The sequence below is a fragment of the Urocitellus parryii genome, chromosome 6 (genome assembly GCF_045843805.1).
Source record: "Urocitellus parryii isolate mUroPar1 chromosome 6, mUroPar1.hap1, whole genome shotgun sequence".
NCBI classification, from domain to species: domain Eukaryota; kingdom Metazoa; phylum Chordata; class Mammalia; order Rodentia; family Sciuridae; genus Urocitellus; species Urocitellus parryii.
Window position 1 is genome coordinate 17,434,278 of NC_135536.1, and position 144,179 is coordinate 17,578,456.

Consider the following 144,179-nt stretch of genomic DNA (forward strand, 5'->3'; position numbering starts at 1 on the left):
GGCAGAAAATTTAAAAGCTTCTTCACAGTAAAGAAAAAAACAAGATCACAAAGAGAGAGCCTACTGAATGGGAGAAGATATTTGCTAGCTACTCCTCCAACAAGGGGTTAATATTCAGAGTATATAAAGAACTCAAAAACCTTAACATCTTGATGGGTGCACACCTGTAATCTCAGAGGCTCTGGAGGCTAAGGCAGGAGGATCACAAGTTCAAAGCCAGCATCAGCAAAAGCAAGGTGTTAAGGAACTCAGTGAGACCCTGTCTCTAAATAAAATACAATATAGGGCTGGGGATGTGGCTCAGTGGTTGAGTGCCCCCTGAGTTCAATTTCCAGTAACCCCATATATATATATAATAAATGCTGGTAACAAATGTGAAGAGAGAAAGGAAAACTTATGCACTATTGGTAGGATTGCAGTTTAGTGCAACCACTATGAAAGCAGTATGGAGTTCCTCAATGTAGACATGGAAACATTTTGTGCTTAGCCTTTTTCCTCCTTGGTCTTTATCCAAAAGAACTGAAATCAGACTACTACAGCAATACCTGCATTGAAATGTAAATGCCAACACAATAGTCAAGTTATGGAACCACCCTAAGTGTCCATCAACAGATGAATGAATAAAGGAAATATATACTCAATGGAGTTTCACTCAGTCATAAAGAAGAATGAAATTATGTCATTTGTTGGCAAATGGACGGAACTGGAGAATAACAGGCTAAGTGAAATAAGCCAGTGTCAGACAGTCAAAGGTGGAATGTTTCTACTCGTATGCAGAAGCTGGAAAGAAATAAGAAATAATAAAAAAAGCCCTCATGAAAATAGAAGGAAGAACTGTAAAGAAGAGGAAGAGGATTGTGGTGAAGGGAGATGGGGTAGAAAGGGAATGAAATGGAGCCAATTATGTTATATACATGTATTTATTTGTAGCAATGAATCCCACTATTGTGCGTTATTTTAATGCATTAATAAATTTTTAAAAATCATGAATAAAGATGTTTTAATTAGGCTCCTTTGTTGCAAGCAACAACCCAACTCTCACAGGCACAAAATGGTTTATTAAGAGATTATGGGAGTTTAGGGAAAACAGATCTGAGTATGGAAGGTATCCTGTGACTCTCCCAAACATAAAGAAGTCGGAGTCAGGAAACAGAGCAACATCTTGTAGCTGAAACCACCGAGCCTGGGACCAAAGCCATTTGGACCTTTGCCTGCCTTGTATTTTGCCTGCCATCAGAATCTCCAGATTCAAATGCTGCAGAGTGGCCTGCTTGGCTATGGTTAGGTCACATTCCCACTCCTTACCTATACCTCTCAGCTTTTTAGGCTGGAATTGTCTCCCTCTTATGGCTACATATAATGGATAAGAGAGGATTCCTCTGTAGAATTCAGGGTAGGCCAATGAAGATTACGTGGTCAAACAAACAAAGCAATAATTATCCACTACATATTTAAACTAAATAAGGCTATTTAGTATCTTTCCCTAATTGAGTTTCCAATTTTCTTATCAACAAGAGAATCTAAAAAAAATAGAGAAAATAATAGCAGCCTTGGGAACTGAAGCTATATACCCAGCACTGAGATGTCATCCTTAATATTGGAAGTTATTTTTCATGAGAGTGCTTCTGTGTAATTGCCATATTCATCGCCTTCAGTAACTTAACCCTTTCTTAATTTCCCTCCTGAAAGCTCTGGGAATTGGGAGGTTGAAACCGGATTCATTTATGGCACGTCTTATCCCAATTTGTGGTCCCTGCCCTTTTTGATACAACTGTATTATCACTATTACCCAGATTGGGGGAAGAGAGGTGTCTGTAGCTTAGAATGCATGGATGTATATTGAGAGGTCAGAAAAATCCTTGTACCTTATCATGATTTTTGAAGAATGTCTGTCTGCATTTTTCTACAGAAAATATTCACAGTTCCAACAATGTATTTTCTCAAGGGATCTAATCAAACAAGCAGGGTATAGTAACACAAATAAAATCAGGTACATTAAATGCATTTGCTAATTTCAAATAATTTGTTAGTTGCAGAATCAAGACATCTTAGTACCAATGTAGCTCAAGAAATCATTTGAGTTTTGTGCCACTATACATATAGTTTTAAAGAAGCCTTATCCTTCTACGAAATAGGCTTTTTATTCTGAGGATTCCACAGTGTCCTTGTGAGTTTGACCTCACTCCCCATGTTCTGGTGATCCTGGCAGAGAACTAACTGGAAGCACAGATTACTGGGACCAACCCTACCTATACCTATTAAGTCCAGTCTTAAAAACTGAGAATTGAACTGTGTGTATGTATATATATCATTGGTATTATATATATATATATATATTCTTTCCAAGACTTCTTGGTAATATATATATATATATATATATATATATATATATATATATTCTTTCCAAGACTTCTTGGTAATATATATATATATATATATATATATATATATATATATATATATAATGGAGAACAGAGGATTTTGCTCTAGAAATCAGGGTAGGGAAATGGATATTTCCTGTCCTTCCCTAAAAAAATTTCTCCACTACCTATTTAGGCTAAATAAGGTCTTTTCACTTATGTCTGGAGAAAGACATAAGTGACTAGTAAAATAGTTTGTCCGAAGATGTATGTGTATATATATATATATGTGTGTATTTTATATATATATATATAAAATACCAAGAAGTCTTGGAAAGAATATATATATATATATATATATATATATATATATATATATATATATATCCATGTGTGGATTTTCATGAGACTTGGACAAGGTTTTTTTTTTCATTACTTGTTTATTGGGTTGTCTATTATTTGAATAGCCAGAGGGAGTCTTACTTGCATTCTAGATAGAGGGAATCTAATATATGTCATAAAAGAAGATTTCTTGAAGTGTATTAAGGATACATATGTTTTATCTTTTGAAAAAAGATGCCTTAGTTGGAAAGGTCTTCTCTAACAAAGTACAATAGACTGAATTGCATATAAGCAACAGAACTGAATTTCTCAATAGTTTAGAGTCTGAAAAGTCATAAGACCAAGTCATTAACAGTCTGGTGTTTGGTGAGGGCCGACTTTGTCACGAAGGGCCATCTTCTTGCTGTTAACTTGCACAGCAGAGGGACTCAGGAGCTCTCTGGGAACCAATACCACTTATGAGTTCTCTGCCCTCATGACCTACTCACCTCCCAGAGCTCCCATCTCCTAACACCATCATTTTGGGGGTCAGGATTTGAGGAATGAAATTGGAGGGAGACAAATATTCAGTCTACAGCATTACTCCTAACTTCAATAAGATTTCTTATAAAACTGAAACAGAGGCAAGGAATCATAGTAGAACAATACTTATCAGAAAATGCCAACCTAGACAGTGAAGATTGAGAGGACAGGAAGTGAGAAAGAAAAGCTATCGAGCTATACAAAGGGATGGAGTCTCAGGCAAGCTACCAAAGGACATGGCAAATCATCAAGAGGTGTGCCTCCTGAGAGATGGAGCTTCTCCAAGCCTATTGCATGAAGAGGCCATGCATAGTCCAGGGCAGAGAGGAGAAAAGAGAGGATTCATCTTATGTCCTGCTTCCCAGAGGTCAACTTTTGCCTCGTGAGGAAGTAATACTCCACATTGCCACCTGGCCTCCTCAGCCGCTGCTCTCACAGTACCAGACCCAAGCTCTGTGATGTAGTTTTCTAGATCTAGAATTGATGGGAAAGGACTAACTACATCCATGGTGTTGAACTTTAAGATCTGAAATTCTATACTTGCATACACTGATGGCAAAACACTTTAGAACTGGGGATTTATTCCCCTCCAAAATCAAGTTCCCAGGATGAATTTGGAAGCAGTAGCCACCCCAATTTCTTCAGGGTAAGATATTTGTCTTTGACCTCGAAATATCTGTTGGTTGATTATTAATGGGACTTCTTCCACATCCTCAATATGTTCATAGTAAGGCAGAAATATCACACTAAAACATTTAGCATAATTGTCAGTTGTCAAAAGGATGAATTCATATTTTTTTTTCTCTATGGAAAGAAATCATTTAATAGGATACACGGTTCATCAGAATTTTCTGCCATAGCTAATTTGTTGGAATTGCTACACTACAACCATGCATTCTTGGGTAGATTTTGATGTGTGAGCAGACAACTCAAGACTCCCAGTAACCTGGTATATTGCCTCCATACTGAAGGGAATTGTGGGTATGAGATGGCTGATCTATACAAAGGCAATTGTTCTTACCCTTGGGTATTATTACATACATATTTCCTGAGAAAAGAAAACCAGAAAAATAACGTATCATAAGGTCGTCTATTTTAAATTACCCATCTTCCTTCTCCTGGAGGGAGGAGTTGAGGGTGGAACATAGATCCAAAGGAGTGTCGTTTTTCAGCAGAGTCTCTAACACTGACTCTGAGGCCTATGAGTTGAGGCAGTGTGCTCAGCCTGCGGAACTGTGATATTTTGATTGTAACTTTCCCATTGCAAGCCTTTTCTTTAGGACATGTTTCTCTTTTAATTGGGCTTTGTCTTTTGCTATATACCTGCCAGGTCTCAAATGTTGTCTCATTATTCTTGGACACTGATTAAATGGTAACCGATTCATCATTATTTTAGAGGCAATTTAAAATCTTACAAGTTGGAGAAAAGGTGCTATCTATGATAGGAGGGTGTGAATCTCCCTCAGAGAGGTGATGGGATGCTGTGGCAAAGGGCCACAGTGGGACTTCCTGGTGTGGAATTAGAACTCAGAGAAATTCCAATTCATTCATCCATTGAACAAATTGGGTTGCTACTATGTCTTAGGCACTCTTGTGAGTACTGGGATGTAAAAGGAAAAAAAATGTCAGCCCTCATCTATCTTCCATTTTAATGAAGAAGTTAACAATAAATGAGATAAATTATATATATATATATATATATATATATATATATATATATATATATCATATCATAGTTAATTATTAAGGAGAAAATTAAAAAGTGAAGGGCTAGGAAGGTTGAAATTATAGTGTACCCCAGGGAATTCTCACAGAGAAGGTATCTGGGCAGGAGCAATTGCATATGTTGTGTTAATAAAGTTGACATAATAATTTTGCAAATTGTATAACAGCATATCTCTTTGGGAACTCTTTCTGAGGTCTCTGCTGGTGTTTGAAGGGCTTGTGAAAGTGGGGACACTGAAGCTTTCTTTGCTTCTTGGTGAATACATGCTTAAATCGGACACTCATTACCTGAATGACTTTAGCCAAGTAACTCCAACTCTCTAAGACGTTTTCCAACTGTGAAATGGAGATAATAAAGTATGACTCAATTCTATGGGAGTGTTTTAGTCAGCTTTTTCTCTGCTATAACTAAAGGACCTAACCAACACAATTGTAGAGGAGAATGTGTTTATTTGAGGGCTCACGGTTTTAGAGGTGTTAGTTTATAGAAGACAGGCTCCATTTCTTTTTTTTTTTTTTTATCTTCAGTATCCATTTTTTAATTTTCGGCAGACACAACATCTTTGTTGGTATGTGGTGCTGAGGATCGAACCTGGGCCACACGCTTGACAGGCGAGCGCGCTACCGCTTGAGCCACATCCCCAGCCCTAGGCTCCATTTCTTACGGCTTGAGATGAGGCTGAACATCATGGCGGAGTATGTGGCAGAGGGAAGCGGCTCACATCATGTTGATCAAGAAGTAGAAAAATTGAGACTCCCCTTGCCCGATAAAAATGAATACCCAAAGCCACTCCCCAATTCCCACCTCCTCCAGCCACACCCCACCACTCCAGTTACCACTCTGTTAATCCCTATCAGGGAATTAATTCATTGACTGTGTTAAGACTCTTACAACTCAATCATTTCTCCTCTGAAGCTTCTTACATTGTCTCATATGTGAGCTTTTGGGGACACCTCATATCCAAACCATAATAGGGACTCAGACAACATGATGCACACATACACATACACACCAAAAAAAAAAAAACACAACTTTTTATCACTATATTAAATACATAATAAATACTAAATTTTTAACATCTTAAACATATTTTTATATGTTCTATTGGTTTGCCAGTTTGTTTATTTGTCTGCCTGTATATTAATTTAATTATCAAAGCTGTTTGTGGAATCACCATCATATATAAAATCAAAATGTTAGATATTGTGTATTTACTTTTTATTTATTTAAATGTCAAATATAATATCATTTATCATCATGATTTTTAAGGCAAAATGCCAGTTAAAACAAAATACTGTGTGTTAGACGAGTTCTTTATTGTGCTCAAGTCTGAGGAGGAGGAAAACACGACACACATTTAACATATACCCTTCATAGATACTTCACATGTATGTATGTATTTTAACTCACCTCTATGAACATATGAAGTAAATATTAAATTTATATTTTAGATGGAGACAAAGTTAATTAAGATTAAGCAAATTGCCCAGTCACTTTGTTCACAGGAATAGAACTGGGAATCAGTCACAGATATGTGTACTTAAAAGTTGATACTGTTTCTATGAAGTCTTAAGCGAATACAGATCTGCAGAAAATGAATTATTCATAAAGTGAAGGTAGCATTCTTATCACTCAGTCTTGACCTTAAGGAAATTAATTACCAAAACAAGGCATGATATTTACATATTTGTACCTGTCCTATTAAGAACTCAGAAGCAGAGGAAATTGGCAAAGATAAGAGCAGAATTTGATTTTCAGCCTGAATTACTGTCAGTAAGTTTAATAAGTGCAAATAGGCTAAGAGGATTTGCTGAAGAACACTTAGAAAAGAAAACTGTGTAACACCACCTAGGGCTCTTTACAAAATCACTCTTCTCCCAGGAGTCTGCACTTGAATTGGCTCTTCCAAGGGCTGGTGCCTGGGAACATGAAGAGAGAATCCTGCCCACAGGTTAGGCATGCCCCTTGCAAAAAAAGCCTGTCCCTCGTCCAGTCTAGTTCTCCTGATTCCCACTGTGGACCCATCTGTCCTCTCCTGTCTAATGCCAGTCTTGTCCTGTGAGAGCCGCAGTAGCTGGCAATGACCTTGTCCCTGATCTTATTAATGTGGCAATTAGGCTTGATGTGGAGGCTTGCTCTTCAGAAGCTGAGCTAGAGAATACAAGAACAAAATAAGCATTTTTGATAGGGACACTTTGACCCCACATTTGCTGGGCAAAGTTTAACAGCTTATTTTGCTTGTATTGGGACTGAAGAGGAGGGATATTGTCTGATGTTTTTAGGGGTGATGTCTGGGAATTGCTGATGATAAATAACAGACAGATGTGAATGGTGGGAACAGGAGGCTAAGGGGATAATTCTATGAATTGGGGCTATTGTGCTGCGCCACATGCTTTCTTTTCTTTCTTTTAATTTTTTTTAGGGGTACTGGGGATTGAACTCGGGACACTCAACCACTTAGCCATACCCCCAGCCCTATTGTCTATTTTATTTAGAGACAGGGTCTCACTGAGTTGCTTAGTGCTTCGCTTTTGCTGAGGCTGGCTTTGAACTCTCCATCCTCCTGCCTCATCCTCCTGAGTCTCTGGGATTATAGGAGTGCTCCACAGTGCCCCGCCAATGTTTTCTTTTATAAAGAAATTTTTCTTTTATAAAAGGAATTTTATAAAGCAATTTAAAAAGCCCTGCATGACATGAGTCAATAAGATATGCTATGGTCCTCATCAAAGGACATGTTGTCTGCAGAGAAATGCAAGCCCTCAAGACTCCTCTCTGCTGATAAGAAGAACACAAGTTAATCTAAAGTGGGGACTTATGTGACTTTATACAGACCAGATTCCAGGACTCATGGAAATAAAATAACTAAAAGCAAATCCCCTCTAACCATAAAATGTGTAGAAACACATTCCAATTAGAACCAATTAGCGCAGGCCAAAGTGGCCCAGAGTTGCCATGGATTTTTAGCAAAACATATCATAATAAAATCTTCCCTCAAGTCTGATGCAATCCTGCTATCAGTCAAAAGTTGAGAAGTGGACCTGGGTGGGACTTTCTGGAAGCTTTCCTGAGACCCCCAATAAAAAAGGACAAAATGAGCATTGTGCTCCCCCCCCCTCCTCTCTGGAGAACCCACTCTCCATGAGAATGTTCCCCTGTTGCTTTTCTTTATCCTTCTAATAAACTCATTCCTACTACTCTGAGACCCACACCCAACCCACTTAGAGTTATCACACAGTCCAAAGGGTTAATTCACCAAGTAGGTTATAGCTATCGTGATCTAATCATTTCACCTCTGAACATTCTTGCTTTGTTTCACCCAAGAGCTTTTGGGAGACACCATATATCCAAACCATAAAAATCATGATAAAATGTGTGAGGCTTTTTAACCCAACACTCATCATAATTTCATAACTTGATTTTATTAATTCCTATCTCTCAAATCCTCAAACCTAACCAGGACCCTGATATAAATGAATTAAAACAAAATCAACAGAGAGAGAAATAATTATTTGAAAGACCATGAACTCTGCATATAAATGTCCACGGACTTTGCCAAATGGAAGAGATCATTCATAAAGACCTGCTTTTTAAAAAAGAGGAAAATTAGAATTATCACATATGCTGCCATCAAAAAATGAAAAATGGTTAAAAGAAGGAGAACGAAGAAAATTTTAAAAGCTAAACTAGCTACAGAATTTGAAAAACAGACTTGCATGTATCGAGATCATTATTTTTTATTATCATATTAAAACAAAATATTATGTTAATAGCAATCATTCTGAGACATTAGAAAGAACTGTGACTACAGGTTCAGGTATTTGGAGATGAGAAATGTTGGTACTGCATTTTTAAAACATTCTCATTGTCGGAGACCAGCTCCAACAGGGGGTCTCAGGAGACGAACGGATGGTGAGGAGTCGGCGAAAGAAGGGGTGGAGAAACAACACAGACACCAAAGTGAAGGTGTTGATCCCTATCTTTACTTGTGAAGTTGATCATATATACTTTTCATTTTGGCAGGCTTACAGTACTTTGTGGTTACAAAACAGTAATCATTATTCAAAGAAACAAAATATTACGTAGTTACAATTAGAATAGAAGAATGTATCTTGGCTTATGCATAAGCAAGCATTTGTACTTTCAGTTCGCGTTTTGTTTTGAGCTGTTTCTGCTTAGTTAACTTTTAATAATAGTTACAAATGTCCCAAACTATTGGCCTATACCTTGACTATTGTTTCTTGACTTACTGACTGGAACCAGTGCCATGGTTACGGCAAGTGGTTGACTTGTTATTACTTTTAATCAAACAAAAGTAAGAGCACAAACCATTGTGCACAGGAACAAGAACAAGTTGCCCAGTACTAAGTACTAATCTATCTTCTTAACATTAATTTTTCTTCTCTAGATTTTAATTTAATTTCTCAAAAACTTCCTTGACAGGAATACAGGGAGTTTTTCATTAGACATTAACAATTTACACTCCACAGCTGAATCATTGCATTTAGAGCAAACAGATCTATGCTTTAGAAGTAGTTGCATTAATTGGGAAAGTCATGATTTTTCCTTCATACTTAATGGTCATATGAGAAATCACAACTATACTTATTAAAGGAATACAAAAACAAATCAGCCCATTCCCAGAAACATACTGCGCTCCTCCAGAGGATGGACGCCTTGCGCCATCCACCTCAGTAGGGCCTTGCCATTGCCTGAGTCAGGGGAGGGGCGCAGCACTCATAAAAACTAGGAACTACCACTGCTTCTTCAGCCAGGAGATTCTAGGCACCTGAATAATCCACTCTGTTCCCCCGCCCAGCACCGGTAATGACCATGAACAATGGAGTTAGAGTGATGTAGGCATAAATGCCAGAAGCTGTGGAATATTGCACAAGGTTAGACAAGGTTATTATTGTTGATGTTATATTTACCAGTGACTTATGCATTTATATAAGTAGAAAATTCTCATTTATTAAGGTGGAGGCTAGAAGAACTTAGCAAACAGAATTGTCCTATTAAAAAAAGAGGGAAAATCATATATACTTTGATTTTACCAACTATACGATGGGGACAAAAATGCCCTTACAACAGTAATGTTGTAATAATTTAAAGATATTATTTAACATATAGCAAAGATGTGGTCTATTAACTTTTTTTATTCTCATTCCTCTAGTTTCCTGACTGCTGGAATTATTTAGTCTTAATTCTGACTCTTGGGTGTATCAATGCAAATGCCCTGGATCTTTCAGTCCTGTGATTATACCTGGACACACACAATGCCCTGGCATTGCCATGATTATGCCAGAGTAGAGGTTTTCTTTATTATTTTATTTTATTTTTAATGATTATTAGATTTTTGGTCCTTCTCATGTTTTCATCTCACTACCTGTGCTGTCTATAGCTGTCAGCTAATAACTCTTAGATTCCACTCGTTTGTCCTGATGGGTTTTCTGGGTTAATGGCAAGCTTACAATATTGATGGCGGATACACAAATATTTGCTTCAACAAAAAGCAGGACTGCCATCTGATACATAATGAGAAACTGACCTGGCTGTAGATTGTAGTGGTTGAGAGGTTGGGACACTGGCCAGTTAACCGAAATTTAATTCAGAAAATGATCAACTTACGAAGTGACCAATTAACAAAATTAGAGATGTTCTCTAATGTATAATTTCATTGCAATTTTGCTGTTGCCAAGACATTTTTCAGACCAATATTGTTGACTTTTACAATGCCCTTCGTTTTATTTGGCAACGGATGGCTATCTTTTAAGAGCTGTGCATCTCTCACAGATTTACTCTGCCTGAGCCTTGCATCTGCACTAAGTCTAAATCTATAATTCCTTTGTTTGAGAATCTTTTTTTTTTTTGGTAAATTGATCATACATTGATATTTGCTGAATTGTTTTCACTGAATTATGTTTTGATGAAAAGATGAAGATTTCAAGATTTTGAGTTTGATAATGACTTCTGGGTTCTCTGGCTTCATTACTTGCTGGCTGGATAGCCATGGCAAAAGAACCTTTCTGATCCTTAATCTCCACATGCACAAAATAGAAGTCACTAGAATATCATTATGTAGGGTCGTGAGGATCAATATACTATACTGTACAGGGTGAAATATGCAGTAAAGGCTCAGAACTCTGCTGTATTACTCATGTGCAAATATCAGATTGCCATGATCTGCTCTTTGTTTCTATTATTGGGAACAGAGATGAGCAGAAGTTTAGACTCCTGTTTTTCATGCACCTATTGTGTGCAAAACACTGTTAGGGGTTATAAGTTGGTCATCTCAGTTCTTACATGAACACTTAACAAGATGCACCAACAAAAGTGAGAACATTCAGTCTGAGAAACCTACAAAAAATTTTTAAGCTTTCACAGATAATTTGTGGAGTAGAGATTCAAACCATATTTGTCTAATTCCACAACTCCATTAATACCTCATATTCAGCTGTGAAGCAGCTTTAATTTATGTTTTTGCTCAATAAACCTATCCCTTCTCACTTAATAATTATCTTTGAGTATTTAAAAACTCTGATTCCCATTCAATAGCATCAAGTTTTTTTTTTTTAAATTAGAGTTTAACAAATAATGTAAACATTTAATACCCTCTCTTCTTTCTCACATTTAAAGTTTTTTTTTATTAAAAGATAATCGTTTAGGGTCAACCTATGTTTGGAAAAAATAGCTTCAGGTTTTTTGAAAGGAAGGTTGGATGTGTGGGCTATGGAAAACATCCTGTAGTAAAGACAACCAGAAAAATGAGAATGATCATAATGGTCTTATCATTTTTTATTTGTAGGTATAGCTGTTGACAACTGGCAATTCATGAGGTCCTTTCACATACATTTATCTAATTTAACCCTTTGAGAATGGAAGAGGACAAATCATTAATCTCATTTTCAGATGAGAAAATTACATTTTAGAGAGGTTAAATGATTTAACCCACTTCACATATTTAGAAACTAGTAGAGATGAGAAATGAGCTTAGGTCCTCCCACAACAATTTTTTTTTTTAATGCTAGGGAAGCCCATGATGAAGTGTTATGGAAGATAGCTACAGTAGCTTGGATGCATAGAGGTGTCCCAGTATCAATTCTCCCCATTTCTCTTAGAGAAAGACTCTCTATGGCTAAGACACATGATCCTACATGATTGTTATAGTTCCAGCCTTGCCTCAGCTGTTATCAATGACCTTCTGAGAGTCCTCTTTTTGAAATAGCCAATGCCCATTCCTGGTCCCTTTTCTTCCTGTTTCCTTCCATCCTTCTACAGGAGTGTGATGACTGCGGCTCCATCTCCGGAGCATGCCCTTGAGTCCATGCATCAGGAAGGGCAGAGGAAAGAACTGAAAGATGGAAGGTTCCATAAACTGGAGATGTTCCATATCAAGCCAGAACACCCTTCCTGGACTCCTCTCTCAGAGAGAAGTTAACTTTTATTGTAATCGATAGGTTGAGTTTCTTCTGCCTCCAAACCCAATCCGGGTAAGCCAGCATCTGTTACAAGTTTTATTCCTGAGGTGACACACAATATAGAGAAGCTGGCCAAATGGAGTAAAACCCAGAAGCCTGAGAGCTACTGAAAATTGTGCCTGAGTGAAAGAGCCGTGATTCAGTGACAGGTGAACTGAGCAAATTTCCCATGTAGAGGAACCCTCATAAAGACTCACCTGTACTAACCACAGGGGGGTCTTCCTCCTCAGGGTGTTTTGGCACTATTCTTGTTGGAAAGACAGCTTTATGGAAAGCTGGATTTGAGGAAAGATTATGTTAGCTGTTAATTAGTTTCTATTTTCTTCTTCCCTTGAGTTGTTTATCTTACTTAACAAGCAACTTCTCATCAGGAGCCCATGATCTGCAGGCACCTCATGAGGGCCACTCTTAGCTTACGCTGCATGAACCCTCCAAAGCATTTTTTTGAACTCGGCAGACATGGAATACATCTTCTTTCTCAGGAAACATCATCTGTCACCTCTTTGTACCAGTCACATAGACACGGGAAATGTATTTTTTTCTTACATTTCATAGTGTCCGAAGCTGTATCGAGTACAGTCACTTATTCTGCATCTTTAATATTAATCTTTAATTTTTGTTCTTATAAACTTTTCTATTTTAGAAATTTTACATCTATAAAAACATTGTGAAAAGAGTTCCCCTATTATTCAAATTCCTCTTACTATCAAATTCAGTTTCCCCTATTGTTATCATCTTTAATAAAAATAGTTCCTATGTCATAATTAATATTATCTAAAATGTGTATTTTATTCGTTTTCTCTAGTTTTTGCTATGCCTTTTTTTTCTGTTCTAGAATCCAAACCCAGGTTCCATATTGTATTTAGTCATATGTCTCTTTAGGTTCTTCTTGAGTGACCGTTGCTCAGACTTTTCCTTGTCCCCAGTTTCTAAGGGCTTGAAAGTTTTGAAAGGTACTGGCCGAGCATTCTCTAGAATGTTCCTTCACTGGTATCTGATGTTTTCCTCATGATCACACTGGTGTGGTGGGTTTGGGCAGGAAGACCATAATGGGTAAAGTCCATTCTCATCACATCATATCAAGGGAACGCAGTGTCCGTAAAGTTTATCACTGGTGATGCCACCGTGATCATCTGGCTTAGGTCACCTTTTCCAGGCTTCTCCACCATGAATTACACCTGATAGAATCTTAACACTTAGGAACCTTGTTTCAGCAAAGACACAGACACAAGCAATATTAAACTTTTTTTTTTTTCCATTTACCAATTTATGAAAACACACATAATGTTTAAATATATTACCTTATGTAACTTAATAAGTAAAGAGGACTTGATTTTATATTTAGTGGTTGATATTTTTTAACACTTTAGCTTTGTAAATTAATCAGAGGTCTGTAAAAACCAAGATTTTAGACAAATGTAGTAAACAGAACTAGCCATCTCTTTCTTGTTGAAGAAAAATCCTTCTACAGGATACCATGATGGTCCCATTGATATACTTAATAACTCGTCTTTAAAAAGCCATGGGCTGCATTTTTGTATTGTATCAACATATGTCCTAACTGTTCTTGGTCTTACTGGGGTGCCTCCTTCCTCTAACAATTTCTCTTCCTTGGGGGCGAACAACTTCAAACCTTGAGTCAACCATTTTCCCCAGTTTGCCTGAGAAAGTTCTAGGAACAGGCAACTGTTCCTTCCATGTAGAGGAACCCTCATAAAGACTCACCCGTACCAACCACAGGGGGGTCTTCCTCCTCAGGGTGTTTTGGCACTATTCTTGTTGGAAAGACAGCTTCATGGAAAGCTGGATATGAGGAAAGATTATGTTAGCTGTTAATTAGTTTCTATTTTCTTCTTCCCTTGAGTTGTTTATCTTACTTAACAAGCAACTTCTCATCAGGAGCCCATGATCTGCAGGCACCTCATGAGGGCCACTCTTAGCTTAAGCTGCATGAACCTTGAAATAAAAACAAAATAAATCAAAACAAGAACACATTGTTTTTTGAAATGGTCACCCATCTCTCGCCTTCTTCAGGGGTGAGCAATTTCACTTACCTCCAAGCTTTAGACGTTCCCCATACAGGCCACCAATTGCCAGAGTCTGGCTGGGCACAAAATCACGAGCCACCACACACCTTGTAGATTCAAACAGCAACTCTTTATTCTCGAACTACACAAATGTTCTGGGCAAAATCCACACTTCCACTGGGCTCTGCATTCCAAAATCTCTCTCAATCCCAGGAGAACTCAAGGGGAACTCAAGGAGCGGGTGCCTGGAGGCAGCAGGATACGCCCTATTCCCAGCAGGATACACCTTAAACCTGGAACCGCCCTAAACCCAAGGAGTGCCCTAAACCCTGATCTGCCCTAAACCTGGATCTGCCCTGGTCCTTGAGCAAGGTCACCTTACATGCAATGTCACTGCAAATGACCTGGGTCATGCCATGCGTCATTCCTACTTGGCAATGGCTCTCAGAAAAGTTATTTAGTCGTTATTTTTTCTAATGACTGATTTTTTACCCTAACTTCTGAAATAAACTAGGTGCTTCTATGTAACCCTATGCAATATGAAAAAGACAAAAATAGTTGAGGCATGGAGGTGGAATGGGAAAATGAAGATAGATAGGGTGAAAGAGAAACAAAGGCAAAGTAAATCCACAGAGAAATGTCCCAGAGAAGGCTGCACCATCACCAGAGGAGGTAAATTGAAAATCTGGCTCTGGGCTTCTGGGGGGTGGGGAGTGGGGGGCAAAGCATAGAAAGGAAAATAAGTTATGTTAGAATGTTTGTCTAAAAATTTCTCCTTTTGGTCTCAGAATGATTGTGTGATATGGTGGCCAACATTTTCATACATTCTTGTCTATCTATTCACATACCTTTTCATTTACCATCTATCCATCATCTTCTATCTCTTTAAGGTCTGTCTAGCAATGTAGCCTTTATAATCCTTTCCTGTAACTTACAGACATCATAAATAAGCAGAGTTTTCGGCACCATATTCAATATCCTCTATTGAGTCTATTCACATAGCTCTGTAAATCTGGTTGGACCAAAGTTACAATTTATGAATTTGAACTAGGCAGACATGAAATACATCTTCTTTCTCAGGAAACATTATCTGTCACCTCCTTGAATCAGTCACATAGACACATAGGAAATGTATTTTTTATAGTAATGCACAGACAATTTATGTTTCAGACAGTTCACATCAATTTCATTTCTGATTAGTGAGCTTTGATAATAATTGGGTCTACAGAGATTTAGGCTATGTTTTGTAGCAAAAACAAACAAACAAACAAACAAAAACAAAACTGAAATGAGGGTGTGTCTGTACTGTTATGATATATTCTCAAAATAAAGGCAGGGGTTATACCATCTTATGAAAAACAGAGACAAGATCTAGAACACATGACCAAGGGGGATATTTTGATGGAGAGGCAAACTCAGAAAGATGCATTGGGATCCAATGTTTCAAGGTCAAGAGGCAAGAACTAAAGAAGAAAAAAGCCTTTATCTCTAAAAATTGGGGGGGAGGCTGTTATATCAGACCAGATCAACAGGTTTTATGCTGATAATTATTTCAGCAGTGGATGTCTTAGCCAGAGAAGTTGTATGCTCTCATTTTAATTTGACTTCTCATGGTAGTATGACCTCAGGGCCCAATCCTTAAATCGTTCTGGGTCTAAAGAAATACCATTTATTTTTCATCATTCTCTTTGCTTATCTAGAGTGGCTAGTCCATAATGAGTACTCAATAAATTTGTGTTTTCAACAGTTAACATATTTAATTCTATTACAAGTACACAAACTGATGTTGACAATATCAGTGAATGAAAGAATTTAGGCTTCGACACTTCTCAGCTCTATGATATTCAGCCAAGTATGAAAATAATATCTGAACATCTATTTGTGGAGAAGGTTATATAAGATGAGACATACAAAGGCTTCTGGTACCTCATTTAATGTATAATAAAGCATATGTGTGGACAAGGGCAAACCTGCCAGCTCATAGCCTAAGCTCTTGTAGTTGAGCTATCTCTTCATTTCTAAGATTTAATAAATTTTTACCACATGTCAATCTTTTAACAATATCTTTTGCAAGGAGTGAGAAATGGAAATTGTAAGAAGCAGGCTAATTTCAGAAATATTAAAGCATGGTGGTGGGATGGAGAAAAAACCATGCTGCTTAGACACAAGCAAGTCTGACACTTTTATTTATGAATTACTAAGTTGACAATTTAAGACTCATATGGGTTTAAATGTACAAAGCAATTTTCTCAGGGACAAGTTACCCTTGAACAAACAGACCTTGAAGTTTCAGCTTTAAGATGTGAAAAATTTAATCTCTACTCTCCAGAGAAGTAGCAGTACCCTTAAGACCTTGCCTGGTAATCAGCCCAGCCCTGGTTACAGTATCAGGCACAAGAGGCACAGATGCAAGAGCTCCTGAAGCTTGCTGAAAGAATTGCTCCCAAGGGCATACATGCACAATGTAGTCTATTTGTGCTAAATGTATGCAAAAGCTGGAGTCAAATATGCAGTTTGCTTAATGATGGAATAAAGACCACTTAAATTAATGGATATTTGAAACCTATCCTTCCAGTACAATTATTGAAGCAAGAGATAATTATTCCCATTACTTTGTTCCCCGCCTCTCAATAGGCTACTCCTTTGACTCCTGAATGCAACTATCTGCTTTGTTCCTAGTGAACTTAATTCATCAGGTGGGTCTGTTTCAAAGCTCTTAGTGCCTCACATATAACACTTCAATTAAATCGAGAAGAGTAATTACTTAAAGTGACAAACAGAAGAATGCTAATTAACTAAAAAGTTCATTTCAGGGCACTTAAACTAGAGTAGTGCAAAGTAAAGAGGTCATGATTTAATGTATTTGCTTGACTTGCTTTTGTAAAACACAGTTCTTCATTATAATAATGCCAAAAGAGCAAAAGGGTGTTGCATTAACAAAGAATTAATGACTCTTCGTTACTGAAGAGATTGAATTTCTGTGTTTTTATTCACAAAGAATATGAGATTCATGATGAAGAATAAACTTAATGATCTCAGATTTTACTCGTTATAAATATTCCAAGTGTATATTAATATTTCCAATGGCCAGGCTAACAAATCAAGCCTAACATGTTAAAACAATTCTCTGAATCCTGATTGAATAAAAATCAGCTTAAAATATGTGTGTGTGTGTGTACATACACCTGCATACATATACACATACATATGTAATTTTTATAATGATTATACAGTGGGTATAATATATACCTATTCTAAATAACATGCCAGCCAGTTAAAAATCTTTCATATTTGTTTTTTGTAAGAGAACATTTGAACTCATCAAATGATATAAATAATGACAGAAACACCCATAAACTGAAATGCAGTTGATGTCAGAAGTTAGTCAAAAGAAACCTAGTCTTACTACTTTTCTAATATTTTAAAATTATAACATATGTTTAACTTTTAATATAACACAACATTTTGACAAATCATTTGTAAGTGTAAACATCAAGATGCTTAGCATAGAAAAACAGAAACCAGAAGGTGAATCAGCTAGCGGTAGGCCAATTTAGCTTAATGACATAATTTGATATTTATTTTCCCATTGTAATAAAAAAATGTTACAGGGAAATTAAACAGTTTGCTTTTGGTAAGCTGATGAATCTAGCAAGAAATCAAGAAGGGAATTTTTAAAATCTATTTAAACAAATGAAAATGAAAACACAAGATACTAAACCCTATGGAACTCAGGAAAGGTTGTACAAGGAAGAAGTTTACAGCAATGAATGTCCACGTTGCAACTGTAGAAACACCAAATATCAGTTAAACAACATAGCTACTCAGGGAACTAGAAAAACCAGAAAAAACTAAGCCTCACGTCCAAAATTAATAGAAGGAAAGAAATAATAAAGATCAGAAGAAGCAAAAACATCAGAGCAGAAATCAATGAAATGGAGACTGAAAAAAAAATACACAAGACTAATAAAACAAACACCGGGTTCTTTGAAAAGATAAATGAAATGGACAAATGCTCAGCTGGACAACTAATAAAGAAGAGGGAAGACGCAAATAAATAACATCTCACATGCAAAATGAAACATTAAAACCAATACCACAGAAACACAAAAGATCATGAGATTATGATGCACCACTAAGTGCCAACAAATTTGATAATCTAGAAGAAAAGAACAAATCCTTACACCTTAAGAAGACTGAATAATGAATAGAAAGAAAATCTGAACAGTAATGAGATTGAATCAGTAAATAAAAGACTCCCGTCAAAGAAAAACCCAGGACCAGACAGCTTCACTGATGAATTATACAAAACATTTAAAAAAATAATCCTGAATTCCTAAAGTTATTCCTGCATCCCTCCACCCCCTACCCCCCCCCAAAAAAAAAACACACATACACACACAAGAGGAAGTAATTAGAACACATTCTAAGAGGCCAGAATTTCCCTGATCTCAAAACAAGATAAGGGGAAACATACACGTGCAGGCACCCACCCACCCACCTCCCCTCACACAAGAAACTATAAGCCAATATCCTTGATGAACATAGATGCAAAAATTCTCAATATAATACAGGAAAACCAAATCCAAGAACACATTTAAAAAGATTATTCACCATGATCAAATGGGATTCATCACAGGGATGCAAGGATGGTTGAACATAATCAAATCAATCAATGTGATGCACTATATGATCAGAATGTCAGAATGAAGGGTAAAAATACAATATGGTCATCTCAATAGAAGCAAAGAAAAAAAGGCATTCAATAAAATTCAGCATCCCTTCATGGTAAAAATAATTAAATTAGGCATAAAAAGAACATACCACCTAATTAAGATCATTCATAATAAGCCAACAGTCAACATTATATTAAATGTGGGAAAGTTAAAATCTTTCTAAAAACTACAGCAAGATAAGGATACTGGCTTTCAGCACTATTTTATTTTTAACAAGGTTCTGGATGTCCTAGCCCAAAAAAATTAAACAAGAGAAAAAAATACAGGGAACCCAAACTGGAAAAGAAAATCAAATTGTCACTGTTTATACATGACACTATCTTACATATATAAAATATTAAAAGTTTCACCAAAAACCTATTAGAATAAGTAAATTCACCATTTGCAGAATACAAAATCAACATACAAAAATCAGTCACATTTCTACCAACAATTTCACATTGGGTCTGTAGTAAAGGAAATAAAATAAGTATGTTGAAGAGAGATCTCCACTTTGATATTCATTATAGTACTATTTCTAATATATTAAAAATGGGACCAATCTAAGTGTCCATCAGCTAATGAATGGATAAAAAAAATAAGATAAGCAATGCTTGTATAAATATATCAAAACAGATTGTACTGTCATGTATAAATAAACGGGCAATAAAAATTAAAAATTAAAAAAAGAAAACGTGTACCTATACATAATGGAAAACTATTCAGCCATATAAGATGGAAAAATACTGTCATTTGGGACAACACGAATGTAACCGGAGGTCATTATTTTAAGTGAAATAAGTCAGGCACAGAAAGGTAAGTGCCAAATAATTTCACTCCCATGTGTAATATAAAAAAGTAAGTTTTAATTGAGGGTAGAATACCTATCAGCAGAGTTTGGGGACTGTTATGGGAAGAAAGGGGAAAGGTTAATCAATTGATACTAAAATTCAGTTAGATAGGAACAAGAAGCTCTGGGATACTATTGCACAGTAGGGTGACTTAGATATTGCACATATCAAAAAGCTAGAAGAAAAAAAATTTGAAGGTTCTCACTACAAAGAAACGATAAATGTGTGAGGAGGTAAATATGTTTAACCTGACTTAAACACTGTGCATGTCTGCATGGGTTGGACAGCAACAGTACCTACAAAAAAGTACAGCTTTTAGGTTTTTGTGTATCAGTTAAAAATACATAAAAAGTAATTCTGGTGTGGGGGTGCACACCTATAATCCAAGCTACCTGTAAATCTGAGGCAAGAGGATCACAAATTCAAGGCCATTCTAAGCAAATTAGCAAGAATCTGTTTCAAAATAAAGTAAAACACAAAGAGCTGGCTATGTAGCTCAGCAGCAGAACCCCTGCTTGCTATGTGCAAGCTCTGAATTCAGTCTCCCATAGCACAAAATAAGTAAATTAAATAATACAATTTAAAAAATTAAAATAGATAAGTAATATTGTTTTAAAAATGTGCATGCATGTATATACATACATAAACCTAAGGCTCTTCTTAACTTTTCACCTTTCTCTAGCTACCATATAACCTACTCCTCTCCCTTGATCAAATGTCTGAGCCATCGGGGTTTCCATTAATCACGTGACAATAACTTGCAACACTGCAATCAGGATCATAGCTGAAAATGAGAGAGTGTAAGTGATAGTATCCATGGTCATAGTTCCAATCACCAATTAATGGTCCGCTTAAAGTAGCTAATGTAGCTTAATGCCACACAAAGTCTACTAGAGAAATTCCAAATGATAAATCCAATGGACAATTTTTAGATCTGGACTTATATGGCTTCTCTGTGAATTTTGACCCTGTTTATTGTTCCATATATCTTGAATTTCTCTCTCCCCCTTGGTTTTCCTAGTGATATCCTCTTCTGATTCATTTATCTCTTACCATTTCTTTCTGACTTCCTTATTCTGAGGGTCTTCATACACCTGACCTAAATAGAATAAATTGAATAATCAAGTTTTATTTTGGGGTCTCTTTTCTCCAGACCCTACTTTACAACTGTGATTGATCTTCTTCTTTCCTTTAATTTAAAAATTATTTGTATTTTGACAAAAAATCTGTACTTCTATGCCAAGAATCTTCATACATCCAGAATTTTACCTCTCACGTGTATTTTCTCCGTAGCTGTTTAACAATCTCTAAGCAAAGCACAAACTCTCCTCCTTTTTCTAAAACCTTCTCATAAGAAATTATTTTCTAAAAACGTAAGAAATTATGGCCCAACCTGGGTATCTGGCCTATTTCTTCTCCTTTAACAAAGGTAGATCATCTTTTTCCAATGATGAGTGACAAAAAAAGTAATATTTCTAATTACTTTCCATTTTATAGAGAAACATAAAAGAATTCTCAGCAAAAATTTGCCACTGCCAGGTCCAGAGTCAGTTGGTAGCATCCCAGTGGGCTAAGTAACTCAGTGGGCCTAACAAATAATCCTTTGTGATGCCTACAGCTCTTTTATGTTGCCCAGAGTGAAGAAGGAATCAGAGGTGAAGGCTTGCTAATCAAACAGTATAAAAAGAATTCCTGACCCAATGATTCTGAAGGGAAAAAATAATTACCAGTCAAATTTTATAGTTGTAGAATTTTTAAGCTCTCTGTCAAATGTCTAAAACGGACCATTCAGATCTGAGTTAAGATGGGTATATTATGGTTGATTCTCCAGAAGCCCAAAGCTGCTTACACAGTCAGTTAAGAAGCACACATTAGTCTGTCCCAGGGAGTATGTAAAAATCTGAGACTTCTTGCTGGAAATGAAGTAAGTGAGAAAGATTTAAAACACACTTTTGTACAAAGAGAGACAGGCATGTCAACCAGTCATGGCTCCCAGTATTCTGGGATCATACAGTACACAAGTGTGTTGGAAATCAGATCATGTGTTAGCCAGAAAAGAGTTAGTGGAGAGGAACCAGCCATCATCCATTCAGGGTTTTCCTTCAAATTGACAGTTTCTTATCACAAGAAGTGCTCTGCCTTTAAATCATTGAGTAGCTGAGCAAAAATCAAGCCAAAACACAATGTATGTGTAAATACTAAAATCACTCTCTTGTACTTTGACCCCACTCCTCAAAACCAACAGAGGTAGATTTAACTTAGTGCTTTCCACCTCAGTCCCATGAAAATTAACTTCTTCTTTGCTATCCACCAGCTGCCCACGCTGGAAAGCTAGGTTTCAGACTACACATCCTTTCCCCCTCATCCTGCCATGCGGAGGAGTCTAACTTCTAAATCACTCTTCGGTTCACGCTATTTTTTTCATCCTCATCATCTCAGCCATGGTCCTCATCAGAGCTCTCTAATCAACTGTCTTCTTTCAGATCCACCCTTCTCATCAGCCCTTTAAGAATCACTGAAAAAAATGATTCACATGTTATTACAGAGTTTTCACTTCATTGACTTTAATGCTGAAAAGCCAAACAAATTAAACAGGCAGGTAAAACACGAGGCTGGACAACCTCAAGCTTTCCTTAAAGATCCTCCATTCCAATCTACACTGTATCAAGCACAAGGAAAAAGCCACTGCAGTGTATGGTGTGGTCATGGTTCCCTACTGGGCCAAATGTCAGGAAGTATAGCCATAGCTGTCTCCTCTTCTCTTTGGTTTCTTATGCCTATTCATAAATGTAATGGCCTGAGATTAGATTTTAATACCACCATCATCATCACCTCATAGAAACAAGAGTCCTTTCTTAATATGTAGGAGGCAATGGTCTATGCACATCTATCCAAAATGGAAGGTTCTAAAGGAGCTATGTTCTGTAAGAACTTGAGTCACTCTGATCCCTGACGGCTAATAATAACAATGTTTTCTTTATGATGATTCAGAAGGCATCACAGAACCTCGCATTTTTAATAGCACCTCCCTGTTCTTAGACTATATCCATAATGCATTCCACCTACAGGAGAGTGGGAGGCTTTGAAGTGCTTATTACATAACTGAAGGGATTATTCAAGTTTTTTGTTGTTAAGTGGATTATTTTTAAAACTCAGGTGAAATCCTTTTAAATCCCTTAATATCTAATTTTTCTTTGAATATCTACGTATTACATTACACAATAACTCTCATGCAGCTTAAAACATATCTACGATTCTATAATTTCTTAATAAGCATCGGTATTGGATCTTTGGGGTGATTATTTGTTATTGATCTCCAAATATATGTGTGATAAGAGTACATGCTTTGAAGCATGTAATTCTGCAGAACAATTGCTGTTGCAACAGATGCTATTTGTTTTTGTCAAGAAAAACCACAGCAAACACACATGAACACATAGAGATATATATTGTTTGTATATGTATCTACATATATATCTATATATTCATCTTTCCTCTGGGAGAAATTTTGTATGTTTCAGGAATATACATTCATTTGCTCTGGAATGGAACAAATCTGTTAGCTAGCATCTTCTGAGAGAAAATCATTCAGCCTGACTGCATTCTCTGCTTTTTCTAGAAAGACCATTTCTATGAATTTCAGATGAGCTAGTTGATGACAAGGTAGGTTTTATGTCTGTAATTTATTTTAAACACTTTAGTGTGGAAATTATGATAAAACCATATGTACTAGTTTCATTCTATACCCTAGGGCCAGTCCCTTGTCCTTATTAAGCATTCACATCCCACCCCAGGTCCTGCTGTTAACCAGAATGACCATGCTCAGAAGCAGCTTCCTTAAAGGAACTATTTGAAATTCCTTTACCTGAGATTCTCCCAAGAAAATTTTATAATCATACAATGAATGCTGAAAAGGTGCGACATAACTGAAATTCATGGTATTCAAAACATGTGAATTAGTATAATTATCTTAGAGAAGCCCCCCTGCTTCTAAGTGGAGAGGATTTGTAATTCACCAGACTCTTGATCTTGTCTGTGTTCCTGGGCACTTTCCCCTGACTTTGACTCCTGAATTTTTTTTTTTTTTTTTTGTACCAGGGATGCTTAAACATTGAGCCACATCCCCAGTCCCTATTTATTTATTTAGAGATAGGGGTCTTGCTAAGTAGCTTAGGCTGGCTTTGAATTTACAATCCTCCTGCCTCAGCCTCCTGAGCTGTGGGGATTACTGGCATGCCCCACCATGCCCAGCTTGACACCTGGATGATTGTGTGTGCTGCCACAGTCACAAAGGGGTCTGAGATGCCAGACTCTCAGAAAGGTTTGGATTAATCCTGTGGTTGAATCAGTTGGATTTTTCTTGAAAATATTTGGGGATCGACAAAGACAACAGAGATATTCAATTTCACTGAACTAAAGCCTGAGGTTGTCTTTCAATAAAAGCTTGGTAACAGTTCTTGTGGAAGAGTAGCTAACACTGAGCTAGGTACTAGTGGCCAAGATCCATGAAACATAACCTATCGATGGGCAAGATCAAGGGCTCATGCAGGTTCACAATAACTTCTATTCAGTGTCAGTTATATGACACTCTTTCAATAGCATTTTCTGCCCAATTAGGTATTTATTAAATACTTGATGAAACTTATTGAATAATAGCTCAAGATAAATTAAAATCAACCATATACAAACATACACAAAGACTCAGTAATTGAAATAGTATGGTTTTAGTTCATTTTTGATTCATAAAATATCAGAGGCATTTTCTCTGTCCTTTTGGTACAACCAGGTGGAAATAAAACATTGGTGGACATGTGTAAAGCTGCCCTTCAGAAAAAAGTTTTGTGATATGGTAAAGGGGAAAAAAATTGAATTTGGGTTTTGACTCATGACACCCAAATTCCTTTTTGTTTTCCTTTAGATTTTTATTAGTGTATTTAATTATACAGAATAGTGAGTTTCAATTTGTCATATTTGTGTATACATAATACATTTGGTCAAGTTGTATCTCTGAAAAAGTGGGTGACAATGAGAATGTCATTAAGAGGTGCTTGCTTCTAATATACTCCTTTGTAAATGAAAGCGTCCATTGATTGAGTAGTCCATTCACGTATTAATTTATTTCATCATTAATTCAACAAATAATAATAATTTTAAACACTATGGGGGCTGGAGATGTGGCTCAAGCGGTAGCGTGCTCGCCTGGCATGCGTGCAGCCCTTGTTCGATCCTCAGCACCACATACAAACATAGATGTTGTGTCCGCCGAATACTAAAAAATAAATATTAAAAAAATTCTCTCTCTCTCTCTCTCTCTCTCTCTCTATATATATATATATATATATATATATATATATATATAGACACTATGCACCCAGAATTGTTTTAAACACTCCGTACTCCTTAACATATTTAATCAGTAAAACAACATTGAAAAGTCAATACATTTATTTTTTCCACATAACAGATGAAGACGCTGAAATACCAAGATAGTACATGGACTTCTCCAGGTCCTATACATACTAACCCAAGCCAGTCTTGACAAGCACACCTCCTATGTTTTCCTTGGCAAATAATGGTAGGGGTTAAAAAAGTTCAAAATACCTAAGGGTATTTAACAACTTGAACCTCCCTAGCATGTCCTAATGAAAACAAGTTGTTATAAGTTGAGTTTTTTTTTTTCTTCCAAAATTCCTAGGTAGAAGTCTTAACAATGAGTGTATTTAGAGACAGGAACTTTGAAGAGCTGAAAAAGTTAAAATGGATTTGTTAAGATGGGCCCTAATCCAATATGACTATTATCCTTATAAGAAGAGGAAATTAGGTCACAGAAATGTAGAAAAGGAAGATATGAGAACGTGAAGGAGGAAAGCAACCATTTACAGCAAAGGAGGGTGAGCCATGGAAGAAACCAATTTTGAGGACACCTTGAACTTGAAATTCTAGTTTTCAGAATTATGGGAAAATACATTTCTGTTGTTTAAACCACCCAGTCTGTGACTTTGTGAGGGCTAATATATAAGTTGTAGACCAACTTTTGATATATGTATGTCATATATTAATTCAAAACTTATTAACACAAGCAAAAAATGACTCATATGATCTGTTCTTTTGGCTCAATGACATCTAAGGCTGTTCTGTTTCATGCTCTAATTATTAATTTGAAGGAAGCCTTTCATAATAGCAAATGTCAAGACTGCAGTGGAAGGATTCTGCCATGTATACAGCATAGAATTCAATTTATGGCTGGACCCCAGATGTCTAGGGATTTAACCCAATGTTCCATCTCTAAGTATATATGCTGTTCTGGATTATATCTGTATTATCAAGAGTGGGGAACATTCCTGAATAATTTTAAGCAATCCAACTATCTCAAATTCACCTTACTCCAACAATGAGACATGATTTCTAACATTCATAATGTTAGCAGATTATTATTTTTAATAATTAAAAAGCCATAGGTTGATATCCATTATAACAGTTAGCAAAGTATCAGCTGATATTGACAGATGTGAATAGGAGGAATGGTTGTAGCTGCCAAAAGGAATGTGCCCTGTAAGAAAGCTGACTGACTTATACACTGTATATTCAGGATGAGTTTGCTGGCAATTTCTCAAGTGTACCTTCTTAAGTAGTCCAAGGGTGTCAGTTTAACCTAAATCACATACATATGCACTGTCCAAGGCACAGACTAAAGTGGTCTTTGTATGTGTATGTGTGTGAATGCACACCTGTGATGCTGAGTATCAAACCCAGGGCTGTGCACATGCCAAGTACATGCTCTACCACTGAGCCACCTTCCCAGCGCTGAAGTGTTCTTTATCATTAGTTAAATTTAATTTCGAACTGATACATAAAAACATTAAATTTGCACCTATTAACAAGGTGGCTTGTGATGGTTTGATACAAGCATACATTGTGTAATGTTTAAATCAGGTTAAACATATCTATCTCTTCTAGATGTTATCATTTCTTTATGATTAAACCATTCAAAACCCTTTCCTCTAGCTTTCTGAAGTATATTGGCAGAATCGTTACCTATAGTTCCTCTAGTGTTCACTCGCACATTATCACTTCTTGCTCCTATCTAACTGTAACATAGCACACATTTACCAATCCCTTCCTCTTCCACTTTTTCTGATAACCATTGCTCTACTTTCTACTTCCATGTGATCAAGCTTTTTATATTTCATGTACAAGTGAGATTATGTGGTATTTGTCTTTCTGTGCTTGATTTATTGCACTTAAAATAATGATTTCTGAGTCTATACATGTTATTGCAAATGACAAGATCCAAACCCTTTAATGATGAAATTTCATTCCATTGTTGTGCATATGTGCCACATATTTTTATCAGTTCATCAGCTGATGGACACTTTGGTTGTTTCCATATCTTGGTTATTGTAAATAGTGCTGTGATTTAGCACTGGGAGTAGCATTGTCTTTTCCACAAACTGATTAATTTCCTTTGGATAAATACAAAGAAATGGAACTGCTGAATAATATGGTAGTTAATTTTTTTATTTTATTTTTTGAGGAACCTGGAAAAATGTTTTCCACAATGGAAATGGCTGTAGATTCCCACCAACAGAGTGAAAGCGCTATTGCACAGGGCCCACCCTTGCCAACGATCCATGAGAAAATAAACACAAAGTAGAACAGTTTTATTTTGACTTGTGGTATCGGAAGTATCAGTCTGTGGTTGGATGGTTCAATTGCTATGGGCTTGTGGTGAGGCAGAATGTTATTGCAGAAGAGGGTATCAGAGAAAAAGGAAACAGAAAGCAAGAGAGAAAGGAGCAGGGAAAAGATATAGTCTCCAAGGCAATGTCCTCAAAGACCCTCTCCTTTCAAAGAGGTCCCACCTCCCACAGTTTCCACTACCTTTCAATTGTCCATTCAGGTGTGAATTCATTAATGGTCTAATGTACTAATGAGGTTAGAACCTTCATGATGTAATCATTTTCCCCAAGTTCCACCTCTGAACACCACTTCAGTGAGGATCAAGTCTTCAACACATGGGACTTTGGAGAACATTCCAGATCCAAATACATTTTGCACGAAGAGGGTACAAACTTTGAAGTCTACGATTCTACAGACCAATTAAGGTGAGACAGTTGTCATTGGTAGATGTTATTTGTTTCTATAAAGAAAAAAACACACTGTATACATATCAAATGAACACATATTGCTTATTTTTTTTAAAACAGGTTACTTGATTTTTTGCTACTGAGTTTTGGTAGTTTTTATATGTTGTAGATATTTACCCTTTGTCAGATACATAGTTTGCAGATATTTTCTTCCATTCTATGGGTTGTTTCTTTACTTTGTGAATCATTTCCCTTTCTGTACAAAAGTTTTTAGGTTTAGTCTAATACCATTTGTTTATTTTTGCTTTTGTTTCCTGTTCTTTTGTAGTTTTGTTCAAAAAAATCCTTGATCATTCCAAGCCTTAAATTTTTTTCTATTTTCTTCTAGAAGTTTAAGACCTTACATTTGATTCTTTAATTCATTTAGAGTTGATATGTATTAAAAGGTAAGAGATAGGTATCCATGAACATGGGGTATCTTTCCATCATCTTGAGCATTCTTGAATTTCATTCATCAATGTTTTATATTTTTAATTGCAAATTATATGATAATCTCAATAGGTGCCGAAAAGACATTTGATAAAATTCAGTATCCCTCCTTAATAAAAAAAAACTCTGAACAAATTAGATATAGAAGGAGCATACCTCAATACGATGAGGCATATGTAATAAGTCAACAGCTAACATTATACTGAACAAATGCCATACCATAAGAGTGTGTCAATTACAGTGACCTCCTGATAAACGGGCTAGTTTGGCTCTGTCCTCTGTCTCATGTGCTCACTTTACTTGTCCTTTATTGCATGATGATAAAGCATGAAGGCCTCCGCCTTTTGCTGACAACATGCTCTGGGGCTTTCTAGCCTACAGAACAATGAAGTAAATAAACTTCTGCTCTTTATAAATTACTGAGTCTGTAGTATTCTGTAATAGCAACAGAAAATGGACTAAGACATCTATTTACCCTTTGTGCCATCCCTCTTTGAACCAGTGGTATTGCCAAAAAGTTAAATGAAATCTTTTGTTTTGTGACTTTCACTGGAAAGCAGTCTTGGGAATAACAAATTAAAATTCAACCACTGTGATGGAGATTCATTGCTCACTGGAGAAACGGAGGATGGAATAGCTAAAACCACTTGAGGGTGATTAGTGGGCAGGTGAGAGAAGCAATCTGAGCTTCAAGCAGCTCAGAGCTGCAAATGTCTGAGCAGCCATCATGAGCAGTCTGGAGAAGTAGCTGAGAACCTTCCTAGTGTTGTTTGATGTCCTGTGATTGGTTTCTGATACTTAAGTGTATCGTTTATTCTGGGTTGATAAAACTTTCATGTTGTGTCTTTTTGCAATTCTAAGCATTTGGATTTGGCAATGGGAAATCTTCAGAAGTGTTTTAGGAAACGGATGGTATGATCAGAATTGCTCCAGGGTGAATACTAAAAGGGCTTGGAGTTGTTAGAAGACTGGAGAGAGAATCTAGGAGGGAGCAATACAATTATCAATACACAGGATGATGAAGTCTAATGTTAAAAGTGACTCTCTGCTCAAAGAGATTTACCATCAATAGTGATTTTATTTCTTAATAAAATATCAGTACCTTTATCAATGACAACTTTATTCAATAAGTATATAGCACATTATCCTTTCCGAAGTGTGTTCTATGTTGTTCTGGTTGATTCTTATTAATCCTTGTGGTAAGTGATAGAACAGAAATTATTATACCCATTGAATTCAAGGGATGAGTCTGAATCACACAGTCAGCCTATTGAACATAAGTATCCTGGAACTTTTGATGGTGACACATCTTTAAAATTGAACATCTTTTGAACAAAGTGTCTGCACTCTTCCACATCCTACATGCTTTAAAAAATGCTAACTTCTCACACTCTGTCTCCAAATTCTCAAAAGACATGTCTCAGTAAGTCTTTGGCAATTCTAGTTTCTAGTTCTGGTAGTAAAATTTCAGAGATATAAAGATGCATTCAAAAGGCCATGAACTAGACATCCAGGCAAGATTGGATTTTACGTCGCAGTTTGAATTTGTTCCTATTGTAGTGCGGTAAGCCCATAAGTGAAACCTCTGCTTCATTGTCCTTTTGGTCCAATGAACAGTGTTTTCGAGATCCCAGCTTGAATCAGTGTTTAAGAACTCCCATTACGCATTAATTCAGAAACAGTACAAATCTGCAAAGGGAAAATAACATTGCCCTGGATAGTTTTGTCTGTGAGCAAAAATCATAGCAGTGTGAAACGAGGATGGAGATGGAATGGCAAACACTCGTTCAGAATCCTAATCATCTTCCCTAAAAACATCAGCTTAAACACATTTGGACAAGTGAAATGTTTCTCTGTTTTTTCTTCCTTAAGGAAGTTCATTTCTTGATGCTAGTTATCATATGGCAACATGCTGAATTGTGATGCTGCTCACTCAGCCAATTGTTGGTGAGTCTGATGATGCACCTGTTAGTCAAGAAATCCCTGGGATACAAAACTGTTCAACAAAGTAGACATCCTCAGACAGACGAGGGCCCTTCAGAACATTCCTGCTGAATTATGCAAGATTTTCTGGCTTATGGTCATTAAAAGTGGTGATAAAGCAGCTGTCGCTGACTAGAATGTTGTCAAATATCAATGCAAAGAATAGGGATGATTACCCGGATGTCATTCATCCAATTACTGTGAGCTTTGTGTTAGTATTTCTTTTATAAATCCTTCTTTTGATAAGATTATAATTTGCTTGACTGTTTGCTCCAGGCATCACCTTCATGCTAAAGGTCTAATGTGAGATAAATGTGCAATGTGTCTACATGCTCTGGTTTTTTCATGGAGTTTTGGAAGGAAAGATTCAAAGAAATGCTGAAATCATGGAGTTGCTTTTTCAATTAAAAAATGGAATCAAGTTGCTTCTTTTCAACAAATCTGTTCCATTTCTATTTAGTCGACTTGCCAGCCTGAACTAGTTGGAGCTGGTTTTCCCAGGGCAAGAAGAAAATGAAAAAAAAAAAAAAAAAGGATATTGATAGGCAAGAATGCACGTATTTTCTATTTCACCAATGGCAGCAGCAGCAGCCTGGGATTTCAAAGATTATTTGTGTTTGGCTGATTTGTGAGTTGGGAGAAGGAAACTGTGAGTGCATAGGGAGTCACTTGCCTGGCTGTCAGACATGCCTGGCACTGTGGGGACACATTGGGGACACGGTTAGGTGCTCAGTAAATAACAACCTAGGGTGATGATGATGGAGCAAATATTTGAACAACTCTGAGGTGAGAACCACACACAGAGGTAAATGTTTATTGATATATATATAAAAGAAGGAAGAAATCAAATCCAAGGAACATATTTTGACACTGCAAAATGCTGAGTGGGGAACTAAAGGCTGAACACTGTCTCCTTACCAAGTAGTCATGCTGTTCCTCATGAATAGATGCCAAGTAAAAGTTTTGATTCATTTTATTTTATTTTATTTATTTTTTAAACTGGAGTTTTTGCTTGTACCTTTTATTAAAGACATTAATGGAATACAATCTATCATAAGATAATGAAAAAAAAAATCCTTACTAAGAAATTTCACTACAGGTAGTTCCAAAGGACAAAGAATAATCTTTCCTTTACCTGTTAGAAAATCATAAAGAGTTTTCCATTGTATTATCATGGCCTTTGAAAGATAAGTTTTATCAAGTAATTAGTTGGGAACATTTTTTATTTCCTAAGACATAGAACCTAAGAGACATCTTAAAAGAAAATTTTGCTTGAAAATTCATAGCATTTAAAGAGAGGAAATTGCCTGCAGTTTTGGGATAATGATTTAGTGCCACTTTTCAGTAAGAGCACCTTGTTTCTCAGAAGGCCCAGTTAGAGGATGGTGGGTAGAGGGAGACGTGAAAAACACCTACTCATTTCTAGCAGCACATTTAATAGGCTTTAGATATTTTTTCCCCTGGATGGTAAATCAAGTCTTATCACACTGTGCCTCCGCTTTGTTGAGTATTCTATCTTGCATATGTGGGTGACTGATGTGATGAGGAGAGTAGGAAAGGAAACAGGAATTTCCCAGAGGACAGCAGTGTGTGCACACAGAGGCAGGACCCTGCCCCAGGGCATCATGGAAAACACTGGAAGGGAGGGAAGTACTGGGAAGGAAAGGTTGGGTGAGTCAGTTGAAGGACTCTGTCTGGTGGCCACTGGAAATTCAGTGCCACAGTCTCTTTTCTCCCACTTAAGAACACAAACAGTCGGGAAACAAAACTTTATTGCAAACATATGGCAAGCTTGTTTAGTGGTAAAACCTGATCTAATTGAGGTTTAGTCTCTTTGGATTTCTTAATAGATTCTACCTCATGTGAGTTTTCATGTATAAATGTTAATGTGTTTGATTTCTAGGGGCTATTCCAGTCTTTAGCGTGGGGCATTATTGAATATATGCAGTATATGTACCTGATTACATTTCTAAGATGTGACCAACTTAGAATTACTAATTATATCCTAATGCCAAGAGTTTCAGTTAAGGAATGTGAACACCAAATCATCAATACCTTAACTAGACCGGCAGAGTCACCTAAACAACTTGCTTAAATCAAACAACTCTGAAATTGTGGTCCTAAAGTTTGAATTCAATGCTTTCTAATCTTAAAGTGACTACTTCCTGTCTTCAAAGATTAATATAGTAGCAGAAGTGAAAGAAGTCAGCAAATCTATCATTACATATTTAGTATTTGCTAGGAAATATTATAATCACCATCACTCACATCCTTTCACATACACTTCAAAAAAATTTCTTTTTAGTTGTAGATGGATTCAATGACTTTATTTTATTTATTTATTTTTATGTGGTGCTGAGGATTGAACCCAGTGCCTCACATGGTAAGTATTCACTCTACCACTGAGCCACAATCCCAGCCCACCTTTCACATAGTTTTAAGGTACTTTTTTAATATTAATTTTACTGATGAGTAAAAGTCTGGGGGAATTATACAGCTCATGCAATGCCAGTTTGTTAATGGCAGGGTTAGAATTATGAGACAAGGTAGTTTTGCTAAAATTTCAGAGATATGAAGATGTATTCAAAAGGCCATGAACTAGACATCCAAGCAAGATGGTATTTCATATCACGGTTTGAATTTGATCCTATTGCACCTGTGGTAAGCCCGTAAGTGAATCATTTATTATGGCTTAGATATGTGTGAGACAAGGCAGGAATTTTCAGAGGTGAAATAATTGGGTGACAAAAGCCTTAACTGAATCAGTGGATTAATCCACTGGTAGGAATGAACTGGGTGGTAACTATAAGCAGGTAGGGTGTGGCTGGAGGACCTGGTTTACTGGGCAGCACCTTCAGAGTTTATATTTTGTCCTTGGTGAGTGGATCTGTCTCTGCTTCCTCTTGCCATGTCTTGAGCTGCTTTCCTCTGCCCCACTCTTCCACTATGGTGTTCCACCTCACCTGGGGTCCACATCTGTGGAGTCGGCCATCTGTGGACTAAGACCTCTGAAACCCTGGGCCAAAATAAACTTTTTCTCCTCTCCTTTGCTCTTGTCAGATCTTTTTGTCACAGAGACACAAAACGGACTAAACCACCCTTCCTGCCTGTGGTCACAACCAGTATGCAGTACTCTTAAGAATAGGTGTAGGACATGGAGTGTAAAATAAGAAAATATAAAAATTTCTTAAAAATACAAAAATGATGAGACAGAGAATAAAACATAAGACGCCAACAGGATGAGAAGTGAAAAGAAATTCTTATTTTAAATACCAGGTTGGTGAGATCTCAACAGAATCCCTAAAAAAGGAAAGGCTTAGTGACTAAAGCCCAGAAAGCTGTCTGGATTATACCCATACAACTTTGAAAAGCTTGAAGTTATCTGTTTTGCATAATTGGTTTATACTTTATCATGGGCATGAATTAGTTATTTCCATTTATTTCCTTTCCAAAACCTTATATTAAAAGTTTCAACGAAATATTATTCTGAAAGAACTTTGATAAAGCATAAACGCACTATGTAGATAGAAATAACTGAACTAAGGTATTCATGGGAATGCCTGTCTTACCCTGGATTTTCCAGAGAGCAGTGTCTGAGGCACTGTGATGTGCTACTGCTCAACTAGGGAGCGCATCTCCTGAGAGGAGGGAGTGGGCGACCTAGGGAGGGAGAAGGGGAGGAAGAGGAACTGGAGGATGTGGATGATTGCTGAATATTGAGTTCTGTCCTCAGTGCAATGAGTGGTGTAGACAAAGAAGCATCCTGTTTCCTTTTCCCCCTGGTCACATTTCACCCCACTGGGCATGCATCAGGTTCCCAGCACGAGATGGTACAGGGCTTTCATCATGAGATGGAACAGGACTTGGAAGGGTCTTGCCTTTGAAGTCCACACCAAGAGGGGTGCTGGTGTGTTTATAACTGTGCAGTCTGAGTACAAGGTGAGGTGGGGCAGGTTGCATCTACCAACAGTTGGTTGCCGACAACATAGATCAGGGAGCTTAGCAGGAACCACAGACAGGAAGAGGGACAGGATCTGAAGTTGTTAGTGACATACAGTGCAAAGTATTACCTGTGCATTAGAAGAGATGCTTTCTAGACTATGACCCACAGAACTGCAGTGCAAAATGTTAGACTGTGGGACGGTAGAAGTGAGTAGGTGCACTGGTCAGGGTTCTCTAGAGGAACAGAACCAACAGCATAGCTAGATAAAGAGGCAAATGATAAATAGGTGGATGATTGACAGACGAAAGATTTCTTAGGGGAATTGGCTCATATTGTTATGGAGGCTCAGAAGTCCCATGATATGTTCTCTGCAAGCTGGAAACCCAAGGATGCCAGTAAAGTGGATCAGTCCCAAATCCTCAGAACCAGGGAAGGTGATAGTTAACTCTCAGTATGAGGTCAAAGGCCTGAGAGTTTAGGGGCTGCTCTCCAAGACCCAGAGACCAAAGCCCAGAGAGCCTGGAAGTCTTATGTCTAAAGAAGTGTCTCCATCTCCAGGAAAAAGAGCAAATCCACCTATTCCTCTGCCTTTTCTTCTCTCCAGGCCTCACATGATTGGATGGTGTCTGTGCACATGGGTGGCAGGCAGATTTTTACCACTCAGTCCACAGACTCACCTGCCAGTCTTCTCTAGAAACACCCACAGAGACACACACCAGCAAAAATGCCTTCCTAGCTCTCCAGATGCCCCTTAATCCAGGCAAGCAGACACTTGGTCATCACAGGAGGGATTTTGAGTCAGTATGATCATTATCTTCCTCTTTCAAATAATGAGCAGCTTCTTCTATACAACTTTTAACTTTAGGTAAAATTACCCTTTCTCCTGAAGTAACATGAGCCAGTAAAGCTTTATTTTATAAATTCAATACATAAATATTTCAGAAATGGATTCTCATTAGATCATCTATTTTGCTTGCTTCCTATCCCCTTGTTTTCTTAAAATTTGTTGATTTCTTTAACATTTATGTAGTGATTGAAATAAAGGAAGAATAAAATGTATTACGAAAAAAAAATGAAAACCATGAGTAGTACTAATTGGTACCTTTGTGTTTTAGCACTCTGATATACCAAATGCCATCTTCTAATAGGGTTTATTTATTTCCCCTGGAATTTAATTTCTTTTATGAAAATTTGGCTATTTGTCACCCCACAAAGGGTATTAGAATTGAAGAATGAGGGTCATTTGTATGCCTGAAAATAAATCTTTAAAACATGCTTTTTCTTTTTCTTTTTTTTAAGTCCTTAGTAGAAATCAAGAAATATGATGAGCCCTAGGGTGTCACTTAAAACCTTTACCAGGCTGGAAAGTCTTCGTCGATTCACTTTGCTTGGCTTCCCCCTGTAGTCCTAGTAAACAGAGCCTGTTCATTTGGGTTGAATGGACAGAAGCTCATACAGGCAACTGGGTCATGTTTACAAAAGCCCAGATGAGATGCTTGCCTCTGGGAAGAGTCTATTAAGTTTAATGTGGTATGAGTGATAAGACCAGTAGCTGTACTGTGACCTCACAGATGTCCACACTGTGTGCTGTGAATTGTACCAGAAGAGTCCCAGCTGCCTGCTTTCTTCCCAACATCAGACTGTGATGCACAGGGAAGTGAACTAGGTGCAGGGTCTGGGCTAGGGATGACTCTGTCACATGGTGGTTAACAGCCTAGACCTTGATGTCAGGGGGTTATGGGTTTGAATTCCAGTTACCCTATGGGACAGCTCTTCACTTTGGGAAGGTGACTTAATCCCCAGCAACTTGCTATTTCCATCCTCTAACTGCCTTGAGCTGCAGAGAAGAGGACTAGGATAAGAGGTTTAAAAGTCCTCACAGCCTTCTTTCTACAAGTGGTTGTTAGTATAAAGTTATCAGGTTTGTTATCTAGTGTGTGAATTAGTTATCTAATTCACCTAGATACTCGGAAGGCAAACCCCTGAGCTCATGACTTGAGCCATTTTCAAGATTTGGATCCAATTCCCTTCTTACAAACAGTAAACACAGAGATAAACACCATCACTGCAAAATAGGTAATGATCAGTTTCACAACCTTGAAAAATGCTTTTTAATTTTGCCAGTTCCCACTTGAACTGAGACCAGGTTTACAGATGAATGAGCAAGTTCAACAATTCATTTGTTGAGACAGTAGAAGTGGCCACGACTGGAGCCCAGCTTCTGCTCTCTTGAAATCCATTCTAAGGGGAATTGCAGAGTCCAAGACATGCAGTCAAAAAACCTGAAGGCCCTGCAAGTCACCCTTTTTCCCCCCACCTGCTAGTAATCTTTTTCTTCTTCCTCAAGGGATTTCTGAGTTTACTCTGGAATAAGATTTATACAATAAAATCTAGTTCCCATTCCCAAACAATTTTCCCTCTTCCTCACCCGCTTCAGGTAGATCCCTAGAACCCCTCAATGGGTTCCTATTGCACTTAGGATAAAATTTGAGCTTCTTTACATGGATTCCAAGGCTGTCCATAATCAAATTCCATCCACTTTTTTTTTTTGGGGGGGGGGTACCAGTGATTGAATGAACCTAGGGATTCATCCTTTAAATTGATACATTGTATTTAGAGACAAGGTCTCCCCAAGTTGCTTAGGGCCTTATTAAGTTTCTGAGGCTGGCTTTGAACTCATGATCCTCCTGCCTCAGCCTCCAGAGCTGCTGTGATTACCAGCATGGGCCACCACTCCCTACACATTTCCCCCTACTTCTTCAACTTCTGATTCACAGCAGAAGGCCTGATCCCTGGGAGATGTTCAGTGGATTCCTGGCATGTGATGAATGTTCTTCCTCTGGCTATTTCTCCCTGTCTGTGTTTTGCAGTCTTGTCAGAATCTTTGCTCACGCTTAGCTCTCCCAGCACAAGCTGTGAGCTCTGCCTCTCCTTCTGGCTGCTTGGCGCTTGCCCTTAGCTTCCCATACCCCTCTGCACTCAGTTTAGACATTATTTCAAGGAAATATTCTCTGATTCCTGGTCTAAGTTAGGTTCCTTTTCCATAAATTATTCATTGAACTCCTCTCCACCTCCTCCATCCTTTTCTTTGCTAGTCATTGGTTTATTATCAGACTCTGGGCCAGGCAGCAATATCTGTGCACATATATGTGCTAATCATGTCTTTTCATTTGATGTTTTGTGACTCCTTGATATTTGGAGGGGTGGGGTCCCCTCTCAGGGTTAGCTGACTCCTAGAAAAAGTAAACTACAGAGGGTTCCAAACTTATGATGCTTTGACTTACTAACTTTCAACTCTATAGTGATGCAGAAGTGCTTAGCATGCACCAGGCACGATACTTCCAGCTTTGCATTTTGATCTTTTGCAGGGCTAGTGATACGTGGCAGCTTTGTCTTGGTGCTGGGAAGCGCAGGTGGCATCACAGAGAGCCCAGGCTCTCACTGGATGGAGGATAAACAACACCCGCTCATGCTCTCTGGTGTAGTCTCAGCTGTGATGGCGAGTTTAGGTGTATTCCAGGCATTGTTGACTTAGGATATTCTCCGTTCAGTTCACTGTGGGGTAACTGAGATGTGGCCTCACAGGAATCACAGTTGAGCATCTTTCACATCCAAACTTGGGCACTTCTCATATGCAAATCGACCAATCCAGACCACGCCCCCAACCACCTCCTCTGTGGGACTCTCACACTCAGGCCCACTCACTAGCACCCAGAACCCGCTGTCAGACAACCAGAACTGCCCCAGAGCCTGCTGAACTCACCCAACCCTGCCCATTCTAACCCAGCCTGCTCTGCCTGGGCCTGGCTTGCTCTTGCCTCAGAAGATACCCTAAAGGCTCCAGCTCACTTTTCCCCAGCTCCCTCCCCATCTTGAGTTCTTCCTTGTATGACCCTGGGGTGTGGAGTGCCTTCTCTTATGGTCTTTTCACTAGCAATCATCTTCTAATCTGTTGGTCTTTCTCTGCCTAAATGCTAATAAAATTGATATAAAATAATAGAGGAATAAACTTCTTTTATTCACATTGAATTTTTAACCCCATTTTGCTCCTTGAAATTGTATTAAGGATTCTATTTTTATATCTATCTATCTATCTATCTATCTATCTATCTATCTATCTATCTATCTATCTATCCATCATCTACAGTGAATGAAATGTGAATAATTTGGTACCAGTTTAGGAATATACTGAATAATTATTGTATTCTGCTTCCCACACTTTTATTTCTATTATGTACTAAGGGACAATGCATAAGGTATCTTGTTTAACTATAAAGTTTTCAAATTTTCTTCTAAATTATATACTTGCAGCACTGTATTTTACTTGTAGCAAAATTACCCTGTTCCCTAGTTAAAAACTTATCTTCTTTACTTCTTAGTTTGATTGCTTTTGAGAGCTTCATCCTTTGACAAAACATTTGGTCGAGAATAAAATGCATTTCATGCCAACATGTCTTTGTAAATACTGTTCATTATGATTAAACCTAAATATAGTTAAATAGAACGTCAACTGCCGTGTGATCTGACATAGTCGTGGGTGATTTACTTGTAAACTTATTCTAGGAGATGAAAGAGGCAGGGACAGTCTATTTTGGACGTTCGGGTTGGCACTGCTCACGTCTCCTCTGGTCACACCTGCCATATGTTGGCTTCTCTTTTCTCCAACTGTTTTCCTTGGTGAGTGACTTTGAGGCAGGGGACGTTGCTTCCCATTTCTGGATCTGAGAAGTGCTTGCATTTGCATAGCAAGTGCTTTGCTTCTTCCTGAAGTATCTTGACGCTGCATTTTGGACTTGGCATCTTTTCTCGCAGTAGTTGAAACATTCATCATCCCAGCCCTTCCTCCAAGTTTCAGAAAGCAGGTCTTTGGTCTTCCAAATCTCTCTATTATTGAGATTTCCAGTTGCTGAGAAAGGTAGGCAAGGGTGGACAGGGGGATCTGGGGTGTTTTGGAAAGCACAATGAAACTCTGAAGACAGGTTGTAGGCAAAATGCAAGTCTGCAGCATGGACCCAGCAAAACCAAGTCTGTGTATCGGGCTCTGCCCAGAATGGGTCAGTGCTGGGTGACACAGATAGACCTAAAGACAGGGAGGGATACTGGGGCTCTTTTTTTTTTTTTTTCTCTGCTCATTTTTCTCACCCAAACCTTATCAAAGATCTAAATTTTCCTCAAAGCTAAAGATTAACACTTTAGTTACAGACAAAAATACAGCTTTCTGGGTTTCTCAAAACAATTCTCCTTAATCCTTTCCATGCTCAATATAACTCTCATTTTCCCATCCTCCTTCCTTTTCTTTGGATAATTTCTGCTCGATACTTGTAAGTATAAGGCAATTCCTTTGAAGTTTTAGCAATAATAAGTAATTAGATGAAAGCTTTGGAGATAGGAGCAATAAAAGAGACAAGTCATGATGTTCATTTATAATATTGAAATTATGACTAAGACTAATATGATCAAGAGCTACGGAACCAATTGGGATGTTTTGAGTCTTATCACCAAAGGGGTCTGCTAAAGGGCTTGTGTACCTAATGTGGCCCCTGCTTGGGGCTTAGAACAGTGCCTCTAGGGAAAATATGTCCATCAGTTTAAATAACTATATATAACAACATGAGGAGGGATTAATTAATTTTAAATTCAATAAAATGTCTGTGGGAGTCAAGGTAGGCATGACATATCACAGCTTCCAGTTTGTCATCTGAAATACGAGCAGGAAAACCAGGCAAGGAAAGAAGTCCAAATTGGAACAGAGGTGACTGAAGACATTGAATACCCAGAGACTCTGCCACTTAACTGCAAAAAAGTGACTCCAGTCTCAGTCATGGGCCAGTGGCTACCTATTTAGGATCTTTGTCTCTTACTGAGTTTTTGTTGTTGTTGCTGATAGTGGAGGAAATGGAGGAGGAATTAAATCTACAAGTTCAAATGCAATTTCTTATTCCAGAAACTTGAAAGCAACCAACTATAAAAGATAAATGGTTAAGAATTAACCCTACACTCAAGACAGGGTTGCTACTCTGGATCCTTCTACTTCCAAACTTCCTTCATTAGAACTTTTTTTTCTGTGTATTATTCATTTATTTTTTAAAATTAATTTTTATATATGACAGTGGAATGCATTACAATTCTTGTTACACATATAGAGCACCATTTTTCATATCTCTGGTTGTATATAAAGTATATTCACACCAATTTGTGTCTTCATTCATGTACTTTGGATAATAATGTCCATCACATTCCACCATCATTGATAACCCCATGGCCCCTCCCTTTCCTTCATACCCCTCTGCCCTATCTAGAGTTCATCTATTCCTCCCATGCTCCCCACGCCCACCTCCCACTATGAAGCAGCTTCCTCATATTAGAGAAAACATTTGGCTTTTGTTTTTTTGTGATTGGCTAACTTCACTTAGCATTATCTTCTCTAACTCCATCCATTTACCTGCTAATGCCATTTTTACTCTTTTATTGCTGAGTAATATTCCATTGTGTAGATATGCCACTTTTTTTTATCCATTCATCTACTGAAGGGCATCGAGGTTGGTTCCACAGTTTAGCTATTGTGAATTGTGCTGCTATAAACATTGATGTAGCTGTGTCCCTGTAGTATACTGTTTTTAAGTCCTTTAAATATAGACCCAGGAGAGGGATAGGTGGGTCAAATGATGATTCCATTCCCAATTTTCCAAGAAATCTCCATACTGCTTTCCACATTGGCTGCACCAATTTGCAGTCCCACTAGCAGTGTATGAGTGTACCTTTTCCCCCACATCCTTGCCAACACTTATTGTTGTTTGTATGCCTAATAGCTGCCACCTGACTGGAGATGAAATCTTAGAGAAGTTTTGATTTGCATTTCTCTAATTGCTAGTGATGATGAGCAGTTTTAGAGCTTTTTTACCCGTGAAATCCACACCTTCTGGACTTTACCGCCTGCTAATACACTTTTAAGTCTTTGAAGAGATAGTGAGCCTGGATAAACAAATACATCTTCCAGACTCTCTTAACATAGGTTTTGCCATGTGACTAAGTCCTGGTCAATGATATTTAAACAGAAGCCTCTTTGTCCTTCTTGGAAGTTCACAAAACCAGAGAAGAGTATCCTTTTGTACCCTCTACCTTCTTTTTTTATTGTGTCTAGAATGAAATTTAATGGCTGTAGTCTCTACAGCCATTATGGACTCTGAGGTAATTTGGATAATAGAAAACATGTTCAGAAACAGAAAGTTCTTAGAAGTCTAGACCCTTGAGGTACTATGTGGAGTCACCAAAATAGTTTTGTTCTGCTGTTGTCATAATGTTCTGCCTTAAGAGAATAAAAAACTTTATCTATTTAAAACACTCTAATAAAGTCTCCATTACTGGCAGCTCAAAATGATATCTAATTAATGTAAGTCTCAGTTGCTAAATTCTTTTTTGTTGCAGACTAATATTAAGTATTCAATAAATTTAGTTACTATTAAACTTTTTATAGGGATGAAACTTTCAGTGTAAGATTACCTGGTGAACCGTGAGTATATTCACAATGGTTTTATTGAATTGGATAGGGCCCAGCATCTCTTAAAGCCCTTCCCTCTAGTGAGGCCTATACTTAAAAACTCTGGTATGTGGAGACATTTGCCATTCCTTCCTGAATCTGGATTTTCTTTCTGGGTGACCGAGAGGCCCTGATGTTTTCAAACTTCATTCACACACCTTGCTTTAATGATGTTTAATATTTTAATTGCATTGATAATGTTAAAGGTAAAAATACTTAATTATTTCCAAGACTAAAAATGACAAGTGATTAACATTGCTGTTCTCAAAAGCATAGTCTTTGGATTCAGGGGGGTATAGGTTTGATTCTGAGTTTTTTATTCACTAGCTGCAAGAGAATTATCCCAAATATCAGTTTTTTAATCTATAAAGTGTAAATAATAGTAGCTAAATCTGGAGGGTTTTTATGAAGTTCAATTTAGTAGTGCACAGAGAACCCCTACTGTGTGCTTGACATATCACAAATGCTCAGTGATTCAGGACTTGAATCTGAAGAACCAGTAATAATGCCAATAAGAAGAATATAAATAATCACTTCATGGAGACCAATAATCTATTGATCCAGTTGAGATCATCCAGAATTAATACAATTATACAAAAATATTAATAGATGAGGCAAAAAACGAACGTGGATATTTTCAGACAGGTGAGAGAACTGGAAGTTCAGTGTTCAAGTTAGTATTTAAAAAACATAAGCATTTTTTTTTAATTTTGTTTTCCTCACATAGACCTTTTTAGATTGATTGATTATTAAGGTTTAGGGAGAAATGATTTTGAAGAACTTTTAAAGGGGCAGTAAATAGAAAGATCAATAGGCCAAGAGAGATAGGGGACAACCCAAATGTAGTTGAAATGACAGGAACCTAAATTATTGAGGATAAAAAAATAGGGCTTGTTTGACTTATTGAAATTGAGTTGATCTGGAAGAAGGGGCTTAGCTATAGCATCAAAACCCCAGGGCCCAGAGCAAAATGCTCGATTATGTCCAAAAGGAGAAATAAATCAAGTGTGTATAGGATTGGTTTATGATGGCTTTCAAGTCAAATAGTCAGCAAATGAAGGTAGAGGAAGGTCTGTCTCCAACTCTAAATGACTGAAAGAGACACCTTTTCATAGGAAAATTGTAAATGCCATATCCAAAGGGAAACTTTCAGATGCTCAGGCCTCTGCCTCGAGCAGAATCCATGGTGAGTTCTGGTTTCTGACGCCACAGGCTGCCAGGCCGGCCTCACAGGGAAGGAGCCAGAGATGCCTGGAAAAAAGAATCCCTGCTGGAACTCCTGGAATGAGGGACCGGAGAGTCTTAGAGGGAGACTGGCTTGGGTTCAAGTGGTTCCAGCTCATCCCATGCCACAAAAATTGCACCAAAAATACTACTAAACATCCTGGCAGAGTTTGAAGAACGAGGAGATGCTAAATGGAAACGATGACAAAGGGAATCTTTGTGGTCATGGATTAATCTGCCTCTTCTTGTTTCTGTAAAGGAGCAGGCTGCTCTCCACTGACAGGCAAATGTAACAAGAATGAACAATGGAGAGAAGCAAGGAGAGGGTGAAATTGGCAGCGTGGATTTTTTTTTTCTCTGACTTTTTGACAATGCTATTTCAAACTCTTCATTGTGGAAGACTTTGACTTTCACAGCAGTCGGGAGGATAATGAGTCTTCAAACACCCAGATCCTGGCAACGAATCCGCTCACAGGTTGCCCTTCTTGGTGTTTCTGTTGGTTGGACATCTTTTTGGGGTCATCTGAGTTAAAACCTCCCAAAGATGCACGAGTCAATCCTGCCCTTGCTTAGCTTTTGTTCTAGTAAGGAAAGTGCATTCAAAATATATTTTTAAATCAAAGAAGCGAGATGTGTCAGCAATCTGGACTGAGTCTTGTGAGAAAGTTGGAATGGGAAGAGTAAATCCAACTAATGGGAGAAGCTCCAGGAAGACAGGAGGATTGGGAGTCCACCAGGTGGAGAAGAGGGTGAGGTACAAGTGAGCTCCTGAACACAGCCCAGGGAAATGAAGAACACAGGGAGAAACGGAGGCGAGTGCTCCTTAGGGCTGGAGTATAAAGAATGGTGGGGTCCTGGGGAAGGCCAAGGAGAAGCACAGGAGTCTGTCCATTGCAGAAGGCTTCAACCTGACGATGCAGTTGGCTTCTCATGAATGTCAGGAGCTATGGATGAAAATATTAGAAAGGAGGATAAAGACCATACCATGTGATTCTCTTTTTTTATATCAAAATTTCTGACCTTTGACCCAGGGAGTAGTCAGCCATTGAAGGTCTTCAAGAACAGAGCATGGTGATGTTTGCTTTTCAGATGGATCACTCTGGCCCACATTGAACAGAGTAGACTGGTGAGAGGTAAAGTAGAAAAAGGAATACTAATTAGAGGAGATTTTTAAAAATTCATGTGAAATATAATTTGATTAGGTCTAAATAATTAACATATGGTAGAGATTTCTAAAATATAAGTAATGCATACAAATCTTCTTCCTGTGTACTGTTTACTATTCAAAATGTACATTAATTTTAAATAATTCACATTATTTTGACCTATGCCTATAAAATATTCCATCAGCCTCGACAGCTCCCGGATGTCTTATTCCCTCAGCCTTCCTTCTGAAAAATTCTGTAATGAGACTTAAAGTTGAAACTCAATAAATTTTAAGATTATGGCTTCTTTGCATTATATTAAATTTATTTGTATTAGAGACATTTTTGGAAAGACTGTGACTTATAGTGACTCAGTTTAAATTTGTTATATTAACTATATTTCCATTCTGTGACTCCCCTTTGCATATTTGTAATTCAAACCATTATCTGGTGTGACAGAATTTGCAATATAATTCACTATTCAAAATTTAAAAATTCCACTTTCTTTTGTTTTTTTAATTGAGAATATTTCAGATGCTGTCAGAAATGAACAAGGCTGTTTGGTATAACAGTTGAACCCAACTGTATTTAGATTTTTAAATTGTTAAGTTGATTTCTGTTTCTACAAATTCTGACATTTGGAATCACATACAGAAAAAAAGAAAGTGTTCATAATTTGAGTTTTGTCCTTCAGATAATTACTTCACTCTTTCATATTGCTTTTTGGACAAAATATAACTTTCCTGAAATACCATCATATTTTAGCATTACCTAGCCATGCTCTATAGTTTATGATCTTGGCATTTGAGGTTTGTGTGGACTCATTCCAGGAGTAACTTCCTGCTTGTCTCAAAACTGCATAGTGACATGGCACCATGCCTGTCAATCTCCAAAACGTAGGCAACAATGTTACTTGTTAAGGAAAAAATAATATCCCTCTGTGTGTCTGTCATTGTGAGTTTTTGGAGAATCACTTATAATTGATATTAAGCCAGGAAAAAAAGGTTTCTGAAATAGTCTATTGATCTACTTTGAGTAAAGATGTCTAAAAATATGACAGAAACTTTGTCACCAGCACTAATGTTCATAGTTGAAACCATGGAGGTTTTTTAAACAGTCTAAGCAGCTGAAGGGCTTTTCTCAAGGTATTTCCAATAAATTATGGAATTATGACTTAAAAAAATAAAGAACTTATGGTTTAAAAGTTGCTGCATTTTAACTCTGTGAATATTGTTTATTTCTTATAGGAACACCTCAAGTCTCCCAAAGGATGATAAGTATTTTTCTCATTGTAAACATCCAAGTCATGGATAACAGATACTATCAAAGGAATTATAAAAAAGAAATGAATACACATTTACTCTATTTACAAGCCCAGAAACCATTGTTTCAACATTTTTCTCAGCTAGAACATATATTGAAACATAAATTCCTAAATTAAAATATTCCTAAATTTTCCTAATTCTGAACCTAATTCATGAATTTTGTGAGTTCCAAAATATTTCTGACATCTCCCATTGCTTTCCACCGCCACCTCCCTACCATCATTCTTTGTGCTCATTCCTAAATTATCTTTATGAATAAAATATATAAAAAGATAAGCAAGCCTGCAGATGCTGAGCCCCTGCCGAGGTCCCCCAGGGTCAGGACTGTGAAGAGGGAGAATACGAGTCTCATGATGAATAACTTGCTACTGATGATAGTTGTAACACCAGAATCACCTGAGCAGTGAGTGAAACCTTTAATCTAACTACTGTGTTTTACAATGATGAAGAGGATGGGAATTACATACACCATGGAAGTGGGGTGGGGGAACAATCATGAAGCAGAAGTCATGAATCCATCTTTATTTAGTGACACCAGAACTCAAAACTTTTACAGGATAGAAAGTGAGCTCCTAGCAGGGAGGAAGAGCAGGAAGAAAAGATTAACATTAAACAGAGACATGAGATGGGAGGGAAAGGGAGAGAAAAGGGAAATTGCATGGAAATGAAGGGAGACCCTCATTGCTATACAAAATTACATATAAGAGGTTGTGAGGGGAATGGGAAAATAAACAAGGAGAGAAATGAATTACAGTAGATGGGGTAGAGAGAGAAGATGGGAGGGGAGGGGAGGGGGGATAGTAGGGGATAGGAAAAGTAGCAGAATACAACAGTTACTAATAGGGCATTATGTAAAATTGTGGATGTGTAACCGACGTGATTCTGCAATCTGCATTTGGGGTAAAATTGGGAGTTCATAACCCACTTCAATCTAATGTATGAAATATGATATGTCATGAGCTTTGTAATGTTGTGAACAACCAATAAAAAAATAATAAAAAAAAAGAAAGTGAGCTCCTAGTTTTAGCATTTCCAGCACCACCTCTTCTCATAGCCACATGAGAGTTCATTTGATTAAGACTTGTGTTTAAATTCACCAATCATTTCAACTCCTGTAAAAATCCATGAATAGGTGTGAGACCCACATGGTAAAATCAACAGAAAGGAAGCCAAAATTCCAGTTTCATGAGAATGAGAATTTCCTGCATGCATAGAAGAGCTGTATTCTGAAAAGAATCCCATGAGAACGTTCTGGGTAAAATCATGTCCCGTGAAATAATCAGCAGTGGTGAAAATTCCTTCAAGACAGTTTTGCAGAGTTATCTCAATGGACAAAGCTGTTGTAGTTGCCAAATTAGAAGCGAAGTATTAATGAGGAACTGCATGTATATACTGTAAAAATTCCCATTTTACCATTAATAAGTTAGGGAAATCTGATTCGAGAGTGTTCAACAAAAGGCCAATTAAGAAGGATTTCATATGTTACAGGAAATAGAATCTTAATGCCTCTTAATTTGTTCCACCAAATAAATGCCAAAATAAAAGTTCCAGGGCAATACGGATTATGTAGACCCCAAGAGCGAAAGGAATCATTGCAATGAGTCTGGGTTTTGGAATGGTGCTTCCTGGCAGGTCATTTGGCATGCCAAATGGAAGCTTGATGACCCACAGGAGCAGTGGTGGCCCAGCCTCATTTTCAGTGAATCAGGGAAATTAACTCTCTGGCTTAAACATCGGGAATTAGTCATTTGCCTGGGACATTTCTCTGTCTTATGGAACGACAGCTCAGGAACAACTGTGACCCAACAGGAATGGGGAGGAACAATCTTGCTCTGGTCAAATGAGTTAAGGAACGAATCCGACTCCTCCTGGTTTTGTATCAATTAGAGAGACACCCTCACCACTGCCAGTTCTTTATTTTTATTTTCTTATCCATCCCTTCTTTGGATAAAAAATATTCAAAACCTTGAATGTGATGATTGACATAATCATAATAATTATCTAACTCTCTCTTTTCTTTCTGTTCTCTCTCTCTCTCTCTCTCTCTCTCTCTCTCTCTCTCTCTCTCCTATGGGTTCTGTTTCTCTGAGACAAGATTGACAGCAGTGTGTTTAAGGTGGTGGTGGGCATCACAGGGATGAATGTTATGGCCTGAGGTTTTGTTCTTGTCTCCATGGGTCTGGGCACAGCAGCTGAGATGGCAGTGATCATCATGACCACACGGAAACAGAGGTTTGCAGGTGATTTTCTGGGCCCAACAAACAAGGACTGCTTCAGCAGATGGAGGGTGGGATGCCTTTCCTACCAGGCACCCTGAGATGATCCCGACAGGCTTGCTTTCCACAGTTCAGTTGGCCACAGTGGCCGTGGGGGTGTCTTTCCCCAGAACAGTATGGGGATCATATGTTATGGGTGCAAGGATTTCTGAGCAAGGAAGGATGGCGTCAAGTTGAGAGTGGCGAGGGTGAGATAGCATGGACTTCTTTCCTCCTAGATTCTGATTCATAGTTTTTTTTTAGGACATGGAACAATAACTTCAGGATAAGGTTAAAAAGAACCTGAACTCCTTGACAGACATTGGAACAAATTTAAAATCGTGGAGTTTGCGTGAACCATGGACATCATCTTCCTAAGGACAATTTCCCTTGTGATTTTGTAATTTTGAGACAGGAGGCCACCCAGCAACCTCAGCCTGAGCGCTGCTAAATGAGAGTGGTGTGCTGTGCTTCATGCTGTAGAATTTCTTCTGTAATCATTCACTGGCTGACTCGCCAAGCATCTGTCAAGCATGGACATATCTCAAGGGTGGAGAAGACACGAGCACATAATAAAATAGTTCTTATTCTTATGGAGCTCGTCACCATCTAAAAATATGGCATTTATACAAACACATAAATCACAGTAGAATGATTCAAATCAAAGCTTCAAGTGCCCCAATTCTTATTCGGTGGCAAACATATTAAACAGTAGAATATCTAACAGCAGTTTGAAATAAGACAGATCTGACTTCCTAGTTGTTACCCTAGTTCCTAGTGTCTTCCCCACTCTAAATTGGAAAAATGGGCACTATCATAATCTCTACCTTGGCAGGGTAAGAGTTAACCAGAGCCATGCTGGCAAAACACTTGTAAAGTATCTGAAACATAATGGATGCTTCATCAATAAAAACTGTTAAGAACTCGTGAACAAATTATAATATTCAAGTTTCATTGGAAGAAAAGAAATTAGCAATTACCAGAAACTTACTACATTCCAGGCATTGTGTGCAAAGTGTTTTTACATAATTCAATAAAAACAGAGGCGCAATTTATGCTACCTCTAAAAGAATTTAGAAACAATCAGACTTTTTTTTTTCTTCTAGACTGAGAAGGGAGAACAATGCATTTGGCTTCCTGAGACATTTTAATGAAGATATTATAGATATTGAAGGTTTTGTTATTTCACCTACCACAATTGTATCATTCAAAATCAACTATGATGCTCACGAATCCACTTTTCCAGCAATGATTTCCTACATATCAGTATAACAACCAACAATCATCTGTCCCTGGGCTGGGATGAAGCATTACAAGTTAGCTTTCCCAGAAACAGGATTGCTTCGCCTTAACCATCTGCCTCTCCAGGTAGTGCTCAATGCCAGAATCTCACAATTTCATGTATTCACTGTAAGAAAAATTTGGAGCTATGGAACTGGCTGGTACTAACGGGGCTAAACAATTCCAAACCACACTCTCCACATTAGAGAAACCATCTGCTTGTTAATTTAAATTCCCAGCCAGAGACCCTACTCCTTACCTAATAAATATTAATTAGAGCCTGCTGGATTCAAAGCAAAAATCATCTTCACGTTTGCATTTTGGTTATTTGATTCATTGCCTAAAGAAAGTCCCCTGATTCTGTGCATTATTATATCACTCATAACTCTACATTGATTCATGTAATCATCTTATTATTCAAATATCTATAGAATAAATAATACTGATCACTTGTGTATCCAAAGCAGTTTTGTGTGAGGCTGAAATATGGAGACCTTCCTTAGAATAGCACTTACACGTGACATAAACAGCAAGAAAACTTCTGATGCTCATTTCCATGTATAATGAGATTCTGTTCTTCAAAAAGAGAAGCAAAAAAGATTAAATAGCTCAGACAAAATTAGAGCTCTGAAATCCCTTTGAGTCTACCTTTTCTTCAGTTCAGGAGCTATATTAATACCTGTTTAATAGTGAGCAAATGATTCCAAAGACTACAAAAAATAGTTCAACTTCTCGTCCATTTGATCATTTGGCAAATTATTACTGAGTACTTTCTGCAAAAGACACGAGATATTCAACAACGAATAAAGGAAATGCCATCCCACCACTCTCAGAGTTATAAACCTAGAAGGACAGGCAGAAAATAAATGAAAAGTTGAGAAAATTGTCATGTGCCACATAATGACATTTTGGCCAATGACAGACTGCAATGTGACTGTGCCCCCATAGGATGCATGGAGCTGTACCATTCCTGCTGCTTGATGATGTCAGAGCCACTGCAATGTCGGAGTATAATTCATTACTTGTGCTGATGGGGATGCTTGGGTCAAGAAATTGGCTGCCAGTCGAAGTTGTACTGTACTCACAATATGTACAGTACAGAGTACTTGACAATAATAAGCAATTATGTTTCTGGTTGTGCCTTTACAATACTCTGCTGTTCACCATTACTTCTTAGTATGCTTCATCTACTTATAAAAAATTTCACTGCTAGTGTGTGACGTGCTATGCCTGTGAGCAGCCTCCCAGGTCTCCTAATTTCCTAGGTCTCTTGATTACATCATTTTCTCCTGGGTTTCAGTTAATCTCCCACTTTTTCCTTCAATGTGCCCTAAGTGTACAAAAATCCACTGTAACTGTTTTCACTAAGAGGACACAAATGAGATTGACCTGGAAATGAAATTAAAAGCAATTAAGAACTACAAAGGTGGAAAATCAGTAATAGTTATTGCTGGCCAGTCAGGCATGCCCTTTGCCACCACAGCTATGGTCTTGAGGTACTCTGTGATGTGCACACAATGGCAAAATTGCCTAATAATGCACCTTTCAGAATGTACCCCTGTCCTTGAGTAACGCCTGGTTTTACAGATGTATTTGGAAAGTATCTGAAGGCAATTCAGAAGGATGCTGTGCTAGCTCTTGCCTACATTAGCCAGGCATGTCCCAGAAAGTTATATGTCCACTTCCCATTTGAAAATCTAGAGTAGCTAGCAGGTGGAGAGGATGAGAGCATCAGTGTGTGTGTGTGTGTGTGTGTGTGTGTGTGTGTGTGTGTGTGCATGTGTGCATGAGCATGTGGCAGGGCAGGTAGAACACACAAGACACAGGAAGGGTTTGCTTGTGAAGCTGAGTGGAAAATCAATGATCTCTGGGATTTCGTGGAATTGATTCTTCTCTCAGTGTTCACATTTGCCTGTCCTTACTGAATTCATAAGCAAAGGGCTCCTCAACCAGTAAAGTTACTTCTGTTCAAAAGTTTCAGAGGAATGAAGTCTCCCCATGTGGATACCATCCGGGCTTTGATGCTCAGTCTCATTGGTCCATCGGAAGGTCTTCCCCTCCAGGTGGCTACTTGAGGCAAACAGGGCTAAAGGATACTTTTCTAGAACGCAGCCCCGATGCAGAGTACTTTATAATTCCTTATTAAAGCTTTCCTCTTGGTTTCACTTGAGAAAGGAGCATTCCTCCTTTGCTCCAAGGCCACGGACAACGTTCTCAGAAGGTCAAAGCCAGTAAATAGAACTCTTTCCCGAAGCAACCAAACACAGAGATTGAGCTTGTTTGTATTTCAGACGTTGTGCAACTGACTTTCGCCCAAAGCCTTCCACGCTCTTCATTAGCCAGCCTCCCGCTCTTGGGGTGGATAACCTCCCTGAAACCACATCTAGCTGGAGGTCTGCTCTCTCTTCCCAATTGCTCCATGTTTATCTGCTAATCACTGCATACCTGGTATTTGCTCCTTGTCTTTCTTTCAGAGAAAATCAACTATTTTTAAAAGTGGGCAATAACTTCCTGACTCTCTGCAATCTTCCCCATGATGACTGATGTTTGGTTTATAGATACAATTGGTGACTACAATAACCCACTGTCAGTGTTATCTCCCTACAGTGAGTGTTCATCGCTCTTATTAGCACTGAAACTAACTCAATAGTGATAAAAACCTGTATCAATAGTCCTTCATTTTAATTTTACTTTTGTGATGGTACTGGTACAAAGCACTTTAACACCAAACAAACACCCCCAGTCCTTTTTTATTTTTCTTTTGAGACAGGGTGTTGATAAATTGCTTATGGCCTCCCTAAATTGCTGAGGCTTTGCCATGCTCCTGCCTCAGCCTCCTGAGTCTCTGGGATTGCAGGCATTCACCATTAGGCTGCCTATTCTTTTGTTTTTATATGACTCCTAACTAGACTATAACATCTGGGAGTATGAGAATATATATTCCTCCATTTTTTTTTTTATTTTCTTGTTTACTATTCTCTTGAAGGAGGTAAATGCTCAGGGGGAGATCTTTCCTTACTACATTAATGTAAAAATTATTTGTTTTCTATAATTTAACCTTTCTGTAGAGTTTATCACCACTGTGTAAACTCCATGTGGAGGCAACATCATGAAGTTTTAACTTAAAACAGACTCGAGGCTGAAGAACATAGCTTTCTTCTTGCTACTTAAGTCACTTTGAGACTAATACCTGGATGCATGCCCCTTGATACTTGAAATCCTTTGTAATCTAGGGAGAATATTCAATTATGGGAGTTTTTGTGGGAGGTAGAAAGCTACTTCCTTTTGGAGGTTAAAGAGAAATGAAATCTCTCTCCTTCCTGAGTCCTGTCCATTGCTGGGCTTAGATTAATTGGTGCTCTCATCTAGGACTTTTCAGTAGGTATCACCAAGACAAAGGAAGAGCTAATAATGAATTTATTGTTTCACAGTGTCTAGGGGCAGCTGGGGTGTTGTCCAGAGCCCTGGGGCACCGTGCTGAGCAGAGGGCTCTGGCCAGAACATTCCTATGAGTTAGTCTTTGCTATGTTTCCTCCCTCTGGATTTTCTTGATTTCTGCCCATTTTCTGGGACAGCTCCTGGGCTCTTGCCAGTTCTTTTGCTGGTTAAGTTAGCCAGAGTTGGTTTCCCAGGCTGGAAGCTGACAACCATAACTGATACACTTGTTTAGAAAAATGAGATGCTCATATCTACCTCCTTTCTGTCCAAATCAAATATTATTTATGAAAATATCTAGCAGGATACTTGCAACAGATTCATAATTCAGACATTTTCAATAGTTCATTTGTTATTTTATTTTTTGGCATTTTAGACAAATGTTAATTTGTATTGTTTAATTATTTCATTAAAGTGCCTGTCCACCTCTGTTCACATTGGGCTTGAGCCAGCTCCTAGGGGAGTAGCGTGGCTGTGACTGCTGCTGGTCCATCTCTAAACACCTTCCTGGCCCAAAGAGCCCAAGCAGCGTCACTGTCATTGCCAGCTTGTTCATGAAAGTTTATCATGGTCTAAAAGGGATGTTAATGAAACCACTAAATCTGAGCTATGTTATTGTGGTAGGAAATCTATATTAAAAAGTTCCTGATGTCTTTCCAACCTCTCTTGTCTGACAGTTACCTGATGTTCCTCTGAATGTCTATAGTGCTAGTCTACTCAGTTCTCAGAGAGGACCTCTTATTTTTAATTGTCCTTACTTTAAATGCATTCTTTTCTTTTTTGAACAGAAATATAAACTCCTTTGAGATTAGGTCTATGACTATATCATGTTGTAATACATACCGTGTGTTGGATATGTGGTTTGGGTATGTGGTGTCCCCCAAAAGACCATGTGTGACAATGAAAAAAGGTTTAGAGGTGAACTGATTGGATAATGACAGTCTCGACCTAATCAGTGCATAAATCCCCTGACTAACTTGGTAGTAACTGGAGGCAGGTGGACTGTGACTAGAGGAGGTAGGTCATTGGTGGCGTGCCCTTGGGGTTTGTATTTTTTGGTGGTGAGATGCTCTCTCTTTGCTTCTTGATGGCCACATTCTGAGCTGCTTTCCTCCACCTCCCCCTTCTGCCATGTCCTGACTCACCTGGAGCCCTGAAGAAAGGAGGGAGCTACCTGTCTTTGGATTGAGCCTCTGAAACTGTGAACTCCCAAATAAACTTTTCCTCCTGTAACTGTTCTTGTGAGGCCTTTTGGTCACAGAAGTGATAAAGCTGTCTAAAACACCATGCTTAGTATATGTATAATGAATGAAGGAATTATCATGACTTACAAATTAATGTGATTGGAAATTACAAAAGATTATGTTGAAGTGTTACAGATATGGTCAGCATATTTTCTAATGTTTCTCCCTAACTTAATATATTGTCCTAAACTCTAGATATGTCTTTTTATGAACTGAAAAACTAGGAAATTTAAATAAAATTATCAAATTCTGAAAAAAATATAAGTCATGTAATTTGAATAAAGTACAATCACAGTGTCTGAATATTTCTCTGTCAAAAACATCTAGAGTCAAAAAATTTTCAATGAAGTAAACACCATGTCCAGAGAAGTTTTGTGGAGAAATTTTACTGTCACTAATGACAGATGACAATTTTTTCTGCATAGAAAAATATATTGTAAAAATGATAAATAATAGATAGATTAGAACAGTGGCTGGATATTAGGTGAAATGCAAAACTCACATACATAATCTGCAAAAAATATAACTCTCGAAGAATAGTCTTTACAGTAGAAAAAGAAATCATTGTGCCTGTGAAAAATCAGTAACAAATGTTTTCTGTTAAAGAATATGTAAATGAATGGAAAGATATACCATCATCATGAATAGGTATGTATTCATAAGAAGGTAATTTTCCTTTCTCTCCTGTTTCTTAAACTTCACACAAACCCAATAAAAATTCAATCTTAAGCTTTGAGTGCCAGATGGGTTCAATCCCTGGTACAAAAAAAAAAAAGATGATGGTAAAAATTATATAAAAATGCAAAATCCACCATAATCAGGACAGTACAAAGAAAGAGACTATCTATTGCTTAACCAGAGTTCCATATAAAAAAAATGTATTTACTAATGCTTCCTAACAGGGTTTCATCACAGAGAAAGATGTGCAAGGGAAGGATAGAAGTGTGGCAAGGAGGAAGTATATATTTATATAAGAAAATAAAACAATAAGTTACAAAATACAGCTATTACTTGTAATGGGAGTAAATTCACAGAGGCTGAATTAATGCATTGACAAGGTTGGGTAAAATCACTAGGTTTGACAGGGAGTGAAGCTCAGTGGTAGAGTGATTACATGTGGGAAGCCCTGCATCCAGTCCCTTGCACAGCAAGCTAAACAAACCACAACAAGAACAGAGGATTTTCCAGGATTATCCTTAGGCTGGGAAGAGAGAAAACTTTGCCTGGGTTCCTTCCCTTTTTCCATTTCTCAGTGGCCCTATTTTCCCATGTGACATGAACTATTACTTGGCTTTTTGGGGCAATTCTTGAGACTCTGGATCCCATGCCAACAGCAGCAGCAATTATAGCAAGAGCTGCAGTTTGTGGTGAATCAGCAAGTGCGTGTATGACAGCAGTCATCCCAGCCTGCCTAATTTAGCTACCACCACTGAAGCATAACTAGGCACATCAGTGCTTGCACAGAGAGGCAAAACAGCCTCAGAGTACCAAACCAGCAAGGGTGGAAACTCTTATGCAATGTTCATGGGATTAAAAATTGCTATAATTATTTTGGAAACTAATTTGTCACCATCTTACAAAGGTGAACAGTGTATATGCGTCAATGTAAATGTAGAAATATTTGTTCCTGAGCATTCAGAGCAATGTCAAAGATAGCTCATAAGAGTCATTTTTATGAAAGCAAAATAATGAAACAACTCCTGGGGAATGAGTAAATGATATTCAGCATATTAACACAATAGACCCATGCACCATGGAGAAAAATGAATGAGTCATACCTGCCTACAATCTATACAACCTCCCAGACAAAAATAAGAATTATATAAAGGGAAAAAGAATATTTTAGATTATATACTGTATGATAACAGTGTATCAATATCCATATGAGCTCATCATATGACATATTTGGAAACATTATAAATATAAAATAAATGAATGAGATTCTGGGTAGTATTTATTTCTTAGAAATGTGCAAATAGGTGAGAGTGGAAGTGGTACACAGGTGGGGGTATGCGGAGGTAATCAGTAACATTGTATGTCTATAGCTGAGTGTGGCCTTCATGGTGTCCAGCTTGTCACTTTAATAATTCATATATGTATATAAACATAAATATGGATATGTATATATACCTCCCACATATGTGCATATATATGCATTACATACATAATTAATAATATTATTTAACTATATACATATTTACATAATTACGTACTTATTTAATGAAAAACTAAAAATAAGTCTAGCTTTTCAGGAAGATGCTGCTATGAAGGGCATCTTGTGGGTCACATGGTGTGGCCTCCTGTTGGTGCCCTCCTGTTTCTCTGGTGTACACTGTTAGAACAATTAATTCTATGAACCTGGACATCACACTTGGGGAAGCACTATGTGATGACAGCTCACAAGGGATTTAAACCCAAAACTTAGAAAGTCTACATAATAACTCCAGTCTCTGTGTGCTGGGCTGCCTCTCCCTGGACGGAGTGGAAACATGATCCTTTTTGTGTGAATTCCTAACTCCTGGAGACAGAGGAACCCCCCCCCATAGTCCTGGAATACAGGAGTCCTGGAGAACCTGAAAGAGCCTCCCCTGAGGGTCCAGAGGAGAGTAGCTCTATTAACACCTTGAGTGAGCCCAGGGAAAGTGACTCAGACTGACCAGAGGGACAGCACATGTGTGTGGTTTTAAGCCAGCACATTTGTGGTGACTTGTTTCAGCACCCTGAAGAAAGGAAAGCAGGTCTCTTCTCCAGGGTCCCTCCGTCCTCTAGCGTGGCATCTTCATGTAGTATTTATTTTAAATAAATAAATATCCATATGAGCTCATCATATGACATATTTGGAAAAATTATAAATATAAAATAAATGAATGTGGCAAAATTATATACCTTAAAATTGATCATTTTAAGTAAATAATTCAGTGAGTTTTAGTAAGTTTACTAGATTCTTAAAACCAGGTTTAGGCTGTTCTCACAGCTCCAGTAAGACCCTTTGTGCTGATGTTTAGCTAATCCCCATTTCAACCCTAAACCCAGACAAATACTAATCTGTTTTCTGTCCCACTGGATTTTACTTTTCTGGGTATTTCATATAAATAGAATCACCCTCTATATGCTCTTCTCAGTTTTTTCCACCTTAGGGCTTCCTCTAATCATGTTTGAATATACCCATTGTATAGTCCCCCATAGTGTGTGCACCATGTTTTATCTATGTTAAAGCTGACGGACATTCTAGTCGTCTCAACTCCTGTGTTAATACCCATTTCCTCCTGTACTATTTTACATCCTCTTCTTCATAGCATGTGGCATGTTATCTCATGACTGAATGGGGAGGGAAGTGGATCTGATTTACTCGTCTATACCCACAGCGTCACCAGCAGAGACATCATTTCCAACATTTCTTTCTTCTAACCACTTTCCTCTTTTCTTTTTCTGCTGAGCTCACTACTATTCATCACAAGTTGCTCAAAACTACCTTTTATATATCCTTAGGGCACAGAGGAAATGTTCTTTGCAAAGTTAAGGTCTAGATACAGATTTTGGGGTAAAGGACATTTATTTTAAAAAACAAAGAAGTCATGTGTCTTTGTCATTTCCTTTTGATAGACCACACAGTGGTAGAATAACAGTGATGCTGGGTGTAGTGGTTCACTCTTATAATCCCAGCTACTCCGACAGAATGATCTCAAATTTGAGTCCAGTCTGGGTAAATTAGAAAGACCCTGTCTCAACATAAAAAAAAAAGTAAATAAAATGGGCTGGGGATATAGCTTCAGAGTAGAGCACTTGCCTGGCATGTGAAAGTCCCTGGGTTCAATCCACAGTACCACAAAAAAGAAAAAAAATAAAAGGTGAAAATATAAATGAAAAATGAAAATCCCTCGTCTCAAGAGCTATAAGCATTTAAGAAGAGAGAGGAAAAACAACAACAACAAAAAAAAACCTTTGTGAGGTAAAGTCAAATTCCTTTGGATGCTTCCAACGTTTGGCTTTGAATCCCAATAATCAGCAAAGAATATTGGCTTACGATTCCTAGGAGCCTTCAGTGAATCTCTCCTTCTAAGGATTTAGTTTCTCTTTCATAGCATTTTGGTAATCACTCACGCTGCTATGAAAATCGGATAATGATCCACAATGCATCCTGAAATGAAAGGAACTCGAGGGAAATAGAGCAAGCAAACCCACAACAGCAAGGCATTATCAGTCCAGGCTCAATCAGCCTTCGCAGGTGGAATCAGCCTTAATTCAAAGGGGCCTCTCCTCAGAGATTGAGGCAAGTGATACTGTTCTTTGTGGCCTTTCAGAGCTTTTCATTCCCACACAATCCTAGCATACACCCAGTTTGAAAGCCGAGCTTTTGGAAATATGTAACAGGACATCGAAATGAGAAAAGGGAAATAGGCAGAAAGATATTTTATTGAAAAGAATATTGTCGAGCTTCATTTAAAATTGGACACTTGCCTTTGATGGGTCTGCTTTTAAGATAGGAAATTGATTTTCAGTTAACCAACTGAAAAAAATAATACACAGCTACACACTTGCTCTTAATTCTGCAGGCAGTCCTTCCTTCCCAACCTCTTTCCTTGTAAAGGCATTTGAATACTTAGCAAATAGAGAGTGCACAGGGCTTGGGCATGCTGTGTTCTGAGCGATTCGGTCTGAATTTATGTTGCTGTGCCTTCTGTTTTCTCCAGAAATGGAAAAAGAACACTTCCACAAAAGGTAGGAAGCAGTTCAGGGGAAATTGTGTGAACAGGCCCAGGCAGCTCTTTGCAATTACAAGGTATAATAAGTGAATTACATTCCACTATATAAAATGTGACATGTGTGAATTCATTACCGATACTAGCTTGATTGACATCACATTGCCAGTGATTTGTTATTTGAAATTATCTATGAAAAAAATTATTTTGGTTTATGATCCATTTCAAATGAGGAATGCTAAGTAGGCAAGATTGTGCTGGGGAGTGTAAACCCCTAGAGATTCTCGTGTTTTCTTCATCCCACTAGTGTCAGTTCCAAGAACACAAGGACAATCAATGTCTTTCCTCTAACTTAATTACACCGGGTATGTGCCCAATACATATTAGGCTTTCAGAAATATTTTGAGTGAGTGATTGAGTGAATAGTATACTTTAATTGATTTCACAAGCCTTCCTCCCCCCACCCAATCTACAAAAAAGCAATAACATGACATTGGCTTTATATACTAGAAGGTGCTGTGCTAGCCAGATGTTCATGACGATAACAAAATTCCTGAGGTAATCAGATTATTAAAAGGAAAGGTTTAGTTTGGCCTACAGATTTGGAGGTTTCAGTCCATTGTCAATTGGCCCTGATACTTTTGGTGTTGTGCTGAAGCAGAACATCATGTTGGGAGTATGTGGCAAAGAAAGCTGTCCACCTTGTGGCAGTTGGGAAGCAAAAGTGAGCAAGAGGAAAGTTGGAGTCCCAAGATCTCTTATGAGAACAAGCCCCTCAAAAGCTGATTTCCTCCAAGTACGCCTGCCTCTTAAATTCTCCACTACCTCTCAACAGTACCATAGTCTGAGGACCAAATCTTTATCATGTGGGTCTTTGAGAAACACTTAATATCCAAACTACATTGTCATTTAACTCCAATAATTATGAAATATGGAATGAGAAATCAACTAATTCAACCTTCTAAGTCTTAGAATGACATTCAAGTAAGATGTTATCTTGCCTCCAACTAAAAAGTACAAGTATGTAGGGACATACCACCTCATGAAGAAGATGATGAAATATTTGATAATGTTTTATTCTTGAAAATATCTCAACCTACATGGAACTCAATAGAGCAGCCTAACACCCACTGCTCTTCTTCCATATGGGGTAATTTTTGAAATCAGATGTTAGTGCAACTATTTCTCTTATACTGGAGTTTTAACGAGGGCTCCAGAAAAAAAGATCAAAATAGTTGGTACAAGGGATACTTCTATCCCAAGGTAAGGTGCTTGGTCATTGTTATAGTTTGGATCCTAAATGTCCCCCAGAGGCTCATGTATTAAAGGCAGGATAAGCAGGGCAGCCCTATTGAAAGGTGATGGAACCCTAGGGTGTAAGGCCTATTTGGTGGAGGTTGGTCACTAGGGGTGTCCTCTTGAATGAGATTTTGAGGTCCTAACCCCTTCCTCTTTTTTGCTGAGCCACCATGTGCTCCCCACCATGATGTTTTGGTCCTCATGGTCTAAGACCAATGGGGTCAAGTGACCATTTGCAAAAAAGCTCTGAAACTATGAGCCAAAGTTAATATTTTCCCATTTTAAGTTGATTTTCAGATATTTTGTCACAACAATGGAAAGCTAGCCAGCCTAATCACCTATCTAAAATGTGCAGTAGAATTGACTGCAAATTAGTTTTTCCATTTTGATTCATCATATGGAACCTGGCTATTCAAGAAAATGTAGGTGATGGGAGTCATGATATTCAATGCCAAAATATGTCATCTTGGCATTTGAGAAAGTTAAAGAGCAGAAAAGTCACTCTTACTTCCCATCACCCCTTCTCCCCTGCAGCAGGCCATCATACCTAGAAAATAATTTTCTAGAGGAAAGAAACAACCTTATTGTGAAGACTCAGGGACACACAGATGAATCTGAAAATAATAGGCCTTCCTTGCTGAGTTCCCCTATCTATTACTATTAGATCATACTTCCTTTAATACTTTTCCAAAACTGCCCACTTTTTTTTTATAAACTTACCATCAGGACATAGAAGTTTCCTGTTTCTCTGTGTTTTCATTTCTGAAATCCCATATCATACAAAACATGTTAAATAAGCATATGTGATTGTCTCTCTTGTTAATCTGTCTTTAGTTATAGGGTCTCAGGTGAGAACCTCAGATGGGAAGAATATGTCTCTTATTCCCCATGCAGAGAATTTACATGTAGAGGTTGAGGGGAATGCACAGTGAGGACTCCTTTACCCTAAGAATTCAAAAAAATCTATGATTACCCCTTCCTTCTTGCTATTTTCCATCAAGTAAGGGAAAGACTCAAAGGGGCCAAATGCTTGAACTGTGTTCCTTGGAGTTTGAGGAGTTGAGAACCCGGTGCCTAGTTTTGTCTGCAAGTTTAAAAGTGCAAGTTACGGCTAAAGGATCTGTCTGGAAACCAAAACAGAGGGAAGGACTTTCTCTGACAGTGGCACAAAAAGTTTGAGTATAACATTAGTTTCCTTCAAACATGATGTGGCCATAACAGAGGAGGGTCTAATTGTGTCTCTTGGGAATGATTCTTCTAGAAGAATAACTAGGATCTGGGATACTCTGTAAGAAAGGTCAGCCTCTGAACCCCCAAAGCTGGAGAAGTTCCAAGGAGGGGTCGGAAGTGACAACACCCCATCACAGGATGCAAAAGGGCAGCACCCTATTCCACAGAGCTCCCATACCAGACCCAGCTCCTATGAGTCCAAAATGCAGCTCCTTCCCTTCTTGTCTCCCAGCTTCAACAGCAGGACCCAAAGCTTTACCTTTGGACGTCATGGACTGAGTGTTACAGGTTGCCCAAGCTCCCACTGGAGGAGGAAAGAGTCTCGACCATTAAGCTCTTTATCATTTCCACGGAGTTAGGACTTCTTGAGGCCAGTGTATGTATTTTCCTAATTTGAGAAAGGAAGAGAAGCTTCCAAATTCAATCTGTTTTAAGAGGAGAAGGAAGTGGAAATTAAAACCAACTATCTTCTTTTATCTTCATACAGATTTCCCAGTCAAAAACAGGTCCGATGTGGCAGAGAAAAGCAGTTTTCTCAAACTGGATTTGATAACCAAGAAAAAGAAACTCTTCATGTGCTCTCTGGTAATCACTGGGAAAGTGGTGGGCATTGCCTAAGAATGTCATTCAAAAGGAGATTTGAAGAGTTAGTAGCAAAAAATCATAAAGTTATCTCCTGACAATATGGCAGTAAACCCAATTCACGCAAAAATATATTTACACATAGAATATAAAATTCTTCTCCTAGATAGTTTTTCTCCAAATGTTTACTTAATATTAGTGTCTTCAGGATGTCTGAATCTTCATGTCTTTCTATGGAGTAGGTGACTTGATGAGAGATTGGTTTAATGGTGGATCAGGAAAAAAATACGGAAGAATTTAAAATGGGCCCATGGGAGTATCGGATCCCCTTTCAATGTAATGCTGGGCCTTGTTTGATAAACCATATAGGAATTATCTGACTCTATAAAAATCTTTGCCTTGGATTATCTGATTTTGTTATTTTACAACTCTGAAGAAATGGAAGTTAACGTGTAAAAAGCTGGAATGAAAATACCTCCTACCCATGGTTTTGCTATTGGTCCCTGTTCATAGAAATGCAGAAGGATCTTTTCCTGTAGAAAATGTAAATTTCTGTAACTATAATCCTCATTTGAACACTGTGCAGCATCTTCTCAATACTCTCTTTAATTTATGAGTTATCTGAAATCTTTGACACAAGATCATTTTATATCTGTGTGAGATGCATGGCTGTACTTTCTTTTTAAAAATTCCCTTTTAGCAGAAGGCTGTGAGAGTTAGCAGAAGCTGTTACTTATGAAGGTCTTCAGATTCTCCAGAATATGTCCAAATAAAGAGATATATTTCTTATAGGCAGATAGAAATGGGTACCTCAGAGTATGGGATCCCACCATCCCAGATTTATTTATTTATTTATTTATTTATTTTTAATTGATTTTTTTTAAATACATGACAGCAGAATGCATTACAATTCTTATTACACACATATTCCACAATTTTTCATATCTCAGTTTGTATATAAAGTAGGTTGGCACCCAATTCATGTCTTCATACCTATACTTTGGATAATGACATCCATCACATTCCATCATTCTTGCTAATCCCGTGTCTCCTCCCTTTCCCTCCCTCCCCTCTTCCCTATTTAGAGTTCATCTATTCCTACCATGTTCCCCCTCCCTACCCTAATATGAATCAGCATCTTTATATCAGAGAAAACATTTGGCATTTGTTTTGGGGGGGGATTGACTAACTTCACTTAGCATTATCTTCTCCAATGCCATCCATTTACCTGCAAATGCCATGGTTTTATTCTCTTTTATTGCTGAGTAAAATTCCATATTGTATATATACCACATTTTTTTTTATCCATTCATTCCACAGTTTAGCTCTTGTGAATTGTGCTGCTATAAACATTGATGTGGCTGTGTCCCTGTAGTATGCTGTTTTTAAATCCTTTGGGTATAGTCCAAGGAGAGGGATAGCTGGGTCAAATGGTGGTTCCATTCCCAGATTTCCAAGGCTCTCCATACTGCTTTCCATATTGGCTGCACCAATTTGCAGTCCCACCAGCAATATATGAGTGTACCTTTTCCCCCACATTCTCGCCAACACCTATTTTTGTTTGTCTTCATAAATAGCTGCCATTCTGACTAAAATGAAATGATATCTTAGAGTAGTTTTGATTTGCATTTCTCTGATTGCTAGAGATGACGAACATTTTTTCACATACTGTTGATTGATTGTATATCCTCTTTTGATAAGTGTCTGTTCAGGTTTTTGTCCCATTTGTTGATTTGTTTTTTCGGTGCTTAGCTTTTTGAGTTCTTTATATATGCTATATATATATGCTAGAGATTAGTGCTCTACCTGATATGTGAGGGGTAAAGATTTGCTCCCAGGATATAGACTCTCTGTTCACTTCGCAGATTGTTTCTTTTGCTGAGAAAAATCTTTTTAGTTTGATTCCATCCCATTTATTGATTCTTGGTTTTAATTCTTGTGCTATAGGAGTCTTATTAAGGAAGTTGGGGCCTAATTCCAAGTGATGAAGATTAGGGCCTACTTTTTCTTCTATTAGACACAGAGTTTCTGGTTTAATTCCTAAGTCCTTGATCCATTTTGAGTTAAGTTTTGTGCATGGTGAGAGATAGGAGTTTAATTTCATTTTGTTGCATATGTATTTCCAGTTTTCCCAGCACTATTTGTTGAAGATACTATCTTTTCTCCAGTGCATGTTTTTGGCACCTTTGTCTATTATACGATCATTGTAATTTTATGGGTTAGTCTCTGTGTCCTCTATTCTGTATCATTGGTCTACCAGTCTATTTTGGTGCCAATACCATACTGTTTTTGTTACAATTGCTCTGTAGTATAGTTTAAGGTCTGGTATAGTGATGCCACCTGCTTCACTCTTCCTGCTAAGGATTGCTTTAGCTATTCTGGGTCTCTTATTTTTCCAAATGAATTTCATGATTGCTTTTTCTATTTCTATGAGAAATGCTATTGGGATTTTGATCAGAATTGCATTAAATATGTATAGTGTTTTTGGTAGTATGTTTATTTTGATAATATTAATTCTGCCTATCCAAGAGCAAGGTAGATCTTTCCATCTTCTAAGGTCTTCTTTGATTTCTTTCTTTAGAGTTCTGTAGTTTTCATTGTATACATCTTTCACCTCTTTCATTAATTCCCAAGTATCTTATTTTACTTTGAAGTTATTGTAAATGGGGTAGTTTTCCTCATTTCCTTCTCAGAGGCTTTGCCATTTATATACATAAATGCTTTGATTTATGGGTGTTGATTTTATATCTTGCTACTTTGCTGAATTCATAAACCGGAGGCTAAAGCTTGTTTTGTGTGTTTCGCTGCCTGACTAGAAGGCTCTGCTCACATTTAAGTTCCAAGACTTTCTGCTATTACCCCAGGAAGGCAAGGCCACATGGTAAAGGTTTTTCCTTGACTAACCCAATGTTATCCATTCTTAACAACTTCCTTTAAGCCAGCACAGCAGCATATGCCCATAATGCCTGGGATTCAGTAGATTCAGGCAGGAAGATCACAAGTTCAAAGCCAGCCCCAGCAACTTAGCAAGGCTGTAAGCAACTTAGTGAGTCCCTGGGTCGAAAAACAAACAAACAAACAACCTTGGCTTAACTCAAGCAGTTCTTTTGTTTTAAGGAACAAGTACAGGACAAACTCAAACTAACAAAGACATTGGAACATCCCATTATGGGAATAAGAAATTAAAATTGCACATCTTCAATTGAATCAGAAAAAGAAAATACTTAAGAGGGATTTACCAATGAAAGATTAGTTCCTCATTAAAACAATATAAATACCCCTAGACAGAGAGCCACCAACAGTACCTCTTTGGGACCCCTCCCATGCTGCGGGAGCTTTTTTTTATTGCTTCTAATAAATCTGCTTCTGAATTCTCAGCCTCTGTCGTCTGAATACTGTATGTGTGTGAGATAAGAATCCCTCTAGTGCTCACACAACCTTGTGTAACAAATGTGGTTGAGATTGGAAAGGAAGGAGCCAAGTTGCTATGCCGTGGAGGGTAGTGCCCTGCCACAGGCTTACCAAAATGATGAAATCAAGGACAGATGTAATGAGAAGCAGTGTACCCTCAGGGAATGGGGGCACTGGAAACAAAAGCAGGGCCACAATAGAGCAGGCTTTTGTGGGATCTGGTGAAATGTACGGAAGAAACTTTTATTTTCTGTGGCTGGTATTTACGTTCTTGCCATGGTAGGTCACTCAGGAAAACTAACTGGATTCAAGGGCAAGGGATTAGACAGTAGCAATTGAAAGTCTATGGATGGTGGAAGACAGGGCTATAACATTCACGAAGCCTCAATTTTTGTCTCTTAGACCTTTACATGGCTAAAAACTTGACATCATATATGAAAATAAACTCTTTTTTCTCTATCAGCCTTCTTTTGTCTGGAACAAGAGACTAAAACATTAACTCTTCGATCAATCATTTCCCATTTGATCTAATAGAACATGAGAGCAATGAATAGACACAGGTGAAATTCTGTTTCCTAACTTTTCCCCCTAGATATGCAAGTTCCTTACACCTTTGCTTCTTGATTTATTCAGAAAACACTATTATTGTGTTATATGAGTCTCCATTGTTCCAAACAATGAACAGAAATGAATTTCTTGCATCTCTGACCAATATGCCCATGCAACATACTTTGTTAGCACATTATTTATGTTGGTACTTATTTCTATATTCATCAGGGCAGAGTATGTCATACTGTGGTATAATTAACTCCAAAACCAAATATATTTATATCTCATTCATATTAACTTCCCTAGGTGCCTAAGTAAACCTCTGGAGCAACCAACCTTTTGATGGAGATTGAGCAATTTATCTGCTTTAATTCTGTGGCTCTGCCTTCTCATCAGGAGGCTCTCAAAACCACTGCAGCAAGGAATGAGAAGTCTGGATAATTTTGAATTGGCAAGCAAATTATATGTCCCCAAAGTGACTTTGGTAATTTCTTTTAACAACCCATTGTCTCATCTAGGGACATGTTCCATTTAATTGAGGATTGCTAGGACCTTTATGTTCAGGGAAGGGATTTTTGAAATGATGCTCAAACTGCTGGGTAGCGCCACTATTTATCTCCAGATGGATATCAGAAATTCTAAAGAGGGTTCCCAAAAGCTTGTGATCAGGTTCCAAGGAGGGGCTCCATCTAGTTTTTCCTGGTATCACCAGGAGCTACAATAAGTTTGGTTATGGCAGCATCAAATGCAGCTGGTAGTTGAAGCCAACAGCCACTGATGGAGCATAATTGTGAGTAACAGTAAACTAACTCAATAAATAAATATCTTCTTGATCTATCTTCCAGTTTTCTCCAATGATTTCTACTGGCAGAACCTCAAAATAAGCCCGTTAGCAAGGGTTGTCCGATACACATAGCTTGCAGAATTCCCATCTTGGTTTTACAAAGGAAAGTCTGAAAAGGTGAATTTGGGCTGAGGGGAAGGCAATCAATGAGCCAATCAGCACAGTCCATCCCTTTGTCTGCTGAGGAAACTTTACATCACCCTGCAGGTCTTTAACTCTGCACGCCACAATATAACATGACTAGTGAGATGCCTATCTTGGGACAGCGGGAAATGTCCACCCCTTCCAAAGTAGGATAATAGCAATGCAATACAGAGAGGTCAATTTTTTTAAGTTCAATAGCAAAATAATATCCTTTAACATCAGCTGGGTGTGGTGACACATGCCTGTAATCTCAGCAACTGCGGAGGCTGAGGCAGGAGAATCACTTTTGAGGCCAGTCTCAGCAACTTAGCAAGGCCCTAAGCAACTTAGAGAGATCCTGTCTCAAAATTTAAAAAATAAAAAACAAAACAAATCTCAACTGGAGATGGGACTTAGTAATAAAGTGCCTTTGGATTCAATCCCTAGTACCAAAAAAAATAGAAAAAATAAAAATCCTTAACCTCAAAACTGAATTATAAAGATAAACATCACCCACTATATATTCTTAGAGATAATAATAGTAAAACTGAAAATGTCAAAAGATTAACAGATTATGTGTTCATCAACATGAGGCATTCTCCACAGTTTCTGCAGCAATTATAAAGAACATTATGTTTGCATTGCAATACTCTCCATATTTGTATAATTTCCTTAGCTAAACATAGGACTGAAGTTTCCTTTAAAACAAACTTTATGTGTTTATTTTACTATCTGTTCCCCATTTCTTTTGTACCTCAAGTTGTCTTGGTTCTATACATGGTAGATTGAGTCAAACAATTATTTCTGAAATATTTAAATCTTCCATGATTTTTTTTTCATATTGGTTGCTGAAGTTTTCCCTTAATTTTTACCATTAGGGGATGGAAATTCAAAGAGATACCCTAGAGAACTCCCTGGCCCTAGACACAGATTTCTTTGACCTTCAAGTGAACTACCAACTGCACTGCCTCTAAGCAGAATTCATTCCCTAACCAGTGCAGTAACCCCTGTTGGCACAGTGTTGTGAGAAACCTAAAACTGTCTCATCTTTCAACTCAAAGAAACTGTTTTTATATCACCCACTGGCAGCTTTCCACCTTAAAAGATAAGACAATCTAACCTCTAATAAAAAGTCTAGGCCTGGGGTTGTGGCTCAGTGGCAGAATGCTTGCCTTGCGCATGTGGTGCACTGGGTTTGATCCTCAGCACCACATAAAAATAAATTAAAAAAAATAAAGATATTGTGCCCATGTACAACTAAAAAAATATTAAAAAAAGAAAAAAACCTAAGTTTCCAGAAACGATAATTTAAAAATTACGAATGGATTTTTAGGTAGAAGAGTGAGAGAAGCCATTTCTACTTTCTCCTTCAGCTATCCTGCTTAGGTATGAATTAAGGCTATGAGGAAAATGTGCTGTGTTGATTTCCTATTCAAACATAAGGCTCATCTTCTACGATGTCACAGGGTCTATTGTCCCCACTAATATGGATATAAGTGTTCAGTAGGCCTTTTCATTGTGGTGTCAGGTCACCTGTTTCTGGTGATGAGACCATTGTAATGGTATCATCAGGTGTCCAGCTGGGGTCCAGATTCTTTGTGTTCTGAACAAAGAATTGAATGAGACACACACCAGTAATAATCAGAGTACAGATTTAATGAAGGTGAAGGTGGAAATTGCACTCTGTAAGGTTGAACAAAGTGGGATGAGCAAGAGAGAGGCTTAAGCCATCATGTCTGGAAATCAGTGTCTTATAGGCTGAGCTGTGAGGCAGTCTTCTCCCTGTATGGATCTGATTGAAGACCCTACCCCTTTTGCCCCCATTCATTACCTTATGATATCTTATGATTAGAATACTGTCCAATTTTCCCCCATTGGTTACTTTAGAAAGCCTAATTAAAATACTGCCCACTTGACCCCCGCTGGTCATTTTAAAATACTGGAACCTACAGCAGGAGTTGTCATAGTGAGGAGTCCTCAGTGGTGGGAGTTGTCATGGGAATGGGACTATCTTAAACAGGGATGTCATCCATCTCCCTGTCTTATCCTCCAGTGGCATGCTTTTTACACCGTGTCTATGCCATCTTGATGTCCCCGAACTCCTACCTAAAAGTAATAACAACTAATTCTGTGGGCACAAGCCCATTGTCATATTTCTCTGTTGCTTATGAGATCCTTGGGTCCGCAGTGATGATGTAGTGGTGATTATGACGTTCTGCAGGTCTTCAAGGCCAGCAGAAGGATTATGTGCTAGGAAGGCAAATGGACATCCAGAATACATGAGGATTCTAAGAAAGAAGGGACACTGTTGCTACTTTGCTGGAAGAATCAGCAACCTACTGGCCTGGCACCAGGTAGTTTGTAGGCCCCTGTGGGAGTGTTGCCTCTTGGGAAGCCTCAATGTTGGTCTGTTCTGCGGGCAGAATAGGCACTCACTAGTGTCACTATAGGCAATAGCCCAATTTGTCCTGATGAGGAGGTCACTATTTTTTCATTTTTTAATATTACTTTAATTTTGTGACATATTGTAAATATGTTTCCATGGGCTAATTCTATGAAAATAAAATTACTGAAAAGTACTATTGTTAATGGATTTTGAGTTTTATTTTCTGCTCAATTTTAAAATACCGTGTTTTCTTTATAGGCAAAGGATAACATCAGTTTGAGTAAGTTGTAAGCTTGAATCCTAATCAAATGAGTTTTATCTTTGAGGTGAATATAAAGCAATTAATCTCTTTTACAGTTTGGGCTTCTGGAGGAAGAATAGTCATGGTGGTTTTCAATATGGCTGTTGTGTGTTTTTACCTATTCCAGTTTTGTTTGCTTTTACTGAATTGGGCTTGCAGTTTTTATTCTGTTTTGCCCCTTTCATTAGAAACACCACGACTAAGGTTTAACTAAAGTAGCTTCCGGCTGCACTAGGCAAAGTTGAATTGACTTTGCACAGCTTGGCTTCTTCAAGTCTTTGGATAATTAGCCATGAACAGCTAGTTCCTGGGGCTTGTGGGCCATCAGGCTATTTTTAAAGGTACTCATGTGTCAAAGGAAAACACCGCAGGGCAGAACTCATGCATTGCCTTCTACCATTTTGTGTTTCCCTAAGCTTTTAAAATACACTCCAAATCCATCTTCTATAGAAATACTTTATAAAGAAACTTTTGCTACCTATGGTATTTTGTGTACCTTTCCCATAACTAATCTAGTATCTGCGTATATCTCCTGGGCGTATTTTCTTTACTTTCTTTTTGTTTTTTTCTTTTTATGACTGTTGTTATATTTGTTTTGCTTCTTCTTCCACTCCTCCCTATTCTGGATGTTTTGTTTATTACTTTATTATTAGCTCTCAAGGGAAGGGTTTTAGCCAAAGAAAAGAGAGAGTGGTACCAAGGCCCTCAGTTGCAAAATCAGTCATAATTAAAACACAGATCTTCCTTTCCACTGTATCAGATGACTAAATATTCCTCCAAAGAAGTAAACCTCTAATGACATAGAGTCATGCATTTTGCATATGGGAGTGTATAATTTTTGAGGAAGAACCCTCTAGGAATTCCTCACAGCCAATTCACAGCTACCTGTTCACGTGATTGTAGGACTCAAGTGATGTCACTTGTTTTTGATATTTGCACTTTGTCTAGTTCTTTCTCCTGGATGCCTAGCAAGACCTTTGTGTCATAATAGGCATTCCTCTGATGTTCATCAAAATTATACAGTAAAATTACATTTTACAGTTCTTAAAAGTTTTGCTGAATTAAAAAAGGAAGAAGAATAACTACACTGACAGACTCCACATTCTTCTCAAACGATTTCCTAAATTCTTAAAGCAAACAAAAATGCACAACCTCTTATTTCCCTTGTAAGAATTATGAAAAGGAACAAAACATCATCACAACAATTCCAAGAAGAGAATGTTTCTAGAAATGGAGGATATGGACTAGCTGGTGCTGGTTTGATAATAATAAAAACAATTCTAGAGATGTATGCCCAGATGATCCCACCTGGGCAAGGCTCCCAGGATAATCCTTGGCTTATATAATATAGATATAAATATCTGGACAGGCTGGGCTAATAAAGGTAACAAAGACAAGGCTTAGCACAACAAAGGTCACTGGTTCTCAGCAACTGACTACCATTGCACCAGCCATTGCATTCTCATCCCCTGTCCCACTGCCTGCAGTTGTTTCAGGTCGACCTGGATATTAGATGAAAAGGTTTCCGGGTATCAGAAAATAGAAGTCTATGCTAGGCATTTTCAGATGGATTTTATTTGCTTATTTTATAATACACTGATTTATTTTGTTTTGGCATCTTACTTCATCAATAAGAGCATAAGCTGAATTCAGATGCCTTGGTTTATTTATCTTTTGATTTCCTCCTCTCACCTCACTTCCAATTTCTGAGTCATTATGAGCTGGTCTGAACTGATAATGAGAGAAATGCGGCATTTCAGGGCCCTTTCCCCTAGTCTAAGAGCTCCTTCAGGAGAGATTACAGGTTTTATTCATCTTTGCATCCCAGAGCTTACCAAGGGCCTAATGTGTATTAGGTGATGAAACCATGTAGTACCATATGCCCACGGAGACTACTATAAAATGCCTGTGACAACGATTTTAGTGTGCACTACCTATTTTCAATTTTTCCTCATTTGTTTTCCTTCTATTTATATGGAGTTGTAATCTCCAACAAGAAGAACTGGCCTCCCACATTATTTATTGTTCCAGTATAGAGGACAATTATATATAATTAGCTGGATGGTTAGTTAACACTCCCTCTTTAAAGGAAAGTAAAAATAAACAAATGGGTTGATGGATAAATGTACATATGAATAAACACATAGATCTAGATAGTAGTACTGAGCATTATCAAGGAAGGTTGCAAAAAAAATATAAACAAATGAGTGAAAAGTGACAATTATAGAGGGCCTCTACTCTTCTAGGACCCTGCAAAGGTCTGGGGACCTCTCTACTGTCTGCTTTGAACAATGACAGCTGTGTAATTATAATCTTAGCCTTGTTCTAGTGGTATTAGAAAAAAAAAAGTAGTAAGGACTCATGCTTTTATACAAAGGAAAAATAGACTGGATTTATGATGAGGAGGGAAAGACGTGTCCATGCATAAATTGAAATTGTTCGACAGGCAAGAAGGTGTCTCTCCTATGCGTAAAGGCATCCACTCGGGCAGTCGGGGTGAGTTATAGGAAGGAGAGGCGGTGCTTTACAATTAGGAATGGATGCTGTAAGATTGAGCTACTGGCTTTGTTGCTATCATTTGGAATTTTTGTTCTAAATCATAGAGATTTCTTCAGCACATAAAAGTAACTTGCTAAAGGCTAACGATGAATGTCTGGTCACACTGATGGAGTGACAGGGCTCCCCGATACTTTGTACTATGATTTAAGACAATATGCTCTTCCTTTCAAATGTCTAAGATAAATTGTGATATTCTGTTAACCCTGACCACATGGCCATGTTAAAAAGACCCAACTATTAACAGTGAATCTACCTGTTTATTCATTCTAGGTGGCGGGCTCAGAGTTCCTCCAGGATTTGGAAAATCTACAACTTCTATTCTGACTTTCAGCATCCCTCCATGTAGTATTCATTTTTACATGGAGAAGATTTTATGCCCATGTAGACTACTATAAAATGCCTGTGACAACGATTTTAGTGTGCACTACCTATTTTCAGTTTTTCCCTCATTTGTTTTCCTTCTATTTATATGGAGTTGTAATCTCCAACAAGCAGCACTGGCCTCCCACATTATTTATTGTTCCAATATAGGGGACAATTACATATAATTAGCTGGATGATACCACTCATTTCCTGGTGGAATTTGCTATGAATGCATTTGCTCCTTCGGGGAGTTGCTTTCTATTTCCTGCACCACTGCTCTGATGCTGTTTAGAGAGACTTACCCCCTTTTTTTTTTTTTCTTTTTCTCTCCTTATTTATTGCTTCATTGGTCCGAGGCAGGAAGAAAGCATATGAAAATCGGTATGCAACAGCCTGTGAATACCTATCACAGGAGGCAAGAGTAATAGTTGCAGACCAAGTAGAAAAACACCCAAATAGGCACAAGGTGAGCTCTCAATAATGTTTATTTTGGGGTGAAGAAATTCAGGTGAATTTGTGACTTTTGTGGAAATCAGCATTTTATAGCTTAGATTTGTGGTACCTCATTTCTCTGTCATGATGTATTACACATACTTTGATTTTCTAGATGGCTAATAATCACTACCTTATTATAAAATCTTAAAATTGTTAATATTTAAAAAAAGACTTTCTAAATCACATTGGTCTGTTTTCACTGCTTTCTAAAATCGAATTTACAGAACATAGTAGAAATTCTATTCAGTTTTCTAAAACTTGACCTTAATGCCCACATGAAGGTACCATTTGGATCTTGAGGAGTCAGGATAATTCATCTGGTGTTCCTGGAGTCCTGTTTATGTCTGAGTGTGAGAGGAAAGCACTTTAAAAATTGGGATAAAGCATGCCTCCCAGATCTATGTAGGTCAGGAATCTGCTTCAAGCCACAGTTGCCCATCTTACCAGTCTGCATATGCCAGCATGAAATCCCATTTATATTGAGGTCTCTCACATGTTCATATTGATCTCCTACTTGATTTCTTTTCACCCCAGATTTCTACCTCCTTGGCTTCCCCCATCCACAGCACCTTCAGACTAGGGTCATATTCATGTGTGGCCTCTTGATTTGATTTTCTGAATTAAGACAGTCATCTCACCCTGACCTCTCTAAGAACTAGATCTCCAGTATATTTTAGAGGAGAACATTCCAAAGGCTTATAATTAGCTATGATGTTTTGACGTCCCTTTTATTTTAACCTAGGCAACTGGACAGTTTTTAAGAAGATCAGAAAATTTTTCTTCCTACTTTAGTTGAGTGCATTACAATCTCTTTTCCGCCTTTAGAACATTGAGTGCTATTGACTCCTTCTGTTTGGGGAAGCATTGAAGCAAATCCTATGGAAGAGGTGTAAGGGGCCTTCAAAATGATATAATCAAACACCACCTTCATAGAAAAATGGAGCCCAGAAAAGGAAGGGGATTGGTCCAAAGACATATCTTGCCACTGAGACGTGAGCCCCTACATCTTAATTCAGGCTATTTTATTTCCAGAATCTGTCACTATTTAAAGGTTTCCTAATTTCTGCGTTGGAGTGTATCCTGGTTCCTACTTTTCATCCTTTGGTCTCCTTTGTGACTTATCTTTAGGACCTGCTATTCTTAGCCATGGAACCATCAAAAGATTGAAATAGAAGGTCATGATATACCATACCCAGATAATTGTTGTATAATCACCTCTCTGAAACTGTCCAATAAGAAAAGTCTCTACTATGCAGTTTTTGTGTTAAAATTCCCAAACTTGATATTCCATGTTTATTCACACTTTTGGTCTCTCTATTTTTAATTAACCTCTAGCACTTTTTAAAAATCAAATGACCTCCCAATTTAACCACTAATTATTTACAAAAGAACTTGCCCTTCATTATAAATAAACTGAATTTTCCATTACTTATCCCTGGAATCTATGTATTTCAAATTCTTACATATACATCAAGTCTCAGGCAATAACCATGGGAACACAGAAGTTTTTATCTGAACCTCTTTCATTGTAGCTGTATAGGTGATTCTGTAGGAACAAAGACAATAGCATACTCATTAGTAGTGCTAATTAGTCACAACAAATGAATTAGTTGTAATTTGAGTGCTTGGAGCTTATTCTTGTCATGACAGATCAATATTTGCTTGAGAAATTGATCCATTCAAGTGTAGAAAAAGGATAGAATAAATGTCACCCAGCCCTCCAATGGTACCCTGTCATTTTTTACAATGCCAGTTGGGCTAAACATATTTTTTAAAGGTATCCACAGACATCTTCCATGAGGTAGTCTCTCTATATTTTTCCCAAATGAGCAAGAAACTGAAACTAGAAATTACGAACCATGTATTTGATGGCCTTCTGAAGAGGACGACAGGTTAAAAGAGAGTTCAAATCCCAGTTTGGTCCTTTATTAGTTCAAAATTTTATTTAATGTTCCTGTGACTTTCTTTTCTTATGTATTCTATATATATATAGGCTATAATAATACCTCATTTATTGTGAGAATAAATTGTTTTACCACAGTCCTTGTTTGAAGGATAAGAAATATTAGTTTCCTATTTGCTTTAATACTGTAATTAGAGAAGCACATAACAGATAATACTTAACAAATAAGTCATTAATTATATTTGATGTAATAAAAATGAGTGTGCAAAGCACTGTGGGAAGGGAGATACAAATAAAATGAATGCCATATGTATCTTGTCTTCAAGGAATTAAAATCAAAAGTATTTTTATATTTTCTTAATGCTTTCCTCTTTTGAGGAATTGAACCCAGGAGCACTATACCACTGACCTACATCCACAGACCTTCTTCATTTTTATTTTAAGGCAGTCTCGCCAGATTGGTGAGGATCTCACTCGATTGCTGAGGCTGCTCTGAAATTTATGATCCTCCTGCCTCAGCCTCCCAAGTTGCTAGGATTAGAGGAGTCAGCCACTGCAACTGGCACTACTTTCCTTTTATAATGGACCCCAGAAATTCTTGGTATTTATTATTTTGATTCCAGATCATCACTAGAGCAACATTATATTTCAATAGAATATGAAGCCTCCTCCTTCCCATTTCCATTCCGATCAAGGCCACTTGGTACCTACACAAAATCACTTCTCCTACGTGTCCTTTAATTTAATATAACTTTATGACCACAGTTTGTACACTTTTGTCTTGGCCGGAAGTCTCAGCCTTACTTCTGCCACTGGGAAGCTGGAAGAGATGTGGCTGGCCCAGGTCAGGCCTTCACTTCCTGTGGAAACGCCAGGCCAATTTCCTGTACCCTCTGTGGTAAGCCAACATGGTCCTTTAGTACTAGTTATTCAGGACAGCCTTATTACCTGATACCAAGGCAGAATAAAATATTCAATAATGCATTTCTTATGCCCCTGAATATCAGTCTGAAAACAGAAAAAAAGTTAAACACTTTGTTCAATCATTTATTAAAATGAAAGTAGCACCCTGGGGCTACAGGAACATGGGGAGCCATTGCCAGGATCAATTTATTTTTAGCGGTTGTGAATTGTACATGAAAAAGACCCTAGTGTGCAGTCCTGTCCTGCTGACATTTCCACTAGGTAATTTACCTTTTGCTCCATTCTTTCTGGGAAAACCCTCTGGTTATTTTGTGAGATAAATAATAGGTGCCTTTACTTCAGTGGATTTTTGCTTCAGTTTAATGATCTCCTCCAACTGGATGCAGTCTCCTACCCCCTCAGAAAAGAAAATGTTATTACTAACACTACTCTGCTCAATGCTGTTTATTTTAGCTTTGGGGCAATTCTGTGCATTTACTTTTCAAACTTTCCCCTCTTGGTGGATCACAGACACCCACATCTGAAAGGTTTTGTGAAGCCCGGGTAGCTTTGTGGAAGAGCTCAAGGGCTACAGAGGAGTATAATCTGCAATTCAATTGTAGCTCTACCATCTGCTGGACTTAGGATCATGACCTAGTTAGACCTGCTGGACTTAAGACTCAGAATCACTTCTTGAAAATGAAGGAAATCGTAACATTCAAGTTTGGAGCACAGAGTATTCAATGATATGACCTAAGTAGGAATTTGCTTAATACTGATGCATGGTGCATACAAATATTTGGTAGTAGATATAAACAATTATCATTATTATTATGAATAGCAAAGTGCTTTGGTTTGGGGATTTTGCAAGAATAAAGACTGGCTCTGGCAATCTGAGTCACTTCCTTCTAAAAAAACCCTTTTCTTCTTGAAATTGATGGAAGAAACAACTGAAATTTTGGCTGGTGTGCATGTGTGCATGTGGTGTGTATTTGATTTTGTTACTTAAGTACATACAACAGACATTTCTAAAATCAAACAAGTCATGAGTACAGCTCAGTGGGTATCACAAAGTAAATGTGCCTGTGTAACCACCACCCACAACATGGAATATAGTCATGAGCACCTCAGAGGCCAATTGTGCACCCTCCTAGTCACCACCCCTCCATCTACCCTGAAGGTCTTCATTAGTATTGCATTTACTTCTTTTATTTTATTTACCTGGATTTGAGCTGTACATAACCTGAAACAATATTCAATAGACACTACATTGTTTCTTTGAGTGTTTTGACTCAAGTTCAAGTCTGAGATTTCTTCAATAAGACAAGTGAAGCAGGAGCTGGACTTAATCACTGTGCAGCTTTCCTTTATATTATTTATTCATTCCATTGGTGGTGGATTGCACTCTTACCAGGTTTTAGCTATTTTATTTATTGTCATAAATATTCTTGGACCTACATTTTGGTAAACATGTGCTCCATATTTCCGTCAAGTATATGATGACTAGGAATAAAATTGGGCATATATTCAACCTGAATGGATACTGCCAAGCTTTTCCAAAATGGTAAGACCAGTGTACAGTACAGTGTACATTAGTAAGGGATTAAAGTTTCCTTGTTTTTAATGTATGTGATCACATTTAGTGTTATTAGTTATGTTTATTTTAATCATTCCAGTGGATGCTTAAGGATATTTTATTAATGGTTTCAATGAGTACTTTTTTGAGAACTAAGTTAAACATCTTTTGATAAGTTAACTAAGTATCTTGATTTTGGAGTTTCCTCTTTGGATTTCTTGCCCTGTTTTTGCATTATCCACTTTTCTCCTTTGTCTCTCCCATATTCTTGATTCCAGCATTGTTTCCATTTGTGTGTTATGCTATTTATGACTGTGAGGTGTACCTACTCACTATATTAGTGATACTTTTTGGTACATGAAAGTTCTTAATTTTAACATAATCCAGTTTATCAATCTATTCATTTATGTTAGTATTTTGACGCCCTATTTAAGAATTTATTTCTTACCTCAGGACTCTAAATATTTTATCTTGTCATCTTTAGAGTTTTTAATTTTACTTTTGCACATTACATCTATATTTCACTGGAATTAATTTTGTGTCTGTTTGAAAGGAGGATTAAATATAATTTTTCCCCATGTGGATATCCATTTAACCAGTACCATGTATCATTCATTGTAAGAAGAAGGCTCATTCCACTGCTCTACAGTGCTGTTTTGCACATGTTAATTGTTTGTATATGGAGGGACTATTTCTTGAAATATATCTACTCTTATATCAATATCACACCATCTTAATGAATTGTCTCTATAAGTTTTGCTTTTCAGTAGAATGTGTCCTAAAGACATTATTTTCTTAAAGATTATCTTTTCCCCTTCTACATTTCCATATGCAGGCAATTATAGATTATACAAACTTTTAAGCACATGCAAAAATTAATAGTAAAGTGATGATGCATGTACCAATAACCTACTTACACATTAGTGTGAATATTAATGTGCTCATTCTTGCTCCATTTACATTGCTTTTTATTCTCCATAACCTCAAGATTATTTAGATGAAACTCCAAACATTCTGTAATTTCATTTGTAAATATTTCTGTATATACCTCAAGAATGAAAGTTTTAAACACAAACTTACAATAACATTATACCTAAAACTTATTTAAACTCAAACACCTAATTTTTACATTAAAAGCTAATATTTTAATGTTAAAATTTGCCTGGTTATGTCATGTTGATACATTATAATTGGTTAATGGATCTCTTAAGTTTTAAACAATAAGTTCCTCTACCATTATCTTTTTTCTTTGTAATTTATTTATAGAGGAAGTATTGTTGTTTTCTTTAAATTTTTCTTGAGACTTATCTTTTATATTTTTATCTAAAAATATTTTAAACTTAGAAGAATGTGTTAAGAGTAATAAAAGAAATTCTTGTATACTGTTCATCCAGATTCCCCTAATGAAATTCTTAACATATTGGGTTTATCATTCTTTAATTCCATCTTGTTTTCTCATTGTATTTCTCTTTACATTTTTTTCCTGATACTTGCAGAATAAGTTACAGTAAGTTTAGAAAACAATTTCCCTTTGCCTGAAAATATGTCATCGTCTTTTCCCATAAGAGTATGGAACAATGGTGACCTTCAGGAAATTATTACTAATGCAATACTATTCTCTAACTGACATACCTTCAACAAGTGTCTCCAAGATCCAACCCAGGATGATGCATCATATTTGATTTTCAAGGCTTAGTCTCTTTTAATCTGAAAAAAAGCCTAGATTTTCTTTGTCTGTCATGACCTTAGCATTTTTGAGGAGAATTGAACAGTCTCAAAAAATAGAAGTTTTGATATCTTATCCTTACTGGCAAGTTAATAAGCTACCTTGCTACTATTTTATGGATCTCAATAGAAGAAATAAGATTTCTGGGTCAGAGACAAAGGATTTTATTACTCACAGCATAGAAAGCAGCATGAATTTCATGTGCACGTCAGTTCCTTGTGTCTTCAAGACTCATGGGACAACACAAAAGGGCATTGGTAAAAACATTGTCCTAAAAACATTATTATATTATATAGTAAACAAAACTTCCCTCTAAATTTTGAGTGAGATTCTATCTTTATCTTCATGACTCTTTGCTGTAGAAGCAAACATAAGATAGTCCAAAACAAAAAATACATTTTTGCTTTGCTTGAAAAATATGCAGAATTAAAAGAGACACCTAAGGATTCATCTATGCAAATATTTATCCCTCCTTTCTTGACTGTTTTGGCTCCTAGCAAACCTTCCCATGAGTGTACCACTCTGCCAGTCACTCTCAGCCAAGAGAGGCTGAGCGAAATCTGCATATTTTGTCTCAGACAGTGTTCAATGAAGTTTCCCATCAGCAAGTTTCTAAGAGCAAAATGAGGCCAGGCTGCAGTAATGACCTCAACTATGCCACACAGGGTAGTGGACAGACCATGCCACCTAACAAATCCCCAAAACCATCAAGTCTACCTTATAAAGTCAGGTGGAATTTTCCTTAAGTTTTTTTCATTGACTCTTCCACGGGGTTTAAGGCATTAATCAAGATACATAGGATTTGTTAGTAATTATACAGGATGCACCTTGGTCAGCAAAGAAGAAGTCTCGTCCATTCTATCATCTATAACAGCCCTGGGCAGTGAGTTGAGGCTGACCTGAGTGCCATTCAGGGCTCAGGTGGTTTCACTGATGACTTTGTAGAAAGGCAAGAGCAGATTTTATACCATCTTTTAAAATTGCACGACTTTCATTGTAGGAAAAAATTGCCTGGAGGGTGCTCATAAATTTCTTAAAAGTCTATTTTTAAAAGTCTATTTAAATTTAGACATGAAACATTTTAAAAAATCAATTTGTTGACAGTTACCCCACTGGTTTTTGTACATGAACATGAGTTTGCATCAATCCAACAGGAAAAGCATGTGTCAGGTAAATGCATTGATTTGGATATCATTTAATTGTGTATTATTAACCTGAAATCTCATACTTAATTTCTGTAACTCCTCTCCCATTGTTGGTATGACGAACTAGCAGCTCTCATGATAATGTTAAATAAATCACAAACAAAAAAAGGTCAAACATACCTACTTGTTTCTAGCCTTTTGCCTTTGTAAGGGGAGTGAAGTTATCTTTGAAATTGCCCAGAATCATTCTGGGAAACCCCCAAATAGGCAGAGTTTAAAAGAATATTTTGTACTGCAAATTTGAAACCTGAACTTGAGAAAGGCAATATCGAAAGCAGAAAATATATAAGTCATAGGTGTGTAAAGACAAAGTTCAAGGTAATTAAATACAGTATAAAGTTGCAAATATTTTTAGGGTCTCTCACATTGTTAGAAGTGAATTGTGAGTGTGTGTGTGTGTGTGTGTGTGTGTGTGCTTTAAGTATTTGGGAACATGCAAAAAAAGGCACAAAATTTTAAGAGCTTCCCATACATAACATGAAGAATTTTTATTATCCAGGCAAAATATACAGAGGACACAGATTTTTTTAAAAAATATTTTAACTCTCCCATTTTTTTACAATAAATATAACAAGCCAGTTCTTCATTATAAATAAAGCCATAAGCATTCAATTGACTCTTTAAAATTTCACATTTTAATGCTTTTTTTTTCAAACTCATTATTTGCAAGTACTTTAAACTAAGGTGAATAAATATCACTGTCTTTCAGATTTTCTACAACTGGACTCTGCTTTTTCCACTGAGAAGATTTTATTTTAAGCCACAATTACTCTTTTTCTCCTTAATACACAAACAAAAAAAAAACATCCATTTTATATTCACTTATATACTTTTGGAACTATTTTAAGAAACATAGTTCTATGCAGATAAGACAGCTACAACCTTTAGCCCAAGTAATTAGTTTCTGTTCCTCCAGAGGCACAGGAATGGTGGGAGGCCAGCAAAGGACCACTCTGTCATATTTAAGCAACAGCGCTCCAGTGAAGACTATCTGTGACTCCTGAGCACACATTATATAATGTGTGTGTTTGCAATTCCATTCAATTGCATGTGTTTGCTTTAGATTTCTTAAAGTGGCAAGTATGAACAGGAATACGATTCTATGTTTCCATTCATCCTTTCCAACCTGTTACCTGACAGCCACTCAATAAGGTATAAAAACAGGCTTAAATATTAAAATTATGCTAGTAACCAAGTATTTCTGTCACACATGACAGAAACTTTACTGAGAGGGAGATTGAGTAAATCATTATTACACATAACACTTTTAGAATTAAACCACTTTCATAAGCTATAACTTGTAACTTAATTATTTGAACATATATTTATTACATTTGTAATTTATAAGCATTTATTGGAAGCAATGCAAGCTTTTTGCTACAATAAAATAACTCTAGTACATTTAATTAGTACACATTAATGTTTAGTTGTTTTTAATTACAAATTAACCCAAAACTTGAAACTAATTTTATTCTTGTTGCAACTATTATAAAACATACATGTTTTAAAAATCAATATCTGCTTAAATATCTACCTCAACTAGAAATACTACACAAAATTTACCCTTGATTTTATGTCAAATAAAAAATACTTCTAGTATTTTGCTTAAATACTAATGTTTTCTCCCTTCTCACCTCTGCTCCACTAACTTGATCTCAGCATATGTTCCTGACTTCTTACTTCACTTTTCACATTTTCAAAAATAATTAAAACATAAATTAACATAGGAATAATTTACCAATTTTTCAAGAAACTAAATTATTCCCATGAAATTACACTATGAAAATTATTAACTATTGAATTCTACCATTTTTAGGAAAAAATAAAAACACTTCACTGTCCTTTGCCTTTTAACAAAACAGCCTTATTGTATATTTATATTCATATAACTTTTTAACAACTGTGCATATAATTGAAATCTATTATATATGATCTAATGATAGATAAAAATAAAATGCTCATATTTTAAGCATATAATTGGTGTTTTTCTATGACCACACTCAAGATAATCTTCATTCCCCAATGTGTCTTGTACCACTTTTTAAGGCAGTTTTTCTGCCCCTCTTTTCATATGATCCATCTACTTTGGTTTCTTTCACTTGGCATATTTATCAGCTGTATCAAAGTTTTGTGTATCAGTAGCTCATTCTTTTGTAATGCTGAGTAGACCTCAGTGAATGGATATACCACCTTCATTTATCCATTCTCTTCATAGTTATCTGGGATGGTTTCAGATTTGGTTATTACAAATGAAGCCGTTGGCTAAATACAGTTTTTATGGATCTTTGCTTCTAATTTTCTTAGGTAAATTCCTAAGACTGAATGGATAAGAAATGTACAAGTTTAATTTTGTAAGAAACGGCAAAAACTGTTTTTAAAAATCCCCTTACAATTTTGCATACCCACAGCAGTGAATGGGAAATTCAGTTTCTCCTCCTTCTTTTTCACATTTTGCCTACAGATTTTATAACGTTTGCTGGTCCAATAACTATAACTCAAGGTGGTTTAAATTTTAATTTCCCATAGTGTTGAGGATCTTTTCACATGCTTATTTACCATTTATATATCTTTCTTGAAACAGTATCTTTTCCATTCTTTTGCCCAATTTTAAGTTGGGTGACTTATTGAACTGTGAGAGTGTTTAAAATAGATTCTGGGTACAAATCTTCATTCAAATTTCTGATTCACAAATATTTTCTGTCTGTGCTTTTTTCCCCCATTCTCTTACCAGTTTTTCAAAGACAGAAATTCTTAATTTCAAGATAATAAATTTAACTCTTTTTTTCTTTCATGGATCATAATTTTGATTCTATGCTTCAGAAATCTTTCCAAAAGTGAAATCAAAAATATATTTTTTTCTTGGATTTCTTTTCAAACATTTTATAGAGTTAGGATTTAAATTTAGGTTCCTAATAACTTTTTTACTGATTTTTGTGTATATTGTCATTTATGAATCCAATCTCTTTTTTCCTTATTTCCATAACAATATCTAGTAGCTTGAACACCATTTTTGAAAAGGGTTTTCTTGTTCCATTGAATTATTTTATTCCTTTGTCTAGACCCATTGGCCACTTATGTGAGAGTTGACTTCTAGACTCTGATCACATGGTTCTTTGCCTCTATTCTGAAGGAAACACCACCTGTCCTCATCACTGAAACTTTATAAAAAGACACATTGTTTGGATTTAAACAGATATGATTCTCAATGTTAGCTCTTTCCCTTAGCTAGCAGTGTGATTTTGGATAATATTTACTGCTTTAAAAACTCATGGAGGTTTAATTCCCTTATTATTTCATTTGAATAGTGTGTGTGTGTGTGTGTGTGTGTGTGTGTGTTTGTATATGTATATGTGGTGTGTGTGTGTGTGTGTGTGTGTGTGTAAACACTTTCCTGGACTGGTTTATTATCCCTGGCATAATTCAGAATTTCAATACACTGTGACAATTCATACAATATGGAAAAGGCAATTTTTTTATACTCAGTCTTCTTTTTTGCAATCCAGAGATCTTTGTGGTATACCGTATTGTTTTTCAGTATATGTGTTGATGAAAGACAAGGAAGAAAGAGAAAGAAAACCTCTCTTGATTTAATTGCTTCTAGTGATGCCCTATAGTTAAAAAAAAGATAAACAATATAAAGTAAGGCAGACCAAACTAAAGTACCTACTAAAATAATTATTAAAACACATAGTCCAAAGTTTCTTATCTCAGGCTCCCAGTCTTCAACTGAAAATAAAGAGCAGGAGGCATAGCGGTTTAACCCCAGTAAAACCAAAATGAACCTATCCTCCAATAGGACCTTCAGGGACCAGGGTCCAGCTCAGAGAAATTGATTGCTCTTAAAATAGAATGATCTCCGAAGCCATGTCAACCATGCTTCCCTTATTTTAGCATCAAACCATAGGCCAAGTCTTTAGCTCAACTCTTTATTCATTTTCTGTTTTATAATAAAATTCTCACCTGGGCATCACTGAAGTAGTTCAACACACTTGTGGAGTGCAGTAGCTCAGTCCTTTTCGATTTCGAGTATGCAAAGGACTCACCAGGATGTCTTTTGGAATTCACATTCTGGTTCAGCTGCTCTGGGTTCATGTCTCACATTAACATTTCTAAGAAGCTCGCAGGTGGTACTGGTGATGCTATTCCTAGAATATATTTCAACTAGTGGGATTTCAATTGATTCCACACCTGGGTGATCTCCAAAGTCATATATTTTGGGAAATATATACATTTGTGGTAACATGCCCATATCTGTTAAAAAAGACCTTCCCCACTAGTAAGTCTGGGCATTTTAACCTTTAAAAACTTTCCCATGTGGAATCCACAGGGATCCAGAACCATGATAAAAATAACTCACAAGCCCTGGGACATGTTCTCTGTCTAATCAGAGAGGGCACCATCAGTAAATTGGAAAGGGGTCCTAAGTTCCAATTCTCCTAGTTCTTAGGTTTTAGTTGCTACATATAGGGAGAAAGAAATGTGTCAGGGTACGACTTAGGGAGACCAGGGTTATTTTTTGGGGAATTGGACCTGATACTTCAAGTGGGGTGCTATGGAAGGTGTTATTTACTCTTAGATTGTTATGTTTCAATATTTTATTAACTGGTTTGAACAGCTTTGTTCTTTCTGGAAGGCTGTCAATTTACAGAACAAACTTTAAAAAATGTTAGTCCACAAACTTCTGGAACTCACATTCTCATGGGGAGCTTGTTTTCAAAGGAACATATTTACAACCTACCACTACAACTCTGGACCAGTGGATAGGATGTGGAGTGCTGTAATCCAGATGTTAAACATGCCCCTTAGATGATTTTGATGCCCAGTACCTATGACCTTCAATCTTTAAGGTCTTCATCATTGTCAGCGGGGCTGCTTCTTTGGAACAACTATCTAATAGGTAAGAATCTTACATCAATTTAATTAGAAGGGAGAAATTAGAAATTCAAATTTAGAAGGGAGAAAATTTTAGTATTTTAAGTAAAATTAGAGATATATTTTATTTGACATATAAAATTAAAGATAAATTTTGTGTAATATTTCTAGTTGAGGTAGATACTTGAGCAGATGTTGATTTTTTAAACGTGTAAAATGACAGAAATCAATTTTTAAAATTCCATTCACCTTCTTGGTATAATTCCTTACCATTGTCAGCCATCTAGAATTGTAACAGGATTCTCCAACATATATGACCTGATGAAATGGCCCTCTTCTCATTTCAGCTTCTCATCTTCTGCCTTATGATGTAATGATCTACTTAAGTAGTCTTTTGCATTAGGGAAGAAGAACTGCAGACAATCTAAATGCTCAAAATGGTCTCTTGATACTGACTTTAATTCCCAGAGATGAATTTTTTTCAGTGTGAATCTGTCTGGGGAGGCTTTCACTGAACCATTGCTCTTTTTCAGGGTGTCCCTATACTCGTCAACATTCTGGGAGTGTGTTATAACCCACCAGGTTGCGTTTAGGAATTGACTCTGAATGTTTTCTGATTTCCAAAGAATTCTGAGCATGTTCTTTGTAGTGCTTCACTACTTGCATAGTTTCAAGACTTTCTCAAAGTTTGGTTAGGGAAATATTTGCATCAGTATAAAAGATTGGGCGTGGAAAAATACTCAGCAGATTCAAGTCAATCTCATCTCTCTCACTTGAATTAGACTCTCAAGGAAATTCAGCTTGTAAATTTGCATTTTATCAAATATTACAGGTGGACTTTATGTACACACAAGGATGTTTCTAGACCCTTATCTTAGCATTATGTATTATGGCTTCTAGCCTTCCTAGTCTTCCATCTCTTTGTTCCTGAAATCCCTATGAACAATGCATTCCCAATCCAGTGGTGTCTTCTGTTAGAGGAAAAAAATATCATTCATGATATTTGCTAAAGAACAGTTAGTCCTATTTTATTTAGGGTTTGGGGCTATTATATTGGAGTTGTGCGGGACAGAGAATGGAATTCAATGCCCCATACAAGAAGGAAAGGTGGGTATTTATAGTGGGGGACGGGGGATTAGTGAAGGGCAAAATTATTAGAAGAGCATCAGGGATAAGGGATAAGGGATGTCTGGCTAAACTTAACTAACAGGATTCTTGGTTAAGGCAGGTGTATTAGACAGCTTTTTATCATTGTGACCAAAATATCTTACAAGAAAAATATTTAGGAGAAAAAGTTGATTTCGCTTCACAGTTTCAGAGGTCTTAGTCTATGGTCAGCTTGTTTCAAGGCAGAGACATCCTGATGGAAGGGCATGGAGAGCATGGAGGAAAGATGCTCAATTCATGACCCCCGGTGATCTACTTCCTTCCACCACCTCCAAGTAGCTGATTCAAGTATTGAAAGAAGAAGTGCCCAAGACAAATCACCAGGGAAATTTCCGCTTTATTGCAAAAGGCTGTGTGCTTATATAGATCTAAGGAGAGATGGCAGGGCTTAGATAAATGGCGGGCCACCCGTTCATTGGCAAGTTCTTCCAGATATCAGTTCCAGAGCCCACGGAATTAGTTCTTATTGGGGCTAAGATTCCCCGCCCATGGGAGAGTTGGTGCCCAAGGGAACTTTTCACATGGCCAGGGAAAGGGAAAAACAGGAAGAAAAGCATAAACGGCATGCATTCTTGATTGCTGGAAATGACTTCTTTATTGCTTTCTTTCCAAGGAATCCATACTCAAAATCTTTCTCACAGTTTTCCTTCCTCTTGCCTCAGCCTCCGTGTCTGGATCTCCCTCTACATCCCAACACCTGACCACAAGCATTATGATTGTGCCCTTTGCCTTTTTCTGTGTGTAGTCTGTGTAGCAGGGATGCCGTCTCTTCTTCTGTATTTATCAATCAAAATATAAGACATCTCAAGTCTGTTTTAACTTCATGAGTCTTTATTTGTTACTAGGTTAGCTGTTCTCTGTTGATTGGTTTTGCATTTCCTGGGGTCATGTACACTAACATTTTTCTTCAAATTAAACACAGACTCTCCAAATTTAAGTCCAAAGAACTTAATACACATTGTGATGAAATGGACAAAAACTCTTTATTTTTTTCCCCAGAACTTTCTTCCTACAGTCATCTTCTTTGCAGGGCTCCTGGGTCAAGATTGACACTGGAAATAAACTCTCTGCTTTCTCTTAGGAAATGACCCTGACTGCTCTTCCCCAGCCTTCACTGCTCCCTGTGGTCTTGACCTTTACACTTTGGCTTCACCTGTGATTTGTCCCCAGGCTGTAGCCTCTTATTTTTCTCATTCATTATCCTCAGTCTTACTGAAACATATTCTATGAGATCCCAATCCCTACAAATCTTATTTTAAACCCTTTAAATCTCAAGTTCTCTGAAAAAGTATTTTTGAAATCATTTTGGAGCCACATACCAATCTTGTGTTTTTCAGCTTCTCCTTTGTTCCTTTATATCACTTTCTAATTCCTCTGGCTTTCTGATATCTCATTTGCCCTGGGCACATTCTACCTAGAAATCAATGGCTTTATGATTAAAGCTGAAGTGGTTTCAGATCTCCCCAGAATATTCTAAATATCCACATTTCATCTCATGGCATGATTGGATATTTTCTCAAATGCTCTGTTACTTCTTTCCAAGTCTTTGTGATTTCTTGACGTGTGATTATGTTACTTTCCGTTCTTGCCAGTGTTTTCCATTTGCATTGTCTGAAAAGTGTATTCATATTCCCAAACACAGAACTACACTTATTCCCTCCCTGGCAGAAGAGGTGGCAACACGCATCAGGCTGAGAATTAACGATTCCTGAGAATGACTGGGGCATAGCAATGGATTAGAAGCAAATGAGTGCCATAAATTGTTAAAATTAAGTAATATTTCCACAAGTTTCTCTGAAGCTTGTGATTTTAACAATTGAATACTAGCTCTAAAAAAAAATCTGCATAAGGTCTGTGCAGCAGTTCTTTTTTGAGGAAGTCTTTGTCTGCAGGTCTGTGGATAAACTTAACCTCCATGTGGCAAGAAAAAAAAAATATTTAAAAAACCCACTGTATCATCGTTCATGAAAATAAGGAAAGTCTCAGAACAAATACTTCACAGAGGACACAACAACAAGGTAACAGTGTGGTCTAATTAAGGAATGAAATGATCCATGGTGAAATTTCCTCCACTTATTACTAAAAATGAAAACTCCCCATTTGTCCCACGTAATCTGAAAAAGTTTTGCAGTAGATTTTTTTTTTTCCCCCAGCAGGATAGGGGTGAGGGTGAGACATAGAGAACAGCATCAGGTATGTGGTTTAGGTTTTATAGCATAATATCTTTTCCCTTTTTCTTATCGAAAACTTATCTAACTCTGCTCTTAAAGGGCAGCGTAAGAAATCTTGGAAATATTTTAATTCCCAGCCTGCATTGCCTTTTACTTTAATTTTGAAGAATGAAGAGATCTCAGCTAGAAAATATCTGGAGGCTTCTGGAAGATCCCTCAAGCAGAACAGTGTTTAATATATTGCTTCTCTTACACACTAGGTATGCTTTAGTGGCATAGGAAAATATTACCTTAGAGAGGTCACCTGAGCTCACTGCTTGCCCACAGAGGTTTCCATCCTGGAAACAGCTTTTCACAGTGTTTGAAACTTACAACCACCTTCCTCCCTGTAAAGGGCGGGTTTTGAATATTCAGTTCCAACCTCAAAGAAAGGGCAAAGAGCAAAGAGAAGAAAAATGCACAGACAGGAACTTAGCACCTCCTAGACCCAAGCTGCTGGCTCCCTTACTCACCATCAGTACCACCAATTCTAAGGCAGGTGAATCCATCCTGCTTCCCCATTGGTGCCGGAGCAACCTGGCTCTGATCGTGGCTCCCCTGCCTTCAGAAGCTTGGCCTGGCTTCCATTTACTTCCAATTGGACCCCATACCCCTTATTGATGTCATTGCAAAGGAATCCTCTCCATCTCATTCTTCTTATATCCTCCATTGTTCAAGAAGTTCAAATGACTCCATGCTACTGGTGGATGCCCTAAATCTGGCTGCCTATGGGCTTGACCCAAGCTGCAATTTTTCATCATGCTTTTTCACTCTTCATTTGGAAAGCACTCTGTGGTTGCTGATGGATTATTCATATGTGATATTGAATTCTCACTATTTTTGCAAGGTCTCTCTCTTTTGTAAACATACACTGACAATTCATCTAATTTTTTATTATAGTATTCTAGTTCCTTTACTTTTTCTTCTTTTATGTGTTTCTATTTTCTAATCATTATTTAATAAGGAGACTGGAAATACTGCAGTTGTTATGAACTGGATATTCTCTTCCAAATTTGTATTTTGAAGCCCTCACCCCAACATGACTATATTTGGATAGAGGACCAACTAGGAAGTCACTAAGTTTAATGAGGTTATGAGTATAGGCCCCTTACCTGATGCAGTTAGTGTTTGTATAAGAGGAGATACTGAGAATTTGTTCTCTCTGCCATGTGAGGATATGGGGGAAGGCAGCTGTTTGTGAGCCAGGAAAGACCCCACAAGAATTTGATCATGCAGAACTGATCCCTGATCTCAGATTTGCAGTGTCCCAAACTGCAAGAACACGACTCTCTCTTGCTTAAACTACTCAGTCTATGAAATTCTGATATGAAAACATAAGCTAATCCAAGGAGATTTTTTTTTAGCAAACATTTTGGTATACTTAAAATACCCAGGAGTATAAAATGCACATATTAGGTACCCCCCCCATCCACACACACACACTGATCAAATCACAAAAGCTTCGATTTAACATCTAGGAAAACTGTTGTATTTTATAATCCATTGAACCAAAGTGTTTGACTACTTTATTTGCTGTTCTGATAAAGAGTGGTCCACTTTTTAAAGCAGTTAAGAGCTGAAATGCAGACCTTTATGTAGAAGTGCATAAAGTACAACCCAGGAGAGTGAATGGCAAGCACTGTCTTAAGATAATTCATATGCATAATAAATGTTCGTCAGAATCATCTACACATATAAGAGAAGCATTCATTTTTTGTTCTTTCTTCAGGCAATTACCATTTTTCTCTTAAAGCAGGGAGCCTTTGAGAAGAACAATCACTAGAAAATGAAGCCCATATCTTCTTCACTAAACCCCTAGTACCTTTGAAGGTATATTTCAGGCAGCTTAGCTTAGAAGGGTCAAGTTGGTTCACCAATTTTTAATGTCCCTGAAATGGCTTATTCTTTGCCTGCTGCTGAACTGTTGACACACTCCATCTTTTCTTAACCCCACGTCCACCAGAGAATATCAATGAATTTTTTTGGCATGTCTTGGAGATGTTAACAACTTGTAGAAAATAAAAGAGAACAAGAGTCACAGACATCCAGGTGTCCCAGACACCAAATGTTTAATTCCCATACAGCCCACCAAATTCTGTCTTCATAGTGTTTTCCTCTGCTCTTGGTTTTTTTCTTCTGCAAGACATGGACCCAGGATATCAAACACTGACTTTATGTTTATGTGCATACTTCAGTTTTTGAACTTGTATTACAATATAATGACGGCCTTGTTAATGCAAAATAAAAGATACAAATCCAGTAATGTTTTAATGTGAACCATCCATGAATTACTAATTAGCATTAGATTACTGAAATGTGACTTTACTGCTGAAACCATGGATTGCATGTTCTGTGTTCTTTGATGATTTGTCAGGAGGTATTCTACATTGTTTTGAATATATTTCTTCATGTGCTGAGATATGCAGCTATATTTTCCCCATAAAGTGCAACTTTTCCTATGTAACTTTGTAGACATTAATCAGAATTTTCCTAAAATGGTAGTTCTTTCAAGCACCTGTCTATCACGAATGCCTAACATGTTATCTAATTGATGAAAAAGAAAATATAGCTTCAGTAGAGTAGGAACACTCCCCCTGCAGTAATTTTACCTAAATCTGGCATAATATGCACTATATATCTTTAGAATTACTGCAAAAGACCATAGTAACCTTTTATTTAATATGTTCTTTACATTTTCATGTGGTTTCCCACTTCCAGCTTCTTGGACCTGATTCAAAATGTCCAAATTCACTCTTTGTTTCTGTCCTGAGCTTAAAATAAATTGTTTTTTTGAGAAACTTCTGCAGTTTCAAAAAATTTTGATCTTAGCTTCCAAAAACCAGAGTGTGATTTCTAAGTGAAATTTAAAAGCATCAGTTTATTGATACAAGTATTCTTTCTTTAATAAGTCACAATGTCAAGACTGGTTAGGATAAAGTTAAGTGCTTTAAATTTATTTATAGCATATTATGCTTACTTCAGAAATTAGGACCTAGGTATTGAAATTGTATTGTTACAAAAGACAAAAAGAAACCAATTTAGTCATTTTCAGTAAAATATTGTAATTTGGGTAACATTTTATAATTCCTCATAAGATCTTCAAATAATAATCTTATCAAAAGAAAAAAAGTATAGTGATCCTTTAAATTATTATACTCAATGAAATGGACAAAATGTCTCTGGAAGAATATATTGGCAGAGTATTGACACCACAAAGGTGGTGTCATTAGAAATAGAGTCAAACAGGAGACAAATTTCTTGGCTCTTCATGGTCTCTGAATTAATAAGACCAGTCACCTCCAATCCCTGGGTGATTCCTTTCCCCACACCTAGAGACTGGTACATGGTATTGGAGAGCAAAGACCCACCCATCTTACAACAAAAATGAGGGGAAGGTACAAATATTTCCCATTGGCCCCATAACTCCCCCAGGGACACCCCCATCCTCAACATCTCCCACCAGAATGGCACCTTTGTTACAATTCATATCCCTACCTTGACACATCATTATCATCCAAAATCCTTAGCTTACATTAGAGTTATATTGGTAATCTGTATTCTATGTGTATGAACAAATGCATAATGATATATACGCACACTGTAGTATGATACAGAAGAATTTCACTGCCCATCAAATCCTCTCTGTGCTCCATGTATTCATCTTCTACTTTCCATTAAGCCCTGGCAACAATAATCTCCATTGTTTCTTCCCCATCACCCCCCAATGTAATAAAGTTGGAATGATACAGTATGTAGCCTGATTTAATCAGCTTTTCACTTCTGTGGCTGAAAGACCTGACAAGAACAATTTTGGAGGAGGAAAAGCTTATTTGGGGATTCAAGATTGCAGAGGTCTCAGTCCAGAAACAGCCAGCTCCATTCCTATGGCTCGGAGTGAGGCAGAACATCATGGCAGAAAAGCTTGGCAGAGGGAAGCAGCTCACATGATGATTAGGAAGCGGAGAGATAGAACTCACTTGCCAGATACAAAATATATACCCCAAGGGAATGGCCCCAATGCCCCACCTCCTCCAGCCACACCCTACCCACCTTCAGTTACCACTCAGTCAATCCCATCAGAGGATAAATTAACTGGTTGGGTTAAGGCTTTAATAACCAAATCATTTGTCCTCTAAACTTCCTTACATTATCTTGCAAAATATGACCTCCACAGAGACATCCAAACCATAACATAGCATTTCTAGATTGACTTCTATCACTTTGTAATTAAATTTCTTTACTTTATGTTTTTTCCTAGCTTGGTAGCTCAGTTCTCTTTAGTGCTTAATAATGTCCATTTGTCTGGATGTACCACTACTATCCTTTAGTAGTTATTCATTTGACTAAAAAAGGACATCTTAGATACTTCCAGGTTTTAGCAATCGTGAATAAAGTTGTCATAAATACCCATATGTAGGTTTTTGTGTGAACATAGTTTTCAACAATTTGGGTTAAATACTAGGAACTAGGATTGCTGGTTCCTATCATAAAATTGTGCTTGCTTTTGTAAGAAACTGCCCAACTATCTTGCAAAGTGACTGTACCATTTTGCTCTCGCCTTCAATGGATGAGAATTCCTGTTGCTCTCCGTTTTTATCAGCATGTAGTGTTGCAAGGGCTGTGTATTAAGCATCTTTTAAAGATATGAAGCAGTGTGTCTTTGTTGTTCTAATTTGCATTTGTATGATGACATAGGATGTGGAACATCATTTTACATGTTTATTTGTCTTCTGTAAATGGTCTTTTTTGAGATTAATATGATTGATGATCCACTTCTTCAGGGTGTTTGTGTTCTTATTGTTGAATTTAACTGTTCTTGTAAATTTCATATGAAGGTATATCAGACACATCTTTTGAAAATATTTTCTTCCAGTCTGTAATATCTGATAGCATTCCTGTGTCTCCATATGTTGGTGTGTCTTTCACAGAACAGAGATTGTAAATTTTAGTGAAGTCTAGTTTATCAGTTATTTCTTAATTGTACCTTTAATCTTGTATCCCATCTTAATTTTTCTAAGGAGAAAATTATAGATATTTCATCCAATGTATATTTTTAAAGTGCTAGGCTTTTCTTGGATAAATGACAATGTGGTATCAAAATAAATTATTCATTTGTATATATACCACCTTTTCTTTTTCCATTCATCTGTTGAAGGGCACCTAGGTTGGTTCCATAGGGGAATGAAGGGAGGGGAGAAGGGATGGGAAAAGGAAAGAGTAGAATGAATCAGACATAACTTTCTTATTTTCATATATGAAAACACAACCACTGAAACTCCACATCATGTACAACCACAAGAATGGGAACCTAAGTTATATCCCACATACGTATAATGGGTCAAAATATACTCTATTGTCATGTATGTCTAAACAGAACAAATTAAAAAACAGACCATTCATGAAGAATGTCTAAAAGGAAATTTGCAAAATATTGATTACATTTTATTTTCAAATTATGGTGAATAATTTGTCTTCATGATAAAATTTACATTTGTGATTATCTTATCAAGATATTTTACCAGGAAATGGACTAAGCCATTTCTCAGCCTTGGTAGCAAAAGGGGGGATACTCTAATGTGAGCAATTTAATTTAATCTGTTTTGTCAAATCATGCTTAACATTGAAATAATACCCTTTGAGATTCTTTTCTCTCAATTCTGTAGGGAGCTTTTTATTTTCCTAGGCAGTAGTGAGCTTGAAATAATGTTCCCCAGGCAGTATTTTTTTTAATAAATGTCTTCTCTCATAGGCTAATTAAGGAAATGCAATTGTAGCAAAACAGACAACATAGATTACAAATTAATTGCTGAAAAACTTCCAGAAAAAAAGGAAGTGAATTAAAATGTCAGAGACATTGACTTCATAGTTTCTTATTATTATGTCCATGGAATCATCTAAAAAATTTTAAAGAAAGCCTCACATCTAATATTAATGAAAATAATTAAGTCTATGCTGGAAACTCTGAAAACTTTTTTTGTATGAATCTAGAGCAATGACTCAGGATTAAAAGTCAAGATTTACAGGAAATGTAAAATATATCTGAAATGAACACCATCAGGGCTAAATGAAAAGATAATGAGAGTACTTCAAATGATATTTCCTGAACTCGACATTGGGAGAAGGACTCCACAGAGACACCACTTAAAGCCAACTTCAGGTGCACTTTCAGCATCTCTGCCTTTTATAGGAGAAACGTTTGTTGATTGACATATTCCAGGTCATTGTGCTATTGATGTTTTTACTAATCCTGTATTTTTTTTTGTCAAAAATCCAGTAGCTCTTTCTCCTCCTGTCAAGAGTGAATAAAACATATTTATCTATGTTCTGCATGTTCAATTTGAAATGGAAATTTAAAATTGTTTTAGCCAGTGTTGTCCTGGATTCAAATCTGCTGAAGAGAACAGAAGCTACCTCTGAGGAATAGTGGTGCTAGCTAGGCCTTTGGATTCTTGAACTATAAAGGAAAGAGAGTTAGTCCTTCTGAACTGAACAGTCAATCTCTTCATTGTTAAGCCGAACTGTGCCTGATAACAAATCATGATTAACAGGAAAGGTCGCACTCTGATGTCCCAAAGAACTTCTACTTTGAAGTGAGTGGCTCTCATTCAAATCCGTCTCTTACCACAAACAGTTGTGAGAGACTTATTCAAATTATTTAATACCTTAAAGCCTCAGGTTGAATACTTGCAACATGGCAAGATTATGTCTAAGAGCAAAGTAAATACATTCATGGAGCGCCAACTATAGTGCCTGGAATCTAGTAGGATTCAATCAATCTTCTGGTTATCTTCCATATATACATTTTTATATATCCAATTAGGTCATCATTTAAACTTTCTCATGAATCTGCTATCTGCAAGTTCAATATTAGCAGTATTAGGCTGATTTTATAATTATGAAAGGTAGACATAAATGTTCAAGCCTTATACAACCTGGAACTTGGAGGAACCATCAGAAATAGAATTTTCTGTAATAAATAGATTTCCCATCCACCTAAGCTCTTGCTCCATTACCATAATACTTCAGCAACTTGAATGTTTCTTCCTGATTCAGGGAAAATCTCAAGCAACAAATGTGACTTCTCTACATTTATCACTGGAGAGGTATTAAACTGGAGATCTGGGGGACACTTAACCTTCTGTTCTCAAAGACTGCATTTTTTCATTGACTTGGATTAGTTCATGATAATACCTGCAGAAATATGAATTTTGTTGTTTGTCCTTTAGTTAGTGTTTTTCCTATCTACTAACGAATGTCACACTGATTTTACTCACTCATGGTGTGCGATCTGCAATATTCTAAAAGATACTAGCCTTTCCACAAATGTGAGAACAGTTCTTAGATTCCCAAACTAACTCTCTGGGACCTGCATACTGCCACCAACATCCCACACGCCAAAGCCGTCCTGGGCTGGAGGACTCTGGAAACCATGTCAATCATGAAGGCCATCAGACAGGAAAGTAGTGTGCTCTCTTCTTGCTCCTCAAACTTCTAAGGGGTTCTATCCCTAGGGACAGGAACAGACTTCTCCAGCATCTAATGATTCTCCTCCAAATTTTCTTTTTCTATCTTCAGTCTTAAAAAAAAATCTTGATTTAGCTTAGGTGATGAAGTTATAATCAAGTCATTTCTTTCAATAATAATTTATACTCCAAATATGATTCAAACAAACACAAAGACTTGATCCTAGCAATGATTCTGCTTGGACAAAATTCCTTTGGAGCAAAGCAAGATTCTACATTTCTTGGATGAAATAAAGAAGGAGTTGTGACAGGGTGCAAAAAAGTTGAGGTGGGGAAGGAAGAGAGTGAGATATATGTTGACTAACTGTTAAAAAAAAATATGAGGCTTTGTGCTGGGGAAATAGCTCAGTTGGTAGAGTGCTTGCCTTATATGCACAAGGTCCTGGGTTCAATCCCTAGAACCATCAAAAAAGAAAAGAAAAAAAAAGTATATCCTTTACCATTACTTTCATTTGAAAATACGTGAACTATATCTTGAATTAGGGCAGCTTTATTTCAGTGATGGAAATAAATATTTCACTTCATTTCTATCCATCAGTGTCTGAAATAGTCTAGGAGGCTAACCCTTTCATGTAAAACAAGGTATCACTCTTCTATTTTTCTCTAATGTACAGAAAACCAAATAGCTGAACAGGTGTCTAAACAGTAACGATCAATTTTCTGAAGGACTGACTTGGCAAACGATAGCTATAAACCAGGTAAACACCATGTTGTCTTCCATGCAGGAAGGTAGGACCCGAACCACATACATTTAGATTAAAAAATTACTTGTAAGGAATGTTGATAATTTTGGATGTGTGAATAGCCAAATAGTTGCACATGGCAAATGATGTCACACCTCAATTCATAAAAATTCCTTTATATACACTAAAGTCTGATGACATTAGTAATTTTAATAAAGACTAGCATTCATTGAATGCTTCCTGATGTTGGACACAGTTCTAAAGATTTATATTAATTCATTTAGTCTTCCCAACTCGTTAATATCCACATTTGGGTTGCCAGAATTAGCAAATAAAACATAAAGGATGCCCCATTAAATTTGAATTCCAGGGAAGCATTGAATAAATTTTATTATAAATGTGTCCTGACTATTGAATAGGGCATAGGAATAAAATCATTCACTATCTATCCACATTTAAAATTTAACTGAGCATTCTTGATTTTATCTGGCATTCCTATCCTGATTCCACAGGCGAGACATCTAAGGCACAAGCAAAATGTATGTGTCACTCTACACATATCTAAAAACACAATTACTCCAGATGCGCTGATGTTTTGGTCCATTTTGAGGGTTATAACAAAATATCTGAAGCTGACTTACTTATAGAGGAAAGAGACGATTTAACTCATAGTTCTGGAGGTTCAGCTACACTAACTACCTCACGCTCTGAAAATGCTCCCCAACCTCATTGAACACTACGATGAAGTAGAAGAACCAGCCACATGCTGTATGGCATGGGTTTGCTTTCCAACCACCCACTCTCACCGGAATAAATCCACACTGCAAGTCCAGTATCAATACCTTCTGAGGACAGTGCTCCCAAGACCTAGTCACCTCCCACCTGGCTCCACCTCTCCATCACCATCCTGGGGAGCACACTTCCTGCACACCATATCCTCATCAATTAAGAACAATTCTTACCAAAATATATGCTCTTTCTGTTGTCTTCATGAAAAGGGATTGAACTCCATTTATATTTCCTGGGCATCTCTTAGTATCTCTGCTCAAAGTTGGTTGTCTTCTGTATGTACTTGAACACAGGTTGATGAACTCTTCCCAATCTGGGTTCATCTTCACCTGTCACCCACTGAAAGCTTCTGCACGTCAAACTAAATTTCAGCCATTTAGTTTCTCAATTTATCTTGTCACTGCAACCACTTCATTGAAGTAGCACTGAACTGTGTTTTCTATGATCCTCTACTTGCAATATATCATGATAAGGGTCACATTTTTAAATAATGAATTTGAGTACAGATTTCGCATTCTTACTATGTTATTGTTTTTTTTTTGTACCTAGTTTAGAATATTACACTTCCAGTATTTTGCCCTTGACATACTTAATATGAGTTATGAGTTCTCATGGATCATAACCAGAAACATTCTGGAATAAAAGGCATTTGCAACAAATATTTAATTAACCTCCTCATGCAAACATTTTGCCACAATTTTATGGTATATGGCAGTGAGGGCATTTCCTGCATATACATTATTAACAATCTAAGTATATGTAATAATCTTTCCTAGTAATAGTTTATTACTATGTCAATACATAATGTGTGTTTATAATGTGCCTGTCACTACACTAAGTCATTTCTACGCATAGAATCATACAAGGCTCACAATAGATCTTGTAAATTGATTGCAATTATTTCTTCCTTCCTTCCTTTCTTTCTTTCTTTCTTTCTTTCTTTCTTCTTTTTTTTTTTTTTGTATATGAGGAAACTTGAGGCTCAGCCTAAATCATATAGCTTGTAAGTTGGAGAGGTGAGTTCCCACCAAGTCAGAGATCTCAAATTCCATACAGTATTATTATTATTTCTTATAGATGCAAGATTCTCTCAATGTGCAGGTGATGTGTATGTAGGCATATAGATTATCACACAAACCTTTCGCTGGAGACTGGACACTGTCCATCACACTCATTTCTGGGTTGGAAAATTTGTCTTGTAGAGTGTCTGGCCTTTAGGATCCATTTCTCTAGGGTAAATCATTGAAGGTGGTATAGTTATGCTGATAAATCCTCAGGCTAACCTGACATCTGAAGGTTGTACATTGAATGCAGGGGAAAAAAGCCAATCTCTCCATTACCATTTTAAAAATCTTCCTGAACTTTCTACAAATCTCCCCTTGAGAAAAACTCTGCTTCCTCTTGGCCTCCCCAGATCATGGACTTGTCATTCATCTTAGAGCTGCCCAACAAATTAATTCTTCTACTCCATAAAAATATTTTTGCTTATTAAAAAATAGCTCTTATATATTGAGTACCTATTTTACTTAGCAGTTTGCATTAATGCTAGTGGATAATATTACTATTATTTTATTGTTGGGAAAACTATACACAGAGGGGTTAAATAATTGACCCAGGGATGCACAGAAAGCAAGGGGTTTGGGGCTTCAAACATTCCAGTTCTATCCTATGCTGCTAGCCTAATGTGTCTAAGCTTTTATTCCCACATAACAATTTTCTGGTTCTTTTTAACCCAAGTTAGTTGATGAAAGATATCAAACACATTTTTTTTCACAGCAAGGTGAAAATCAGTTGTTTTTTTTTTGTTTGTTTGTTTGTTTTGGTTCACTGTGGAAACTTCATAAGTGTATTTATTTCTAGAAAGCCCAGAATGACTGCTATTATGTAGTTTAGGAAATCACATCCAGTGTGTGTGTGTGTGTGTGTGTGTGTGTGTGTGTGTATTTGCAAAAAGTTAATGAATAAGAAAAAACATGATTGAGATAGCACAATATTTAATTAAAATAAAACTTTGATAGATGGTAATCATCTGTGTTTAAAATGGCCAGAAGGATTCTAAGAAGTATCATGAGAATCTAAACTTTAGTTAAATATAAAATCCTATAGACTTCTATTTCTTTGAAGTTGCCTTTAAAAAGTTTTTTTCATACTATTAGTATTATTAAAAATCATTTTGTAGAGCTGTTGCTGGATTTCACAGAGTACTTTATGAATACTGATGGATTTTAACATTAGTAACATTAGTCATTTTCCTGAAAGCTTTTCAGCCACTTTGGACATATGTTTACAAGATAAGCAGTAAAGTGTTTTATTTGTAAATAAAGAGCTCTTTTGAAAACCATATTGAAAACACTTAAATCCACAAACTCTTTACCTCCTCTCTTCTTTCAACATTCACTGGAGTCTATTTAAATAATGAGTATTGTGTTCAGTATACATCATTTTTGAAGCACAGCCTGTGAAAATAAGCATTTTAAATTCAGTGAATGGTTATGTAGCACGGTCAGAAGCCTGGTGCTTTTTGCCTTATTTAGTAAAATTCTAGTTATTTAGATACTATGTATAAATTGGATAATCTGTATTTAAGAATTTGTTTGAGTTTAAATTTCTGACTATATAATTGTGCATGATTTTTCCCTGTGACTATAAAGAAAGGGACACTTTAGTCTATGATAATTGCATCTGGAAAGGAATTAAAAACACTTATAATTTAAATAAAATTGATAAGTAGGACTGTCATAAATGTGCTTGAGCTCATCCTATGAAATCTTCTAAAGTCATTCTCAGAGTGCCTTTCCCATTTATTGAGTATAAATAGATTTATTAGCTTATTGCAATGACACAATTTAAACTATGTCATATAAAATTTCTGTCATTTTAGTCAATGTGGATATAATATCCCAAACTGAAAACCTGTTAGTCAGTTCTAGAATTCTTTTGAAAAAAGGAACAGACCCAGAAAACTGAAGTTACTCCTAAAATAAGGAAAAATCCTTAAAGAGAAGTGATGTAGTTCTGTGTCTATTGTATGCCTCAAAAAATATTGAATGGATTCCCATATGTTCATTATTTGAAGATCCCTTCTGTTTACAAGATTGCAAAATGGTTCAATCACTATGAAAAAACAGTATGGAGAGTTCTAAAATAATTAAAACAACAGGACTGCCATATGATCAAGCAAACTCACTTCTAAGTATACATTCATAATAACTAAAAGCATGTTCTCATGGTATTTGCACACTTGTATTTATAGAAGCATTATTCACAATAGCCAAGAGGTAGAAGTAGACAGAACATCCACTGGTGGATAATTATGGTAAACACATGCACAAAATATTATTCAGCCTTATAAAGGGATTCTGAGATGCTGCAAGATGATGTTTGAGAATATTATGCTGTGAGATATCCTACTCATCATGTATGATCCCAATTATATGAGGTCACTGAATGAGTCAAAATCATTGAGACAAGGCATAATGGTGATTTCTAGGGGAGGAATGGAAAATTACTGTTTTATAGGTATAGATTTTCAGATTTGCAAGATGAAATTTTGGGAGACCTGTTTCAAAACAATTTGAACATTTTAATACTACTGAAGTATGTACTGAAAAATAATTAAGATAGTAAATTTTATGCCATGTGGACTTTTAAGAATTAGATTTAAAAATAAATTTCAAAAAGTTAAGGTTTAAGACAAACCTTCACCAATCACTTTCAGCATCTATGATAGGTTCCTTGGGCAGCCTATCCCCAAAGAGAAATTTATAAGCAATCTCTTCTCCATCCCCAATGTACAATGAAGCATATTGAAATCAAATTGTCAAATGACCAAAATAATACTTGAAAGCAGCAAGAGTATCAATTCATTACGTACAAAATACTTCAGTAAAATTAACAACTGATTTCTCATTGAAATCCTGGAGGGCAGACAGGGTAGGGCCAAAAGAAAAAGAGACTCTCAATCAAGATTTCTCTATCAATGAAGAGATAATATTATGAGGCAGAAATAAATTTTCAGAAAAACAAAAGTTGAAAGGATTGGTCATCACCAGACCTTCCTTATGAGAAATATTAAAGAGAGGCCTTGGGATTGATGTGAAAACAAGAACAAAAATAAAAACAAAAAACAAACAAAAACACTAGATAGTAACTTGAAGCCAATAGAGAAAGAAAGAGTACTACTAAACCTGACTACAGGACAGTATAAATATAAGATTTTTTTATAACACTCTTCTAACTGATTTATAGCTTAACTATGAAGAGCAATAATTATACATCTCTGTTAATGAGTATATAATGTAATATGTATGTAATGTAATATGTAATATGCATGACAATCAAGTTAAATAAGAGTGAAGGAAGAAAATGTTTTCCATATTATTGAAATAAAAATGTTATTAATTCAAACTATATTGCTGTACTGCACAATGTTATTTGTGATTGCCAGGAAAATAACTAAGAAAATGCCTTAAAAATATGTATATAAAAAGAAATAATGCTGGAATCAAAGTGGTTTGTAAGAATATATCTATTTTACACAAAACAGGCAGTGATGGAGAAAGGGTTAAACAACAAACAAAAAAAGACATATGATGAATAGAAAAAGCATAGCAAAATGGCAGGTGTAAAACCCACACTATTAATAATTACACTAAATATAAATGTATTAAACACTACAGTCAACAGACAAAACTTTGTAGGAGGGAAAAAAGTCCTACTATATACTGTCTACAAGATATACTTCAGATCAAAAGAAACAACTAGTTTCAAGGTAAAAAGGATGGAAAAAGATTTATCATGCCATCAGCAATCAAAAGAAAAATTGTGTGACTCTACTAATATCAGACAAAATAAACTTCAATAAGAATTGGTATTAGAAGGTTGTTGATTATGGATCAGTAGAGTGCTTGCCTAGCATGTGTCAGGCACTGGGTTTGATCCTTACCATCACATAAAAACAAATAAATAAATAAATAAAAGGTATTGTGTCCATCTACCAAAAAAAAAAAGAAAAAAAAAACCTCTGAAATTGAGAAGAGATGTATTCATTATTTTAAAACATGGTATTAGAGACAAAAAGTGTATATTCAGAAAAAAGTTTCATCTACAAAGAAGGAATAAAAATTTTGTTTGTGCACCTAATAGCCAGACTGAAGTAATGAATAAAAATTAACAAAGTTGTAGGAGAAAAGAAAATTCAGCACTAAGAGTTAAAGAGTCCAATATTCCTCCCTCTTTCCATAATTTTTGGAAAAGCTCAACAAATATTAGCAAGGAAATGGAAGACATTAGCAAAAGCATAAACCATATAGATGTAATCGACATTTATAGGATACTCCACCAAACCCCAAAATATACCTCTCCTAAAATGCGCTTAAAGCATTTTGCATGATGTGCCATATTTTAGATCATACAAAAAGTCTCAATAAATTAAAAAGAGTATGATCTCAGATCATAGTGGAATAAAACTAAAAATCAGTAACAAAAAAAACAAATGAAATTGTCAAATATTTGTTACTGAAATAAACACTTCTAAAAAATCAATAGATCAAAAAAGTCACAAGGAAATTAAAAATGCTGAGAGGAGTTAAAATAAAGAAATAAGGTATCAAAACTTATAGGATATAACTAAAGCATTTAGAGAGAAATTTGTAGTTATAAAATACTATGTTAAAAGAAGACAGACCTTAAGTCAACAACTTAGTGTAAGATTTGAGAAGCAATTAATGACTATAGAAGAAGAAAATACAATCGTGAAACCAAAAACAGATTCTTTAAAAAAGATCAACAAAATTGAACCACTTTTAGCTAGATTTATTGAGAGGAAAATTGTAAGACTGAAATTACTAAAATCAAAAATAAACTAATTTTTGGAAAAGCTTCCAAAAAAATTCAAAGAGAAAAGATTAGGCTTTTAAGCAAATGATTTTAGTACAACCAGATAGTCACATGCAAAATATTGAATTTGAAACTCAATCACACACTATATTAAAAATTTATTCAAAATGTCTCAAAGACTTAAATGGGAGAGCTAAAAGTATAGAATTCTTAGAAGAAGATATTGATGTAAATCTTTATGACATTGAATTAGTCAAGCTTTTCCTTGGAATGACACCAAACCCAAGCCAAAGAAGGGGGAAAGGGATTTTTGTGAAAATGAAAAATAAAGTTTGCTTTATTGTGTTTCAAAGAATACCATTACAGGAAAAGAAAAACAGATTGGAAGAAAATATTTATAAATCATATGTCTGATAGGGTAGTGACACTCACTATATAAAGAACACAATTAATTTAATAATAGAAAGATAAATATATAATTTAAACATGTCAAAGGTATTTAATAAATGTTTCTCCAAAAAAGTTATAAAAATGGTCATTTTTTAAAAACTATACACACATTAAAACATGCACATACAAAGATGTACCATTAGTTATGAAATCAAAACCACAGTTTAGTTGGATGGCTATAATCAAAGAAAATCACACATGGATAATGAAAAATGTTGGAAATGATTCAGAGAAACTGAGTCCCTTATATTCAGATGGTGATAAGGTAAAATGGTACAACTGCTTTGGAAAATGTTCTATCAGCCCCTTAAAAGTTAGACTTAGAATTACTATGTGATTCAGCACCTCCACTTCAAGGTACATACCAAAGGACACTGAAATCACATGTTCATACAATGACTTCTACTTGGGTGTTCACAGAGTGTTCATAATTGCTAAAAGGTAGGAATAACCCTAATGCTCATCAATGAATGTATAAACAAAATATATTCTAGATGAAACATTTGAATATTATTGAATATTATTCAGCCATGAAAAGGAATGAAACACTGATATGCAGTAACATACAGAAGAATTTCAGAACATTATGCTAAAAAAGAGAAGAAAGACTCGAAAGTATTCATGTTATGATTTCATTTAGGATTTGGGGAAGTTTTAAATGTCCAGGAAAAGCATAGTTGTGCAGGAAATTTTATTAGTTCTCACTAGGGGTTAGATTGAATGAGGAGCATAGGGATTGACATTAACTCTCAGTAAGTACAGGGTTTCTTTTGAGGTGGTGAAAATGTTCTGGAATTAGGTAGTAATGATGGTTGCATTATGTTAGGAACGTATGAAAATCATAGAGAAGTCACAAATAAAAGCAATATACTTCACATACACAAAAGAAAAACGTGTCATGGCTTCTTTTATGATTAAGGAAAAATAACTATTAAGAGTGATTACCTCATAAAACTAACACTTTCCTTATAAAATCACAACGTAACATTGTTCTAAAAATATTGAGACCAGATCACAAGAAATAATGCCTTGCCCTATAAACAGAAAGTTGTCAAATTCTCCAAACTTCTGAGACGCATGTCAAGATTGGCATTCATTGTTCAAAAACAACCTGAGAAAGGCACTTCCAGTCCATTAATATGAATAATTACAAAAGTATTTTAACCTTAAATACATGCCCATGTTTGTTCAACTCAATATAAAAGGAAATCATTCCTGGGATAGAGCACAGAGGGTAACACCCTCCCCTTGCATGCTATAAATATATAGGCAAAGGCTCAATAAGCCATATAAATGGAAAACAGCATCATAGACAGTCTTAACAACTAGGTCAGAAGAAAGCAAGGCCTTCCTAGCCTGGCATATTTTAAAGTGTTTTATTTGCCTCCTTCCTGTGTAATATTTAGAAAGAAAAAATAATAATCTACCTTGTTCTCTACTTAGAAATCACCACCTACATATAGTAGCATAAACTGTCGTTTATGACCTATATTTTGTTAAACATATATACAGTATTTGCTCAGATGATTTTACTTGACTTGATGGCTTTTACCTCTTCCTCCTGCCAATGAGTCCCTTTGCTACTTTTCTCTTTCTGGACTGTTTCATAGAGGTGCCTAGTGTGTTGGGCTGGCCTTATCAATGTCCTTCTCTATAGCTTTTGGAAGCAGCACCTTATATTCCTCTGGGGGAACTGAAGCTTTCTCAGTGTGTGTGTTTCTTGGAAACATTACCAATCAGAGATTCTTGTTCTCCCTCAACTGAGGGTCAGCAAATGAGTAAGCTTAGCCATCAAACCCTCTCCTGGAATTACTGGGCTGGATCTGAGTGGCATAATGGTAGATGGATGGTGCTCACTCATCCCTTTCACAGACCCTTAAAGGGATTGGTTGCCCATTTATGCCTCTCATGGGGGGTCCTCAGAACAGGTGCTCATTTTGTTCAAGTTCTAATTCTGTACAGACTTTGATTCTTGGAGCATTCTCTCATCCTTTCAATAAAATTTTTCTTTGTGCTAGATTTGCCTGTATAGTGTTTTCGTTGCTTGAATCATATTATTTTCTACCAATTTAGAATCTTAGGCACCACTCTCACTATCAGGGGGTATCTGTCAACACAGTAAGAGACCAGTAAATTATTCTACTGTCCAGGAAATAAATCTGCAATTGATACTGCTATTTTAGAATTGCTTCCTCTGTGCTCAGCCACCTCTGTATGCACAGTCAAAAGAGAGGACAGCAGAGAAATCAGACATGATTTGCGACTTCTTTATTCCCTGAGTTGTTTTTTATTTTTTCATTGGTTATGGAAATAAAAACCACTTAACCTATGTGGAACAGAGAAATATTTGAATATAAAGATATAAATATCTATGTGTAAGTGTTGTGTGTATTTGTATTAGATTTGATCAGTTGTTCAGTATGTAATAATTGGAATGGATCAGTTGTTAATAATGTAATGATTAATCATTAATTAAAAAAAACATGTTTGCTTTATGGATTCATTAACTCAAACCCATGTTGATCTCACTCCCATAATTCTGAGTAATTGCCTGGATAATTGTAACAATCTGACTTATCTGTTAATCTAACTGTTATTTTGTTAATTCAAAATGCTCATTATTCCATGCAAATTTTGATGTCATTATACATAGTCCTTCTAAAGGAAGATTTCTTAACGAATAATGGAGAAATCTACTTCTTCTTTTTTTAACAATTAAAAATTTGCCACTGAAGTAGTTTTTTGTAAAAATTATTGACACAGCAGGAGCAAGATAAAAATAAAATAAAGAGGAATTACGGAGGAAGAGGAAATAAGATTATGGATAGATGACTGTACTCAAACCTAGGCAAAGACATTTATTGTAATGGAAAGCAGGATTAAGTTATGGCTTTAATTATTGCAACCAAGAGAAAAGTGAAATATGGTGTATTTTCTTGTTCTAGTTATCTCAATTAAGGGAAAAGAAGCTCAACATAAAAGAAGAATTTCTCCCTGCTGTGTATTCTTTAAAGACATTTCCATATTAATTCTATATAAGGGACAATGGCTCAGAGTTAATAAGGTCTTCCTTGTTTGTATCAGGAGTGGGTCAGGTGCAAGTGGCCAGATGAGCTGACAGAGGACAATAGAAACAGACTGTGTCACAGATTCCAAAACCACAGGGGCAGAGTGGCTTGACTAAGGGGTAAGCACGGTGCATTTCCCGACTCTTCTATGGTTTCTTTTCTTCAGGTTTGTAAGATTCTCAGTTGAAATTCAGAAGCAAAGAGTCTTTCCAGGCCATGAAACCTGAGTAGCCCACATGCATGTCATTCCTCTGGTCCCTGCTGTGAAGTCCTCCACCCCAGGGAAGGGATTAGTTCTGCTGAAAACACAGAGATGTTATGGAAGGAGAAAGAGATTCCCTGAGAGAAATCAGGGCACTCAGATAAGAGTAAACTATGTCTGTGTCTCTTCCTCCTTATGTCTTTGGGAAATTTTTTTTTCTATATTCACCAATATTTTATATTACTGCACATATTTTTGTTTCAGGTTTTCAAATTAAATAACATACAGGTTTTGGTGTTGATTTTGGAATGAGTGCTGTTAAGTCTAGAGCAATGTGACATGGCCTAGAGGATGTTGTCTGTGTCTTGGGCGGGAGGGAAGAGAGGAAGGGATGTCATATGCACTCTTGGCACATAACCCCTTGAGAATCTGCACAATCTTTGGGGAGGGTTTTGGACTTCTACCCACCATGGATTTATAATTGTAGACAAACAGGGGTATCCCTAACAGAAATGTGAATTTTACTTGCATTTTTATCCAAAGCTAGCTCAGTGATAGTACAAACAGTGGGATATTTTTAAGCTACAAAAACATTCAAAAAAATGAAGTCAGTACCAGAAACTAAGAATGCCTTTTCTTCTTTTCTTTAGTTGACATTTAAAAATTGTAAAAAGTGTTAAATCTGGGTAAAATATAGTTAGACCTTATAAATTATATCCATCAACACTTGAATCGTGTTATAGAACAATAACTGTACAATTAAAATGGGCTTAGTCAAATTGAATCTCCATCAGGAATAATTACTTACCAAGGTAATACAAAATCATTATTAAAAGCTGGTTTCATCAATAGGATACAGGCATAGCAGAGGGGTTGACCTCAATATATATGTAAATGTGCAAGTTAAGTTCTAAAATGTGGCCATCAGTTCTGACAAAACTCAATGATACCTTTAAAAAGAATGTCTGAATAAAATGCTGTTCTTAGATTTCCTATAATTATGCAATGTAAAATTTATAAATTTCATATTTTTCCTATTTCTATTTGCAGATGTTCCCTTTTATTTATTTTTTAGGTCAATGCATAGTTCGTGTTGTCCTGAAGAGATGCACACAGATACCAGCTCTTTAGGCTATTGATATTTTCCCTTTACCTCGTGAGCAAACAGAAGGCAGAGTTCTCACTTGAACTTCTGACCCTTACCCAATACCTTGAACATTACTAGAGAACGATAAATGACTTTGAACTCAGCAGAAGTCGGAGGGAACAGCCAGCCATGCATTACTGGGATTTTATACTCAATAATTGAATGATCACGTTTCTTGTGTATTTTGGGACTTGATACTTCTTATATGTCCATAAAAAAATCAATAAATGATTTGTAATGCCTTTAATGGATGCTAAACTAATAAAAAAGAGTTTCACCTTATCAGACAAATCAGGTTCTGGCACAAATACTCTCTTAATAAATGTTTATTGAAAGAATTCCTCTCAAAGTCACCTTGAATGTGGAACAATTGTTATTGGTTTGACTAATTCTGATATCAACAAATCAGGCATAAAACAAAAATGAAAGATTTAGCATTTTATTAGTTGTCAAAGTTCATGGGGTGCCAAAGCAAATAAACCAAGTCACCCAAAGTGCAGGTAGCGAACATTTTCTCCCATTCTGTAGGCTCTATTTTCATGCTTTTGATTGTTTCCTTTGCTGTGAAGAAGACTTTAAATTTGACACTATCCTATTTATTGATTCTTGATTTTACTTCTTGTGCTTTAGAAGTCTTGCTAAGGAATTTGGTTCCTAAACCAACATGATGGAAAATTTGGCCTTCATTTTCTTCTAGTAAGTACAGGGTCTCTGGTCTAATTCCGAGGTTCTCGATCTACCTTGAGTTGAGTTTTATGTAGAGTGAGAGATAGGGGTTCAATCTCATTCTACTGCATATGGATTTCCAGTTTTCCCTGCACCATTTGTTGAAGAGGCAATTTTTTCTCCAAAGTATGTTTGTGGCCCCCTTTTCTAGTATAAGATCACTGTATTTACATGGGTTTGTCTCTGTGTCTTCTATTCTGTTCCATTGGTCTTCATCTTTGCCATCTGCATGTCAGAACACTTATCTATGGGATGTATTAAAAAAAATATTTAACTAACACACACACACACACTCACAATCGACAATTAATAAATGAGCAAAGGAACTGAGCAGGCACTTCACCTAAGAAACATGAATGGTCAACAAGTATATGAAAAAAAAATGATCAATACATCTAGCAATTAGAGAAACACAAATTAAAATTATACAGATTTTTATCTCACTCCAGTCAGAATGGCAATTATCAAGAATATAAGTAACAATAAATGTTAGCATGGATTTTGGGGGAAAGGTTCACTCATATATTACTGGTGGCACTGAAATTTGGTGCAACGATTCTGGAAAGCAGTATAAAAATTCTGCAGAAAACTTTGAATAGAACCACCATTTGACCCAGTTATCACTCCTCAATTTATTCCCAAAGCATACTGATCTTACTGTAGTGACACAGCCACATCAATGTTTGTAGCAGTTCAACTCACAATAGCTAAGCTATAGAACCAACCTAGGTGCCCTTCAGTAGATGAATGGATAAAGAAAATGTGATATTGAGATATATATATTGCATATATATATGCAAGTGAGTATTACTTGGCCATAAAGAAAAATGATGGGGGCTATAGCTGGTGTGGTATTATCCCAAGAAGGGAGGGTGTTCTGCCTTTTCGTATGTCTTAGACTTTCTTTGTTCTCCGGCTCTTTCCCTTATCTGTCTCCTTCTTGCATATGTGACTAGTCCTGGGAGATGCTCAGTAGGATGGCCAAAAGGTGAGAAGCAGATGGGCTGGAGGGGCCAAGTTGGCATGATCTGGGCAGGAAGGGGGTATAATTAACAAGTCCCTGTAGGGAGAGACAATCCCTGGGACAAGTTACCTTAGCAACAGGTTGGAGAAGGGGTAGGTTATCTACATAAGGGGCAGAGGAAGGGCTCTGAAGGGATTAGCATTTCAATCCCTCTCCAGCTTCCAGGGACTCCCTCAGATTGGTCTCCTGGATCTGACCTGACTCCTTTTACCAATCTATACTGACTGCCTGTCTAATTCTGGCTTCTTATTGACCCAGTGAATTTTGGAGTAAATTATAAAAAATTTTCCTTTATACCCTGTGAATCAATTATACCAGTTGTCCCCCAGCCTAATGGATAATTAAAACCTTCATTAAAAAAATTCAGATTTGGCCAAGTACAGTGTCATACACCTGCAATCCCAGTGCCTCGGGAGGCTGAGGCAGGAGGATGGTGAGTTCAAAGCCAGCCTCAGCAACTTAGTGAGGGCCTAAGCAACTCAGTAAGATCCTGTCTCCAAAAAAAAAAAAAAAAAAAAGTACAAAAAAAGGGCTAAAGATCTGGCTTAGTGGTTAAATGCCCCTAAGTTTAATGTGGTATTAAAAAAATAAAATTCGAAATTTTGATATTTCCCAGGTATACTTACCTGGTAGATCTGGGAGGGCCACAGGGGTTTCTTACAATGAGCCAGTTTGAGGACCATTGATGTGGGATCAGTTATTAGTCAAGAATACTTACCCAAAATTGGAGTCAAAGACTGGATTTATGCCTGGGTTAGTTACAAACTGATAGTCATTATTTTCCTTTGGAAAAAACTTTGCTTCTGGACTGTTTTTGTTTGAAGTATGCAAATTTTCCAATCAGGTAAATGTTCATGTTTTCTCATCTCAATCCTTAGAAATGTGTAGTAAAGTCTATTTAACACATTCAGGAAATTCAGTATATTACTAAGAAACAAAACAAAGTTTTGTTTAGAATTATTTATCAACTTATTCATCTCAGAGTTAAAAAACCAAAAACAAACTTACATGTTATTTATTTCTGCACAAAAGACAAGTTTTATTTTTAAGTGTTATTAGCAAATTGGGGACCAGATCATTGTTAAGATATCACAGATAATCTGAATAATCTTGTTTCAAATGCCAAAAAACATTATAAACAGATTTACTGGAGTTATTTTCTAGTGTTTGGCTCATTCATATAATGGCAAAGAGGGCCTCCCCTGATGATCATTGTAATCCATTTTCAAGTCAGTGAATTTCCATTCAACCACATCAAATTCCCAACCCCGAAAAGTATCAACAATTACTCAAGTTAGGATACCAATGCCTAGAGCACTTATTTAAAAATCCTACCTTTTACATTTCAAATTAATGTCAGCTTGTGATTAAAACCAGAGAAATATTCTCAGACATCCAATACATCAAACTTTTCATCACTACTTTGCCCCAAGCATCAGTAAATTGTTCTTTCCTTTATTCCCTATCTTTTATGTGATTCTTAAATATCAGATCCCATTTTGTAAGAAAAAAAATATTCAACTTGAACACAGTTGAGTCACTTATGGCCTTGAAGGTGGTAAAGACAGATCCCAGATCCCAGGTTCATCTCTTCATGGAGGTGAGATAGAAGATATTTGAATGAGATCTCACATGAGGCTTTTCTATGTTTATAGAGTTTCATTTTCATGATTTTTGCAGATTGATAGTAGTTTTCAGATTGATAGGTTTACTAGTAGAATTTTTAAATAAGAATCATACACTTGGGGGCCTAGGTACTTAGCTCAGTTGCAGAGTGAATGTTTAGCATATGTGAAGCCCTGGGTTCAAATTCCAGCAAAATAATAATAATAATAATAATAATAATAGTAATGTAATAATAATTTCAACAATAACAACAGTAATAGTGATCTTGAAAATTGGACAAAATCAATTCTTACTTCATATGTGGCATTATTATTTATCCCATCTTTCTTTGCTTTTATCTTATGTCTTATTCTCTACTTGTCGCTTTCTCCCTTGATTTTATTCATATATTTTAGCTTCTGTGCAGCAGTATAACCTGTTCATAACATTTGCAGTGGATTATGACTAAAATCATATGTTTCAAATATGTGTGGTTACTGCTACTTAAAATTGTTCCTCATTGCATTTTAGAGTTATAATATTTCAAATATTAATAATGTTTGGGCAGAAATAAATAAATAAAATTGCTTCATGTTGCTTTCTTTTGTATACTGGGTTTGCCTGCAAGGACAGAGTTAGGAACTGTAGATGATTTGTCATTACCAGCATGACCTTCACAAACCTTCTTATTTTCCTCTCACTAATAACCTTTTAAAAGTTTCTTCTCTTGTAGTTGCTATAATCTCAGGCTAAAAAGAGGTGAAGGAGATACCATTATATGATTCTTTTTCTGATAGAATATCTTATGTCTAAGGAGCACTTAATAAAATGTTTTTAATAAATTAATAAGGGCAATCAATGTGGCGACAAGTAGAATTTCAAGTCTTCAGATGTAGAGGCAAAATATAGTTTTGGTAGAAAATACAATTTTAGAGAATTATCGTTCATATTAGAAATATCTATAGTTAAGGGAATGGTTTTCTTTGTTTTCTAGAAATGGTTTGAAAAAAATTCATCATATAGTACTGCCTAACACTGTTATCATATTTTATAACAAAAAAAGAGACAAATGGAATGATGTTTCTGTTTTATCTGAGTTGTTAAGTGATGTTGAAATGATGTGTATACATTGTTTAAGAGTAAAACATTAAAAAAGTGGTTTGAATGATTTGTTTTACAACATGATCACTCATTAGTATTTTCTAGCTGCTTTTCACTTTTATTAAAAATTTAAATTAAGATTATCAGAAGAGAATGTGCTTATATGTTGGTTTTGTACCCAGGTACAAAATAAGGTAATGGGAAAAAAAATCTTTCAATTCCTCTAAAAAATAAGCTGTAGTATTTAAAAAAAAAAAAAGTCTAACTCACATCAGCTACTTAACTCATCTCAGAGCTAAATATTTTCATCTTTTATTCAATGGTGGTAGAAGCATAAAATCTGGGCTCCCAGAACCTTTGAAATAGAGCAAATTTCTCCCAAGTAATAGCATATCGTACCCATTGACTTACTTCCCACTTTATCCATTAACTTCTGCAATGAATATCATTTTCCAGAAGGATGATATCCATAAGTATATACGGTACTCATGATATTAATTTGCTTCTTTTATTTCTTATATGGAAAAATCTCTTTTTGATAACATGCTTAGGGATCCAACAATACTTTATGTGGATTCTTTTTTTTTTTTTTCTGCACTAAGGACAGGTCATTCTCAGCTTGGAAGAAGCTAGTTGGTGTTTTTCCATTCATCTCAGGGTGGCAGCAATTTAAACTTGGAAGTAGGTTTTACCTCATAATGCTGCAGACCACTGGGTACATCTACGTGATCCAATAATGTGGTAGGTTTCACATTGCACTGCTCAGCTTCGGTCTTATAAAAAGGTCTCTGGGTGATAGCAATCTGCCAAAGCTGTGACCGAATGGTACTGTTCTGGAACTCTGCACAGAGGTGTCAGCCAACGTAAAATGGCACATTTACCTACTCTTTGAGCCAAGAGCTGAAATCATATTTTAGTTCTTAAAGTGACTGCCATTTTGTTATTACAGTTCATAAAATATGCTTTCCTCTGTTGAGACAGAACCAATAGAGTTCAGAAACAAACTGGAAACTACCTCTCGTTTCTCCATATAATAATTATTATGGTGCAGAACTTAGTGGGTTTAAAGCCATAAAGTGAATATTAAAATGTAGTTTTTGTCCTTTTCATTCTCTGTCCCAGTTCGTAGATCATCTTTCCCATACCTTAGGTGGAAGAGAGGTAACCTCGTGAAATTCTGCTGCATTTCCTGCATTGCCCAAATCCCAGGTGACCTTGCAGATGAAGAAATACTGCATTTGCAGCCAATCCCAAAAACTTACCTGCTGACCCCTTAAATAATTTGGTCTCAATTGCATAGACAGAAATCACTAGGTGAGCAGCCTACTAGTGGAGGGACAAAGAAGAATCCTGTGACAGCTGGGGTGAGAAATGGGTACAGAAATTCACATTAAGACAGGCAGCATCAACAGGATTGCTGATGTTTCAAAAAGAATAAAAAATTATCCTGGGAATGGGTGAGAAAATGAAATCAACAATTTTCATTAAGTTCAATTTTTAAATTCTTCTTATTTATTTCTTTATTTGTTCTGGCCATTGAACCCAGAGTGGCTTAACCATTGAGACACATCCCTATCCCTTTTTATTTCTTATTTTGAGACAGGATCTTGCTAAATTGCTTGGAGTTTCACTAAGTAGCTGAGACTGGCATTAAACTTGCAGTCCTTCTGTTTTAGCCTCCCAAGTTGTTGGGGTTACAGGTTGCTTTACTGTACTCGACTAGTTTTTAAATTCTTTTGTCAACAGTTAGTTGGTCAGCATTATAGAAATTTCAGACTAGATCATCCTCTGTTGTGGGGCCTGTCCTTTGCTTTTTAGTTATTTGTCAGCATCCTGGATTCCACCTTCTAGATTCTAGTAACAACCCTGACCACTGTGACAATCAAAAAACTGTCTCCAGACATTGCAAAGGGTCTTTGGGGGTGTGGAGAGGAATCACCCCTCTTGAGAAGAACTACTCTAAATAAACAGAATCATTTGCTTTAGTTGGTATTGTTTCTGTTTTGAAGTTATGTTCAACAAGTTTTAAGATATTAAAAGAACAGAGAAATGACTAGGACCTCAGAGACATGAGAGCCAATGCAACATAAAGAGCAATCCACTTAGATTCCTCTTTTAGCATTGTTAATATTTAGAGAAATAATAGAATATGTTTCCATTGTACCTGGAAACACATCTTAGAAGGCCCACATGTGACTGATTGAGTAAAGGCATAAGAGTCTTTAGGGTCCATCATCACTCAGAGAATAATCCTTTCTGAAATTCTGCAAGTGCTATCTTTCATGTGCTCACTTTGTGAATAACCCCATATCACTCAAAAGCATTAGCACCCTCAGAACATTATTTTGCAAAAGTAATTATGAGTTTACAGGGCATTGTGTTATAAAGGCATGGGTCTATGACTCTATCTTTTTCTGTACAAAAATGTGTCAAATATGCAAGATCATTTATGTTGAAAAGTAACTTTTAAACAATGTTTATCATCTCATAATCAGGCTGATATGAGCTCTCACATTTTAACAGTGATATTTGTGATGAGACTATTTGTTTAATATGAAGCATCCTGAAATGTACAAGAAAAAACATCACTTTTCATTCCACTGAAAACAACATGTTAAAAAGCACTCTTAGTCTGTGTACTTTGTGGCAAAGGTACTCTCTAGAGACAGATAGCTGCTCTGCTGTGGGATCAGAATTTTGTCACAGCCCTGGTGCTGCTGGTCAATGAAGATTTGTGCCCCTTTCCTTTATATATATATATATAGTCACTGCTCCCAAGACAGCCTCAGGAGTATCAAAAATCACTTTCACCCAAGATACCCTCTTACAAAAGATAAACATCATATGGATTGTTGGCATCAGAAATTATTTGTAATATACTATTTCTTCTCTTTCTCCAAGTTCCAGCTTCCTGTCTTCAGAATAATTTTTACATTAATGCTGAAAATGAGATCACATAGTAGTACAACCTCTCTTTTTGAGTATAAGAAAAGAGAGTTTGCCAGGTTTTAGAATTTGATCACTATAACTTATATGAGATTATTATTATAGCCAAATTTATTCCACTAATGTTTACTGTTTATTGATAACCCAACTTACCAACAGGGGTGTGTGTATGTGTGTGTGTGTGTGTGTGTGTGTGTGTGTGTGTGTGTATGTATGTGTTTAAGCAAACAAAATAAATTTAACCCAAATGGTTTAGGGGGAAAAATTGTGTGTGTGGTGGGGATTTATTCCTTCACATAGAAGAAATGACTAGAAGTCAGGACATGGCTGGGAGGGACATGCAGTTTGGGCTGTTGTAGTTGTATAGAAGGAAAAATTTATTTCTCCGGGAATCCATATCTCTGACAAGTTTACTCTCTTTTATTTCATGTTGGGCTCATTTTCAAGCTCCTTTTGTTGATAGAATAGCTGCTGGAAACTGAACTCAAATCCTCCCAAACTGAAACCAGATAGAAATGAAGCCATGAGAGTTGGTCAGCAGGCCCGTAAGATCACACTTGCATCTGAGTCACTTTCCTGGGCAGAAGGCTGAGCTCTGATTGTCTGTAATGGTGTCAGGGGCACTCTCCTCAGAGGGCTTGATTATATATGGAGCATAGGAGCAGAGTCAGGGAAGATTCAGTCCTTCAGTGTAATTATGAATGGACTCTGAAGGGAATAAAGAATACATGTCCACTACATCTGCTATCTACATTTATGCCAAAAGGTATAATAAATATATAATAATAAACAAAACAAAAACATAATATAACAAACAAAACACCCACATGCTATGAGGTAAACAGAGGCATCCCTATTCTTGGTTTGTCAAACTGAAGAAATGTTCAGGTACATACACAATTAAACACAAGCTAGAAGGAGCTATCAGGCATCATTTTATAGGCATGAAAAGAAATCCTTTGCAAGAACAGGAAAGATTTTTACAGAAGTTAGATTTAGAAGTGATTGTTATTAGAATCTGGGCAGCAGAAATGGAGGGAATAGTATGAATGCAACAGGAAGATGATCTATATGAAAAAATAAGTAAGTTAAACCACATCAAGAGTCAACAAACTATGATCTTGGACCATAAATTCTGTTTTGCAAATAAAGTTTTATTGGGACACAGCCCTCTGACCAATCATTCACAGCTTGTCTGTGGCTGCTTTTGCAAATTTGAATGTTATGACTGACGGTCTGACCTGAAAATCCTAATTATCTGGCCCTTTACAGAAAAGTTTGCTGATATATTCACTATAGGATAAACTATGGAAATGTTATGTAATTAACCTCAAAAAGTCACAGGTGCATAATAATGAAACTCTTGATCAGTAAATGCAGAAGGCTATATTTAGTATTTTTTAAAAAATGATGAAGTACCATTATCAGGACTTGAGAAGCAGATGATGTGATTATTTTTGAGTCTTACTAATACCTATTTAACTTAAACATATAGGCTGCATGGGAAAGGCAAGTGCTATACTACACATTTCAACATGCAGAATAATCACCAGGGAGCTCGTGACACAGTGCAAATTCCCAGCTCCCCTCTAGAGATGCTACTTCAGAGACTAGGCCATTCTTAGGTTGCTGGTGCAGAAAGTCCAGATGTTAGAAAGGTTAAAATGAATTTCTAGGGAATGGCTAACCAGATTCCTGTTGTGTATGTGAAATATGACAGCATCTCACTAGAGAATCAGCAGGCTGGCTTCCAGTGTTTGCAGAGCTGGGACTAAAGTTTAGATGGTACCTCTTATATACTCCTCTTCTATTTTTATTTGTTGTTTTTAGATACACATGACAGTAGAGTGTATTTTGACATATTATACACACTGGAATATAGCCCATTCCAATTAGGATCTCATTGTTGTTGTTGTACATGATGTGGAATTACACTCATATATGAGCATAGGAAAGTTATGTCAGATTCCTTTTACTGTCTTTCCTATTTCCATCCCCCTTCCCTTTCCTTCATTCCCTCTTTGTCTAATCCAATGAACTTCTATACATCTCCTTCTTATACTCCCTTTCTATGATTCCCCTTCTTTTTTAACCTAAGACCTCATTCCTATCACAAAGGACCTCTTCAGCATGTGAATACTGAAGGTCATATCCCGAACACACTCCCTCCTCAATAGGCACTTCAGGCAGCACAGTCTATTCAGGAAGAACATGTGGGACCATTTGAGCAAGGTAATTCAGGGTGCTAAGTGTCATCACCATGGTCTGAAAAGGAGGGTACAAGTTTTGAATGGGCAGATGCCCTTATGTTTTGAAACTTTCCACCTAATACCAAAGCATATATGCAGCGGAACCCCAGACCAGAGCCCCATATGATGTCAGGCCCAAGACTGAGCATTTGTTTGAAATGTGGGGCTGAGAAAGTGAATGGAGATGATGTGGTTGAATGATGTAGTTTAAAGATGTGGCTGTGGTAAAATAGGCAGGATTTGGAAACTAAATTGGAATGAGTTTACAGAAAGAAGTGAATCAAGTGTTGGAAAGTACACAGTGTACGTGAACGTGAGAAGTGGCATCACCTGAAATATAAAGCAGAAAGTCAGGAAGAGGAGCATGCAGAGAAAAGCAAAATTTGCTTTGGAAATCTTCTGAATGAGGAGTAGGAATAAAATCTAAATGAAATTGACCTGCAAGAGCTGATAAATGTGGGAGAGTGATTGAATTTGGAATGGGCAATTTAGTGCTGAGAATAATATTCTTAACTCCTATCTCTTCCAATGAGTGCCTTCTTACTTATTCTCATTGTTTTAGTTCTTTATTTATTATTTGGGATAGTTTAAACAGAGACATTGCTGTCCTCAACAACTTAACAACACTGATAATTTGTAAAGAAAGGCATCAAAAATATTTATTAAATATTTATTTCCATTTATTTGGCACTTTCCAATCCATGAGTTGGTGCTCTAGAATCCTTGAAAGGTAAATTATAAAGATCTGTTTTAAAAGGAAAATAATGTCTTTCTGGTAAAATTATGAACACAGATTTAAAGATAAATAAGACATATTTCAGTCTATTGGAATTACCTTTATTGATAATCAAATTGCTACACAGGTGGCTAGTGGGAAGCTGATTCAGCTGCCTCCTCAGTCATTCAACATGGCCCCAGTAGTCTTGGACAGCTTCTTTGTGATCAAAGTGTTTTGCACCTTTTAATGCAGGAACTGAATTTAGGCATTTCTCAGAGGTGTGTTGTGTCCTCTGAATGACATGTGATCTTTAAAAACTATAATTAAGAAAAAATGCTTATTGTTAGCAGGTTGTTGAAATGTCTATTTTTTATAGGACAAAATTTATAATAATTACATAGAAACACTTCCAACTCAATGTAGTTTTTACTTATTCTCACCAGTCTTTCCACATGTACTTTCTGTCATGCCAAAAAATCACAGAGGTCAAAGGTACCCATATCTTAGAGGGAATGCCTTCAATTTTTCTCCATTCAGAATGATGCTGGCCTGTGGCTTATCATAGATTGCTTTTACAATGTTGAGGTATGATCCTGTTATCCCTAATTTTTCTAGCGTTTTGAACATAAAGGGATGCTGTACTTTGTCAAATGCTTTTTCTGCATCTATTGAGATGATCATATGGTTCTTATTTTTAAGTCTGTTGATGTGGTGAATAACATTTATTGATTTCCGTATATTAAACCAGCCTTGCATCCCAGGGATGAATCCTACTTGATCATGATGTATAACTTTTTTGATATGTATTTGAATCCGATTCGCCAGAATTTTATTGAGGATTTTTGCGTCAAGGTTCATTAGAGATATTGGTCTGTAGCTGGTACAAGACAGGGATGCCCTCTCTCACCACTTCTGTTCAACATAGTCCTCGAAACACTGGCTAGAGCAATTAGACAGACAAAAGAAATTAAAGGCATAAAAATAGGAAAAGAAGAACTTAAATTATCACTATTTGCAGATGATATGATTCTATACCTAGCAGACCCAAAAGGGTCTACAAAGAAGCTATTAGAGCTAATAAATGAATTCAGCAAAGTGGCAGGATATAAGATCAACACGCATAAATCAAAGGCATTCCTGTATATCAGCGACAAATCCTCTGAAACGGAAATGAGGACAACTACTCCATTCACAATATCCCCCCAAAAAATAAAATACTTGGGAATCAACCTAACAAAAGAGGTGAAAGATTTATACAATGAAAATTACAGAACCCTAAAGAAAGACATAGAAGAAGACCTTAGAAGATGGAAAAATATACCCTGCTCATGGATAGGCAGAACTAACATCATCAAAATGGCGATATTACCAAAAGTTCTCTATAAGTTCAATGCAATGCCAATCAAAATCCCAACAGCATATCTTGTAGAAATAGATAAAAGAATCATGAAATTCATATGGAATAATAAAAGACCCAGAATAGCAAAAACAATACTAAGCAGGAAGTGTGAATCAGGCGGTATAGCGATACCAGACTTCAAACTATACTACAGAGCAATAGTAACAAAAACAGCATGGTACTGGTACCAAAACAGACGGGTGGACCAATGGTACAGAATAGAGGACACAGTAACCAATCCACAAAACTACAACTATCTTATATTTGATAAAGGGGCTAAAAGCATGCAATGGAGGAAGGATAGCATCTTCAACAAATGGTGCTGGGAAAACTGGAAATCCATTTGCACCAAAATGAATCTGAATCCCTATCTCTCGCCGTGCACAAAAGTTAACTCAAAATGGATCAAGGAGCTTGATATTAAATCAGAGACACGGCATCTGATAGAAGAAAAAGTTGGTTATGATCTACACGCTGTGGGATCGGGCTCCAAATTCCTCAATAGGACACCCATAGCGCTAGAGTTAACAAATAGAATCAACAAATGGGACTTACTCAAACTAAAAAGTTTTTTCTCAGCAAAAGAAACAATAAGAGAGATAAACAGGGAGCCTACATCCTGGGAACAAATCTTTACTCCACACACTTCAGATAGAGCCCTAATAACCAGAATATACAAAGAACTCAAAAAATTAGACAATAAGATAACAAATAACCCAATCAATAAATGGGCCAAGACCTGAACAGACACTTCTCAGAGGAGGACATACAATCAATCAACAAGTACATGAAAAATTGCTCACCATCGCTAGCAGTCAGAGAAATGCAAATCAAAACTACCCTAAGATACCATCTCACTCCAGTAAGTCTGGCAGCCATTAGGAAGTCAAACAACAATAAGTGCTGGAGAGGATGCGGGGAAAAGGGCACTCTTGTTCATTGCTGGTGGGACTGCAAATTGGTGCAGCCAATTTGGAAAGCAGTATGGAGATTTCTCGGAAAGCTGGGAATGGAACCACCATTTGACCCAGCTATTCCCCTTCTCGGTCTATTCCCTAAAGCCCTAACAAGAGCATGCTACAGGGACACTGCTACATCGATGTTCATAGCAGCTCAATTCATGATAGCAAGACTGTGGAACCAGCCTAGATGCCCTTCAATAGATGAATGGATAAAAAAAATGTGGCATTTATATACAATGGAGTATTATTCTGCATTAAAAAATGACAAAATCATAGAATTTGGAGGGAAATGGATGGCATTAGAGCAGATTATGCTAAGTGAAGCTAGTCAATCTTTAAAAAACAAATACCAAATGACTCCTTTGATATAAGGGGAGTTAACAAGGACAGGGTAGGGATGAAGAGCTTGAGAAGAATATTTACATTAAACAGGGATGAGAGGTGGGAGGGAAAGGGAGTGAGAAGGGAAAGTGCATGGAAATGGAAGGCGATCCTCAGGGTTATACAAAATGTCATATAAGAGGAATGGAGGGGTAAGACAAGATAATACAAATGGAAGAAATGATTTACAGTAAAAGGGGTAGAGAGAGAAAAGGGGAGGGGGGAGGGGAGGGAAGGGGAGGGGAGGGGGGATAGTAGAGAATAGGACAGACAGCAGAATACATCAGACACTAGAAAGGCAATATGTCAATCAATGGAAGGGTAACTGATGTGATACAGCAATTTGTACACGGGGTAAAAGGGGGAGTTCATAATCCACTTGAATCAAACCGTGTAATATGATGTATTAAGAACTATGTAATGTTATGAACGACCAATAAAAAAAAAAAAAAAAAAAAAAAAGAACCTAGACGTTATGGAATAATAAAGGAATATTACTGTTGTAGCTTTGATCTGAAATGTCCCCCACAAGCTCATAAGTTGTACATTTTAAATATGTGCAATTTCTTTTATTTCATTTATGCCTCAATAAATCATTTATTTAAAAAAAAAAAAAGGTACCCATATAATAATTCATATTCTTCATTCTTCAAAACATATGTCATGGCATAGAATGGCATTTCCAACTCTATCATCAAGATGAGTACTACATGATGATTAAAAAGAATATGAGGTACTTGCTTGTTTCGTTTTTTAACATTTCTCCATTTAGGATATATGCCATTATAGATGGTAAGCTAAATTATTGCCTTTAGAAAGACTTGGAATGGGTCCGTTTTTAGTAGTTATAACTACTTTTACACATAGATCAGAGCTTTTATCTCACTTTTCTTCCAAATTTTATAAGTTGGCTTTTTCCAATTTATTGTCAGAAATGTAAAATATTTGCATATTTATAAAGTCAAATTTATAAAAAATTATATTTTGATCAACCTAACTTCTAATTCACAACCTAACTTCTAATTCAAACTCTTTCATAGTCCCCACCTCCCTTCCACTGGTAGTCACTTAAGTTACTTTGGCTTATTCTTTTACTTTTTCATATTAATATAGGGAGTGTGTGTGTGTGTGTGTGTCTGTCTGTCTGCCTGTCTGTCTGCATTTTCTCTACATATTCTAAATTTTTATAGGACAATTTTTATAGGACAATATATATCTTTCCTTCATTTTGCTTTTTTAAAATTTGGTTATTAGTATATCCTCCAGACCACTTCATAGTATTATACAGTATCATTCTTTGTTCTTTATACAACTACATAGTACTCTGTTACATGGATATACAATAACTTTTCTTCCATTAGTCATCTATTGGCAGCTACCTCGAGTATTTTCTCTATGTTGCCTTTGTAAAAGTGGTGCATCAAATTTCTTTCATACCTGTATTCTCATATTTTACAAGAGAAACTTTGCTATATTTTCCAGAGGTGAACATACTAGGTCAAAGGGCAATTGTCTACATAATTTTACTGCCAGTTCCCCTGTGTAAGGTTGTATGATTATGTATTCTGAGAAACAATTCTAAGAGTGCTATATTTACACAGCTTTACCACAAGAGTCTTTTTAAAAAATTTTGAACCATTGCCAATCAAAAAGATGAAAAATTATATCTTAGTGTAGTTAAAATCTGCATTTTTCTAATTTTGAGTGAAATTAGAGATCTTTTCCTAAGTATATGACCTGGTTTTGTTCTATGAACTGCCTGTTCCTATCTTAAGGTGTTTTGCAGATAACACCTTCATGACTTGATGCCTGTGATTTCATGTATTACCCAATGGCCTAGTGCACAATACCTGTGGCTGCATGAATCTGCTCAGAATTGTGAATAAGATGTTGGTTCTTCATCCCTCTCTGCTTTTATTGCTCAGGTTTTGCATATGCCCTCTGTTTTGCTCCATCTGCTCTACCTTCTGGTACTCCATAGGGAATGCCCTCTGTCCCTTGCAAATCACTCCCTTTCAATGGCCTGGAAGTATTCACACTGAACTCTTTCAAAGGGCCTGTCTTTGAAGAGTTGGACACAAGTAGAACAACTTCCTGTTTTTTTAAAATTTATTAGAATGTTTATTATGATTATTGTTGTGCATTTATTATTTAAAATAAGAAAGTCAAAAGGAAAAAAAAAATCCTAAAGCTCTTTTTGAAGTCTTCCTTGTTACCAGAGATTGAGGTAACTCATCTGTGTTTTCATAGTCTGTCTGTCCATCTGCATTAGTGAGCTGACAATTCCACAATATACCACTACCCAACAAACAACAGACATTTTCCTCACAGTGAAGGCCACGATTCAGAAATCTAGACACAGGTTTCTGGTAAGACCTCTCTTAATGACTTACAGATGATGGCTTTCTCTCTTCTTGTCCTTTGTATTGCCTTTCCCTTTTGTGCATGTACACACCGATATGGAGTGAGAGACGGGGTGGGAGGTGTTCTGGATTGTTTCTTCCTCTTCTTATAAAGATTATGGGATTGGGACTTCCACCCTTATGATCTAATTTTATCTTAATTATTTCCTTGAAGGCCCTATCTCCAAATAGTCACAGCAGAAGTTAGGGCATCAACATACACATTTTGGAGGGATATAATGCAGCCCATAACACCAACTATTATCCATCCATCCATCCAATCTTATGATTATCTTTTTATGTTTATTGCTGTGGTTATACACATGAAACTGCCTGCTTAATTATGTCCTTCTTGCTATGTTTTTCTACATTTATATTGTCATCACTTTGAATCCACAGAGAGCAGCACATAATAGGTGCTTCAAAATTATTTCCTAAGTAATGGTTCAGATGCTGGTCTTGGAACATGTGAGGTGTAAATAGCACATGTATTTTTCTATTCTTTCCTTGAAGATAAAAATAGCGGAAGATTCCTTTACCTTTACTGATATCTTATAGGTATCACAGGACTTTTATGACATAATGAGGTAATGCAATTAAAGAGATTTTTTAGTGTAGAAAGCAATATTAAGTGTTTACATACATTTTTAAGAGTTTGTGAATATATGATTTTCATTAACAGTTCCCCATCAGTTAACTTGGAAGTTTAAATAGTTTTCGGAAATTCTCTAACTATATTACCATATTACAGTTTATAAAATAATCAGTTTTACTGCTTTCATCATGTTATTTATACACTGATATAAAAATATACAGACAGCTGAAGTATTAATAATTTATAAGCAATTGTGATTTTCTTAAATTTATTGAACTGTTTACCAGGGCTTTTAAAGTTGGCTTTGGGTAGGAATGATACACAAAGCAGGCTGTTATTTTTCTGATCCACCAAGATGTAATGCGGAGTTGCTCTCTGACATTCCCTAGTTCATCAGGAGCTGGAAGTGTAGCAATAACTCATCCAACATGATATTGCCACTTGTAGTTCCTACATGTCAGACATCTGGCCCAGGAACAGAAACACACCCAATCAAACTCCTGCCAATGGAACAAGTTGTGAAAAAGAAACAAGATGGTAAAGAATGGGATTAGATTCTTGGGGGTAGCCCTTAATTTCTGTCCTGGATTCTAGAGAATGAAGTGGATGATGGATCTGTGTTCTAGAATAATTTGTGAAATATTTTATCTGTAAAACTAATGTCCTGGATATAGATGACTAGGATGTTTTTCAAAGTTCTGTGAATTTATGACAGAAAAAGAAAATGTTAACAGCTGGAAGTCTTCCTTCATCTGATACTCAGGGGGTTACCAATGTGCCTAGGTTGTACTTCTCTCAGAGGGTGATCCTACAGAAATAAAAATATTGTGGGATTTGAAAACAGTCACTGAAGACTTGCATATCCATATCTGTGATCTCCATAATCGGTTTTTGGGCCATCTAATGAATCTTCTTAAAGTAAAAAGGTTGTGCAAACAACTGCTTTTGATAGTATCTAATGGATTAAATTTCGTTTCATATCTGAAAAATATAACAAGTGTCTTGCTAATAAATGAAGAAGTGACATTCATCTTTATTTTTATTAATTCTACTTTATCTGCTTTTCTCCAGGCATGAGATGAGATACCTTTCTTGTACAACTAATTTTTTTTTCTCATATCTTTGCAAGACATTGAATACATGCACATTTATTTGCAGAACAACAGTACAATCCAGCATGTCTCCTGACTGCATTCTTTTGGGTTTTTTTTTCCTCGTCACTTATAATACCTCTTCATACATCTCTCCTAGTCTTCATTCACCCAGTGACCCTTGGAGCTGTCTGGTGTAAGCATAATTGCAAAATAGGAGTCAGAGTTCCACCATTTGTCAGCCCTTTGAATTTGAACTTGATTTCTTTGACATCTTCTTTAGCTATTTTGCTATGATCCTTGCCTTGAACTCCTATCATTTTGGGGCCAGGATTTGCATAATATTTATTTATTTATTGCCAGTTATTCAGTCTTTAGTCAACCTGCTTTCAGTTCTACTTTTCCTATAATTCAGGCTAATACCCCAAAGCATCCTTGCACTCAACTGCCCAATTAGGTGATTAGGCATTGCAAAGCCTATTCTTGTTTAGCACCTGTTCCTACAATGATTCTGTTTCTACTTGGCTACCAACTCTTGGCCTAACCATTTGGATTTGGCAGTTGTAATTGATCTTTCATTTCCTGACTCTCTACTTTGCTTTAAGGGACCTGGCTTGAATGTGACCCACAGCTCTTTCCAAAAATTAAACCTGTTCCCAGGTCTGAGAACTTAGCAATATACAGTAGAAGTATGAATTCCATCTTTACTATAAATTTGCTTTATGAACTTCACTAGATGATTTGCTTTCTTTAGGCCAAATATGATAATTAATTTTGGGCACTTGGCTAGGTCCTGGTACCCAAATATTTTTGGTCCAGCAACTCTGTATGGTTCTAAAGGTGATTTTTTTAATGAGATTAACATTAAAATTGGATTTTGAGTAAAGCAGACTACCCTCCAAACATGGTTAAGCCCCATCCAATCAGTTGAGAACCTTAAAAGACTGACCTCCCCCAAGAGGAAATTCTGCCAACACATTGCCTTCACCAGTCGGCCAGCCTTCCTTGCACATTTTAGCTTTTCCAGCCCAATTCACAATAGCTGGAGCCAACTTCTTAAATCTCAGTGTCCATCTATTTCTTTCTCTCTCTCTCTCTCTCTCCCCTAAGAAGGCATGAGAAAATACATTAAAATATGGAGGGGGAACTGATTTTTTTCTGCCTGGATAAATCAGGAAAGTCTCTCAAAGGAAATAACATGTATTAGTTTTGCCTAGGAGAAAAGGCAAGACCTGGGTCAATATCACTGGAAAAGAAAGTGATTCTAGGTAAAAGGGAGAGAGGCCAGTATACACAGTTCATGTGCAAAGAATGATAAGTGACCAGTATTTGCTACAACTTAAGGAAAGTGGCTGGAGGCAGCCGGAAATGATGGACAGACTAGGTGAGGACCACTGTAGCAAGAGCTGTGAACCCTAAAATCTAAGCTTAATTTGGAATTTCATTTGGTGGACAATGTGGACTCACTGAAAGTACTTCAGCACATTTTCAAAGTGAATGATAAGCAATTAATACTTGCTAAATAATGAATGCTCACATTTTTAACAGGAACCAAAGAGGAGAGAGAAAGGAATTGTGAATTGGGAGAAAATGATAGCAGTTGGGTTAAAAGGAATAGTTCAAAGAAGGGAACTGTTTTGTCAGACCATGAATCAGATTTGAAAGTGGCAAGAAAACAAATTTGATCCAAGATTCCCAAAAGACCTGTTTGGAATCAGGAAGAAAAAGAGTAAGTGCTCTTTTTGCAAGAGCAATGAGATGGACCACGTGATAGGAGATTTCTGTGGACTCAGTTGTCAGAGAAAGGAGTATTTTGCTATTCCCTTCTTTACAGATGAGTAACCTGAGAAAACAGAGAAGTTAAGTCACTTAATGAAGGGACCACATGTGAACAACAGAGGTGCTTCATGATCCTTCTTTGCTTACTTCAGGTAAGACTATGGAATGTGCATTAAGGATTCTTTGCTTTGAATACTATGGCTCCAAAATTGGAATGATTAGACTAATCACATGTTATTTCCCCTTACTGACATTTTCCTAATACCTCTTGATTGGAAACATTGTCCCCCCGCCCCCTCAATAGCATATTTCTGGAACTTCTTGGAAGCTGTAGAGACAAGTTAAACTCTGTATGAGCAATTGTCCCACCTAGGGAAGAATGTGTGCCTGCCTGCAATTAATCCTTCAGGATCCTCTAGCAATCCACCCTGAACAGGTAAATGAATCCACAGAGCAGAGCAGTGTGGCCACACCTTCTGTGTGCCTTCACTTTGGGAATACAGAAGAGAATTCAAAAGGTTATTGCAAAAGAAACCAGCTGCTATCTAGCTCACTCTATGGCATCTGACACAGACTTTAAACAATATAAAATAAAATAATGTATATTTTTTATTTTTAGTGACAAGAACATTTTTCCTTACTTTCCTTTTTAAGCTATAGGTATATCTACCATTTCTAGTCATCTGGTCTTGTCAGGGACCCCTCGTCCCCCCAAAAAATCAAGTGCTAAATGTGAACAATTTGAAATAAAGAATATGTGTTTTGCAACTAAAGCAGTATTGACTTTTTTATTTTGGTTTTCTTAAGAAAATCATGGCATCTGCCATTATTCACTATTAAATTAACTTCATATCTATTGTTCTTATTGAAGTGATGCAACTTTATGAATGCTACATGTTATATAAGCAGAACACTCTGATGTCCTTCTGGGTTATAGCCTTTTCTTCCTTCATCCATTCACTGTTTATTGATTTGGGACCTAATATAGGCCATTTGTTATCTCCATGGGATCCTGAGTTAAGGGATACCTCTATGTTCATGAGATGGCTTCTCCCTTGAGGATGTTTCAGTCTCCCTATAGGAGAAAGTCACATAAGTGACATACAAATGAAGAAAATTATGGTGGTGTCTCAGAAGAAAATTAGCAACTCTTTAAAAGGCAAGTAGAAGTGGGACTAGGGTAAAAGGAGGGGAGGTTTTCTATGTCTCCAGGTAAGCTCAACCTTTAGGCAGGGAAGGCCTGCATCAGTCCCTGGGAAAGTTTTGAAACTTTTTCAGAGCCTTTAATGGATATGCATGTCCATGTTTATACAGACTTTATTTCCCTCCCTCTTTTTATTTTGGGGAGGGGGTACTGGGTATTGAATTCAGGGGCACTCTACCACTGAGCCACATCCGCAGCACTATTTTGTATTTTATTTAGAGATGGGGTCTCACTGAGTTGTGCAGTGCCTCACCATTGCTGAGAGTTCTTTGAACTCATGATCTTCAGCCTCCAGAGCCACTGGGGTTACAGGTGTGCCCTACCATGCCCAGCTCCCTCCCTCTCTTTCAACATTGTCTTTGCCCAGGGCTGCCTTTCTCACTTGGGCAACAAGTTGTGACAAGTACATTCTGCTGAATAAGGACAAAGCTTAAATCAGATGCAAATTTCTTAATGCTTCCTCCCCACTTACTTGTTTGCCATTTATATGCAAATGTAAGCTTGCTCTTTGACCTTTCTTTGCCCCTCAAACATTTGAGGCTTCTGATAATGGAAAACTTGGGCACTGGTGAAATCCAGATCCATACTTAACTGTTTGTCCACTCAGTAACTTAAAAACCAACTGTCTGCGATCATAATTCTTCAGGAAATAACTCTCCATGAAAATGTATATCAGAGTCTGGGTGATAATGTAATCATAAACTATGGGTGTTAGTCAAAGTGCTTAAAGGTACATTTTCTGGCTGCATTCCCATTGCCATGAAAGAGGATCATTTTTTAAAATCTTCAGTTTAGTGTTCTGATGCCTTTGGCAGAAATGTGCACTGGTGTTGTTACTAACAGGCTTGTTGAGCACGTAGAAAACCCAATCCGGACATTTCACTAATATATGCATCTGCATTGATTTTTGTGTTTTTCTTAAATGCTTATTTCTGGTGAAATCTGTCCTGTTGGTTCAGCTCAGAGGATAGAAGCTGAGCTCTGCATTCTTCGTAGCCGCTCAGGGTGAAATAAACGCTTGTCTAATGCTGTATGGCTCAATGCCCCTGTGTCATATCTATGCATGCCATAAAAGCAGTGATAAACATGATATATTTTTATGACTCTGAATGCTCTATGTGTCAATAAAATATTTTTTAAACTGGATGAAGGCTGCAGTGAACCTGCCACCCTACTGAAGCACTGAGTCCCAGTGTCCCGAGCCTGATTCAGCCCGGATGGCAGAACCATCAATCGTCCATGATGGAATTAGGTGCCTAGTGCCTGTGGCATATGCAATGCTTTAGCCCTAATGGTCTAAGAGTTTTTTCCTGATGCACATTGAGAAACGCTTCCCTTGCTTCTCATTGGGGAAATGGATCACAGCTATAATCAACCAGATGAGCTAAATGACCTTTCCTTATTTGATATGCCCTGGGATTTTACAAGAGGCAAAGATCCATATATGCAAAAGAAACTGCAGTGTAAACTTTTCAATGACACTTTAATAGGCTGCTTTAAAAATATAATTTAAATGCAGAGGAACCCCTTTTACAGAAGACTTCTATTGATAGAAGACATAATGCCATTCAAAGTTTGGAGGTGCTGCATGTTTATTTGGTAGCAAATCACAAATAAATGATGGTGTTGAAAGTATTACTTAGGTCTACACAGTATTTTAGTTGTTAGAGTAGTTTATGTTTAGATCTAGTGATAGTATTTAGAAGAATGAGCTATATCTTATTCTATTTTATAGTACATGGAGCTTAAGAAACTTTATATAGTAAACAAGGTAAATAGTGCTAGAATTAGAACATATTAGGATGGGATAGAAGAGATGGGTCTTTCTGCTACCCCAGATTGTCTCCCTAGTACTTTATTTAGTAAGGATAATAATGGCCAGTCTAAGAAGAGAGAATTTTGGATATAGGACAATGAATAAGAAAGCAGACTGTTAGGTTTGGGTCTAGAAATTCCAGGTTTTGAAAACATAGCCCCTAATGCAGCAAGGTTCAAAAGTGGGGCTTTTCTGCAGTAGTGAAAGCTATAACCTCCTCACTGGATTAATCCACTTGATTGGTTAAAAATTTGAGGGGACTACTGGGTGATAAGTGTAGGCAAGTGGAGCATTACTGGAGGAAGCAGGTCATGATGGTCTGTGTCGTGAGCAGCGCTATTAATAATTACTTGGAGGGGACTGTCTTTAAATGCAGACATATATTTGATTACACCCATCATCAAATATAAACAATTAATGAAAAAAACATTGAGCTTGTGGAAGGGCCTGAAATAGCATTCAATGCACACCAATGAAATGCTATAAGCAAATCACACAGTCCTAGGGCAACCACAAGCCCCAAACTACCTCTCATGCTACTCAACTTCTCTTAGCCAAAGAACAGACATTGTTCTTGTCTGGTCCTTCTATCCAGCCAATGACCTGACATTAGGGATTGGTGGAATCAGTCCAGGGACAAACAGCAAGGCAGCTAGTATCACTGATGTCCTTGAAACAAAACTTTCAATGTGGCAGGACCAGCAATTTAAATATAGTTTCATGTTGGTGGTGTACGTTGGTAATTGGTTACACCCAGTGAAAGTCAATGTCCATTGGTTATGTCCAGTGAAGTGATGTAATAGAAACTGGGCATGTTCTTTGCACATGTCCATGGCACTATGCTCCCTATCAATTGTAACCAGTCAATTGTTAAGCATGCCTCTGGCTCTTTATCAATTGCAAGCAGACATGACTAAGCAGTTCAATGGCTGCTGTTCCTTATGGCCAGAAACTTACCCAGCATGTCCCAGCATGTCTATGGCAGATGCTCCTTACAGTCTGACTATATCTGTCCTTGGGCCCTTCCTAGGTCTCTACTTTCTGGTTGCCATAGCTGAGCATCTTCTTCCACCACAAACTTCCACCATGAGGATGTCTCACCTTAGGCCCAGGACAAGGAGTTGGCTGATTATGGACTGCAACCATAAGCCAAATAAACTTTTTCTCTTCTAAGTTGTGCCTGTCAAATATTGGGGTCACAGTGATGAAATGCTGACTTACACATAGATTTCAAATGGTATTACAATCAAAGACACCATACTCACTTTCCTATTCACAAATAAAGGTCAAGGACAAACATCAATTCATGCATTTTAAATGCATGGTGAGGAAGACATTTTCATGTCTAAACTTGGAAAGTTCCAAAATAGGCTGAACAATAGCACAGTTTCTGTATTTGAATATAAAGCATTTGTTAGGTTTCTGCTAGTCAGTTCTAGGGGTTTTTGTTGTTGTTTTGGGGAACTGATATTTTTCTTTTAATTTCATTTTAAAAGGAATTAATATGCATTATTATTTACTGTCACTGATGTATGATTATAGGCCCTGTTCTAGGCATTATATATCTATAAAATACTCTCCTAACTACTTTGTGAATTGATCTGCTTTCTAATTTTCTGGTTCACATTTCAGAGGGAAAGGACAACTTCCACTTCCTTGGGATATTTCTCATTAGCATAAGGCTCTACATTGCAAATCTCCCCAGAATTGCTGGTATTTACATACTGATTTGACATGCATTAGAATTTTAAGGGTCGGTGCTCTAAAATGTTAGCCATTGAGCACATGAACTTGAATCAAATGCATAATGCTAACATTGCTTTCCCATTCAATTACATAGCAGTTTGGTCAAAAGTTAAGTTGACACATATCCAACAATTTCTCTCTTTCTCTTTCTTTTTTTTTATGATAGTCAAATGTCAAGAACGTTACAAGCGAACATTGGCATATGACAGATCGATAAGAAATCAATGTTAATAAGGCCTACATCGAGGACCAAATTATATACTTAAATAAAAACAAATGAAATTTTGCAAGAAATGAGGTCAGGGCAGATTTTTGGCTTTGGCTCTTTCTAGTTCTTTCCTGAAGGATAGGATCATTTAATTCTACTGTGGAATAGTAGTACTCACTCTCAAAATAGTGACGTTCATTATACAAATATGTCAAGTTTCTCAACACTGCAATATATCTAATGGCATTTACAAATGTACTCTAGTGCAAATTTAATTTACTTCTTTATTCACAATGAATTCAAAGTATAGAGGCATCAAATAACTTGACTCAGGCCTCAAAGCTAGTGTAAGTAAGTCAGATCAACAATAAAATAAAGGGTTATTAATTAAAGAACTAAAATAAAGAACATATTTAAAAGTTTGGTCACTGATCTTTCGTAGTGGTTGAAATAGTGATGCATCTTGCCTTAGTGAATGTTCCAGTGTTAAAATAGAACAAATTAAGACAGTGACAATGACAAAAAAAAAAAAAAAACAGGTAATCAAGATTTTATTTTAAAAAATTACTGCAATGTGGAGCAAGAAACCTCAATATAGAACTGACTCAATCCCCAAAACAACAAGAAAAAGAAAGTGAAAATTTATAGACAAAATGCAGGATAGGAGGGATTGGTGGATAGAAATTTGCTAAGAGAAAACAACAGGAATTATAAGGGATTGTTGCTAAACTGACCTAAGAGGATACTTACTAAAGATACATCAGGATCACCAAACATTATCTGGGGGACTTTGGAGGATCAGGAACCAGATTGGATAACAAGGGTAATCAGGTATTCAAGGTTGGAGGTTATAACAGAGTTCTCAGAAGGAATAGAATGAACAGAATTAATTATTTCTGTTTTAGTCAGCTTTTTCACTGCTGGGACCAAAGATCTGATAAGAACAAACAGAGGAGGAAAAGTTTATTTAGGGGCCCACGGTTTCAGAGGTCTCAGTCCATAGATGGCCACTCCATTACTCAGGACTTCTGTGAGGCAGAGAAAACTAGCTGGGAGCCAGGAAACAGGAGAGAGAGGGGGTGGGGTGGGGACACTTGCTGTGCTCAACAAGGACAAAATATAAACTCCAAAGTCACCCTCCCAGGGCCCATCTTCTCCAGCCATACTTTACTTGCCTACAGTTACCACCAAGTTCATCCCATTCAGTGGATTAATGCACTGATTAGGTTAAAGCTCTCATTATACAGTCATTTATGACACCTCTGAACTTTCTTGCATTGTCTTGCAGATAAGCTTTTGGGGGACACCTAATATTTAAACTGTATGTGTGTGTGTGTGTGTGTGTGTGTGTGTGTGTGGTGGCTTTCATAATCTGAAGTTAGATTGTCCCAAATGGGCCATCTGGAGGCTGTACATTTGGGAAACCAATAGCTGCTCAGTTCAAGAAGCTGGCAGCAACAGAAGGAGAGGAATGAATAAAGCAGCCGCAATCTGAGGTGGAAGGCCTGGAAGCTCCCGGGAAACTGGCTAGTAAAGTCCATATTCAATGTCTGTAGAGATGAAGTCTGAAGTCCAGGGGCCATGGCAATAGCAAGAGACAAACTTACTCAAGAATTGAGCTTGCACACACTGGTAGGTTTCCTCCTTCTTCCACTTTTGTTTCATCTGGGACTCCAGCCTATTGGATGGTGCTACCCACGTTCAGGTTGGATCTTCCCTCTCAATTTGCTGTCCCATATGCTGACCATCTCTGGAAACCCCTTCACAGAAGTGTGCTTTGCTAATTTCTTAGGTGTTTCTCAAGCTAGTCAAGTTTATGATTAAAATTAACCATCACGATGATTTTTTGCTAAACTAGAAAAATTCTAGTTAATTAATAAGGAAGAACAACAGGTCCAAACCCTCTTCTAGTCAGAACAGAGCTCATATGAAATGAAAGCTTAAATGAAAATTTGGTCAATGAGAATACCTTGTCATCAGAAGCATTCAAATTATCTTCAAAGTAACAGATGCCATTAAAGTGAAGAGAAATCTAAAGGTATAGCATATGCTGGAAATTTTCTAACTACAAACTTGATCAAGTCATTTGATTGTTCTGAGACTATATTTTTTTTAGATAATGGAAGTCAAATATTTACTACAATGTTTAATATATGTGATGTTTTCTGGTACATTTTAAGCATTCAAGAGGTAATAGCCATTATATTTATCTGCCTTTTCTTTATTATAACCAACATGGGAGATTGGCAAGATGATGGACCTTTATGTCAGAGATCAAGGGATTCACTTCTCAGCTCCGCTATTTCCATGTGCTACTCCAGAAAAATCACTTATCTTTTCAGAATCTCTGTACCTTAATATAGAAATTGAATATAGCAGGATTATCTATAAACAAAATTAAAAAGCTAGCTGAAGTTCAGTATGAATCACAAAAGAATCACTTAAAGTAGACGTTGTAATAACATTAGTAATCATTTTGCAATAATAGAAGCTCACAACTATATAATTTTTAAATCCACCTGGTATAGCACTATATATGTATTATATATACTATAATGTGTAAATTAAGTATATTGTACCTATCATACATACCATAATAACAAGTAATATAATATTTCTACCCCATTTTAAACTATAGAATAACTAGCAAAGTGATTCTTCAAAAACTCTTCACCAAAAATGGAGTAAAAGATATTGAAGTTTTTAAAAACCAGCAATGAATGAGCTGCCAGTTGTAAAAATAAAATAAAAGAAAGAAATAAAGAAAGGAAGGAAGGAAGGAAGGAAGGAAGGAAGGAAGGAAGGAAGGAAGGAAGGAAGGAAAAGAAAAGAAAGAAAAGCTAGTCTTGGTGATTTACACTTGTAATTCCAGTGACTCAGGAGACTGAGACAGAAAATGATAAATTTGAGGCCAACATCAGCAACTTATGGAGACCTTGTCTCAGAGGAAAAAAAATAATAAAAAAAGTGCTGGGATATAGCTCAGTGGTAGAACACAAGTGGTTTCAATCCCAGTGCTCCTCAATCCCAGTCCCAAAATAAATAAACAAACAAACAAACAAAAAAAGGGTTTTGGGAGTTTTTCCCCCATATAATTCCTCTACAACATCATTGAATTTTTTTATTAGTTATAGATGCACACAATATCTTTATTTTTTGTTTATTTTTATGTGGTGCTAAGGATGGAACCCATTGCCTCACATGTATGAGGCAAGTGCTCTGCCATTAAGACACAACCACTCTTTTAGTCAGCTTTTTGTGCTCCCATAAATAAAGGGCTGACAAGAACAATTTTAAGGAGAAAAAGTTTATTTGGGGGAGTCACAGTTTGAGAAGTTTTAGTTTACCGACAGCCAGCTCCATTCCTTTGGGCTCTCTATGAGGCAGAACAATGTGGAAGAATGGTATGATGGAAGGAAGCAGCTCACATGATGGTTAGGAAGCAGAAAGACTCCACCCACCTGATACAAAATATATACCCCCAGGTATGCCATGAATGACCTACCCCTCCAACCACAACCTACCTGCCTTCAGTTACCAACCAGTAGATCCCATCGGGGATTAATTTACTGATTGGATTAAGGCTGTTATGACCAAGTCATTTCACCTCTAAATCATCTTGCATTGTGTCACACATGAACTTTTAGGGGACACCTCACACCCAAACCATAATAGTCCCATATTTAGATATTAGAAAAACAGAAACATCCTCTTTCATCTCAGTTAATATTCACAGTCATGGAAATTACTGGGGATATTAGTAAAGGGACAACATTATTAATCATTAAAATTGTATTTTTAAAGGCTTGATTGAATGATTAACTTTACAAAATTAACTTTCCTTTATTTAGCAACAGTGACACCTTTCCTCTTCTTGGTTTACACAAATTGGTGATAATGATGTTTTGATATATAATTCACAAAATTTTGTTTCCCTTTCATACTGATAATCTTGGATGATTTAAAACTAGTTGAAAGTACCCCAAAAATACTCCACCAGAAGGCTTTTATATCTAAAAAAATAACAGCAAAGTACCAGGATATAAAATAAGTATACAAATATCAGTAGCTTTTCCGTGAAAAAAAAATAATATAAACCCACAGAGAAAGAAATCAGAAAAATAATTTTGCTCAGGATAAACTCAGAAAAAAACAACACCTTGGAATAAATCCAACCAAGAGATGAAGTTTTCTACAAGGAAAATTAAAAAAAAATTAAAAAAGGAAAATACTAGCAGATGAAAAGCCCTCCCATGTTTATAGTCAGATTAATGTTATAAAATGGCCATATTACCAAAAGTGATGTACAGGCTCAATGCAATCCCCATCAAATTACCAATAACATTCTTTCCAGAACTGGAAAAAATTGTCCTAAAATTCAAATAGAAGAAAAACATTCAGAATATCCAAAGAAATTCTGAGCTGTAAGAGCAATGCTGAAACCATCAGAAACCTGATTTCATATTATACTACAGATCTATAGTTACAAAAACAGCATGGAACTGGCCTAATAATAGACACGTAGACCAATGGAAAAGAAAACACAGAAACAAACCCACAAAGATACAGTCATCTAATAGTTGAAAAAAAGTGCAAAAATAATATGTTGGAAGAAAGATTATTTAACAAAGGTTGATGGGAAAACTCAATATCTGTATGTAAAGGAATGAGTCTTATCTCTCACTCTATACAAATGTCAACTCAATGAATATTGAATAAAGACCTAAGAATTATACTCAAAATTTTGCAACTGCTAAAAGAGAATATAAGTTCAACAATCCAACATATAAGCATAGGCAATGACTTCCTTAGCAGGACTCCAATAGCATAGGAAATTATGTTAAAAATAATAAATAGGATATCATAGCATAAAATTAAAAAGCTTGTGCATAGCAAAGGAAACAATGAAGGCCACAAAAAGAGAATAGATAGAATGGGAGAAAATCTTTGCCAGATACAATTCTAACAGAGGATTAGTATATAGGTTATATAAAAAACTCAAAAAACTTAAAATTAGAAAACCAAAGTAGTGCAATCAAAAAATGGGCAAATGAACTAAACAGACATGTCTCAAAACAAGTACTCATAGAGAACAATTAAATGAAAAAATGTTCAACATCTTAGTAATTAGGGAAATGTAAATCAAAACTACACTGATATTTCATTTCACTCTAGTGAATGGCAGTCATCAAGAATACAAATAACAATAAATGCTGGTAAGGATGTTGATAAAAAAATACAAATATCAGTGGCTGATATCATATAATCCAATACATACTATTGGTTGGAATGTAAATTACTATAGCTTCTATGGGAATCAATATGAAGATTCCTCAAAATTTAGGAATAGAATTATCATATGACCCATCTATACCACTCCTTGGTATTTATACAAAAGAATTAAAGTCAGCATACTATAGAGGTACATGCATACCCATGTTTGTAGGAGGACAATTAAAGTAGCCAAGGCCTACCTAGCATCTATCAATGGATGATTCGGTAAAAAAAAAAAAAATGTGACATATATACACAAGGGAGTTTTATTCAGCAATAAAGAAGAACAAAATTATGCAATATGCAGGAAGATGGACAGAACTGGAGAGCGTGATGTAATGTGAATTAAGCCAGACTGAGAAAGTCAAAGATCTATGTTTTCTCATGAGACCCATTTCTTCCCCTTTCTTCTCTAGAAATGGATCTCATGCATATAGTGAGGAGACAAATCTGGTAGTTGATGGGAGGCAGTTGAAGGGAGGTAGAGGAGTTGAAAGTGGAGAGAGGAGGGAAGGGCAATGGGAGGTCCTGATGAATGAAATTGACCCAAATATGTTATATACATATATAAATATGCCACAGTGAAGCATACTATTCTGTATAATTATTATACATCAATAAAAATTATTTAAAAATCTATTTAATAGTAAACTATTTGAATTAGCTGTGTTTCACAGCAAAACTATTTTAACTAACATTTTTTTACTTCATCCCAATTATATAGTAAAGAAAATAATCAATAACATAATTGAACTTTTATAAAGTGATGAAGACCTTACAAATTTGATATAGATGGGGAAAAATTAGTAGCAGAAGGACTGAACAACATATATAGGAACCTGTGGGTGGTGATGATTAGAACTTGGAACTGAACCCAGGCACCCTGATGTCAAAGTCTAAAGTAATCATTCTGATAAGGTACAGCATTATCCTGCTCATCAGAATAGGTCCTCAAAGCAGACAAACAAGGCTAAATAGGCTGTATAAAAATTCACAGCAAATACTTGGGATTTAAATTTAAACTTAAATTCAGGAGTCCTTAATCATCACGTTAAAGACTTTTGTTTGGGGGATGGGGACATAATTAGTGGCAGGTATGATTTTATATCCTTCTATTTTTTTTCTACTAGCTATATAACTACAAATTCTGCTGCTTCTCACCACTGATTTTCCTCACTGTTGTTTGTCTTGCAAACATATGGAACTGGCAATTAGCAGTTTACAGTCCTGATGTTTCACTTTCACTGTCATCTGAGCTTTTTCTCAGCTTAGTACTATAAAAACCTGCCAATCCTATAAGGAGCTTCGGGAGATGGAGCACAGCTCTTGAGCTCACAGCTGACATGATGATCAAATATGGTCTCTGTGTGTGCCAGCCTATCGCTAGTCTGGTGCAGGTCTTTCCTGGGTCCACAAGTGTAAGTTTGTTTGTGAAACTTGGCAAGGCACCCTGCCTGTGATAATGGGCCACATTGTTCACAAGATGCTGAAGTGTGATTCAGGTCCTTTGTGTAAGGAACTTAGACTTTCCCAAAGGGAAGTCTTGCTTTTGGCCTCAGCTTTTGGGAGGTTGTTTCAATCCTTATAGGATAAGGGATTGCCCTACAGAATCTTAGGTTGAAGCTTTCCATAACTGATAAAGTTAGGGTAAGACCCGACCTCAGCAGAGAGTAATCCTGGGATTTAGGGTAGGAGATTGGATTATATGATATCAGCACATCTCAAGTCTGCAATCAATCAATCAATCATGCTTATATCATAAAGTCCCAATAAAAACTCTGGATATAGAAACTTGGTGAGTTTCCCTGGCTAGCAATATTCAATGCATAATGTCACAGATCAATGATAGCAGGAGAATGAAGCCACAAAGAGGCAAAGGTACATTCACGTTTGGAACACTTCCAGACTCTGTCCTATATGTCTTTTTTTTTTTTTTTTGCTAATTTTAATTTGTGTTTTCTCTTTAATAAACTGTATAATAGCTTTCAGTGAGCTCTCTGGGTTCTAGAGAATTATTGAAACTGAAGTTTATGTTGGGAAATCCCTGAATTTGAAGTAGGAGTCAAAACCTAGGACAGCCTTTGTGACTGCATCTTCAAACTTCTCAGTTTGGCTGATTATGTAAATACACAATTCCTTCACGCAGTGAGAGAAAAAAAGACAAAGAAAGTGGTGCACATAGAGAGACAGAGTCAAAAAGACAGGAAGAGACAAAGACAGACAGACAGACATCTAGCTTTGAAGTTGGTTAATTATGCTGAATCTTGGATCTGCCCCAACTCTTTACTTTACCTTCTAAGACTGATTTCAATTCTCTGGTTTTCTATCCAATAATATAGGAATTGTTAACAATATACCAGATAGGATTGTCATGAGAATCAAAACGGGGTATTTCCAAGATGTCCACAGAATGATATCTGATTCTGTCAAGTGCTTCATAAATAATAGTTGTTTTTGTTTGTTTGTTTGTGTTTTCAAAATTCACAAGGGTTTGGAAAAACAATTAAAGGATCATATTCATTCCAAGCTGTGTGGACATTTCAGATAGAGATTCTGAATAATGGTAAGAGTTAGGTAAAGTAGAGGAGGATGTGAGTTGTAAGCAAGGAATAAATAAATGTGAAACAACTCTGCACTTCAGGAAAGGATTTAGGAAATTGTTTTTGGAATATTGGAGACACTGGTCACAGTTTTAGAGGTCTCAGTTGATAGACGATGGCTCCATTCCTTGGGGCTTAAGGTGAGGCTGAACATCATGGTGTACGGGAATGGTGGAGGTCAGCTGCTCAAGACATCATACCAGGAAACAGAGACAGGCTCCCCTTGCCAGGTACCAAATATATACCCCAAAGTCATGCCTCCAATGTGCACTTCCTCCAGCTACACCCTACCTGTTCTGTTAATCTCATCAGGGGATTAGTTCACTGATTGGGTTAAGACTCTCACAACCCAAACATTTCACCTCTGAACATTCTTGCATTGTCTCACACATGAACTTTTGGGGGACACCTCACATCCAAGCCATAACATGTACATTAAAGTTCAATTATTTATTCTTTAAAAAGATACTTATTGAGAACTTTTCACGATCTGGGCATTGTTCTAGAAGCTAGGAAATTGGTAGTAAACCAACAAAATTCCTCTCTTCATGGAGGATAAGATCTAGTGGGGAAACAATAAGAAAATAAATTGATAACAGAAATGTCATATAATTATAAATGCTGTGAAGATAAAAAATCAGGTGAAGAAGGTGGAGCATGATGTCAGGTGGCCTGAGAAGGTTTTTATGAAAAGATAGTATTTGACCATAAACCCTAAAATAGTTAAGGGAAGTACCTTGTCAATGTCTGGGTGGGAGGGGGAACAGGCAAGAAGAAGCTTAAAGTGGGACATTTTTTGGTATATGTGAAGCAACAGGAGGGCAGCCTGGTTATACCTTAATTTTACTCATATTCTTTAGCTAATATTTTAATTTAATTTAATCTGATTTCAACATAATATTTTTTTTAAGTTGGCAAAAATATTTCTAATAGGTCTCCATTGTAAATACATAACTAAATAAGTAGTTTTAAAAGGGTAACATAGTGAGATTTGTTTTGTGAGCTATAAAAAGCATCATAAAGACAGAAAGTAGAATAGTGAAGACCTAAGAATCAACAGCTAGATTATTGTACTAACTGTAGCAGCCTGGAAATAGTTCCCAAAATATAGTAACTCCCATCGTATATTACAAAATCACCGAAAACCCTTAGTATTGGGATAGATTAATCATCAAAGTATTTGGGAAATTTAGTTAGAAAAAAACATGTTACGGTCTCCTCATATGCCATTCACCACTCTGTGTGTGTGTGTGTGTGTGTGTGTGTGTGTGTATGTGTGTGTGTATATATGAGATTGATTCCAGGGGTGTTTAACCCCACATCCCTTTTCATATTTTATGCAGAGACATGATCTCAGTTAAGTTGCTTAGTGCCTCACTAAGTTGCTGAGGGTGGCTTTGAACTTGAAGTCCTCCTACTTCAGCCTCTAGAGCCCACTGGGATCACAGGTATGCACCACCACACCTGGCTAAACAGTATATTTTTAAGATGAGTCATTTAAATTTTAAAATGCAATGCATAAAAATGAGGAAAAAATTACGGGTTCATACTTAGACAATCTTTGAATATGAAGTGGCTTGTAATATCTTTGGCTTAAATCAAAAAATTTTTAAAAAATTATAAGTTTTAAAATATAATAAAAACGTCCTCTTTAATTACCTGCAGTAAATGTGTTTTTTTTAATCAAATACAAAACAATAATTGAAGGGGAGAGGCAAATGATTTCAACAAGCAATTTTCTGGTATCTCAGCATGTCCTTTTATTTTCCAATTTCACTTTTGTCCTAAGCCTAAACCTGCAGGCAGTAGCCAAAACATGCTTTTTCACATAGTGATGTTAAGTTTCTGTCATCAGACTTTTTAAATTTAACTTTGTGTATAATCAAATTTCAAATAATATTTAAAAAGTATGCTTCCCCAGATAAGAAGCAAAGAGTTTAGGTAGCTTTCAGAAAAGTGGTCGTATTCTTTGGACACTTCTTCAAATTCTTTACAAATTGTACTCTCTGTCCATCCTAATATTTCTCAAGACCCTAATAGGCTATTCTTCCACAGAAGGAGACATTTGAGAACATTTTGGATCCCACTTTGAAAGTAGGATGTTTTATTTTCCCCTCCATTTCACTCACAATCAGAAACATATGGAATGTTTTATTTGCAGGCTACAAAAACAAATCAAACAGGCAATTCCGTGTTGGAAAGAATTTATCTTTCCTGTGGATCAGGAGTCTAGCTCTGTGTCCAAACTTCCATGCCATTACTTCTCTCCGTCGTCATCAAGGTTAATGGCTGCTTCTGTGCCCTCAGTTATTGCTTCCTCCCTGGGTGGTGTCATCAGGGCTGGCCTCCTTCCCCCTCCTGGGGTTCATTCTTCTGTCTTATTCTATATCATGGAAGTGTGTTGTTTTTTCCTTGATGGCTGCCAGTTGCTCGAAAAGCACGGCTGCTTGTGTGGTTGTTCTCCTAATGAGTCCCTATCACTTCCCCTGAGTCCCTTCTCTCTCTCCCCACAGGTCTCTGGCACCTCACTCCCACAGGGTCTTAATGATGTTCATAGAAACAGCCAAATCAAGATGCATCCACAGCCAATCCCTAGGTGTCACCCCTCTCTCACATTACAGTAAGGAAGCACTGACAGGGCCCGAACTATGTTGCTTCATATTCAAGTAATTCTGGCTTTCCTTACTGGAATGACACTTCTAAACAGGTTTTTTTTTTTTTTTTTAAATTTTATTATTACTTTTTAAATGGACATGAAGTTCAAACAGAACCAAAAGATAGTACCTGCTTTTCAGGATCCGATGGAATTTGTTGTACAAGTTTCTGCTAGCAGACTACATCTAATTACTGATTTTTAATGCATTTTACATCAGAGACCTCTTTTATAGCTGTATTTGAAAAACCTAAACTAATAGGTTGCTAGCCTGGCCTTTGCCCCTGCTTCCCTGGAAATACCTCTTTAGGCTTCTTTTTTACATAAAAATTGTTAAGGACCTCAAATCAGAGATGCTTTAGACCTCTTTTCCATCTTAAGACTATTACAGGCCCCAAACTTGTTCTTTGAAGGTAGAAAATGCTGGTGGCAAATCACATAGTTAATTTAAAAAAAGTCTTTGTGATATAAATGAATTACAGTGTAAAATATTAGTAATTTGAGCCAGGAACTGAATCATGTTCAAGGCACTGGAACATTGGTTATATGGAACAACAATAATAATTAAAAAAATATAAAAAAGATAAAATAAATTTAAATGAAAAGATAACTTTACAATGGGAAAGGTGTACAAATAATCAGATGTAAGCAATTTTCTATAGTTTTTTTTAATGGTCCATGAAAAGAAAACCCAATTACTTGCTAAATATTAATAAGAAGAAGTATTCACATTTACCCATGAGTACAAAGTCTCAATATACAACTAAATACAAAGAAGGCTTTCTTTATTATGCTCAAATTTCGGTGGTTTGGGGAACTTCCATTCACATGACCAAGCCTATTCAAGCAGGTGTCAGAGTGGAGAAGGTAGTCGGGGAGGGTGTGCATTACAGTTCTTTGACCAGATTGATTGGGCCACTGGACTTTCTCCTGGCATATCCTTGCCTTGTATGGTACTTAAGGAGAATGCTGACTGATTTTTTTTTTTCTGTACAAGAAGTTTTAATTTTTCCAAACAAAATTTTCAAATGGCAAATGAACAGAAATTCAAAAGTTGCAAATTCGCAGCTGCAGTCTGTGGGGAGAAGAAAACTGCACCCATCCAATCTGCAAAATGTACCAGAATGTAGAAAAATCAATTGATTGGCAGATGTGGATATTTACATCTCTCTTTAATTGCTTAAAATCAGCAGAGTTGGGAGACTTCACTAGATTTGGCAGCAATTCAAGTTGAGTACAATTGCTTTTTCGCTAGGATGCTAAAAAAACTGAAATATGTGTGATACCTTTAAAAAAAGGAGACAAAAATTTAGGGGAGATAGTAAGGAAATTACAATCGCAGACGAGGGTCAGTGTCACAGCCTCAGGGAAACTGAGGTAGGAGCAAGTTAAAGGAGATATAGAATTGTCATCATCAAACACAGAAGTTTGGTATCGTAGACTGATAATAGGTTAGTACTTTTGAAAAACACCCATTTAAAAAAATGTTGAGTCCATAGTTCAGCTATTGTAAATTTTGCTGCTATAAACATTGATGTGGCTGTGTCCCTGTAGTAAGATGTTTTTAAGTCCTTTGGGTATAGACCAAGAAGAGGGATAGCTGGATCAAATGATGATTCCATTCCCAATT